General features: G+C 30.9%; 13 protein-coding genes across 22 annotated transcripts; 5 read left to right on the top strand and 8 right to left on the bottom strand.

Annotated features, from left to right (window-relative positions):
- The first annotated feature begins 3,470 nt into the window (after nt 1-3,470).
- Nucleotides 3,471-4,943, top strand: LOC113871771 (isoliquiritigenin 2'-O-methyltransferase-like). Its single transcript, XM_027508876.1, has 4 exons — nt 3,471-3,904; nt 4,035-4,348; nt 4,478-4,542; nt 4,650-4,943. The coding sequence occupies exons 1-4, from the start codon at nt 3,471-3,473 to the stop codon at nt 4,941-4,943; spliced, it is 1,107 nt and encodes a 368-aa protein (XP_027364677.1).
- Nucleotides 4,944-18,414: 13,471 nt separating this feature from the next.
- LOC113871770 (isoliquiritigenin 2'-O-methyltransferase-like) lies at nt 18,415-20,509 on the bottom strand. Its single transcript, XM_027508874.1, has 4 exons — nt 20,097-20,509; nt 19,015-19,331; nt 18,808-18,872; nt 18,415-18,708 (listed from the first exon to the last, which is right to left on the bottom strand). Exons 1-4 carry the CDS (start codon nt 20,507-20,509, stop codon nt 18,415-18,417), a joined length of 1,089 nt encoding a protein of 362 aa, XP_027364675.1.
- Nucleotides 20,510-29,572: 9,063 nt separating this feature from the next.
- Nucleotides 29,573-31,042, bottom strand: LOC113871769 (isoliquiritigenin 2'-O-methyltransferase-like). Its single transcript, XM_027508873.1, has 4 exons — nt 30,609-31,042; nt 30,165-30,478; nt 29,974-30,038; nt 29,573-29,866 (listed from the first exon to the last, which is right to left on the bottom strand). The coding sequence occupies exons 1-4, from the start codon at nt 31,040-31,042 to the stop codon at nt 29,573-29,575; spliced, it is 1,107 nt and encodes a 368-aa protein (XP_027364674.1).
- Nucleotides 31,043-38,597: 7,555 nt separating this feature from the next.
- On the bottom strand, nt 38,598-39,080 carry LOC113871768. Its single transcript, XM_027508872.1, has one exon. It carries the CDS (start codon nt 39,078-39,080, stop codon nt 38,598-38,600), a length of 483 nt encoding a protein of 160 aa, XP_027364673.1.
- A 2,605-nt stretch (nt 39,081-41,685) lies between these two features.
- LOC113872537 (dihydrolipoyllysine-residue acetyltransferase component 5 of pyruvate dehydrogenase complex, chloroplastic) lies at nt 41,686-45,728 on the bottom strand. The gene is made up of 7 exons (XM_027510165.1): nt 45,018-45,728; nt 44,654-44,920; nt 43,370-43,561; nt 43,185-43,272; nt 42,345-42,415; nt 42,154-42,237; nt 41,686-42,037 (listed from the first exon to the last, which is right to left on the bottom strand). The coding sequence occupies exons 1-7, from the start codon at nt 45,591-45,593 to the stop codon at nt 41,933-41,935; spliced, it is 1,383 nt and encodes a 460-aa protein (XP_027365966.1). The 5' UTR covers nt 45,594-45,728; the 3' UTR covers nt 41,686-41,932.
- A 987-nt stretch (nt 45,729-46,715) lies between these two features.
- LOC113872545 (tetratricopeptide repeat domain-containing protein PYG7, chloroplastic) lies at nt 46,716-50,256 on the top strand. Of its 2 annotated transcripts, none has more exons than XM_027510173.1 (6): nt 46,716-46,973; nt 47,307-47,394; nt 47,519-47,579; nt 48,863-49,146; nt 49,354-49,500; nt 49,694-50,247. In XM_027510173.1, exons 1-6 carry the CDS (start codon nt 46,771-46,773, stop codon nt 49,976-49,978), a joined length of 1,068 nt encoding a protein of 355 aa, XP_027365974.1. In that variant the 5' UTR covers nt 46,716-46,770; the 3' UTR covers nt 49,979-50,247. The 2 variants fall into 2 exon arrangements, with proteins under 2 accessions (XP_027365974.1, XP_027365975.1); XM_027510174.1 differs by having other exon boundaries at nt 46,742-46,973; nt 47,515-47,579; nt 49,694-50,256.
- A 3,459-nt stretch (nt 50,257-53,715) lies between these two features.
- Nucleotides 53,716-56,428, top strand: LOC113872272 (protein SENSITIVE TO PROTON RHIZOTOXICITY 1-like). Its single transcript, XM_027509700.1, has 2 exons — nt 53,716-53,899; nt 54,709-56,428. Exon 2 carries the CDS (start codon nt 54,738-54,740, stop codon nt 56,274-56,276), a length of 1,539 nt encoding a protein of 512 aa, XP_027365501.1. The 5' UTR covers nt 53,716-53,899; nt 54,709-54,737; the 3' UTR covers nt 56,277-56,428.
- A 1,241-nt stretch (nt 56,429-57,669) lies between these two features.
- On the bottom strand, nt 57,670-61,427 carry LOC113873691 (FHA domain-containing protein PS1-like). Of its 2 annotated transcripts, none has more exons than XM_027511942.1 (6): nt 61,128-61,427; nt 60,854-61,035; nt 58,662-60,548; nt 58,440-58,572; nt 58,071-58,333; nt 57,670-57,927 (listed from the first exon to the last, which is right to left on the bottom strand). In XM_027511942.1, exons 1-6 carry the CDS (start codon nt 61,396-61,398, stop codon nt 57,736-57,738), a joined length of 2,928 nt encoding a protein of 975 aa, XP_027367743.1. In that variant the 5' UTR covers nt 61,399-61,427; the 3' UTR covers nt 57,670-57,735. The 2 variants fall into 2 exon arrangements, with proteins under 2 accessions (XP_027367743.1, XP_027367744.1); XM_027511943.1 differs by having other exon boundaries at nt 57,695-57,927; nt 58,662-60,542; nt 60,902-61,035; nt 61,128-61,398.
- Nucleotides 61,428-67,134: 5,707 nt separating this feature from the next.
- Nucleotides 67,135-68,529, bottom strand: LOC113873785 (scarecrow-like protein 18). Its single transcript, XM_027512099.1, has one exon. It carries the CDS (start codon nt 68,527-68,529, stop codon nt 67,135-67,137), a length of 1,395 nt encoding a protein of 464 aa, XP_027367900.1.
- Nucleotides 68,530-75,833: 7,304 nt separating this feature from the next.
- LOC113871277 (embryogenesis-associated protein EMB8) lies at nt 75,834-85,508 on the bottom strand. Its single transcript, XM_027508270.1, has 13 exons — nt 84,864-85,508; nt 84,646-84,707; nt 84,417-84,517; nt 83,080-83,169; nt 79,975-80,097; nt 79,237-79,314; nt 78,460-78,545; nt 78,254-78,302; nt 77,407-77,463; nt 77,181-77,311; nt 77,003-77,086; nt 76,676-76,745; nt 75,834-76,501 (listed from the first exon to the last, which is right to left on the bottom strand). Exons 1-13 carry the CDS (start codon nt 85,214-85,216, stop codon nt 76,064-76,066), a joined length of 1,722 nt encoding a protein of 573 aa, XP_027364071.1. The 5' UTR covers nt 85,217-85,508; the 3' UTR covers nt 75,834-76,063.
- Nucleotides 85,509-86,397: 889 nt separating this feature from the next.
- On the bottom strand, nt 86,398-92,357 carry LOC113871278 (embryogenesis-associated protein EMB8-like). Of its 2 annotated transcripts, XM_027508271.1 has the most exons (13): nt 91,776-92,357; nt 91,632-91,693; nt 91,396-91,496; nt 90,689-90,778; nt 89,757-89,879; nt 89,194-89,271; nt 88,687-88,772; nt 88,482-88,530; nt 87,929-87,985; nt 87,698-87,828; nt 87,523-87,606; nt 87,234-87,303; nt 86,540-86,835 (listed from the first exon to the last, which is right to left on the bottom strand). In XM_027508271.1, the coding sequence occupies exons 1-13, from the start codon at nt 92,135-92,137 to the stop codon at nt 86,674-86,676; spliced, it is 1,455 nt and encodes a 484-aa protein (XP_027364072.1). In that variant the 5' UTR covers nt 92,138-92,357; the 3' UTR covers nt 86,540-86,673. The 2 variants fall into 2 exon arrangements, 1 of the variants encoding a protein (XP_027364072.1); XR_003505788.1 differs by having other exon boundaries at nt 86,398-86,885; nt 87,234-87,606.
- A 6,655-nt stretch (nt 92,358-99,012) lies between these two features.
- On the top strand, nt 99,013-105,660 carry LOC113872415 (RNA-binding protein 7). 5 transcript variants are annotated; one of them, XM_027509953.1, is made up of 6 exons: nt 99,048-99,081; nt 99,986-100,080; nt 102,636-102,847; nt 104,460-104,652; nt 105,449-105,528; nt 105,608-105,660. In XM_027509953.1, the coding sequence occupies exons 2-6, from the start codon at nt 100,047-100,049 to the stop codon at nt 105,611-105,613; spliced, it is 525 nt and encodes a 174-aa protein (XP_027365754.1). In that variant the 5' UTR covers nt 99,048-99,081; nt 99,986-100,046; the 3' UTR covers nt 105,614-105,660. The 5 variants fall into 5 exon arrangements, with proteins under 5 accessions (XP_027365751.1, XP_027365754.1, XP_027365752.1 ...); XM_027509950.1 differs by lacking the exons at nt 105,449-105,528; nt 105,608-105,660 and adding an exon at nt 104,788-105,231 and having other exon boundaries at nt 99,013-99,081; nt 104,475-104,652; XM_027509951.1 differs by having other exon boundaries at nt 105,449-105,654.
- Nucleotides 105,661-112,794: 7,134 nt separating this feature from the next.
- LOC113870831 (probable alkaline/neutral invertase D) lies at nt 112,795-117,907 on the top strand. 3 transcript variants are annotated; one of them, XM_027507324.1, is made up of 5 exons: nt 112,795-112,935; nt 113,827-114,252; nt 115,158-115,589; nt 115,956-116,517; nt 117,076-117,907. In XM_027507324.1, exons 2-5 carry the CDS (start codon nt 113,875-113,877, stop codon nt 117,369-117,371), a joined length of 1,668 nt encoding a protein of 555 aa, XP_027363125.1. In that variant the 5' UTR covers nt 112,795-112,935; nt 113,827-113,874; the 3' UTR covers nt 117,372-117,907. The 3 variants fall into 3 exon arrangements, with proteins under 3 accessions (XP_027363125.1, XP_027363124.1, XP_027363126.1); XM_027507323.1 differs by lacking the exon at nt 112,795-112,935 and adding an exon at nt 113,010-113,227 and having other exon boundaries at nt 117,076-117,901; XM_027507325.1 differs by lacking the exon at nt 112,795-112,935 and adding an exon at nt 113,013-113,446.
- The last annotated feature ends 4,014 nt before the right edge of the window (nt 117,908-121,921 follow it).

Below are 121,921 nucleotides of genomic sequence, written 5' to 3'. Positions count from 1 at the left end.
AATATACAATTAATTTCAAAATTAAAATTTTAATCTAGATTAAAAATTTTGAAATTAACCCCAAATCATTATTATTTTTTAGATTCTACACTCTAATTAAAGAGTTCTACACTTGAAAAAGCAATTTTGATTTGGAAATTTTTGCCTAGTCAACTTTTGACAACTTGTAGAGCTGTTTTTTTAGAGTGAAGATATAGAATATCTTTTTGAAGTTTGAGTAAGTGATTGAGAGCGCTTTTTGGGGACAAGAACTCTTCTCATTTTTTTTTGTCGTAAGATTCCTCTAGTATACTCTCATTGTTTATTTTATTATAAGTAGTTAAATCTATAACTAGGATTACGGTGGATCCTTTGCACACTTTATATGATTTTTATGTCTAATGACAATTGTTATTTTTCTTTTTGATTGGTTTGCTCTAGCGAGATTATATTTATATGTTGAAACTTGATAACTCTTAACGTCTCATAATTAATTACATTGTAAATGATCGTACTAAATATAGCTAATGAAACTATATGGCAAAACAAGACAAAGAATAGAGTAGATCAAACTTTTTAACCAACAAAAATTTCTCTTTAGTTTGAGTAATAATTCATTAAATCATGCAATTTAACAAAAGAGAAAAAAAGAAAAGAAACAACAAAGAGTGGGAGAGACAAGAGAAATCTAGGGCATTTTGTGGAGAAGTATAGATAAATTAATCTTTATATCTTTTTTTTTTTGTTATAATAACTATAATGAATAACTAAACTTCTTTTAAAATTAGATGTAATTTTTAACTTGGATATATTTTAACAATTTATATATAATTTTTTATTTCTATAGATATTGGTGATTTTCATTATATTTCTAATGCTTGATTCTATTTAATTGATAATATCTTGATTTAGAATTCAAGAATTAGTTGAAAAGTAATCCTTAATTTTAAATTAAGTAAAATTTATTTAATATATTATGATAATAGAAATAAATCTCAATATATTGATTACTCTTTGATATTTTTTTCAATTCTAGAGAATTTATTGAAGAACCGATAAATAGTTATTTAAGAAATACTTTTAAAAACTTGTATAAGAAGAATCACTGTAAAAGAAAAATATGTATACATCTGCTTCTATAGGAAGGATTTATCTATATTAAGTCATTAGAATAAGGAAGAGAATGGATAATGAAGTCTAATCTTAATTTTTAATTCTTGCATTTTAACATTTTTAATATTGTATTGTGTTCATGCTCATTAATTTAAATTTTATAAAATTCAATTCATGAAAATATGTGCAACTATTTATATTTTTTTATTAAATATTTAATTAGAATAATAGAAATTATAATAATATCTATCTTATTATTAATTACACGATTAATTAGTTGCTGGCAGCAACTGTGAGCATATTTGTGAATATTTTGTCTGCGGTGAATTTGACTATGGTGGCTCTAGTGTTTGATTACAATCCTACCTTTGATCGTGGATGAACAGAAAAATTATGAGTTGAGTTGAAGTAGAAATTGAGTGGTAGTTTTAAACGTAATAAAATATAAGACTTAGTTTTTAAATTTTAAGTTTAAATTAATTTTGCACACTTTTTATTCTATTGATCATTGTGTTTAAGGCAAACCAATTCGAAGATTTTAAGTTGAATATAAAGATGAGTTTGAGCCGAGAGCAAGATTTTAAGTTGCAGTCTAAACAACAATCAAGAATTTTAAACATTACCCAACAAAGTAAAAAGCTCGTTGGGTAATCATTTTGCCACCGCTAATCGAATGGAGGGAAAATTGTGCGGAAGGAGGGAGGATTTTTTTTTTCTTTTAATGTCAAATAAATTTTTAGTTTAAATAATGTTTTGGTGCATACTTATAAGTTAGTTATTACATATTAAAAATTTATAAATTCGTCTTTATACATATATTTATTTTTAATTTAGTCTGTATCGGTAAGTTTAGAAAAAATGACGTTAAATAAATAAAATATTAAATTAAAAATAAATATAATATAAGGATTGATTTATAAATTTTTTACATGTAAAAATTAACAAAATTTTACATATAAAGACTAACTTATAAATCTAAGTTAAAAATATTTTTTATAAATTTGCGATACACTTTAATTTATATCGATGTTAAAGAAGTGGATAAAGACGTAAATAAATTTGCTAGTAATTTTGTTACTAGCAACACTGATTAGGGTGCATTGAAGGACGAAAAATGTTTTGACGAGGGATTGAGGTTTGGGGTACATGTGTGTGGGTGAAGATGATAAAGTAGTAGAGAAGAGAAGATAATTTAACGAAGATTATTATTAAGAGTTGATTGAGTTTTATGGATAAGAAGCTAAGAGAAAAAGAGATTGTGTCCTCCATTAAAATTTACTTAGAGGAAGAAGGAAAATGAAGATAGTAGAATGAAAGGTAAAGGTAAAAGAGAGTGTGTGAATGAATCACAAAATCAAAATACAAATTGAAGATGTATTATAAATTTGTAAAAATACTTTTAATTTAGATTTTATAAGTCAGTCCCTGTATGTAAAATTTTGTAAATTAGTCTATATATATATAAAACATTTATAAATTAATCCTTCTTTTATATTTATTCTCAATTTTGTCCCTTATTTATTTAACGTTGTTTACTCTAAACTTAACGACTAATACTAAATTAAAAATAAATATACATTTGAGAAATAATTTATAATTTTTTTTACATATAAGGACTAGCTTACAAATTCGAATCAAGTACAGAAGTTAAACTATTATTTAAACCTAAATTTTTATATAACGAGGTTTTAAAATATTTTTGTTAAAAAAAAATATTGAAACATGTTTATAAGTAAAGTAAAATATGAATGCCCATAGCACATAAATCTGTTATACTAGAAGAAAAATCAGAAACATGGATGGAACAATAACAAAACTTGTCAGAATATGTACCAATCAAACATATATATATATATATACCAAAAAGAAAAAGGTGATTTTAGAGGTGCATATTTATAACCGGTTATATTCCACATACGCAGAACATATGAAAATATGTCCAAAAAAAGTTCTAATCAAACATATTATTTATTTGTAATCCAGTGACACCAAAATAATTTGCATGTTATGAGTGCAAATTAGAGTGATATACAGAAAGTTCCAACCAAACATATTATTTAAATGTAATACAGCTACACGTGCATGTTTATAACCAGTTATATTCAACAGAAGACTGCATTAAAGTGATATATTTTATTAAAGTATAGAGAAACATTTGCTACACAAGTTCAGCTACGCTTTATTTAATTAAGTTCAATGCGGAGTCAGCTTTTGGCAGCCTGGCATGCATATCGCGTGAAATGTATCTGATTACTCGAGTTCATATTTTATAGTTTTGTAATTAAACTGAGAGCCAAATTTGGCTATAAAAAGCAAATGAAGTACAGAGGCAACACATCTGCAAAGAACAACAAGTTAAAGAGAGAGAAGAAGCAAATATGGGTTCCTACTCTACAAGTGATGTTGCAGTGAAAATGTCTCCCAATGAAGAGGGAGAGGATGAGGCATGCCTTCATGCTTTGTTACTCTGCATTATTCAAGTGTTACCTTCGGCACTGAATGCTGCTGTTGAGCTGAAACTGTTTGACATAATAGCAAAGGGAACCCCAAATGGTGAAACCATGTCAGCATCACAAATTGCTTCTATGTTGCCAAACCAACACACAGACTTGCCTAATAGGATTGAACGCATGCTGCGTTTACTTGCAAGCTATTCTCTTCTCACTTCTTTCACTCACACCGATGAAGATGGTAGCATTCAGAGATCTTATGGACTCTCACCTGTTGGAAAGTACTTCGTCAATGATGAAAGTAAGGGATGTGTGGCTCCAGTCACATCATTATACAACTATCCCACACTGTCCCAAGCTTGGTACCTACTTATCCTTGCTTTACAGTATCATTAGCAGCACACACACATTACTATTATTAGCAAGATCACCAAAGTTGTTTAGTTTGAGCAAGTGTTTATATTTTACCTTGACTTGCTGCTTTCATTTCAGGCCCAATTTGAAGGATGTAATTATTGATACTGAGAAGGACCTAGTCAAGAAGGTTCATGGAATGTCCTTGTACCAATGCACTGAAAAGGATCCAAAACTGAATTACATTTTCAACAAATCAATGGCTAATGTCTGCGTCATAGAGATGAATAGGATCCTCGAAGTGTACAAGGGATTTGAAGGAGTTTCAACCCTGGTTGATGTGGGAGGGGGTACAGGCCAAAATCTACATATGATAATCTCCAAGTACCCTACAATCAAGGGTATCAATTTTGATTTACCCCAAGTTGTTGAAAAAGCACCAGCTTATGCAGGTATATATTATGTCGTTCCCTAGCTTTTTATTTCTGTCGTCACTTTTACATTGGTTTGGTGATGCATGCAAGTACATTTTTTTTACTAAAGCACTGACTGTAACACTGTCCAAAATTGCATAAATTAAGGGATACAACATGTTGGGGGAGATATGTTCAATCACGTGCCACAGGGTGATGCCATAATTGTGAAGGTTAGAAAACATTTTGTGACACACTTGAATTTCAAATTTGAGAATGATTGGTCCGACAATTTTGTGAACAAAAATATTACTAATTTCTCCAATTACATTATATGTAGTCTGTATTGCACAATTGGTCAGATGAAGAATGCGTAAGCATTTTGAGGAACTGTCACAATGCACTGCCACAAGGTGGAAAGGTGATTGTGATAGAGTTTATAATACCAGAAGCATCAGAGTCGAATGCAGCAAAGCTTGTCTCGACCCTCGACCACGCCATGTATATAACAAATGGTGGAATGGAAAGAACTGAAAAGGGATACGAGTCTTTGTGCAAGCTCTCTGGATTTTCAAGATTCCAAGTTGCCTGTCGTGCATTCTCTGCCTTGGGAATCATCGAATTTTACAAATAATTTTACTTTCGATCGTACAATGCAAAACTGGTTAAAAGTTATATTGCATTTTATGAGTCCAGAGTTTGTGTAAAACTTTCACGGGGCGAAAAGCTTCTTGAAAAGTTGGTCGTATCGAGTGTTCAAAAATTATATCATTAGCGTATAAAGTTTAATTTTACAGCCAAATTAATAAGAATAAAGTTGAATTTCAGCTGAGCTACTGTTTATGATTGAAAAATAAATCTTACAAATGTAGTTTTTTCTTCTTTTTTTAAAAAATTTCTGAGTGTTATAATTCTGCATCTGGTGTTTTTTCCTATTAGTGTAATTATTAATTACGTTTCTCATTAACAATATGAACCTATGAACAATAAAGCACAGCTTACATTTCATAAAAGAAAAAATAAATATTTTCATGGGTCATTACAAGAAATTCAACACTTAAGCATCGGTTAATTAATGACACTTATCAATAATTGCTAGCAAGACACTTAAAAAATAATATTAAATTGCCAGCAAAACTATAAAATATGAACTCGAGTAATCAGATACATTTCACGCGATATGCATGCCAGGCTGCCAAAAGCTGACTCCGCATTGAACTTAATTAAATAAAGCGTAGCTGAACTTGTGTAGCAAATGTTTCTCTATACTTTAATAAAATATATCACTTTAATGCAGTCTTCTGTTGAATATAACTGGTTATAAACATGCACGTGTAGCTGTATTACATTTAAATAATATGTTTGGTTGGAACTTTCTGTATATCACTCTAATTTGCACTCATAACATGCAAATTATTTTGGTGTCACTGGATTACAAATAAATAATATGTTTGATTAGAACTTTTTTTGGACATATTTTCATATGTTCTGCGTATGTGGAATATAACCGGTTATAAATATGCACCTCTAAAATCACCTTTTTCTTTTTGGTATATATATATATATATGTTTGATTGGTACATATTCTGACAAGTTTTGTTATTGTTCCATCCATGTTTCTGATTTTTCTTCTAGTATAACAGATTTATGTGCTATGGGCATTCATATTTTGCTTTTTATAGCCAAATTTGGCTCTCAGTTGCACAAGACATTCACTGATTGATGTTAATTACAAAACTATAAAATATGAACTCGAGTAATCAGATATATTTCACGCGATATGCATGCCAGGCTGCCAAAAGCTGACTCCGCATTGAACTTAATTAAATAAAGCGTAGCTGAACTTGTGTAGCAAATGTTTCTCTATACTTTAATAAAATATATCACTTTAATGCAGTCTTCTGTTGAATATAACTGGTTATAAACATGCACGTGTAGCTGTATTACATTTAAATAATATGTTTGCTTGGAACTATCTGTATATCACTTTAATTTGCACTCATAACATGCAAATTATTTTGGTGTCGCTGGATTACAAATAAAGAATAATATCTTTGATGAGAAATTTCTGGACATTCTCATTTGTTCTGCGAATGTGGAATATTAGGAATCCGCCACTTTCCACCAGCTCATGTTATATGGAGCTTTCTCTGATTATAAATCAATCTATCATTAAATATAATAAAACTGAATGGGTTTGTTATTGTTAAATCCACGTTTCTAAGTATTGTTTTAAAACAAAATAATATGATTAAAACTATATCTCAAGAAAAAACTCTCATTTGAGTATTCAAGTAATACTATATGAATTTTGTTAAGACCCAATGGAAATAAGAGGACAAATCATGTGACATGTATAAGAATGTCGATATTGTGAAAAATCACAATGTCGACAGAAATTTAGACAAGTAGAAAAGTATTGTTAAAATAAAAACAAATATCAAGACATCTTTTTTATGTTACCTAACATTCTAGTAATTAAATGAGCAGAAATTAGTATTTGAATAGTTGTTGTAGCAATCACATGGCCAAAGATGTAAATATTTTTAAGGATGTCAACGAATCCATCAAAGTGAAAGTTCGAATAAGGAACAGTACTATTGTTGAATAAAAAAATAAAGGCACTATTATGGTGAGGACAAAGAAAGGTACAAAACTTTTGGTTGATTCTCACTAGTTTCTATCTTTAAAGAAAATCTCTTGAGTATTGGTCAAATGATAGAGAAAGATCTCTTCACTTTAAAGGGAACACATGTAAGATATATGACAATAAAAAGTAAGAGATTGACCAAGTAAAAATGGAGAAAATAAACAAAAGTCTTTGATCTATCACTTCATTACAACAAATATTTTATTATTTTTATTCATGATTTTTCTAGAATGACTTGATTCTACTTCATCAAAGCAAAATTATAACTTTATGGAATATTCAAAAAGTTTAAGGCCCTTATCGAAAAGTAAAGTGGTAAACAAATAAAAGTATTGAGAAGTGATTGTGACAAAGAGTATATCTCCCAAGAGTTTGATAAATTTTTTGAGAATGAAGGTATTAAGCGACAACCTACTGTCGCATATACTCTACAACAAAATGGAGTAACTAAAAGAAAAAAATTGCACAATAATGGAGATGGATAGATCGATGCTGAAGGAGGGCTGAAGTAGTTTATATTGTTGTTTACATACTTAACAGATGTCCAACTAAGGTTGTCCAAGATAAAATTTTGATTGAAACTTAAACCATCAACAAAACATCTAAGGATTTTTGGATCTATTTGCTATATACACATTCCAGAGGATAAGAGACACAAAACTAGAAGACAAAACTATGCAAGGTATCTTCTTGAACTATAACACAATCAAAAGGATATTGAGTCTACAACTTGTAAACGAAAAAGCTCATTATTAATCGAGATATTGAAGTTGATGAAAATGTTGTTTAGAAATAGAAAGATGAAAGGATTCAAAAAAATGTCTCTATACCAGCGCAACAACCTTAAGAAATTGAAAAAGTCCCAAGTGAGAGTTTTTTAAACTCCAAAACAATAAATTTTCTCACCAGAGTCTATTCCAAGACAAGTTAGATATTTGGTGGATATATATGAAACTTGTAACTTGGTCATAACCTAAGAGCTTTAAAGTAACATCAAACAAGAAGCATAGGTCAAAGCAATGGAAGAAAAGATAAAAATGATTAAAAAATGAGAGCTAGTAGATTGCCCTACAGATAAAGATATTATTAAAGTAAAATGGACCTATAAGACTAAGCTAAATCCTTATGGCACCATACAAAAGTACAAGGCAAGACTGATAGTTAAAGAATACTCACAACAACTTAGAGTTGATTACAATAAGACATTTGCTCTAGTTGCCCGTCTAGATACTATAAGAATTCTAATTGCTATTCCTGAATAAAAAGGATAGAATATTTACCAACTAGATGTAAAATCTGCCTTTCTTAATGATATTCTTCAAGAAGAAATTTATGTGGAGCAACCACAAGGCTTCATCAACAAAGGTAATAAAGGCAAAATATTAAGACTGAAAAAGACCCTATATGGATTGAAGCAAGCTCCACGAGGATGATACAACAAAATTGGTTAATACTTTATGGATCAAGGATTCAGGAAAAATAAAAGTTAGCCAAATTTATATACCAAGTTTCAAAGTTAGTATGACATACTTATAGTCTCCTTTTTTGTAGCTGATCTTATCTGCCCTAAGAATAATGTAGAGATGATAACTAAGTTTAAAGAAGATATGATAAAAACATTCAAAATAACTGACCTTAGCTTGATGAACTACTTGGAATAGAGGTAAAACAAAAGAAAGAAGGAACATTTATCTTACAAAAGAAATATGATGAAGCACTACTTAAGAAATTTAAGATGAATGACGGTAAGATTGTTAGTACTCTACCAGTGATAAAAGAGAAATTGAAGAAAATGATAGAGCACCAAAAGTTGATGCATCACGCTACAAAAGTTTGATTAGGAGCTTACTATATCTTTCAAGATTCATGCAAAACCTGAGCTAAATATACTTTGGAACAACAAAAAAAAAATCCTAAGATATTTACAAGGCACAAATGAGCATGATATATAGTATCAAACTGTGAGTAACTCAAAACTAGTTGGCTACACCGACAGTGACTGAGCAAGATGGATTGACGACATGAAGTAACACGTCTGGTTATGCCTTTTCACTAGGATCAAGAACAATGGCTTATGACTTGAAGAAGCAAGCAACAATTGCACAATTGATAAGTATATATTTTGATATGTTTTATGACTTAAATTTATATACTTGGAGTCTATTTTGTGAGTGCTTCACACTAATTTTATTTTTAATTATCACAGTTAAGTGTGAGAGGACTACCGGTACATTATGAGAATTCTGAGTAAAAATTGAATAATTGTAGCTGACCCTGCAAGAAAGCACAACTGTGCTTCGAACTCATCAAGGACATGCTTCGCGATAGTGCACGACAGTGCTGAATTCAAACATGAACATGCTTCATTATATAGCACAATTGTGTTGGATGATAATGCACGACCATGCTGATTTAATTTGGGATCAAATTTAGACATTTAATTTTTGAATATCAATTGTTTGAATCTAGATAGAGTTCAGAAAAATCGAAGAAGATTTCAGCTTGAATTCTAAAAAGTTGGCAAAACTGATTTTCATTCAAAAGATAAAGCTCAGCCAGTAAAGATCGAGTGACGATCAAGGAACTCAGTATATACCCTATATAAAGAGACCTTGTACTCCTAAAAGAGACACCTTTTACACACTATCTTCTTCCCCTAAGTTTTGACTTAATCAACCATCAATAGTTATTGGAGATCATTGGCAAAGACAATGAGTGTCTTTTCGAAGTCCAAGCGAGCGATTGAGCACTCCCTTAGAGAACAAGAGCTATTTTCATCCTTTTCTCTTTTGGGCCTTTTCACTTCGAATTCTCCTTTATGTTTATGGATTTGTTTATCATACTTTTCGTTGTTTGTTTTGTTATGGATAACTAAATCCATAATTAGAGTTATGGCAGATCCTATTGCACACTCTTTGTAATTTTTATGTTTAATTATGATGTTGGTTTTTTTTTAATGTTTGATTTTTAACTTATTGAATTGAATTTTATATATTAAGAACTTATCACACTTAGCATTTCACAGTTAATTACATTGTAGGCAGTTGTACCATATGTAATTAATGAAACTATAGGATAAAACGAGACAAATGATTAGGCAGATCAAACTTAATTCTTGTCTTCTAACTGCTATTGAATTAAAAAACTCATAAGCTCTTTATGTTTTTTTTACCTTTTGTCTTGCATGATCATTGGAAGTAATCGCCTAGGAAAATAAATATTAACATTGCATGATTATTGAGTGTTAAAAGAATAAGTATGAATGGTTGGTAAACATTAAATAAACTAATATTGAAATTAAACTAAAGAAAACATAGAAATGTGTAATAGGTGAAAACATATATCCTAGACTCTTCTCATCTAATTTCTGTCAAAAACTACTTGTATCTTTTCAATTACTCTTATTTTTAATTCTTTACGTACCCTTTCAGTGTAAACAATTAAATCGAGGTGTTTTTAACCAATGAAAGTTGGTTTGAGTGGCAAGCGGCTCGGTATTGCTTAAGTAAGGTCTCGGGTTTAAGTTTTTGTGTATATAAAAAATTTTCAATAGTAGACTCACCCACTACATCCAGGTGCGAGACTCAGGTTGGATCTAGGTTAAACCAGATGGGAAACAAAGAAAAATAACAATTGAGGTGTTCCTAGTACTTAAAACTAATCTCTGTGAGATAATAACTTAAAAATTTAATTTTACTACTTTATCATGGAAGTAAAACGAACTAAAGAAATCAAGCTCGAGTATTGTACAAAGATCAAGTTGTAGACATTTTTACTAAAGTATTACCAAGACTAAAAATTGAATTGCTATGCAAGATGCTTGGAGTTATAGAAATTTGCATTAAGAAGGAATATTAGAAAATGATACAAATTTCTAGAATAATCTAAAAAAATATTAATAATAATTTAAAAAAAACCTATTTGTATCTTCTAGTTTATAGATAATTTTAAAATATTGTAAATATTATAATATTTAACCCCTCATATATAACGATGAAGGATGTCTATTTATAAGCATGCTAACACATTGTAAATATCAAAAAGAAGGAAGTAAGCTATTAATTTTTTATATCTTGAATGTCTTACTCAAATTTTTTTAACTATCATTTTCAACTATTGTAACTAATACATTTCAATAAATTTAGTGATCTCTTGTACCAAAAGCCATCAGCTTTCTTATTTATAAGTCTTTTGATCTTATACCGATGCACCAAAGTAAAACTTTATTATCTTAACAAATACCTCATAACATATAATGTAAATACATATCAAACATCACAATAAACACTCAACCAGCCATCAAGATCATAATAGAGCCTAAAGGAGCAATCCATGGACTTGTAAATAATTCTGTAATCAACAAACAACAAATAACCAGTACAATTGCAACTGTCAAATGAACGAAACCCGTACAAAATTCATCACTAAGCAAGCCCATTTTCTAAATTCGGCTCATCAACGAGTGTCTACACTGTTAGCAATTTTTTGGGTCACACATATATATTATATAATTAAATGTGTTAGGGCCATTGTTTTATTAGCTAAAATATTAAAGTGGTCTAATTAATATAAAATTTATGACTAAGGGCATATATGTCATGAAAGGCTAATTGTGTAGATACCATTAATGATATTATAATTTAATGAGGGGCTAAATTATAATTATTAAATTTGAAGTAAATGATGAAAGTTACCAAAATAAGGAGTTATGGTCTCCATTTGTAGAGTCAAGTAACACATGTAAAAAACACACGACTCCTTCCTCTTCATCCCCATTAGGAGAGAAATCCAAGAGGAACCTAAGGCTCTCTATATTTGAAAGATTATCAAACTAATTTTGAATCACATCACCTTATTTGTTCCTAATAACAAATTCATATACGCTTTCACATTTAGTTTTCATCATGATCTTGAGTATAGGATAAAAAACATGTGATTAGGTTGATTGATTGAATCCTAAGAATTGGTATCAGAGCCTCCTATACTTAATTCATGTATGATTTTGGGATTTATGCCATTAGGGTTCCAAACTGGGATTTGTTGATTGTCAATTTGATATCTTATATGACGCAATATGTTTAATCAATCTTCGCGAATTCAATTATTCAATATGTCGCAGTTCGTGATGTTACATCATTGGGATGCAATTGTCACAATATTATTATTATAATATAATTTTGAGAAGATACGTAATGCTTCAATACGTGATGCCCATACTATTCAATTTGAAAACGATTGACACATTTGGAATAGATACTATTCATGGTTTCCAAAATTCATGATATATTTTTTTTTACGCTGATTGTTTATTCATACGAGGCTGAAGCTTTTATTCACTGTGCCATATATTCAAATTCTGTGATTGTTTATTCATACGCAAATCAACATTTGGGTTCGATATTCAGTTTACTTATACAAGTCAATTGGGTCTCTTGATTTTATGCCATTTTTCGCAAATTCAGTCGTCGTAGTTTGAGCAATTGAAATTTTATTTTATTTTTGTTTTAATTTGGTAAATGTTCATGTTCAAATTTTGGTTATTGATTGTAATTTTAATACAATATTCAACATTTTATTTGAGCTAATTGAATCAAGAAATCACCAAAGTGACCGTCTTTGTGTAGATAGTTCATACAAAATGTTAAATATTTGTGTGTATGTTAATCCATGCAATTGTTAATTGGCCTAAAGGAAAATTAACACTTGGCCTGTTTGTATACACACATGTGATGGTAAATATGTGATAATTATGAGATTTTGCATATGAATAATAAATCAATCCAAAGAGGGATTTATTATTTGACTTGTTTTATTATCAATGTTTGATCATTACAACAAGGATATCACTAGCAATTAATATTACTGTCCAAAGACTTGATATTGATGATGCACTAGGTATCTGGAGATGGGTTATGCCATTATTTGAACATATAGATTAATTTTTATTTCATTTTTGTGTGAGCATAATTGTATTATTTGTTTTATTCTCATTTCAGCTACTATTGCTTCAATATCTGCCAATCTGAATTCGGTTCCAGTTCTCAATGACACTAATTTTAAGGAATGGAAAAAGAACATTGAAATTGTTCTTGGCTGCATGGATCCAGACCTTGCATTAAGGATTGAGAAACCCTCTTCTCCTATGGATTCTAGTACCTCTCAACAGAGAATAGATTATGAGAAGTGGGATCGCTCAAATCGCATGAGTCTTATGATCATTAAGCGCGGCATTCCTGAGGTGTTTAGGGGTACTGTTTCTGAAAAAGTAACAAGTGCGAAAGAATTCCTTGCTGAAATTGAGAAGCGCTTTGCAAAAAGTGATAAGGCAGAAACAAGTACTCTTCTTCAGAACTTGATTTCCATGAAGTATCAAGGCAAAGGAAACATTAGGGAATACATTATGGGCATGTCCAATATTGCTTCAAAACTTAGAGCACTAAAGCTTGAACTGTCGGAAGACTTGCTCATTCATTTAGTGTTGATTTCTCTTCCCTCACAGTTCAATCAGTTTAAGATATCTTATAACTGTCAAAAGGATAAATGGTCTCTTAATGAGCTCATATTATACTGTGTGCAAGAAGAGGAAAGGCTGAAGCAAGAAAAGACAGAAGGTGCTCATTTTGTAAGCACCTCTAAAGACAAGGGCAAAAGAAAAAGAACTGAGGATCTCAAGAATGAAGCTGCTAAGGGTCCAGTACAAAAGAAACAAAATCAGGCTGATAACTGTTTCTTTTGTAATAAGTCTGGACATGTAAAGAAGAACTGTGGCAAATATCACGCTTGGCTTGCAAAGAAAGGTATGTTTCTTACTTTGATCTATTCTGAGGTCAATTGAACTTTAGTACCTAGAAACACTTGGTGGTTAGACTCTGGTGCAACTACTAACATCAGTGTTTCAATGCAGGGTTGCCTGAGCTACCGAAAGCCAATTGATGCTGAAAGATGGATCTATGTTGGAGATGGCAAATTGGTGGAGGTGGAAGCTATAGGGCATTTTAGATTATTATTATGTACTAGTTTTTATTTTGATTTGAAAGACACCTTTGTAGTGCCGTCATTTAGACGGAATTTAGTTTCAGTTTCTTATTTAGACAAGGTAGGTTATTTGTGTTCATTTGGAAACAATATGTTCAGTTTTTCTTTTAATTCAAATATTGTTGGAACTTGTTCACTTTTGTCTTATGATAATCTATATTTGCTTGATACTGTAGCTACCTATAGTGAATCCTTAAATACGGAATCACGTGGTACTAAGCGTAAAATTGGCAATATTAACTCAGGAGCATTATGGCACAGGCGCCTAGGTCACATCTCTAAAAATAGAGTTGAATGACTTGTGTCAAATGGGATCTTGGATTCCATTAACTTCACAAATTTTGACGTTTGTGTTGAATGCGTTAAAAGTAAACAGACTAAAACAAAGAAATTAGGTGTGTATAGAGCTACGAATGTCTTTGAGTTGATACATACGGACATTTGTGGGCCATTTCCTACACTTTCATGGAATGATCAACAATATTTTATATCATTCATAGACGATTACTCTAGATATGCATACCTGTTTCTTATACATGAAAGGGCACAATCTCTAGACGTGTTCAAAACATTTAAAGCTGAAGTTGAAAATCAACTTAACAAAAGAATCAAGAGTGTCAGATCTGACCGTGGTGGTGAATACTATGGCAGAAATGACAGTTCAGGTGAACAACGTTCAGGACCTTTTGTCAAGTACCTAGAGGAATGTGGAATCGTCCCACAATATACCATGTCGGGGTCACCTAGCATGAATGGTGTGGCTGAAAGATGAAACAGTACTCTTAAGGATATGGTAAGGAGTATGATTTATCATTCTAACTTACCAGAGTCACTCTAGGGAAAGGCACTAAAGACAGCAGCTTACATTCTAAATAGAGTGCCAACAAAGGCAGCTACAAAAACACCTTATGAGCTTTGGACTGGGCGAAAGCCTAGTTTGAAACATTTTCATATGTGGGGATGTCCAGCTGACGCAAGGCCTTATAAGCCAAATGAAAAGAAATTGGACTCCTGAACAGTGAGCAACTATTTTATTGGTTATTCTGAAAGATCAAAGGGCTATAAATTTTATGACCCAGTCAACTTTCGTCAAGCCATGCAAGGTTCTAACTCTGAAAAGTGGATTAAAGCAATAAAGGAGGAATATAAGTCCATGCAAGACAAGAAGGTTTGGGAACTTGTCCCATTACCAGAAGGTGTGAAACCCATTGGTTGCAAATGGATATTTTAAGACCAAAAGGGATTTCAAAGGTAATGTGGAGAGGTATAAGACTCGTCTTGTAGCCAAGGGCTATACCCAAAAGGAAGGGATTGACTTTAAAGAGACTTTCTCTCCAGTTTCATCAAAAGACTCTTTTAGGACAATCATGGCTCTTGTTACACACTATGATTTAGAGCTTCATCAAATGAATGTCAAGACGGCGTTTCTCAATGGTAACATTGATGAGACAATTTATATGGTGCAACCAGAAAACTTTGTGTCAGGAGATCCAAAGAATATGGTTTGCAAACTGACAAAATCCATTTACGGGCTAAAACAGGCATCTCGTCAATGGTATCACAAATTTCATCAAGTAATTCTATCATTTGGTTTCAAAATGAATCTTGTTGATGATTGTGTGTATCACTAATTCAGTGGGAGCAAGTACATTTTCCTGATCTTATATGTTGATGACATACTGCTTGCCACTAATGATATAGGCATATTGCACGAAACCAAGAGATTTCTGTCTAGAAATTTTGAAATGAAAGATCTTGGTGACGCCTCCTTTGTATTAGGAATTTAGATACACCGAGATCGATCTCGGGGTACTCTTGGATTATCACAAAGAAACTATATTGAAAAGTACTTCAAAGATTTGGCATGCAGGAATGTAAAGCAGGAGATACTCCAGTTGCTAAGGGAGACAAGTTCAGTCTCAAACAGTACCCAAAAGGAAATTTGGAAATTCAAGAAATGCAGAAGATTCCCTATGCATCAGCTATAGGGAGTTTGATGTATGCCCAAGTATGTACGCGTCTAGATATAACATACATAGTTGGGGTATTAGGCAGATATTTAAGCAATCTAGGAATGGATCATTGGAAAGCAGCCAAAAGGGTTATGAGGTATTTGAAGAGAACAAAGGATTATATGCTCACATATAAGAGGTCAAACCAGTTGGAGATCACTGGGTATTCTAACTCGGATTTTGCAGGATGCCAAGATAGTTTGAGATCCACTTCAGGTTAGATTTTCATATTGGCTGGTGGTGTGGTTTCTTGGCGCAGTATCAAGCAAACCCTTACTGCTTCATCCACTATAGCAGCAGAATTTGTAGCATGCTATGAGGCATCAAATCATGAAATATGGTTGAGAAATTTTGTCACAGGGCTGCAAATTATGGAAGGAATTGAAAGACCACTTAAGTTATATTGTGACAACAAATCAGCTATATTGTATTCTAACAATAGGAGCTTGACCAAGTCGAAGCACATTGACATCAAGTTCCTAGTTGTTAAGGAAAGAGTACAAAGTGGACAGATTTCCATAGAACACTTACGGACAAACTCCATGATAGCAGATCCTCTTACTAAGGGACTTCCACCCAAGGTCTTTCATGAGCATGTTGCTCACATGGGTGTTCTACAGTTTGAGGAATCTTTAATTTAGTGGGAGTTAGTCACTTTTATGTATTTTATGTTCTATGTTTGATTTTATGTATGCATACATTGACTTTTGGATATATTAATATATATGTTTTATCATTCAGTCATTACACTTTGTACATTAAGGTTATTGAATGATCTCATTGATGTAAAGTAGGACCAGTTGAAAATAGACGTGATTTTCATGTTACTCATTTCATGATGAGTCTATGTCATTTGATTCTGTCAGCATTAGTAATCATTGATGAGTTTAGTTGTGATTGATACAATGAAAACTATTTTGGTTCTATATGCGGATGTAATCAATGGACGAGATTTTTAGAATATGCTCAAGGCATGTAATAGCAAATTTTGAGCTCATAAAGTCTAAAACATTTATAAGGATTGTAAGGATATATATATTTGTGACTAGTGGGAGATTGTTAGCAATTTTTTGGGTCACACATATATATTATATAATTAAATGTGTTAGGGCCATTATTTTATTAGCCAAAATATTAAAGTGGTCTAATTAATATAAAATTTATAGCTAAGGGCACATATATTATGAAAAGCTAATTATGTAGATACCATTAATAATATTATAATTTAATGAGGAGCTAAATTATAATTATCAAATTTGGAGTAACTGATGGAAGTTACCAAAATAGTCCCTATTTATAGAGCCAAGTAACACACGTAAAAACATACGACTCTTTTCTCTTCATCCCCATTAGGAGAGAAATTCAAGAGGAACCTAAAGCTCTCTACATTTAGAAGATTATCAAACGAATCTTGAATCTCATCACCTTATTTGTTCTCAATGACAAATTCAGGTACGCTTCCGCATTTAGTTTTTATCATGATCTTGAGTATGGGATAGAAAGCATGTGATTAGGTTGATTGATTGATTCCTAACATACACATCCTTGCATAAAGAAGATATATTTACATAAATATTGAATTATGTTTCCTTTCTCTCCATTGTACTCTCACCATACTCTTACCACACTGTAAAGAAACATCTCGCATGTGTGTATTCTATTGAAGCACCATCTTTAGTAGACAAAATTTTTTGAGTAATCCTCACTCATTGTATCAAAATTATCACTCATTAAATGAGCATTAGGGTGTTTATTACGTGAACACACAACACCAACCGCGTGCGTCATAGCTGTAAAGGCATGTGTAAACTATCATCATAATTAGAATAGTGCATTCGCCTTGTGAGGTCGATAAACAAAACAATATCTCACAATTAGGATTACCAGAAAATGGATATTGATAATTATATTAGACAATATAAACATATACAAACGTGTAATCTATTTAAATCCTTATGCATGTTTAGGTAATGCTGTAGGGTTTAGGTTTTACCAACTGCTGCATGAAGAACTCGTGAGAGAGAAAAAAAATGGAAAGAACTAATTGAACTGCAAAATACAAGTACATGACTCTAAATCTTGCTGAACCAAAGACAGCTTTTACTCCACTAATCTTTAAAAACAGAATCGGACAGAGACTACAACTCAAGCATAAATGTCTGCAACCAACTTTTCTAAAACTAAAACTCGACTCAAACTGAATCAAACAGAACCGAAAACACAAACTTCGCAGCCTTGAGACTGACAAATGTGCTGTCAATCTTAAGGAACACAATGTTAAAAGGATAAAATTTCTTAACACTTGATACGACCAAATTTTCAAGATGTTAGCCTCATGAAGGTCTTACAAGCTCCAAAAAAAGCTATATATTATTCAACTGGTTTGCATTAAAGAATCGAAAGTAAATTTATTTGTGAAATTCAAAGACTCCCATGGTGAAGAATGCACGACAAGCAACGTGAAATCTTGAGAATCCAGAAAGCTTGCACAAAGCCTCGTATTCCTTCACAGTTCTTTCCTTCCCGCTGTTTGTTATATACATGAGATTATCGAGGACGGCAACAAGTTTTGAGGCATTTGACTCTGTTGCTTCTTCTGTTACGAACTCTATAATAATCACCCTTCCATCTTGTGGCAGGGCATTGTGACAGTTCCTCAAAAGGCTTATGCATTGTTCATCTGACCAATTATGCAATACAGACTACATATAATGCAATCGAAGAAGTTAGGATTGTTGACATAATTGTGGGATCAATCATTCTTAAAGATGAAATTGAAGTGTCACAAAGTGTTTTCTAACCTGAAGAATTATGGCATCACCCTGTGGTACATAAGTGAACATGTCTCCTCCAACATGTTGGATTCCTTAATTTATGCAATTTGGACAGTGTTTCAGTCGATGTTTTAGCAAAACAAAAACAGAAAAAATTGTACTTGCATGCATCATGCAGTTGGTGTACATATGACGATAGTAAAACAAAAGGGAATGGCATAAACACATATATACCTGGATAAGCTGGCGCTTGTTCAACAACTTGGGGCAAATCAAAATTGACACCCTTAATTGTAGGGTACTTGGAAATTATCATGCGAAGATTTTGTCCCGTACATCCTCCCACGTCAACTAGGGTTGGAACTCCTTCAAATCCTTTGTACACTTCAAGGATCCTATTCATGTTTATGGTGCAAATATTAGCCATGGATTTGTTGAAAATGCTTTTCATTGTTTCATCCTTTTTTCTATATTCGAACAAAGATATTCCATGAACCTTCTTGAATAAGTCGTCCTCCTCAGCGTTAAGAATTACCTCCTTATATTTTGGCCTAAAATCAAAGCACCACAGCAAGGTAAGTAAATTATTATTTTTTTATCATAAACAATATACATTTTATTAACATAAAAATGATTAAAAAATTTATCCTCCTTTATTTTTCACTCAAAATACTATTTTATAAATAAACTATTAAGATAGTTTTAATACGAGTGACATAAATACATTTTATTAATAAGTAACGTGTGCTTTAAAATTTGTAGCATTAAAAGAGATAAAGTATACAAGCAGCAATTTAACCAATAGTCATGCTTTTTAAGGCAATAGAAAGGTACTTACGCCATAGGATTTATTATATTTTAGTGGACTCACAAAAATTTTAGTTAACTATTTTTTTCTTGTACAGAGGAATGATTAAATTCAATAAATTTTAAATAAATAAATTTAGATATGCTATAGGACTATTTTTAATTTTTAATATATTATAATTATTTATTAAAAATATTTTATATTAAATAAAATTTTGAAAAACATAATTTAATATTTAATTAAAAAAAATAGATAACATAAAAATAAAAAAGTAGAATCTAAACTAAACTCTCATTTCATAGTAAATTTTTTTTTTTACTATGCTATGTTTAAAATTTTAAAATATCATGTTAATATCTCCCTTTTATTTCTATCAATTATTGTAGTCTCTAAATAAAAAAAATTACAAAATACTGACATATTTTATAACATGCTATGTAAATTGTGAAAGTGCATTATTCATTATATTTTATAAGAATTTTAATTAGCAATGAAGAGTAGACTATACCAAAGTTGTGACATTGCAGGATAGTTGAGAAAATTTGCAATGGCACTGGCGCAACCCCTTTCTTCATCACTGACGAAGTACTTTCCAACAGCTGAGATTCCAAAGAATCTCTCAATGCTACCATCTTGATTGGTGTGAGGAGAACAAGTGAGAAGAGAATAGCTTGCAAGGAGACGCAGCATGCGCTCAAGTCTATTAGGCAAACCTGGGTATTGGTTTGGCAACTTAGAAGCAATTTGGGATGCTGACACAGTTCCGCCATGGGGTGTTGCATTTGCTATTATGTCAAACAAATTCAACTCAATAGATGCATTGAGTACTGAAGGAAACACTTGACTTGTGCAGAGTAACATAGCATAAAGACATGCCTCATCCTCTCTTCCCTCGTTCGGACTTGCAGGATTCGAACTCATATTTGCTTTTTCCCTCTCTCTACTCTCTGTTTATTTTGTTGTTGTTCTCTTCAATGTCTTTCGCATTTTCGAGTAGTGCATATGCTTTTTTATAGCCAAACATGGATCTAAGATCTATACGACATTATGACCACAAACATTTTGTTAGTTCGGGAAGTTAAATACTTCAACCACAAACATCCGCCAACAACTTTTCATACCTACTCCCTTTATTTATTTATATATTTATTTATTTATTATGTGTAGTTTTAAATGATATTTTAAACACTTTTTAAGGCCTTGCACGACCGTGCTCATCTGCGGGAAGTCCATTTATAAAGAGTTTGTAGGTTTTTAAATCCTATAAATGGGAAGATCTCAGGTATCGTAAAGGGACCATTTTTACATCTTAGCTTTGACTCTAGAATACATCTGATCTCGTCTCTCTTACACGGGATCCTTGGCACATGCTTGACGACACTTAGAGCTTCAAGTGATCATACTTGAAGACCGAGAACACATTTCACACTCTAATTTGCTATTTCTTTTGGTTATGGTTTTGTTTATGATTATTTTAGTTCTTTTCTTTAGCATGAGTAACTAAGTCCATAGCTAGGGCTATAGAAACTATTGTTCATGAATTCATAAAATTTTGATATTTGAATTTAAATTTAATTTTCCTTTTGTGATTAGATTTTATCCTATTGCGCTTCTTTCTTAATCTTAATTAATTATATCGTCAGGCGACCATACCTCAGTTAATTAATAGATCTATAAGGTAAAACGAGACAAAGGATTAAGTGAACCAAAACAATCTTTCTCTTCTAATCGTTATTAAATTAGCAAGTTCATAAATTACTCAAGCTTTCTCAAATTGATGTTTTGCATGATTATTAGAGATATTAATTTAGATAAAAAAAATATTAATATTGCATGACCATTGTGTATTAATAGTATTTAGATAAATGATTGGTAATCACAAGGAAACCAGATTTAGAGTTAAATAGAAAAATAACATAAAGGATTGAATGAGAAAACCCATATGCCCTAGATTCCTTTCTGATAAGTTTAACCAAAACGTGCATTGTATTCTTTGCTCGTAGTTTTATAATTAATTTTATAAATTCTTATTTTTAATTAATCTCGTATATTTGAAGTTTAAACAATTGAATTAGAAAATTTTTAGTAATTGAAAATCAATCCTTGTGAGACGATATTTCGAGAACTTAATTTAAGAACCATTATTACTTCTCGATGGGTACACTTACCCTTCGAACAGAGCGATAGATGAAAATCAATCTTAGTTTCTCAAACTTGATTTTAATTACACTTTTAATTATTTTCTTAAATTATAGTTTTTACACATTTTCCATGAAACTCATTCGATTTCTTTTTAACCTTAATCTTAATGCTAGATAGTTTATTAATGAGAAATCAATATTTAAAAAATTATCTTAAAAGTATATTTTCAAGGAATTGAAATATATGATTTTAGTGTGTTAGCATCAATTTCAATAGAATCTATTGCTATACATGTCACTGAATCACAAGAATATAAAGATCTAACTTGATTTTAATCACACTTTCAATCATTTTTTAAATTATAGTTTTTACACATTTTTCAAGAAACTCATTAATCAACTTCTTTGTATATATATTCAATTAATCTTTACCTTAATAATTAACATAACAATATCCCAGTATTCACCAATTTGATTCACCTATCATGCGTAAAAATCACTTATATTATGTCTTTTCTCATCTTCTACCTGCAATAAGTGTCAATATGTCATTTTAGAAAAATAAATGTCAAATTTAACATATAAATTTAAAAGCATATAACTTTATCTATAATCAATCTCATATCTGATTCCAAATCTAAATGCAAGAAAAGAAGAGAATTGTGTTAAACTTTCCAAAAATAAAAGTTTATATTAAAATTTTTTAAAATTATTAAAAGATTTAAATTACTATTTAAAATATCTTAAAAATAATATTCTTTTAACACAATATTAATTTATAAATATTAATTTAAAATAATAAAATATTATTAAACTAAATAACATGAAAATGTTGAATTTATTTTCTTGTCAACATATGAATATAAATGAAAGATATAATATTTTATAAAAAACTTTTTTTTTAAAAAAATTATTACATGCCTCAATTTATTTAATAATTGAATTGTTAGAGTTATTGTATAATAAACATTATTGCACGAGGAGTATGGACTAACAAGACATGGGAAGTCTTATTGAAATTGTGATCTAAAGAAAAATGATTAAACTAGCATTTTAGTCCCTGAAGAATTTTAGGTCTAGCATTTTAGTCTTTGAGATATTTAAAATATCACATTAGTCCGCAACTTCTTTCTCTGTCATGCATTTTAGTCCCTGATGTTAGACCCCGTTAAAAAATGGTCACAGAAGACTGAGCTGATACGTTAAGTGCTACGTCAGAATTCCAGTTGGCAACAACGACATCGTTTTGGAAGATTGGGGTGACACAAAAAAAATCTTTTTTTTTTTCAAAAAGTCTCAACGTCCTCCTTGAGAGTCACCCTGCGAGACGTCCAGTAGTCTTTGACTTGGTCTTAGAATCGTAAGTTTCAGCCCGTTCCTAGCTTGCCTCGCTCTCAGGTTGGCCCTTCTACTTGACTAAGTAGTATTCTATTCATGTCGAAGCTGCAACTAAAGATGAGTGGCTGTTGTACGAACATTGAACTATTGGCTCTAGCAACCCAATGTATGTAGATGAAAGACGAGTTCAGAAGTACTGGATAGGTGCCTCCCCTTAGCTCCCTTTCTCTTTCCTTTTTTCCATTTTTGCTACTCCACCCTGTCCTCTCCCCTTCCTGCTACCCACTCACACTTCAACTTTATACCTACCCCATGCCTTCCCTTACCCCTTATTCAAAATCTTATATAACTATTTTCTTCTTTTTGGCTACCATGAAAAAAGAGGTTCAGGAACAACAAATAATAGACAAATATTGTAGGGTCATTGCAAGTTAATGAAACTCTTAAATCCAAAAAAATCCAAAAAATGAAGAAAGAAAGAGTGTGGGATATAGAGTGAGGGTGTGTGGTGGGGTTAGAAAGGAGGGAAGTGAAAAACAACATGAAGGAAGAGTGTGGGATTAGGCTGTGTAAGAATGTGGAATTGAAAGTGGGAGAAAGGGTAGAGTTGAGGAAGGGAAAGGGGAGAGGGAGGGGTTAGAGTGTGAAAAGGGAGGAAGTGGAGAACTAAGTGAGGAGAGTGTGAGATTAAGAGTGTAGAAGAATGTGGAGTTAAAGGTGAGGGGAAGGGGTAGGGGTGTGAGAAGGAGGAAAGTGGAGAACAGGGTGAGAAGAGTGTGAAATTGAGAATGTGAGAAAATATGAAGTTAAAGGTGGGAGAAAATTGAGGAAGGAGAAGGAAAGTGTTAGGGTGTGAGAAAGGGAGGAGTAGAGATCATAGTGAAAGAAAGTGTAGACTTAAAGGTGAGAGAAAAAGTGATGTTAAGAAAAGAAAAAGGGGAGAGAAAGAGAGAGTTAGGGTTAAGGTGCTTAAAAGACAAGTAAATGGATATGGAATAAAGGTGTGAAGAGAAAAGGAAGGGAAGAAGTTGAGGGTGTAAGTATGAGGTGAAGAAAGGAGAAAAGTGGAGGTGAGAGTAAGATTGAGATTAGAGTTGTGGGTGTAAAAAAAAAAAGGAGTGAAGATAAAAGGAAAGAAAAAGGTTAGGATGGAGTAGGTAAAAAAGAGAAGGGAAAAAAAGGACTAAGAGAAAAAAAAATACGAATAGAGAACGAGACTTATTAATAAATGTAAAAAATATAATTAAACATTTATTTAAAATAATAAAATATTATTAAACTAAACAACATGAAAATATTGAATTTATTTTCTTGTTAACGTATGAATATAAATGAAAGAAATAATATTTTATAAAAAACTTTTTTTTTCAAAAAATTATTACATGCCTCAATTTATTTAATAATTGGATTGTTGGAGTTATTGTATAATAAACATTATTGCATGAGGAGTATGGACTAACAAGACATGAGGAGTCTTATTAAAATTGTGATCTAAAGAAAAATGATTAAACTAATATTTTAGTTCCTAAGAGATTTTGAGTTTAGCATTTTAGTCTCTGAGACATTTAAAATATCACATTAATCCGCAACTTCTTTCTCCTTCATGCATTTTAGTCCCTGACGTTAGACTCCGTTAAAAATCGTCACAGAAGGCTGAGCTGTCACGTTAAGTGCTATGTCAGAATTCTAGTTGGCAACAACGACATCGTTTTGGAAGATTGGGGTGACACAAAAAAAATCTTTTTTTTTCAATAAGTCTCAACGTCCTCGTTGAGAGTCACTTTGCGAGACGTCCAGTAGTCTCTGACTTGGTCTTAGAATCGTAAGTTTCAACCCGTTCCTAACTTGCCTCGCTCTCAGGTTGGCCCTTCTACTTGACTAAGTAGTATTCTATTCGTGCCGAAACTGCAACCAAAGATGAGTGGCTATTGGACATTGAACTATTGGCTCTAGTGATCCAATGTATGTAGATGAAAGACGAGTTTGGAAGTACTGGATAGGTGCCTCCCCCATGAAATGTAGCTTATGCGGAACCTATTACTCCTCAACCACCAACTAGCAACTCTTGATAGAGAAGCTTTGTAAGGGCCATTTTAGGGCAAGCCCCACTCAATGCGGTTTTTGTCTTTTCTTGATGAAATTCAATCCTCTCTTATTGAATTTCTTCTTTGTGCTGATAGGGAAGCCCTTTCTTTGGCCTACATAAACCAAAAAACATCTTTTAGGTACATAGTAGCGTTAGCGTACTAAGAGCCCTCTGGTTGCATTGAAAAAAGATGAACTTTTTCTCCTTAACTATGATGGTTCAAAAGATGCCACATTTGCCTCAAGACCCACAGCTTACGCTCCGCGATTTGTTGCTTCCAAAGTTTTCGATTGGTTTTATTTCTACCCGAGTTTCAAGTCATTGTCTCAATTGGTGACCTAAGATAAGCCAACTTATAAGATCCTAATTGAATGAATTGATGTTGAGTAAAAGCCATTCACTTGAGAACAATTCTGCGATTGGAACTCGATTTGGGATTGGGATCTTAAGGCACTAAGAACCTACTATATAGTACATTCAAGAGTACCCTCAATTGCTGTTTTCGGCCGACAATGTCCACCTTTTAAGATAAGAACCAGATATTGAGGTTGTTTATTTTCCATGGTACTCCGATCCAGGCCTTCATCCCTTATATCTTCCTCCTGGTGAAATCTGATAACGAAGTAACCATGGCTCAAGTCCACGAGTGCCACAATATTCCCTTTTGCTTGCTACAAGCTCCTTAGCCAACATAGGCTAAAGGAATTTTAATGACAACAACACCGTTTTGCAATTATTTGTGCACGCCAGCTTCCAAAACGACGTCGTTGCTGCCAATTAGGATTCTGACGTAGCACTTAACGTGACAGCTCAACCTTCTGTGACAGTTTCTTAACAGGGTCTGACATTAAAGACTAAAATACATGACAGAGAAAGAAATTGTAGACTAACGTTAAATACCTCAAGTACTAAAATATTAGACTCAAACACTTTCGAGACTAAAATGCTAATTTAGTAAAAAAAAAAAATTAGACGCAAGATCAATACTTGAATGTATGGTCAATATTTATCATAAAAAAAAATTGATTGATTTTTTAAGAATTAAATCTTTAAAAAATTATACTTATTACAAAATATTTAATATTTATAAAAATTAAAAGTATAAATAAATTATTTTTATATTTATATTTTAAAAAATAAATATCAACTTACAATTTTTACTTAAACAATAGAATATCTGTGTTCCATGCCCATAATCCAAAAATCTTACTATATTTCGCGTGATACGCGTGGAGACATCGTAATTGCTGCTGCTGACAATATCGGCCACCATTAGGTCCAGCTGACCCACCCACTGCAGCATATGGTCCCATACGTGTCTGTGTATTTTAATTTTATGTGAATTATAGTACCATGTCACGGGTTCACTAAAAAAACTTACCAAAAAATTTAAATGTTGTGCAGTAAAAAATAAATATAATTTTTTATACATAAAAAAGTCAATCAAAAAATTATATGTAAATAATTTGATCACATGTAAATCATAACAAATCTGAATTTTTTACAGCAGTAAAATATCTGTCCAAAAATCGAAGTTGCTCAACATAAATCATTATAGGCTATTTTTTAATGGAAGAGTAGCAAATAATCCAAATTCATATCACGACAGCTACCGGATAAGGTGTACGTAGCACATGGGGGACTGATTTATTTTGACCACATTAAATTCTGACAATAACTTTTTACAATACTAATATTCGAAATTTTACTTTTAGTGTTAAATCAAAGTAGAAGTGAAAGATATGAGAAAAGAAAGAGAAAAACAAAAGAAATAAAAAAGATAAAAAGGACGAGAGTATCTATTTTATTATTTTTTTTCTTTTTACTTCTCTAAATTATTAATTTTTTTTTACAAGAAACATTTCTCTTAGAAAAACACTGTAAACAGAAATATTATAACAACTTAACTATTATAACACAAACAATTTTTAATTAAATTTAAGGATACGGATTTTATGCCATGTATGCAGTTCTGAGTCCTCCCGTGAAAATTTATAAAATAATATATTATCTTTTGATAAAGAAATTACTACTTTTAGATGTTTAATTCAATTTTAAAAATTAAAAGTTAATAAAATTCTTTAATTTAACGGCTCAAACAGTTAAATTTAACAAATATGAATATTCAGGTGGATCCATTATATCAAACCCAACTTGTTGCCTCTATTTAAAAGACCCCAACTATAAGATACACTATGGTAAAATTATTAACATGCCACTATAAGAACACAAAAGAACCTCCACCCTTCTCCTCTAGTTATTAAATCTCACCTCTCATTCAGCAAGGAACTTTTGCTATGTATATGAATCTACACGCTAAACTTTCTCATAAACTTAATGTGACTGTTGACCACCACATAATTTTCAATTTACTTGCTTGGATACAATCAAATTAAGAACGAAGAGAGCAAATACGTGACTAGGGAAACTTGGAGCAGTTCCAATTGTGGTTCTTGGAGCTGGTGAAGAAAATAATGAAAGTAAGCAACATAGAAGAGTTAGGAACTTTACCCAAGAAACTTGAGAAGGATAAAGAAAGAGTGTTGTTACGAAGATGGAACATGATGTGCTTTCTTGTTTTTTCCTTCTTTTTCTCCCTAAACAGGATTTCATGATTCTTCTCTTTTTACGAACCTCTTATGAATCTTGGGTTCTCCAGTGACGAAGATCCCTAAATGTTGGTTTATGATATATACTGAATAATTCGTGAGGGAAGCAAAACGTGCATCAATATGTATGTGACTTGGTGCGTGTGGACCTGGGAATGCGAAAGTGACACTACTTTGTGTACTAGTTCTGCTACTTCGCCCCTCCCTGTGCCTGCAAGGGTGAAAGTAAAAAAATTAATGTTAATACTTTTATATTTATTTTTTTATCATTTTTTATTTATCGAATATCCAAAATGTGAGTGTGAGAACGGATATTGTAAGTGCAGTGCTATCCCAATCCTCCTTCTGCTGAGTGGGTTGGTTAATGTGTACAAGTGTGCTTAGTGGGAAGTGATCGAATAATAGAAAAATATTATTTTAACATCTAATTTTATATGTATTGATTAAAAAACATTATATAAATGTCTGACATAAATATATTTTAAATGCACATAAAAAAAATAGATGTTAAAATAGTATTACTGAGAATAATAATATGAAGTGATAAAAATGGATGGAGGACCACTAGAAATAGATAAAAAGCTATTTTCCTTTTAAAAATGTCAATTATATTAAAATTGTAAAAAAAATATAATAATTTTTAAAATTTAATATTTTTATTGTTTAAATTCAGTATAAAAAATTAATGTTAACAATTTTTTATTCTTGTGTATGTAAAGAGAGAGAGAGAGAGAGAGAGAGAGAGAGAGAGAGAGAATTTATTGACGGGGGCGTTTGATATTCAGTTTGAATTGCTTTTGCAGTAAAAAGCAACAAATCCAATTATTCAATAAACATATGGTTAGATTTGTAGAGTCATAAAAAATTAAATTAAATTCATTTTTTGATGTTTAGATTAAATTATTTATTTTAGTTTCTATTTTGATTTTATTTTTTATTATATAGTATTGCTTTTGTTTACAAATAATTAAAATTTAATTGATTAGAGCATAAACTGAGTAATGTTTCAATATGTAATTTTTATAGTGATTATTATTTTTTATTTATATAACACTAATTAGATAAAAGACTAAACATTAAATAAATATAAATATAAATATAAATATTTAATCAATTTTATTATAAATTATAACTCTAAATTATAAATCACAAGTAAAAAACTCAAATTTTATAAATATAAATATTTTAAACAAAATATATTCTAACATTTTGTTTATGTAATGATAAAATATAAAAGATGGTGTAAATTTAATATATTTATGATTCAATTTAGTTTTGTTTAGTTTTAAATATAATAATTGAAAATTAAACTAAACTGTATAATTAAGAAAATGTAATTCTTTTTTTTATTTAGTTTTCAGTTTATTTAGATAAATTTAGCAGTTTGAAACAATTTGAAAAGGTTCCTGAACACCCCCTAATAGTTTTCAATATGTAATTTTCTCATTAATATTATTAGTTAAATTAATGAGAAACATAACTAATAATTATGCTCACAGGGACAAAAAAGAAGAAGAAGAAAAAGCAGATGTATATCTATGAGAAGTTTTAGTGAAGAAAAGAGAAGAAAACACCAGATTTGTAAGAACTTTTTTTTTTTTCATAAATACTAGCTTAGCGGAAATTCAACTTTATTCTTATTAATTTGGCTGTAAAATTAAACTTTGTACTTAAGTTGCTGATATAATTTTACTTGATACGACCAACTTTTCAAGAAGCTTTTAGCCCCGTGAAAGTTTTCCACAAACTCGAATCCATAAAAAGCAATATAACTTTTAACTAGTTTTGCATTGTATGATCGAAAGTAAATTTATTTGTAAAATTCGATGATTCCCAAGGCAGAGAATGCACGACAGGCAACTTGGAATCTTGAAAATCCAGAGAGCTTGCACAAAGACTCGTACCCCTTTTCAGTTCTCTCCATTCCACCATTTGTTATATACATGACGTGGTCAAGGGTGGAAACAAACTTTGCTGCATTCGACTCTGATGCTTCTGGTGTTATGAACTCCATCACAATCACCTTTCCATCTTGTGGCAGTGCATTGTGACAGTTCCTCAAAATGCTTACGCATTCTTCATCTGACCAATTGTGCAATACAGACTACATATAATGTAATTGGAGAAATTAGTAATCTTTTTGTTCACAAAATTGTCGGACCAATCATTCTCAAATTTGGAATTCAAGTGTGTCAAAAAATGTTTTCTAACCTTCATGACTATGGCATCACCCTGTGGCACGTAATTGAACATATCTCCTCCAACATGTTGTATCCCTTAATTTATGCAATTTTGGACAGTGTTACAGTCAATGCTTTAGTAAAAAAATGTACTTGCATGCATCACCAAACCAATGTAAAAGTGACGACAGAAATAAAAAACTAGGGAATGACAATATATACCTGTATAAGCTGGTGCTTTTTCAACAACTTGGGGCAGATCAAAATTGATACCCTTAATCGTAGGGTACTTGGAGATTATCATCTGTAGATTTTGGCCTGTACCCCCTCCCACATCAACCAGGGTTGAAACTCCTTCAAATCCCTTATACACTTCGAGGACCCTATTCATCTCTATGATGCTGATATTAGCCATTGATTTGTTGAAAATGTAATTCAATTTTGGATCCTTTTCAGTGCATTGGTACAAGGACATTCCATGAACCTTCTTGACTAGGTCCTTCTCAGTAGCAATAATTACATCCTTCAAATTGGGCCTGAAATGAAAGCAGCAAGCCAAGGTAAAATATAAACACTCGCTCAAACTAACCAACTTTGGTGATCTTACTAATAATAGTAATGTGTGTGTGTTGCTAATGATACTGTAAAGCAAGGAAAAGTAGGTACCAAACTTGGGACAGTGTGGGATAGTTGAGAAATGATGTGACTGTAGCCGCACATCCCTTACTTTCATCATTGACGAAGTACTTTCCAACAGGTGAGAGTCCATAAGATCTCTGAATGCTACCATCTTCATCGGTGTGAGTGAAAGAAGTGAGAAGAGAATAGCTTGCAAGTAAACGCAGCATGCGTTCAATCCTATTAGGCAAGTCTGTGTGTTGGTTTGGCAACATAGAAGCAATTTGTGATGCTGACATGGTTTCACCATTTGGGGTTCCCTTTGCTATTATGTCAAACAGTTTCAGCTCAACAGCAGCATTCAGTGCCGAAGGTAACACTTGAATAATGCAGAGTAACAAAGCATGAAGGCATGCCTCATCCTCTCCCTCTTCATTGGGAGACATTTTCACTGCAACATCACTTGTAGAGTAGGAACCCATATTTGCTTCTTCTCTCTCTTTAACTTGTTCTTTGCAGATGTGTTGCCTCTCTACTGCATTTGCTTTTTATAGCCAAATTTGGCTCTCAGTTGCACAAGACATTCACTGATTGATGTTAATTACAAAACTATAAAATATGAACTCGAGTAATCAGATATATTTCACGCGATATGCATGCCAGGATGCCAAAAGCTGACTCCGCATTGAACTTAATTAAATAAAGCGTAGATGAACTTGTGTAGCAAATGTTTCTCTATACTTTAATAATTATATCACTTTAATATAGTCTTCTGTTGAATATAACTGGTTATAAACATGCACGTGTAGCTGTATTACATTTAAATAATATGTTTGCTTGGAACTATCTGTATATCACTTTAATTTGCACTCATAACATGCAAATTATTTTGGTGTCGCTGGATTACAAATAAAGAATAATATCTTTGATGAGAAATTTCTGGACATTCTCATTTGTTCTGCGAATGTGGAATATTAGGAATCCGCCGCTTTTCACCGGTTCATGCATATATATGAAGCTTTCTCTATTTATAAATCAATCTATCATTAAATATAATAAAACTGAATGAGTTTGTTATTGTTAAATCCACGTCTCTAAGTTTAGTATTTTTTAAAACAAAATAATATGATTAAAACTTAATCTAAAGAAAAAAAATTCTCTTACGCAGTATTCAAGTAATATTATTTGAATTTTGTTAGGATTTTGAATGGGAATGAAAGTAATTGTAATCCGTCCATATTTTAGAGTGTTTTTATGATTTATTTTAATATGATTATCCTTTATTTGATAAAAATTTTACACTAACTTATTTATTATCGGCTATAATTAAGCATAAAGAGATTACCAATGTTATATTAATATTTTTTTTGTCACGGTTGAATGAAATTTTATAAAATTTAAGACTATATTCAATAGAAAGGGCAACTACGCTCCACAGCCTGTTTGGGAGTACTTCATGAACATGCATGACTCTGTTGAAGGTTATGCATGGTCAATATTATGAATATACAATTAATTTCAAAATTAAAATTTTAATCTAGATTAAAAATTTTGAAATTAACCCCAAATCATTATTATTTTTTAGATTCTACACTCTAATTAAAGAGTTCTACACTTGAAAAAGCAATTTTGATTTGGAAATTTTTGCCTAGTCAACTTTTGACAACTTGTAGAGCTGTTTTTTTAGAGTGAAGATATAGAATATCTTTTTGAAGTTTGAGTAAGTGATTGAGAGCGCTTTTTGGGGACAAGAACTCTTCTCATTTTTTTTTGTCGTAAGATTCCTCTAGTATACTCTCATTGTTTATTTTATTATAAGTAGTTAAATCTATAATTAGGATTACGGTGGATCCTTTGCACACTTTATATGATTTTTATGTCTAATGACAATTGTTATTTTTCTTTTTGATTGGTTTGCTCTAGCGAGATTATATTTATATGTTGAAACTTGATAACTCTTAACGTCTCATAATTAATTACATTGTAAATGATCGTACTAAATATAGCTAATGAAACTATATGGCAAAACAAGACAAAGAATAGAGTAGATCAAACTTTTTAACCAACAAAAATTTCTCTTTAGTTTGAGTAATAATTCATTAAATCATGCAATTTAACAAAAGAGAAAAAAAGAAAAGAAACAACAAAGAGTGGGAGAGACAAGAGAAATCTAGTAACATCACTTGTAGAGTAGGAACCCATATTTGCTTCTTCTCTCTCTTTAACTTGTTGTTCTTTGCAGATGTGTTGCCTCTGTACTTCATTTGCTTTTTATAGCCAAATTTGGCTCTCAGTTTAATTACAAAACTATAAAATATGAACTCGAGTAATCAGATACATTTCACGCGATATGCATGCCAGGCTGCCAAAAGCTGACTCCGCATTGAACTTAATTAAATAAAGCGTAGCTGAACTTGTGTAGCAAATGTTTCTCTATACTTTAATAAAATATATCACTTTAATGCAGTCTTCTGTTGAATATAACTGGTTATAAACATGCACGTGTAGCTGTATTACATTTAAATAATATGTTTGGTTGGAACTTTCTGTATATCACTCTAATTTGCACTCATAACATGCAAATTATTTTGGTGTCACTGGATTACAAATAAATAATATGTTTGATTAGAACTTTTTTTGGACATATTTTCATATGTTCTGCGTATGTGGAATATAACCGGTTATAAATATGCACCTCTAAAATCACCTTTTTCTTTTTGGTATATATATATATATATGTTTGATTGGTACATATTCTGACAAGTTTTGTTATTGTTCCATCCATGTTTCTGATTTTTCTTCTAGTATAACAGATTTATGTGCTATGGGCATTCATATTTTACTTTACTTATAAACATGTTTCAATATTTTTTTTTAACAAAAATATTTTAAAACCTCGTTATATAAAAATTTAGGTTTAAATAATGGTTTAACTTCTGTACTTGATTCGAATTTGTAAGCTAGTCCTTATATGTAAAAAAAATTATAAATTATTTCTCAAATGTATATTTATTTTTAATTTAGTATTAGTCGTTAAGTTTAGAGTAAACAACGTTAAATAAATAAGGGACAAAATTGAGAATAAATATAAAAGAAGGATTAATTTATAAATGTTTTATATATATATAGACTAATTTACAAAATTTTACATACAGGGACTGACTTATAAAATCTGAATTAAAAGTATTTTTACAAATTTATAATACATCTTCAATTTGTATTTTGATTTTGTGATTCATTCACACACTCTCTTTTACCTTTACCTTTCATTCTACTATCTTCATTTTCCTTCTTCCTCTAAGTAAATTTTAATGGAGGACACAATCTCTTTTTCTCTTAGCTTCTTATCCATAAAACTCAATCAACTCTTAATAATAATCTTCGTTAAATTATCTTCTCTTCTCTACTACTTTATCATCTTCACCCACACACATGTACCCCAAACCTCAATCCCTCGTCAAAACATTTTTCGTCCTTCAATGCACCCTAATCAGTGTTGCTAGTAACAAAATTACTAGCAAATTTATTTACGTCTTTATCCACTTCTTTAACATCGATATAAATTAAAGTGTATCGCAAATTTATAAAAAATATTTTTAACTTAGATTTATAAGTTAGTCTTTATATGTAAAATTTTGTTAATTTTTACATGTAAAAAATTTATAAATCAATCCTTATATTATATTTATTTTTAATTTAATATTTTATTTATTTAACGTCATTTTCTCTAAACTTACCGATACAGACTAAATTAAAAATAAATATATGTATAAAGACGAATTTATAAATTTTTAATATGTAATAACTAACTTATAAGTATGCACCAAAACATTATTTAAACTAAAAATTTATTTGACATTAAAAGAAAAAAAAAATCCTCCCTCCTTCCGCACAATTTTCCCTCCATTCGATTAGCGGTGGCAAAATGATTACCCAACGAGCTTTTTACTTTGTTGGGTAATGTTTAAAATTCTTGATTGTTGTTTAGACTGCAACTTAAAATCTTGCTCTCGGCTCAAACTCATCTTTATATTCAACTTAAAATCTTCGAATTGGTTTGCCTTAAACACAATGATCAATAGAATAAAAAGTGTGCAAAATTAATTTAAACTTAAAATTTAAAAACTAAGTCTTATATTTTATTACGTTTAAAACTACCACTCAATTTCTACTTCAACTCAACTCATAATTTTTCTGTTCATCCACGATCAAAGGTAGGATTGTAATCAAACACTAGAGCCACCATAGTCAAATTCACCGCAGACAAAATATTCACAAATATGCTCACAGTTGCTGCCAGCAACTAATTAATCGTGTAATTAATAATAAGATAGATATTATTATAATTTCTATTATTCTAATTAAATATTTAATAAAAAAATATAAATAGTTGCACATATTTTCATGAATTGAATTTTATAAAATTTAAATTAATGAGCATGAACACAATACAATATTAAAAATGTTAAAATGCAAGAATTAAAAATTAAGATTAGACTTCATTATCCATTCTCTTCCTTATTCTAATGACTTAATATAGATAAATCCTTCCTATAGAAGCAGATGTATACATATTTTTCTTTTACAGTGATTCTTCTTATACAAGTTTTTAAAAGTATTTCTTAAATAACTATTTATCGGTTCTTCAATAAATTCTCTAGAATTAAAAAAAATATCAAAGAGCAATCAATATATTGAGATTTATTTCTATTATCATAATATATTAAATAAATTTTACTTAATTTAAAATTAAGGATTACTTTTCAACTAATTCTTGAATTCTAAATCAAGATATTATCAATTAAATAGAATCAAGCATTAGAAATATAATAAAAATCACCAATATCTATAGAAATAAAAAATTATATATAAATTGTTAAAATATATCCAAGTTAAAAATTACATCTAATTTTAAAAGAAGTTTAGTTATTCATTATAGTTATTATAACAAAAAAAAAAAGATATAAAGATTAATTTATCTATACTTCTCCACAAAATGTCCTAGATTTCTCTTGTCTCTCCCACTCTTTGTTGTTTCTTTTCTTTTTTTCTCTTTTGTTAAATTGCATGATTTAATGAATTATTACTCAAACTAAAGAGAAATTTTTGTTTAAGTTAAAAAATAATTTTTGCTTAAGCAAAAAATTCTTCGCTTTTTATCCCTTCTTTTTTACCTTTCTATTTTATCTAAGTTCCTATAAAATAAGAAAATCAACCAAAAAAAATTGAATTTTTTTTTATCTTTATCTTTTAGTCAAAATAATTATTAAAATTTAAATATTTCTAATTTAGAAGCGATTGAGATTAAATTTTCAATTTATTAAAAACTTTAAGTGTCATAATTCATATTAAAATTCACTGTAAATTGGCACTTATCATACCACAGTCAATGTGTCGTCTGATATAATTTCAAGTTTAGATTTCTATCCACTTAACTCACATCCAAGATGGAACCCAATAGTGATAAGTCCAGTCATGCTATCACATTTTGACACATCTAACAAATGATAACTTTATTTATACATCATGCATTGTCGTAACAAGGATACTAACATGTGTATAAAGCCACAAAACTATTAATAAATTATTAATGTGCCATATGTAATAGAGAAATTCTCATAATTCAAGTAAGCATTCTATCATATTCTACGGTGATCCTGACCAAATTTTCTCTAATACGAGGATTGGGGTGCCTTTTTTGTAGAAACATATATCACTGTGGCCATACACGACCAAGAACTGTCTTCAAGTAAAGTTCACATCCCAACGATCCAATAAGCGTATTCATGTTTTAATATTATCTATTTAAAGTTTTAGTTTTAATTTTATATATAATATGAAACAAGAAAAGTTGCATCTTAATATTTGTAGAGATGGTAACAGCTTTTACTATTTAAAATTAATATTTGTAAATAAGTTCTTGAACATATTTTAAATATAAATTATATTTTTATATATAATTTTTAAATATAAATTTGTATATATAATTTATAAATATAAATTTTTAAATAATAATTTTTTATGATTTTATTTTCAAATAGTAATACATTAAAGACTTGATTTGTATTTTATTATGTTGAGTAACTTTTTTTTATCTTTTTTATTTAATATCAAATTTATTTTCTTAATAATTTTTTATTTAATATAAAAATTATTTATTATTAATAATTATGATATCTATTTTTTTAAATTAAATTTTAAAATAATCATACAATATATTTTTAATTGTTTATTTAAAAAATATTTTAATCAACCTTTATATTATAAATGAAAATCTATTACTTAAGAAATAAAGCTTCAAGTTACTCTCTTTCATAATTTGTCACGTATAAATTTTATAATTGATATTAAATAAAGTTTATATGTGAATTACTGGCCTCTTTATTGCAATGACTTTACTTTTTTTTTATATATCTTTTAATCCAATTCTAAATATTAGAAATTAAAATTTTTACTTAACTTACCCTTATTACCTTATATAAATTTTAAAACTTTTTGTAATTAAATATTTTTACATTTATAAAAATTATATTTTTTATTTTTTTAAATTTTTTTAAATTATCTCTTAAATTTATAATTATTAATATTTATTAATTATGGATATTTAATTTAAAAGTGCATTGACAATAGATGATAAAATATTATTTAAAATTAACTAATTAGATTAATTTTTTATGATTTTAAAATATAATATTTGTAATTATAAAATTAACTTAAATATTTTTAAAAATTATTATTTAAATTTTATTATATATAATTATTTACAAAATATAAAATTTTATTCTTTAATTATCAAATTATATGTTTATTTATTCTAAAATAAAATAGATGTGAACTGCAACTAACACTAAACTAATTAATTAATACAAAAACATCACCAGCTCTAATGAAATACCTTACCAGTCATAGTTACTCCCAAGTAAACGTCTGAAATAAAGAACCTGGCATGGTGTAAAGGAAGAAAGAGCTCACGAATTTGCTTTCTTTAATGCGTCGAATCCTATGTACAGAGCAGTAAACCATTGTACCTCTTTTTGTTGCGACCTCTTTTGGTCCTTTCATTACTCCATTGTCATAGTAATGAACAGAAAGAAAAGAGTAGGACACAGGCTTTATCCCACGTTTGACTCAAGATTACATTCAGCACTTCACACACTCAAATTCTAAAAAGACAAATGCAGGATTAATTTTTTAAAGTACTTTTTATGTTATTCTTTAAATTAAACTACATTTTTATTTGAATGAAAAATATATTTTGTATTGTTATAAATTAGCATAATAAAACTCTAATTTTAATTAAATAACAATATTTAAAACGCTTAAAGAATTTAATCTAAATTTTGTCCGTTTTAAAAGGACAAATTAAAGAGTATCTGTTGTGGCTTCGGGTTACAACTTACCACACTCCAATTCCTTCAATCTTTTTTCTTACTTTTTGTACAAAATTATCGTTTATGAAACCATTTTTTAAAAATTTTGACTCATTCATCCACCTTTTTTAAATAACCTTTTCTGTATATGCATGCAATTAAATTGGAGAAATCAATCTTTTTCCATTCTTAGATAACATGATTGAGATTTAAAACAAACTATTTAAAGGCATTTATTGTTAATGCACAACTCTGGGATGCTATTGGCAAGAATCGATTCAATTATGGAGGTTGAAGTTTTCAAATTTGGAGAAGAGCCCATTCCAACCAATAAGTTGAATAAACTTTTCGGAAGACTTTGTCAAAAGCAATTTCTACACATAAATAACTACTTCATTTTATCACAAACCACTTAGGAACCAATTTTTTCCACATAAAAACAAATAATACACAAATAAACACAAGCAATTGCTTCATGGAACTCTTAACAATGAATGAAGAAGGATTCTTTGTAATTTATAGTTACTTTTATATACATTGCATTGGAAGAGACATAATTAACACAATAAACTTCTAATTAACCACACTATTTTCTTCTTAGGAAACGAAAAGAAAGAAAGAAGCCTCACCCAAAAGCAATGGCCTGATTGCCAAAATAATTGCAGAATTAGAATACCCTTTTCTTAGGTTTACCTTGAGAATTATTGAGGGAAAATAACTTCTTTAAGACCTTCACAATCACCACCATACTAGGCTTATACTTGGTTTGAAGAAGAGAACCATTAGTTTTGGCAACTGTTAAGGCCCTAGCATATTTGAATTCAACCGTTTCCTTTGAAGAGGAGTGAGCAAACCTTGATGCTGAAGACAACTCCTCATTGAAAACCTCCCACAACAAGTCCATTGGGACCTCTTCATCATCCACTACTGTTGTTTCCTTTCCATTTTGGACACATGAAAAGCTCTTCCTTTTGCCCTTAGAAACCAGTTTTGCTTCAAAGCAATCTTTTTCATTTTCTTTGCTTCCTTCTACAAGGACATGGTAGGAATTAGAAGAGCCTTTTGGTGATAGATTCCACAAAGGATGTGAATCAAAGTTGTATGTACAAGTGTCACTAACTGTGGGAAAGCTAAAGTCTTCTATATCCATGGTTTGGGTAGTAAGCACTTTGTCAAATGTTACAGATGGGAATGATATGTGTGTGACTTTGGGTTAGGTTTGGACCAAGTTGTTGTTTTGGGAAGGGTTATAGTTCAACTGCTGCACAAAGCTACACATGTTGTTAATATTAAGAATGGGGTTTATGATCTCAACCTTACTTTTTCAAGGAAGATCTTCACTCTCATAGGTAGGACAGGACCATACATGCCTAAACGTAATATAACCAATAAAAGGCAAAACCCACTCATTCACCTGCTTAATTTGTTAGGAAAACAATAATTGACAAAATAATAATGATAATAATGAAAAGTGAAGTAATTAGATACCCAGGAATTTGACTTTATCTATGAGATAATGGGTTTGGATCAGCTTTTACAAAAGCACGTAGTATATGATCACCTTTCTTGTACCAAAAATTGCACATTTTACATTTTGCATCAAGTCATTTTTATGCTTATTTTCAAAATTGAGGTGTTGACTAAATGAGCCATGAATGGATCTTTAGAGTTGAGTCATCACAAGTGTAGTTTGATGGTGATCGTGGTTAACAAACAAGTTATATGGAATGCATGGATACCAACAACAAAATAGTTAAAATGAGGTAGTCGGTAGCTTATGCTTGGGTGTAGAGAAAATTAGAATCGGGAGGAAAAACTTTAGAACTTGACAATTTGTGTTGTTTGAAAGGGACTGTTTGATTGTGTTCTATTTAAATTATTTTACAAAAAAAAAAAAACAGTTCTTAAAAAACTGGTATTTATAAATAGTTTTAGAAATTAGAAAGAATAAAAATTAAAAACATACAATAATTGTTATTTATTTTATTTTTCAAAATAGTTGATAAAACAAAATACATAATCCAAAAGTATATTTTTATTAAATTTAAAACCATTTTTAGAAACAGTTATCAAACAAAAAACAGGAGTATAGACCAAATAAGCTTTGAAACCAATTTGCTAAGTAAAAATCATTAAAAGGGATTTTGGCTTGCTTTTACTCTCAAAATTTATGGGCATAGGATAATGTAGCGTTGAAGAATGCTGACCAAATGGTTTGTAATATAATTTTTATTACTAGTTAGATTTTATTAAAATATAAAATTACAAATCACTTTAAAAAATCGTAAATTGAATTTATTAAACAAAAACGAGATCTATGTAATTTCATAATTTTTAGTAAACTCTGATTAATTAAAAAAAATATGTTAGAAAATATATGGGTAAGATTTTTCATGTAATGTTATTGGAAGTTAAGTCTCCCAAAAACACGAGACGATAAATCACACTTTATATACACGACCCACCAAATTAGAAAATCTTGTTCGCATGATTTTCGCCTAAAAAATGAAAATAACCAGTATTAATGCACAGAATGTACTGCACAAGTTTAAAAGAAAGAGATTAAAAAAAATCAGCGTAAAATAAGAGTCATGTAGTATCAATATATATTTATGATATTTTTATAATTGACACGTTGAAAACTTAGTTAGAAGAATGTAAATGTCATGATTACATGAAATTTTTTGTAATTACGACTTAGATAAATAATTTTTTCGCATGTGGATATACTCCAGTCACAAAATAAAAAGGAACCGATTTGGGAATTTATTATATAATGTTTTTGCTAGTTCTGTTTGACGTTATCTTTAAATTTGTGTCCTTATTTTAACCGCTTTAATTCTTCAACAGTAATTCTTTTAAAAAAGAGAAATAGATACAATAAAACAGCACAGGCAAAAAACAAAGTCCTATTAAAAGCCAAAGTTTAGACTGAGCAAATTAAAATTCTTTTACATAAATATAATATATATTATTGAAAAGTCTTATTTTATTTTTTCTTGACTTTTAATTTCAAACTCATCTTGTTTAATAAATGAGTTGAGCTTGACTCAAATATTATTACTTTTATTTATTTATGTACACGGCGGATGATTAACTTTCACGTTTTTATGCAAGGGTTAGCAAAATCTACATTCTATTTTAAGCAAAACGAAATCAAATAATTTTTTTTATCAAATCAAATAACTTGAAATTATGGAAATTTTAGTTGTATAGAACCATTAAGTTTAACTAAAAAAATAGTAAAAACTGATTTAAAGAAGAAAGGAAAACAAAACTTTTTAGTTCAGTTTCTTGAGAGATAATTTTTGTTATTAATTGCATTAATTGATTTAATTGTTAGATTATGTATTTAATTGTACATGTGTACAGCTTTCGAAAAGCAAAATGTATATACCTTTTCCAAGATCAAATCAACACAAAAAGCACTTGAGAAACCAAATTTGATGCATATGTAATTTACTCTTTCCATTTTACTACTAACCTACGAAATTTCTGGACAATGGTTTTTCTATAGAAAAAATTTCAGTATTGAAACAATGCCAATTCTTCCTCAACTAAACACTACCAGATCCTCTGTTACAGTTGTAAAAAATCAACATGGTATGACAAATGGATTGCAGCAGCAATTTTCTTCCTTATTACCCCTTTTTGTTCTATAACAATCAACGTTCAATCCTTTGAATTTCAATATCCAACAATAAGCTTTATGCTTACACAAATAATGCACATTATTAGACAATAATGAACATCCAAAAGGACAAAAAAAATCTATCAGACAGCATTAAAGAAAAATGTAAATGGCACAATCAACTGAAAATATCATTTAAGAAACTAAAGCTCAGATTTCCTATTCAAAACTCTTCTCCTGTTCTTTGTAAAATCCCGAGTGGATAGTAATTGGGTCCTCAATTTCTGCTTGTCAACGATAAATAATTCCACAAACATGATGAGAGGAATAATAATCGAGAGGAACATGTTCACTTTGTTAGGAAAATGAGACTAGAAAGTAAGATCTTTAGGGTCCTCAATAATCTGTGACAGGGTTTGCAAGAAAGAAGCTACATCAGCACCATAGATTACTCGATGATCTGCCGTAACATTGACCTGCAATTTTTGCATTTCTTCAATTATAGGAAACAAGTTCTGGACCTGGATTCACATGTATCTGACAATAAAAAAAAGTCATACTCGTAGATATACAAATGCCTGGACCCTCATACCTGCATTTGGTTCTTCATGCCAATGCGACCATCCTTGGTAGCCACCACAGTTGGCTGTGACACTCCAACAGCCATTATTGCTCCCTACACAAATTCAAAGAATGATCACACATTCATATTGCCCATCACTGTTCTAATTAGAACATATGGTCAGCCTCTTGCACAATTTGAACACAAGTAAGACGACTCACAGTTCCAGGTGGCAGAATAGCATCAAAGCGATCAACACCAAACATTCCCAGGTTGGAAAGAGTGAAAGTACCTTGAAAAGTAAAAGCAATCAGTGAGGGCAAGCAAACATTAGAAACAAAGTCCTTAATTTGGCCCAATTTGATGTCAGAGTTCAGCCATAAGGACATAATTTGCTTTAGGTAAATATCATAAAACTGTATCCTACACCTACTTCTTTAAGAGATCCCCATAAGGCAGAATTAAACTAGTTGGCAGTTTATAGCCCACACAAGTTGACTTCAATAATTTAGAAATGGGTTTATGAAGAAGAAATCAGAACATTCACCTGAAAACAAGATGATCTGTAAATATCAACAACAGTCCTGAAGTCCCACACAATACATTTTACACCTACATTATCACATTCCATACCTAAAACTAACAGTTCAATGATAAAGCATATGATAGACATGTAAAGTTACCCATGCCTTTCTTTATAGAATTTATCACAAATTCATTGTTTCACAGTTGCGGGAAAATGCAACCCAAGAAGAATAAAACTAAGTACAAGATAATCCATTGAAGTGTCCCAGTCCATTTTTTGACTACAATTTAACTCTAGACATGACAGCCCACAACAATCATGGACTCCACTATTGTCATTCATATTTTAAGGCTCTGAGCCATTATTTTCTTTAAGACAAAGATATCTCATATGCATATAGTGATAGACTTTTGATTACATTCATTTTAAGTTAACTATCAATATCCCAAGTCCGTACCTACAAATTTTAAGGATTCTATGATATAAATTGGAAAACTCATTGAAATACCTTAAGTAAAAAAAATAACAACTATACCAGTGTTGTACTCATGAGGTTGCAGCTGCTTGGCTCGGGCCTTATCAACCAGCTCTTTCCACTTTCTTGACAATGAATAGACATCAACCTACAGTATACATCAAATATATCTTATTACAATTAAGCACAATCTTGTATTAGAGGGGGAAAAAATTAGAAGCTGCTCAAAATATAGTATCAAAAACCTTATCAGCATCCTGAAGCACCGGTGTAATCAATCCGCCATCCGTAGCCACAGCAACTGCAATATTGATACAGCTATTATATGTAAAGCTGTTACCATCTCTACAACTAGAGTTCATAACAGGGTGTTTAACCAGCGCAAGTGCAGTAGCCTTGGCAAGCAATGCTGTCATGGTAACTCCCTTTGACTTGATCTAATATTTTAAAAAATAGAATTAATCAATAGACAGAGGTTAACAGTTAGGACATGAGTCTGCAAGTCCTCGTAGGAATAACAACTTCATGAAGGACACAGAATCATACACAACTAGTATTTTTGCTTTTATTTAAGTCAGATATTCATTAAGCTTGTGTTTGGTTTCACATTTGAATGACTATGGATGCACGTTTACTTTAGCGCTACAAGTAGTAACTTCTGGGTTAGATCCACGATTATAGATTTTCAATGTATTTTCAAATGCACACACTAAGTATAATTGATAGCTTTCACTAATAAATTGTTTTCCAGCTTTTCTTAATCATTTTTGTGTTCTTTGAAGATCCTGAATTCTTGCGACCAGATCTGTCAATGAATAATCTCCCATTCATCACAAGTCCCAAATAAAATCATCCCAACTAAACATAGTATTACCTGAATTGTCACTCAAATCTCAAAAGAACCAATACATAACAAAACAAAAAACAAATCATTGGCCAGAGATATCCAATCCTAATCTGACTACAATTCAACCTCCTCACAGATTACAATTTATGAATGCATGAGCAAACAATAGCCTAAGGTGAAGAAGGAAAGGTTGAAATATTCTAATGACCAAACAACTTTCTATCCAATATCATCATTGCAAGAATTTCCAACAAAGAAATGAGCGAGTTAACGAAGTTAACAATATATGTTGTTAACTTTGTTAGAATATTCACGTTCAGTACCACATACAAACAAACTACAAAGTATATGAATTCCTGTTTTTTCTTCACCCCTGTTTTTTGTTGTGTGTGTCAATCTCTAAAGTCATCAAGATTTCTACAAAACGCAGAACCAGGAAACATAGTTGGAAAGCATTCAGAACATCCCAAACAGTCCAAAAACCAAGCAAGAAGGATCCATAATCATGTTATAACCTCCCCCCACAGCACATTAAACATGTCATCACAACATCACACCACACAAAGACAAAGCAAAACAATCATTGAAAAGAAAACCAACATTATCTAAGTACTCTAAGTCAACTAGTATGGAAACTCAACCACAACATCCAATGCAATGCACATCCAAATTCAAAGTTCACCTTCTTGTACAGGGCATCAAGTGCATCCGTGGTAATGGTGTAACCAACTCTGAAAGTAGGAACTGCCAAACTCTCCACCATGTTCCTACTCACAGCACTCTGCATTGTGGTGAAAGGCACCACAGTTCCCAACTCAACCCCAGCAGCCGCCGCACTCTTCTCTGGCGCTGCCGCCACCACAGCATTCCCGGCAGCCGCAAACGCCTCAACATCCTTAGCCACAATCCTCCCCATCGGTCCGGTCCCCACGACCCTCCCAAGCTCCACCTGTTTCACAAAATTCAGTTACAACTACGCCACAAAAATGTAACTTACTAAATAATTCATAACCGCCAAACTAATTTCTAACAAACTGTAAAACTACCTTCAACTCCTTGGCGAGCTTCTTCGCATAAGGTGACGCAACAATCCTCTTCCCTCCCTCCGACGCGGGATGGCTGGAAACAACGATCGGAGCCGGCGCCGCAGAAACAGGCGCCGAAACAACCTTCTCCGGTTGAGATTCCGCTGTTGGTGAAGGTGCAGGTGCGGGTGAGGAAGAAGAGGAAGAGGAAGAGGAAGAGGAGGCTTTGGACTTGGCTTGAGGAATCTCGTCCTCATTCTCGGCGAGGAAGGCGATGGGGGATCCAACGGCGGCGGTACCGCCTTCGTCGACAACGATGGCGGCGAGGTAGCCGTCGTAGAAGGTTTCGACGTCCATGTCGGCCTTGTCGGACTCAACGACAACGACGCTGTCGCCCTTGGAGAGTTTGTCGCCTTCGGATTTGATCCAGGAGACGATTTTTCCCTCAGTCATGGTGGAGCTGAGGGCGGGCATGAAAATCTCGCGGATCTTGGCCCGAACGACGAGCGGCGTTGTCGTTTTGCGGTGGGGAATGTGGGTGCGGCGGAGGGTGGAGGAGGAAGGGATGAATGGTGTGTGGAGAAGGTGAGCCATCATCGCACTCGGTTTGTTTCAATTGAAGAGAGTGCTGTGTGAGTGTTTTGTTAAGTGTTAAGTACAAACCCCTTTCCTCGAGTTCATCGAAACAAGACGGAGGTTTCAACCACCATACCGCTCAATCTAACGTCTTTTAAGCCTTGTTTCGGCTCTCTTTTTTATTTTTATTTTTTTCCATTTACACAAGCTTAACAATTTATTTTTTAACACATTTTTATTATTAAGTAACACTTATTAGAAATTATAAATATATAAATTTACATCTTTATTTATATATTTTTTTAATAAACTTTACCTATATTAATAAAATTATGTTTCTAACCTCCGGTTTTAAATTATCCTTTTGTTTTGTTTATCTTAAAAGGAAAAAAGCCATTAAATAATAACAAAGTTTATTATTCTTTAAAATTTCATGATTTTAATTTTTTGAACTAACTCTCATAACATATCTTTCTTTTAATTTTTTCAAATACTATAAACTTTTTATTTTTAGAAATACAATAGAGTATTAAAAAGATAAAAAAAAATATTTAAGCAAAATACATTGTTTTTATTACTAAAAGCCTAAATTCACTTATAAAATTTATTTTAATTTAATTTGTAATTTCAAATTTTAGTCCTGTGATATTATTTAATTCGATCAAAATTAACTCTAATAAAATAGAGATGCCTATAGTCTAAATTCTAAAAAAACAAATCATTTTTTACTAATCTTTTACTGTAAACTAATAACTTTAGATTAGCTCATATATAAGCCATGACAGTTTTAACTTTTATTTTGTTTTCGTTTATAAGATGCAAATTATAGGTAAATACAGATTCGTACATACAGCATGTAATAGATCACTCGAGCCACTATTCTACTTGTACCTGACTTCAAGAAATATCAAGTTAAATTTATTAGTTTATACGGAGCATTTAGTCAAGTAGTCAAAACAATATGGAAGGAATGACGAATATAAAGTGAATCTTTTTTTTTTATATAACATTGAGAATTATGTTAAGAACTTGCTCAACTTTACTAATTCCAGCAATATGATTTAATAATATTGATGGTTTTAAAAATAATATTACCTTACTTAAAAATTAATATTACCGTCTGATCTGAGGTGGCATATCATGGTGGAGCAGGATAACATCTGTAACTGAAGAAGCAGAAGCAGAAGCAGAAGCGAAGATGGGTGGTTCCAATTTCACTCACTTCCTCGTTCTTCCCTCCTCTTCTCCTCCTTCTCTTTCCACTCTCTTCCCATTCAAATTTCCCTTAAACGATTCTTCTCCCTTCACTCTTCTCTGCAACCAATTCCCTTCCAAACTTACTACAACATCTTCATGCCCTTCACAATTCTCACCTCCTCGCCGTCACACTTGCTTTCTAAAGTAATCCCATTTCCTATCTCCCTCTAATTTTCTAAAAGATTCAAACTTTAGTGTAATCGATTCATGGGGTTCTTCACTTAAGTATTGTTAATGTTGTTTAGGAGAGTGGAGTGCTGAATTGGCCAATTGGGTGACTGTGTGTGTGATTGCCGATTTAGTTTACATTTTCCAAGTTTCATGATGTTTGAGAAATGTTGAGTTTGAGTGGTTTGTGTAGGAGCGCGTTGCACATTCACATTTAACACATTCGGTTTTGTTACCTTCTTAGAGGCTCTTGTTTCCTTAGAGTATGCGCATGAATGATTGTTTGTTAACGTGGAGCACAATTTGCAGAAAGATGAAAGCCTCGGGACTTGAGCAAACAGGACCCATTTTACATGGAGACAACCTTGATGCAATGAAGAGCAGGACTGTGCTTCAGGTTTTTTAGCTTTCACCTGTTTTACACCAAAATTTAGCATTCTCCTTATTCATGTCATGCCTTGTGTTGACACCTTAAGTTCTGGATACTAATTTTTTTTTTCTTCCATCATGGACGAAGACAGAAGTTTCAAAGGGAAACGCCGATGGAATTCCTCAGTACCCTTGTCACAAAACAATCTATCAGTAATTCCCTTTTCTCTGTTATTGATTTTCTTATTCATAACATGTTTTTGCGTACCATGAGCGAAATGGTGTCATGCGTTTCTAGAAAAATGACAAGTTTTGTAATGGTAAAATGTAGTGTGTGGTTTTTTATTTTATATCAAATTTTCATGCATCCTGTTTGTTTTTGTTGAAACTAACCAACGGATGATGATCTGATGTTGTAATGGTCAAATTTTGTTAAACCTCTGAAGCATTGTATCTGTAAATTGATCAACAAATACTCCAAGATCAAGAAAACATGAAAGAAAATAATCATGAAGTTTGTTGGGAGGAACTACAGGATAAATTATCATGTTGGTCTTATGCATTTAAATTTACAAAGCTCCTAACTGCATAACTGTATATAATGTTAGTGATATGGATGTACCTGTTTTTTGGTTTGGAAGATCCCTGCTTATGTTTGACTGTCGGCTAATGGACTTAGTTTAATCTATGTTATTCCACTTATTTGAAGTATTTTACAATTTTGCAGGGAACCAAATCATCCGTTCCCATATCCTGTTTTTCATGTCCCACTATACAAAATAGAATGATGTTATAACCATTTAAAATTCTTACGACACTTTCTACATCGAAGAGAGAATTAGAAAGAGAAGTATGGAATAAGATAGGTGATCTGATGAAGAGAAATAAAGAGAGAAAAAAAGTGTGGAGAAAATTTTAACTGGGAATAGCGTTACATATTAGGCAGTTCAGCAAACTGTGTAACCCAATCTATCTGTTTGGGTTGATGGGTTAAATAGGAAGTTATCATTCATAATAATTAATAAATATTTTTATCAGGTTAAGTTAACCTGCATTATGCCTGGTTAACCATCATAAAAAAGTTTTGTTTTAGTTATTTTTGGTTGCATAAGAGAACCTAACCCACCTTGACTGGCCTGTGGATTAAGGGAGGTGGGTAATAATTTATAGATTGAATCTGTCTTTAAGAAGGGTACAAACTACAACAAGCCAAACAATTGGAAATGGATTCAACTCAATTTGACAGCTCTAGGTAGCAAAAGGAATTGTGATATTTCCATTATATATAACTGTATTGATTATTGTTTATATTCAAATTGCTGATTGAGTAAAACCAATGAAAAACTTGTGTACCTTGTTAATTCTAAGCATTGTGTTAAACCTGGTTCTAACATTTGGGCAAACGTCAGCTAATTTCAAATCTTCAATTTTGTTTTAAAACTGAAATAGTCCCTAGAGATATTGCCCTCTTCAATTTTGTCTTGCTGGATTTTCAGTGAATGACTTTACAACCAAAGATCTTGAAGATGGGGGAAGATCATCCAAATGGGTTTCAGCACTCCTGTTTGGACAAACTATATCAGTGATTTCTCCTGATGTTTCATATGCAAGTGGCGCAGTGAAGATAAATGAGATATACGAGGTTGGAGAGTTGTTTGATTTAAGTATCCAACTAATATACTTGGTATTGTTATTGGGTTTGCTAGGAACTGGGACTTTCTTTGTGATTCGCCAAATTCTTGTTCGCAGAGAACTTGACCTTTCTGCCAAAGAGTTGCAGGTAAGAGCCTATGCATCTTCCTTTAGATTAATACTTATTTCTCTTAAGCAAGACATAGCCTCCTTCAAATATATTAGACCCTGAATTTTACATGTTAGTTATATGATTTTTGTGTACCATAATAAAGATTATACATGAGCACTAGCCACTTGGAACTAGTTTTTTTTATGATCCTTTGTCCTTATTCATTTTCTTCCATTGTCTCAGGAGCAAGTAAGAAGTGGTGATGCTGGTGCAACTGAGCTTTTTGAACTTGGTGCAGTGATGCTGCGCAGGAAATTTTACCCTGCTGCTACCAAGTATTTGCTTCAAGCAATTGAGAAATGGGATGGAGACAATCAGGATCTTGCCCAGGTCAGATGACGTGTTTGATTGCTAACAAATTAAATTATATAAGGTGAAGTTTGAATTTAATCTGAAAATAGGAGAATGATAGCATCTCTATGCTGTTGAGTTTTGTAAGTACAATTATACCATTATTGGCCTATCCGGATTTGACTTCTTAACAACTTTGGTAATGATCACATCATTCATTCCATCAACATAGGTGTACAATGCTCTTGGTGTGAGCTATGTCCGTGATGGAAAGCTTGACAAGGGAATTGCACAGTTTGAGACGGCTGTGAAACTTCAACCAGGTTATGTCACAGCATGGAACAATCTTGGTGATGCCTTTGAGAGTAAAAAAGAATATAAGTCTGCTCTGAAGGCATTTGAAGAAGTCTTACTGTTTGATCCTAACAACAAGGTTGCTCGGCCTAGGAGAGATGCTTTGAAGGAACTTGTTCAAGACACCAAAGGAGTTCCTATCAAATCAAATGAGAAGAAATGAATGCAATTGTGTGAACTAACACACTATGAATGTGGCATAGTTAAATACACAGTTTTCAATAATTTATTTGGTTGTGTTGTAGGGAATTTTGGCTCTATTGGTGTAGTTACTAGCTGAGGTAGACTATTGCTAGGAATGGTTGAAAGTTCTCAATTCTCTAATGGGTTACTAAAGCTGTGCTCTGGTGCTGATGGTGTATTCACGTGTGAAAATCCTCTTTTTTTTTTTTTTTTTTTTTTAATAAATGGTCATTTTCATGATTTTTAAAGTGATTCCTTCCATCACCTTCTCATTTCGTCACTGCTTATATCATATTTTTGAATCATTGATGTCCATGCTCTGGACCTGAGCCTCCACTTTGTCTTGCTATTAGAAGTCTAGAATATAATTATAATTGCAAAAATAATAATAAAAGGTTTCTCTTTGACTTATGTTAGTGGAGCTTTACCAGCTAAAATAGATTAATATTATAAAAAATAATTTACAAGAAACAATAAGTTAAGTTATGTGTTTTTCAAGAGAAAAATAAAGCAATTTTACATGATAAGGTTAAAATTTAATGTAAAAGGATTCATCCTCATTTCTCACTTCATCTCAACTGTTTCCAGCACTTCTCTGCCTCTCTCTTCAATTCCAGTCTCTATCTTCCCACTTTTGATAAAATAAGAAAATGATTGGATATTGGCTTTTGTAAATTGAGACACGCGTATACCACGGTTTATTCTTGTTTACATAATGGAGATCAACATGCTTTAACATACTTGAAGAAGACAAAATTATACTATCTTTCAGAAAGTGACATCTTCCTTTAAGATGAAACAACGGATTCAATGAATAGCTTCCAAATATTAACAGGAGCATAAAAATATTCAAAAGATTAGTTTTAGGAACGCTCGTGTTTTAGTCATTGCTAAATCTTAATATATATTTTTTTATGGGAATATTGCTAAAAGTAATTTAAATTTGACATGATCAAGTAATTTCAATTAGCAACAAGTATACACACACTCACTAACTTCTCGTTTTTGGAGAATTCGAATCCCAATTAGTGGAGGAAAATTTTTAATGGGGTGAAGGACTCACACCACAATTAAAAACAAAACTTATTTCATAAGCAAAGTTTGTAGTTTTATATTTTATATATACAAAAATTATTGTGAGATAATCATATTATATTGCAAATATTTTCTAATCATATAAAATTATTTTTTATAAAAGATATTCTAAGTCTTAGACCTCTAGAAAGAAAAAATAAAAACCATTACTTAGTCAAAAAAATTTCTAATACCTAGAAAATACAACAAAAATAATTTGGGCTATGTAGAAACTACTTTATATTGTGTGTTAAGCCATCATGTACAGTTTCAATGAAATAAACCTCATTTACATATATGATTGATGGATCAGGTTCCAAACTCTAATTAAACTCCTTAATTATGAAGGGCAATATTGCTCTTTTTGGGTGATTGCAAGTGATAGAATGTGAGAGCGGATAGTTCCAAAACTCAAGTCAGATGGTATTTTAACAAAGTAAAGATTAAAATGCATATCTTGGCCTGACTAGAACCATAGTACACATTATTGGAGTAAACTTTATGATCATAAGGATTCTCAACTAGTTCTTATGAGATTCTGAGACCCGTTGGCATGTGATAAGGATTCTCAATCAGTTCCAGCGATTCTCAATAATTCAATAGCTAAAAGACAATCACAAATACGTAATTAACATGTCAATATTTTTCAGAAAAGCATTCCAACTAAATTGTACACAATATATCACCACAACAAGAAATGTTAGTTTCACTCAAGTCTTTCAACAAGCACTGTTATCATTTTTAAAGTTATTTCTAATTTAAGAAAAATGTAAAAGGTATGCTTCTCTAACTAATATATATAATTAATTTAAAGATAAATGTAACTTTATTCACTTTATAATTAAGCTTACTTAAAAATATTCTTTTTTAACCATGTATAGATAAGTAGAATCAAAATTAAAAATCAAGCCAATCCCTACTTATAGTTGCACCCTAATCTAAATTCTTACTTTGTTTTACTTATAATATGCATTAGAGATTTGGGACCTCTTAACAGATCAAATTAAAAAAGTGTTGAAAATTATGCCAAGGTAACTTTGGTAAGCACAGTTGTGCGCTACACGTATATATGCATTGAATTGTTTGACAAAGTTTGAAACTGATACGTTGGAATCCAGTCATATTAACATACTGAGTAGGAAATTAATTATATTATTAGACACATATGAACTCATAATTGCGTAGAAATTCAACACCTATCTCTTTTTTCTTTTTCTTTTTGAATTATTATATATATAAGAAGCAAAAAACCAAAGCAAAATTACAAAGGGACCACCCTCTACATCTAAAAGCGTGTGGCAGAGTCCATAAGCATCTGCAGTTGGACAAACAAAGAGGTGCAGTTTTAGATACAGAGGCCTGGCTGCTGGTAACATTATTATTGTCTTCTCCAAAAATATGCGACTTTCCAACACCAGAATATATTATCTTAATGTTTTTATGCAATTTCAACAATTCCGAACTCCATTGTAGACTTGAAGAAAGCAGTTTGCTGATTTTCAGATTTAATTAAAATATACTAAGTAAGACATGATTGGGTTCACTTGAAATGTGAGTTGTATCTTGTATCCTTTAATTTTTGCATTTGAAACTCGAATATATTTCTCTCAAGAAATTATCAAGAGAATAAATATAAATGTTAATGAGGATAAATAGATACTTAAATTTATATAAAAAAAAATAGTAAAGAAAAAACTCTTCAATTCTTTACACCTTTATGTATAATTTCTCTATAAAATTAGATTTTCATATAATTATTTTTTTTAACACAACTCTAATACAATAAAAGTCTACAATAACAACCATCAAGTCTATCTCATTCAGTGAAATCGATTACATAAATTATAAGATATCATTAAATTCAATCAAAAAATAAATTTTTAAAAACATTATTAATCAAAAGATTTTTTAAAATAATTTTTTCTTAAATTCGTTTGAACCTTCTTCTACCCCTAATAAAAAATAATAAATAATACATATTTATTAAAATTATAACATTTAATATTATTAATATACTAATTTGATGATATCTTGTATTTTTGTTATCATTATCAATATTTTTAAAATTAAATATTAAAAAATTATTATATACCTCAAAATACACGTTAAAAAATGATAGTATTATTTAAGTTTATTGGGGGAGGGAGGAGTAGGTTTAACGTGGGCATGAAAAAGAGCAAGAAAGCCATGTTTATAGGAAGCGTAGCTTCCTTGAAAGCTCACTTCCTTTCACCACTCACCAGATTGAATCGCCCCCACAGAAACCTTCCTCCCCCATCTCATCCTTTTTTTAATTTTTATTCTTATTGACAAAAGCAAACAAGTCAAATTTGCATTTGCATTTGAATTTGCATTTGCATTTGCATTTACACATGCATGCATGCATGTCCATAGAAATTAGAGACAAACCAAACTCCATCATCCCTCCTAGTTGTCCTGTGTGGGACCCATTTTCATCTCAAACTCAAATCAAAGCTCATTAACTATTTTGGCTTCTTCTCCATTGATCAACGGTTGTGATTGATGGATGCAGAAACGAAGGTGATAAGAAATGCCCCCACCTATGTGGGCCCCACGTGGATTGACCCACAAAATGGACGGTAGTAATAGTAATAGTAACAGTGGGGTTGACCAAATATGCTTCTGCTGTGTTCAACAGCAACACACAGTTAACCTTCTTCCAAACTTGGGTTCCTTATATAAGCATTCACTTCACCTCCTTTGTTTTCTTCTTCATCTCATATTTTTTCTTCCTTTCTTCTTTTTCTCTCTCAGAAATGGAGTTTTCAGATTGCTAGAGCTTCCATTGAGCTGTGAGCCTGTGACTGTAAGTTCTTTATTCTATTGATTGGGTTTATGTTGCTAGTTCCATGGCCAGGGTTTGTTCAGAAAGCATGCAACTTTTTTACTTTTTCTTTTGGGGGTTTTATATTGGTTCCTTGAATGGTTTGTTGGATCTTTTAATGGTTTTTTTTTTTTTTGGTTCCTAAACTGTCTCTTTTTTTAACGTTTTTTTGTTGTTGGGTCAAAATCTGAATTGGTGTTGAGATACAACAAATTTTGATGTGTTGGAATTTAGCGTAGTTAATGATTGGGAAGAACAAGAGGTGAGAATGAATGGGTGGGGAGATTTTTGAGTTTGTAACTATGAAGTGCTTACTTAAAGAGATTTGGTGATTGATTTTCACAAATGGAGTGTGGGAATATGCAGCTTCATATAGAACTGAAGAGTGATTGGGAGAGAGGGTTTTGCTTTCTTCCGATTGTACATGATTTAAATATTTGTTGGAAGGGGAAATTTTCGAATTTGCATCTGATGATACCTCGAGGGAAGAATAGCTTGCTCTTAGGATTGTGTAGGTGTTGACTAAATTGAAGCCTTAGCTTTTACTAGGTAATTGGCCATACAACTATGAAGTTGATTGATTAGCTAAAGTGATTTTTATTTCATGAATCTAGTACCATTTGTCAATCTTATGATATGTGATGTTTGTTTTGTATTCACATGGACACCTATGTTGAATGGTATAAATCTTCTAGTTGGATCTTTTAGCAAACAATATTATTTTGTTATTATTTTTTAAAAATATTCGATAGACATCACTTGTTCTTTACTAAGATACCTTTGATGGACAGGGATTTTGAGTTCTCTGATTGAGTTTTAAATGGATCCACCAAAAGGAAGTTTATGTGCTAACAACTGGGCAAGGTCCTCTACCTTAACCTCACCTGGGAATGGATTACAAAATAATTTGTCCTCAGATCCGTCCTCTTTCTACGGGGTCAGGATTGAATCACCTTTCAAAGAATTCAACCAACCTTCTCCTACCCAGTCTGCACTTCCTGGTGAATCTAACAAAGATATTGAGATCCCTGATCAAGAAAATTGTCCACTGAATGACTCATCAGACACCAGTAAAGTTCAAGATTGGGATCCCAGTTCAATGTTGAATAATCTTTCCTTCCTTGAAGAAAAGATTCATCAGCTCCGGGATCTGGTGCATTTGATTGTTAATAAAAAGTGCCAACCTTTTGGACAACCTCACGAACTAGTGACTCAGGAACAGCAGCTCATCACAGCTGACCTTACATCAATTATTGTTCAGTTGATCTCTACTGCAGGAAGTCTTCTCCCCTCTGTTCGGCACACTCTCACAAACACAAATCCCGTGGTTGGACAGCTTGGCCAGCTTCGTGGGATTAACCTCCCTTTTGGATCAGACCCAAGTAGTGGTATTAGGCCTCAAAATAATAGTGGAAATAAACTGTTTGATCAGTCCACTCACAATGATCCACCAAATAATTGTGAAATGGAGCAAAACTACAATATGGAAGAACATGAGCCAAAAGATGAAGAAGATGTGGATGAGGGCGAGAACCTTCCACCTGGTTCCTACGAGATTCTACAATTGGAGAAAGAAGAAATTCTTGCACCTCACACACATTTTTGTACAATATGTGGGAAGGGATTCAAGAGGGATGCAAATCTCCGAATGCATATGAGAGGCCATGGTGATGAGTACAAAACTCCAGCAGCTCTTGCAAAGCCACACAAAGAAACCGGGTCTGAACCAAAGCTTATCAAGAGGTATTCCTGCCCTTATGCTGGCTGTAAGCGTAACAAGGATCACAAAAAATTCCAACCACTAAAGACTATTTTGTGTGTCAAAAACCACTATAAAAGAACACACTGTGACAAGAGTTACACTTGCAGCAGATGCAACACCAAGAAGTTTTCGGTCATGGCAGATCTTAAAACTCATGAAAAACACTGTGGTAAGGATAAATGGCTTTGTTCATGTGGCACAACATTTTCAAGAAAAGACAAGCTTTTTGGGCACATTGCTCTTTTCCAAGGCCATACTCCAGCTATTCCTTTGGATGACACCAAAGGAGTGGCTGAGCCACGTGATCTCCAGAGCAGAGAAAACAGCAGTATGGTAGGAAGTATGAACTTCTGCTTTGGATCAAATCCTTCAAGTGAAAATGTAGTTCAAAACATAATGGATGCGAAGGGTAATATTGATGATCCTATCAATTATTTCTCATCCTTGAACTTCGAAGGCTGTAACTTTGGTGGTTTTAATGATTTCTCTCAACCTCCATTTGAAGATTCAGAAGGTTCTTTCTCTTTTCTCATGTCCGGATCCTTTAATTGTGCTCCTAAATCTGGTGGCGGTGAATCAAGTTCTGACAATCTGTAGTGACAATTTATAATAATGTTACCCTACATAATAATGTTTATGTTTTCTTTGTTCCCCCTTTTTCCGAATAAACCTTTTTGTTTGTTAGATTTGTAAAGCCAGGTAATATCATGTACTACCCATTTCTTAATATTGAAAGAGAGGCTTTGTTTCTATTTTTTTATTTTATTTATAATTACATGATACGTTTGTTTTCCAATATAATTATTTTAAATAAAAGAGAAAGATCAAAGTGACAAGCTTATAATTATTATTAAAATAAAATAAATGCTTAAGTATGAAAAACACTTTTTGTTCTTTGTTGGTAAAGTATTGGCAATATTATTTCACGCATTTTCTCTAATATATTTCTTATTATTAAGCTAATGTATAAAGAATGGGTAATTTTACTGTAATTAGCATGATTACAACTTGATTGATTATTTACTTTAACATAATTATTGATTGTGATGAGAAAATTTGTTTAATTTCATTATATTTGATGATATTTTCTAGTTTACATCAACTTAGGCTATATAAACAAGTGTACCTTATATTGTATTTGTAAAGTGAAATATATCCAAAGTTTATTTCTCTTCCTTTCTTAAAACATCCTTTTCTCTGATAACTTCAGATTTTTTTTCCTGCCTGTTCCTTGTTCTCACTGTCAGCCTGCTTTTGTATTCCAGCTTCCAAGCATACAATTACCTAAAATTTATTCAATACTGAAGAATTTATTAAAAACATAAAATGTTTTCTCCTTTTTTTTATGGAACGGAGGTTCTGCTTAGCCATAAATCTTCGAATATTAACCATAGATTATGAACATTAAATATACTGACCCAAAAGACTCATCACTCAACTGCTATCTGTTGTTATTTTTGTGAATGGAATACGCCATAGTGGTCTGGAATTTTTTTTTTTCACATCAGTTATTTCTAAGTTCAGACCTGTACACTTGTTTATTGTTTATTGTCAGTAGTCTTGTACTTCTCGTATGACGTAATAAGTCAACAGCGCCTTTTTTAGTGGCGTAGCAATTGTGGCCCAAAAATTTCTTCAAATCAACATGCATATTATACTGTCATAAAAGAAATTCATGCTATGACAATATACTTTCATAAAAGAAATTGAATATTTAAATCAATGCCAACAAAGGTCACTCAAGTGGAAGGCTGATTGTAACATCTACCACTCAAGTTCCCAAGTTAAAAAGAAGAATCTATGGAGTATCTCACCACTTCTCTACCCGACATTTCATTAATGTGACATTAATCCTAGAAAGCAAAAAATATAACGAAATCCCTTAATCCAAGATTTCAAGTTTATTCAATCTTCTATGCGTCTCCATTTTAGTTAATGGATGTGCACTGGCATCTTAAATCCGTGAATGGTTATTCTTCCACGAAAATGAAAGGAGAATTAAAGAGCATGTTTGAAAATTGAAAAACAAGATTCTTTTAGAAATTAATCATGGAAATTACAAAATGGGCTGAGTAATGAGCTTCAAACCAGCCTTTGATGGCAAACCATAATATTTCTCCCTTAAAACTACATCATCTTGGCAAGACCAAGTAGGTCCCCGAGGAGAGCTGTTTGGCCACATGAACCTCTCAGAGAAGGGGTTCACTAAACTATGCCGAAATTGCTGCACTGTCTCACATAGTAACCCCTGCAGCAGCGAGAGAAGAGAACATCAAGGATTTTAGAAAATGAGATGGGGCAGTTTACCATGAGATATGGCAAGAGATATGAAAATGAGATATACATGCGATAGTTTATTGATAGTTTACCATGAGATATAACATTAAGTACCTTTGCCATGGATTTGATTTTCAACGAGACATCATCACTAAGCAGGACAAGTTGTCCCACATTCTCCTTTCTTCTATATTGAAGAGCGCAGTCAAGGATATGATTTTCAACTGTTGGCGAAGCACATTCCTTTGAGCTTTGAATATGAATCCACCTCCTTGTTTTCTCCATGCATTCTTCAATAAATTCCAAGGCCAAAGAAGCCTCTGATGTCCTTCTGAAAATTCTTAATTGTTGCTTCATGCTGTTCAGTTCCCTTATGACTGACATTACAGTGTTAATAAGAACCATTTTTGTGGGAAACACCTGCACTTAAATTCAAACAATGTAGATAAAGGGCATAGCATATGGTGATTTAAAACTCATTACCCAATTTTGGAATGATTAAGCGAGTCCCACTGAGACCTTGTAGAAGCTGCAAAGCTTTCCTTGACTCCTTGTTCAGAAGAGAAGTAGCGTCTGCAACCATGTCCCAGCTCTTCTTTTGTTCTCCACTAATATGCTGCAAATGATAGAAATGTAAGCGTATATGCTGAAAATGAACTCTTGAGCCATTTACAATAAGAATGATGTGGTATTGTTGTGTCTTACAGAAGGTTTAGTGTGCTTGCGTGAAATCTGACCACAATTACTTGCATCATTAATGGTTTTTGCAGCACCAACAGGACCAGAAACCACTGATTTAGAAACCATTGATTTGCGATCACCTCCAGAGTTAGTTAGTGATTGAAAGGGTACCCTTTCCGTTCTGTTCTTCTTTAATTCCATGATATCTCGTTTGCAAACCGAGTTAATGTGACATTCAATAGGCTTTCTTTGTGGCTTCCATTCTCGGGATAATTTTGGAGTCTGGTTCTCTTTGTTTGAAATGGCATTTATGTTTTTGGCTGAATAGATGTTGGGACTACAATCAGCCTTCCAATTGAGTGACCTTTGTGATTTGGAATGTTTAATTTCTTCTAGATTACCTTTCTTTCTCATAAACCTCAAATGATAGGTATTTGCGCCAGAGTTTTCCCTATTTTGAGAGAATATTTCTTCTTCATCACTAAGAACACAGAAAATATCCTTTGGCATTGCTTTATTTATGATATCATTCACATTACTCATTTCAACTTCAGTGTCAACTTTAGATATGCTCTTATATCTACTCTTTCTAACTCGAACTTGAGGAGCACTAACAGCCTTCCCTCTTTTTGCCCAAATATTGCTGAAGGTTGAACTTTTCTCTGTTGGTCCTACATGTTCTTCCAGGATCTTCATCTCAGAGCATCTTGTTGTAGCAATGAGAGATTGAGGGGTCTGGTTCTCAATCTTGTTTGTAATATTAAAAACAGCTTCCTGAGGCATTGAACAATTTGGTGATTCTACTTTAAATGATGTGGAGGAGATGCTGTTTTCATACTTGTTTACAGTATCATCAGCTATTTCATCCACTGAGTTAACTAGGTCGACACAGCATTTAGCATTCAGGGATGCCTGTAACTTTAAATTCAACTCCTTGCAACATTTATCTTCTTTTTCTCCATCAGGTATTGAATCCGCTGCTTCTTCAACAATCTTGATTTGTTGAAATTTGTTAACAGGAATAGCTTCCTCATCCAGCAAGGATGTGTTCTCAGAATTGATAATTCTAGATTCCCTTGTCAAAACATCTTCAGTTTTTTCCTCATCTCTGATTGTGGATCCAAATTCAGATTCTGTAGGCATTACAGTCACTGCAGCTATGCCTTTTTCATCAAAAGATGCAGAATCTATATTTTCAATGCTCTTATCTTCAATTAATTCATCCAGAGAGTACCATTGCTCATGGCAGGGTTTAGCATTCTGGTCCGGCAACTTTGACTTATATTGTTTAATACATTCATCTTGGTTTTCTCCATCAGATGATAAATCCACAGATGCATCTTCAACAATCTTGATTTGATGAAATTTAGCAACAGGAATATCATCACCAACAAGCAAACATGCATTCTCAGAATTGAAAATTCTTGCTCCAATGGTTAAAATATCTCCATTCTTCTCATGATCTCTGCATGTGTATCCAAATTCAGATTCTTTAGGTATTACAGCAGCACCCTTTTCATCAAAAGAAGCTGGGTTAACATTTGTAAGTGAGCTGGAACAATGCATTTTAGCCCCCTGGACTGCTTCCACAACTGGAAGACAAATGTTGTGTGTCAAAAATTCACTAAATGTACAAAGCAAATTGGTTTCTCCAGGCATCTCCACTTCAGGACAAGCATCAATTTTCTGTGTGTGGTCAACTTCATCAACCGATTGTACATAAGGGGGAAATAGAACACGGTCTTGAAAACCACCCAGTTTATTTTCACCACCAGACATTGTAGGAAAACATTCCATTTCAGTTCCAAAGGAGTCATTGGGAACTCCAAATGTTTCATCCTTAGAATAGCTCTTCCTTTCTTCATCACAACAAAAAGAAACAAGTTCCACACTGACTTCCAAATTCTCATCCTGCATGCCCAACCCAACTTTGAAAAATCAAAGATAACATTAAACATAATCTAAAATTCACGGATTTTCAACATTGACAACATTAAACATGACAAACAAACCCCCAGAACAAATACCTAAACTTCTGCATCCTTTTATAATTATCTAAATTCTCAAAAACAAGTCATTCTCAAAATTTCAAACGAACCAAAAAAGACACAGGAAACATGAATAATTTTAAAAAAAGGAAAACGAAAAGAAAGAACAATTTCACGAAAACCTTAAGTGCATTCTATACACATCAAAAGAATTAATAAAGATCGTACCTTGATTATCTCTTGATCTTTTTCTTCTTCTTCTTGGGGCACAAATGCATCCAATTGCGCAAGAGGAACCCAGCTGAGACGATAAACCCTAGTGGAAACCCCAACAGTGAAAGTGTCCCCTTCCTTCAACTCCACACTCACCCCTGGCTCAAGCTTCCTCCCACACGCCCACGTCCCATGCACTGCTCCACACAGAATCGAAACCCATAAAGACTCAAACGAAAGAACAGAAGAAGAAAATAACAAGAAATGAATCGTTTAACGATTACCGTACCAGAACCCAAATCGACGAGAGAAAGCGTGCAGGAAGAGGGTTTCGAGCGAATCTTGAGGTGGAAGCGGCTAACGCTGGGGTGCGTGAGGACGACGTCGCAATGTGGGTGTCTTCCAATGAGAACTGCGTGTTCTTCGCTGTCGAAGATGATGAAGATGTTCTTGAGAATTGCGTTGTTCTTGAGCACCGTCAATAGTGGGATTGTGGATTGCTCTTCTTGTTGCTGTTGTAGGTTCTCTTTCTTCTTTTCTGCCATGGCAATAGTAGCCATTGATGAAGAAGAAGAAGAAAGGTTTCGATGTATTTGCATGTAAATGAATGAATGAGTGAGGGTTTATACATTTGAATCGTATGGAGAAGGCAACGTTGTACAACGGCTATCTTTTTTATAAATGGGTTTTTAATACGCTTCACTCAAAGACTAATCAAGTTCTAAGCCTTCACATCGATGATAATCAGACTCAATTTTAGTAAATATTTATAAAAATTGATCAGAATTATTATGAATAGTTAAACGCAAAAATTTTTAAATAAAATATTATTCATACTTGTATAATATATTTATTATATTTAACAATTAGAATCTAAATTCTTAAATATTTTTTATTAAGTTAAGGATTTTTAATTCGTAACGTTTTATAATTGAACATTATATTGCTTTTTAAAAATTACAAATTTTACTTTTAATATGATTTTTAGTTTTTTTTTATATAAAATACGGACAATAAATTCGACTACGAGTATAGAAATACTCAACAAATAACAATATCAAAACTATTACCCACATTAATATAGGTTCAGATATAGATAATTTTTAAAAATATAGGTATAAAAATAAATATTATAATAATTTATTCATCTGCATCCTTAATAAATATTTTCACCACTACAGCTTTTTGAATGGTAGAATATAACTTTCTTCGTAACTTTATTTTTTCTTATATTAATTTTTATTTATCTTTCATTTCCTTATATTATTTATCAAAATTTTACTTTTTACTTTTTATTTTTTTCCCTCACATATCTTACACCTCATCATACAATATGAGAGAAATATTATTTTATAATTTAAGAGTTTAAAATTAACTACAAAATTTAAAATTATGATTACTTAAAAGTATTTTTATCTATAAAATAAAAATATGATATAAAAAATTATACAAATATATTCTTTTATGTCATTTTATATTTATCAATAAATTTAATAATTAATTTTATTAAATAATTTTAATTCACAAAATCAACGTAATAGTTTTAGGTTTCAACTAACATGTTTAAATTAATAATTAATAATTAATTATTAAACTTCTAACCAGTTTTTTAATTTAAGTCAACTTATCAACTATTTTTTAAATAAATTTATTATCGTAAAAGAATAATTAAGCATTTTAAATATAGATAAAAATTTGAAGGACATACAGTTAAAGTTCATAAAATATGATATTTGTTACAATATAACATTTTTTAAGAAAGAGAAGAAAATAAATGAATTATATAATATGTAAATTATTTAAAATTAAAAATTTATAAATTTCGTTTCAATATTTATATTGATAAAAGGAATTTTTAAACAAAAATGTTAAATTAATTTATCAATTACTTAATTAATATCATGAACAACAAGACATATATAAGTGTATAAAAACAGTTTTACATGAAATAATAAATATCTTACAAAATAGAATAAAGTTACTATTTTTAAGTAATCAAATTTTAGAATTATTATACAATAATTTTTTAACATGGTGCAGAACTACAAAATATTGTTTTTAATTCAATAAAGAGAACAAACTAATTATTATTAAAATAAATAAATTTTATTAATTGTTTACCATTATAATCTTAGTGTAATATTATTAGCACTCATATGTATTTTCCTATAACTATTATTTATATTAATTTTATAATATTTAAAATATGATAAATCACATCACATCTTTTTAAAAAGAAATGAGTTTGAAGGTTAATATTTTTTAAATTAGTAAATAAATTCTTTTTAAATTAATTAATAAAATTCAAAACATGATAAATACTGTATTTTTATTTATAAAAAATAGATTTTTTTAACGTTAAATTCACTAAAAAAATAGATTAAAAAAATACAATTCTTATACCAAATTAAAGTAATAATCTAAATAATAATAATTACAGTTGACAAACATAATACAGTAACCTTTAAAAGATAAAAATTGTTCTTAAAATTCTAAAAAAATGATTATATTAATCTTTGCATTGTAATAAAATAATTATGTAATAAAAAAAATTAGTCTATGCACTTACTGGAGTAAAATAATTTTAAAAAAAGTATTAATAATATAATTTTTAATATACGATTTATTATTTATTAAAATTATAAAATTATGATTAAGATTTATTAAATTAAAAAAAGTATATATTTTATAATTCACAGTAAATTTTGATTATGTTAAAATATATATTACTAACATTTATCTTATTTTAACAAAGATGCAGTTCTCTACATGTAATCGTATAATGCACGTAAAGTCAAAGAAAACATTAAATATTTCCGTTTGTTCCTCCTTCTTAGTTCAAATTCAATTATAATCGATGCCATAAAACACGATAAATCTTCCAACAATCAAACTCAGTTTCTTAACCAGCTTCATTAAGCATGTTGCAAGCAATAAGGCTTAGCTACTTACAATTAAGTAGATTTAACATCTTCAAACGTATCATCATCACAACACACCCAGAAAAAAAATTTCTTCCATTTTTTTTTTATCTGTCTACTTATATGGATAGCATGCATATTAACAAAATGCAGAGTTATAAATAATCCATGCATTTTTTATAGTTAATCTAAATGCACACTCATATTTACCTGTCATTTATAGATAAAATAATTATTTTGAAAATGCTAAACTATATCTGAACCTAAGTTGTCAAGGCAGAAGATTCACCTCCTTAAAAGCTACAATAGTTTAAAGGGAATTGCTGACTATTTCATTACTTCAAATGGCTAAAAATCCCGTGTTTCTTTTTCGCTGACACAAGAGATTCCATTAACATAGAGAGGATGTTTGCAACTACTCCTCATGGGTCACGATCCCCTATAGAGATAGCAAACTGTGATTTACAAGCTATAATAAATGCAACTTTCTCTGAGTTTTTAGTAGGTATGGTATAGTAGACAAGAAAAAGAAAATATAGCTAATTATGGTTTCCATGATCATCATTAGATGTTAATATGTCAATGATTAATAGCTATATCTGTCAAAGACATGAAATTAGAATAAGGGGTTTATAAAAACCTATACACTTTAACAAAGTCTTTGCTGCTTCTATATATGAGAGACTCTGTTAGGATTCTAATTATTAATTTGCACAAATTAACATGTGACAATTACCAAATATGTCTTAAAAGTTATAACAACTATGGTGACATTCAGAACATATATTGATTGTTTTGGCTGGTGTGGTGAAAACAATACTTAAAGGGTACTAATGGCACCAACACAGATAACCAAAATAGCGTACATGCTACATTCGTAGCCTAGGCATAGGAGCTTCTCGAAGGCATTTCGTGTCCATTTGGGTTATGTAATAACACAGTAAAAGAATTTTAAAAACTTAATGTTTATTTAATTTAAAATGAAGTCGTTTACAAAAATCCATTAAAGGGGGCAAGTTATTTATTTGGTCTTTTTATTCCGTGTTCAATTGTTAAAAAATAAAAATAAAAATTCAAGCCACAACTCATGAACCCTTAAATATGCAGTCATAGCCAATGAAAAAGCAAGAACATCTCCACTTTACATTCTGAACTTAATACATTTCACACTGTATAGAATCAATTTCAAAATTCTCATAAATTGTTGAGAAAATTGATTTTGATTAATTGTCCCAGTATTTTATATATATATATATATATATATATATATATATATATAATTGTATTTTTAGCTCATAAATGTGACTGTGATGGGTGAAAATCAAATCAAGTTAATCCTTTAAAAATATATTAGACTTAAATCTTATATATTCTTTCTGTAAAATTTTAATATTTAAAATTTAATATTTTTTGTCTATAATAATGCTATGATTAACTAAAATGTTATCATGTGTCAATTTTTTGTTAGAATACATTAGTAAGAGAGACTAAAATTATTGAATTTTAAATAAAATAAATAATAAAAATTTTAAGAAAATAAAATTAAAATCTTATGAAGATACGAGAAGGAAAAACATATATTAAACCAAATAAATTATTAATTTATTTTTTATAAACGTAGCAATCCTAATTACTGCATTATATAATTGATTAATCAAAGTTTCCGAAATAAAAACTAACCAAAATTACATGGGGTTAGTATTGTTTTTTATACACTACTAAGATAGCTATGTATGAAGTGGTTTTATGCAACCAAGCCATGCAATCTTCAATTGATAATCGTTTATGCATTGAAAGATAATGTATTAAAAATTATTTTTGAAACACAGTCAATTAAAAAAATTACATTATTAACGAATTAGATAATATGTTCAGTATAGTTTTTTAAATTATATCATTATGAAAATAATTTTTAATGATACAATAATTTATGACTGGTTAACAACATAAAACATATATTTATATTATCAATATATTTTAATTAAATCTAATTTTAATTAACTCATTGGTTACATATACAATTTGAGAAAATCAATCAAGTAGATTAAGGATTTATTTGTTTAACTTAAAAAAAATACTATATATATAATATTTTAATATCATTTTAAAAGATAATAACCAAATTCTTAATAATTATTGAGATCTCTTGTAAAAAAAATTTGTTTTTATTAAGTGTAAGTGATTATCTTTCTCTTACTCTTATTTAACATACTAATATTCATATTGATCCTACAATTTTAGAATATTAAAATGGTCATATCCAACACAACATTGGCCGTTTTAAAAGATTAGCATGTAGAAGATTAAGTTAATTAACATATCATCTTTTAAAAGTTCAAAATAAAATACTATATAATATCAAAGAACACTAACAACTTTACATTAAAAAAATTAACACATAATTCTTAGATATATATTTTTCTACTTTCATTAAATTAGATATATATTGTTTCAGAGCGATTAAATTTTTCAGTAAACTCATTTATAAAGTAACACATAATTTTAAAATTTTAAATTATTATTCAATTAACTACATATATAAATTTTTGTAATCTTAAAATGTTTTTATTTTAATATTATTTTTTATATTTTACTTAAAATTTCTTTTATAATATTAAATATTTTAAAAATACCCATAAATGCTTAGCAATTGCTCGCTATATTCCTTCCAAAACTCCCCAACATTTTCTCCCTTATTTCTGCATTCTATTTGTATATCCATGTATTCTATTGTCCTCCTCTCCAACTTCTTATATTCCAATTGATTAACAACCCGTAAATTTAAATGACTGGACTTGATAGTTATAAATATTTTTGTTTTTTTTTCTTGTTCGGATATCTTTTCATAGAACCACTTTTCACTTACACACTTCTCGATTATCATGGATAACAACAGTTTCCATGTGAGAATGAAATATTTTTTTAATTCTATTGCTGGTAAGATGATTGGTGAAGTTAGCAACTTCTAAAATCCTTGATTGTACATAAAATTTAGTATAACAAGAAACCGCATCTGACTCTAGTAAACCTAAGTTTCATACCCAATAGATATGTTCACGACTTAAACTAGGGTTTTTCCACTTTCAACCAAAAGAAAAGCAGAAATTAGGGTTCATGATTCTAAAACAATGAGGATGAGAAAGGAGACATTACTTAAAAGAAAAGATATAGGCTTCATATATATATATATATATACCTTAATTAATCGTTACTTGAACAATCTACCAACTACTAAAAGTTCTTCATAATGCAAGACATAAATAGAAGATAGCTAGCTAAATTAAAAGAAAATCACAAAAATATCAGCTAAATCATCATTTTGAATGTAGATTATTATCAAAATGATGAAAAAGTTAGGACTTAAGATTGTATCTATCAGACTGATTGCCAAGCTGAGACGGTAAGCAAAAACCTATTTTGCCACCCTAAAGAGATAGCCCTTCCTTCATCTCTTTCAGAAACCCTGAAACCACCACCTCCCTCTTCCTCAAACTGGAGTGGACAATAATGGGTCCTCATCTTCAGAAGCAGTTTTGCTTGGATCATAGACTTTGAGCTTATTTTGGTGGCAACAAACCTATGATTCTCCATCCTTGCTTTCCATGTTTCCATTCTTTCATACTTCGGGCAATCCTCACCATCCACATCATCATAGTTTAGCATACTTTTGATCTCTTTACCCAAAAGCTTCTTCTCAATTCTCAACCTCTCAGTACTCTCAAGTGGGAGGCAATCATCCAGTGAATCAAACATGGCTGCAAAGTAGTGCAAAGAGTCTGTGAACCTTGACAAGAAGCTCCTAGGACTCCTGCTACCTTCTTGCTCAACCAACACAACAATGGAGGGGTTAAGGGAATGAACAAATCCCAATGTGTCAGAGATCTTCATGAAACAACTCAAAGTGTTCAAATAAGAAACCAAGTTGACAGCCACAGTTTCATTCTTTTTCTTCCTTAGGTTGACAACCCTTGAACCTCTTAGCAGCCCTTGGAATTCAAACACAAGATTTCCAAAACCCTTTGAGAAGCTAACCAATCTAGACTCAGTTTCTTGTAGTTCTTTAAGGTTTTTACCAAATCCAGTAATCCTGAGGGATATGCGGTTGCCACTTGTGGCTTTCTCAGAAAGAGACTGAATAAGAGAAGGCCATTGGAAGCCATAGGAGACATCAAAGTCAATGACATGTAGTGCTTTGTTGTTCCTCTCTTCCTCCTTCTCAAAGGCCTCCAAGATAGCTTGGTTTGCTGTGAAATGAGCAAATTGGTAGTAAGGTGAAACTCTGTAGAGATCTGTGAACGCAAGAAACTCTTCCTCAGTTGTTGGTTCCTCCATGAGCATGTCATAGAATGGAGATTTCCTTGTGAGAAGCCTTGCAGCCAAACCATCAACAAAATAGGCCACCACACGCTGAACTGAGTCACCTGTTAGGGAAACAGTTTGGTATAAATCGGTGAGATTCTCTAAGGATGAATCCAAGTTGTTCTCATCAACTGCAGTGGCAGTCGAGAGAAGCAAATGGATCAAAGGAAGGCCATTTCCATCTTCTACAACACCTTTCCTCCTGTGGTCTTGTCTTAGCATCTGCTCCCTCATTTGGAGAAGCCTAAAGATCTTCCCCTCGTAGCCTTCATAGGAGTTTCTAGTAGTAGTACTACTCATAGAAACATTATGTTCCCTAATTATCTTTCCCTTCTTTTTCCTTTCCCTTTCCCTATCAGCAGCAACTGAAAGGCTAAGATTCAAAAATCCATCTTCCTCTGAATCTTCCATATCTGAGAAAAAGAGAGAAAGAGAAGAAAGAAAGCCTCTTTGTGAGTGAGAAAGAGAGAGAGAGAAAGAGTGAGGGGGAGTAAATCTATGACATAAACCTTATATGCTTGTGGAGTTTTGTGGGGGAGAACTTACAAAATTTCCCTCATGTCATGACATGGGTATATATAGGACCAAAATATCAAGAGAAATATGGATCGGAGATATATTTTTTCTCCTATATTTTCCAATAAGACGGAGAGATTAAGAAGGGTATCTTTTTATTCTTTAGAATCAGTGTCTTGGGTCAGGAAAACACATTGATCTTTTCATTATTATTATATGGGACTGCTTTTCAAATCCATTAAAGGGTCCTGTTTATGGGTTTTTACTCCTTTGGTAGTTGGGATGGCTTGGAAGATGCCATATGAATTGGACAAGAGACAGCGTTGTCAATGGGGAATCAAACGTACCGTCCTTGAAAGAATTGTCTTTACACAGTTTTCCTTCTAATTAATTGCTCTAACAAGTTACCTTCATGATCCTATTCCTTTTCTCTACCATACACATTCCTTGCCTTTGATCAATTAGCTAGCTAGAGTTCCATCTGTGAACTAGGAATTAATGGAAATGCACGCTATATTGCTATATCCGCTGTCAAGCCTTCGAATTTCGGTCATATCTTGAAAATAAATACATTGGTCAATGACATGCATCTCAAGTACTCGTTAGTTATAAACAACATTTGAGAATTTATTTTTATTGCCTTTGGTGGAAACAAAGAAATTTGGATCCCTTAGTCTTCTCAACATGGTTTCTAATCGGCACCATTTAGAGCGAGTTACAAGGATTTTGGCTTTCTTAGCATATATTCCTTAAGTACATAGGGATCCTCTGCAAGGGAACTTTTGACACTTTCTCGTCATAATATGCCAAGACAAATGGATGCTAACAAAAAGTGACACAACTTTACCCGTGTGATAGACTATATATTTTATGATTGTGCACTGTATCCTTATGTGCTTATTCAACTTCATTTTTCTCCTTTTGGCAGTAAAACGTGAGCTGAATATGAGAAAAGGGTTTACTTTAACCCACAAAGCATCTGCCATTCTGAACAATTATTAGGAACTTGATCATGTTAGGCAATATATTTCAACTTTCTGCGCTATCTCTAAATTTTGTAGCATATAGTAATCCATTGACGACAATATAAACATGTGTTATATCCATATATGATTTCACATTTCATCCAATTTCTCTCGCACAAAATGTATATAAGATTTGCATTTTTATATTCTTAAATAATTTTATATTAAAAATTCACACGTAATTAATAAAAATGTATTAATATTTTATCTCTTAATTCATTATCATTTTCCTTTATCATATGACCATGATCACTAGGTTTGTAATCCACAATTAATACAGAAAATTGGTTGTTCCCACAAAGTAAATATGTACAGGCTCATGATGTATATTTAAGTAAATTTCACACTAATTTACTTACTTATTCATTTATAATTAAGTACTCATTAAGGTGATAAGAGATAATTAATTACTTATTAGTCAAATATATTTATTCAACTAAAAAACACATACGAATATCAGCTGGTTTTAGGTAAGAAAATAATGGACGTCATAATTAAATTTATAAAAGTAACCGTTACACATTAAATTAATTTAATTAATTAAGGATGGTTCAGGGAAGAATCTGGCGTAAGAATTTTCTGCCTTAGCAATCATTTTCCACACTCCAAAAAAAAAAAAGTTTCCCATATACAAAGGGTGGAGTTATCAATCGGTGTTGGTATTGATGTTTGAAATAGTCATAGGTAGCAGTGCTGGATCCTCTAAAGGTCACATCAAACATGGGAAAGTTCTTAATTCTTGATTGTCTTGTTAATGGAGGACACATAACTTGCTATTAGTATGCTCCAAATAGGGCACAATGACCATGCAATTTGAGGCTGACATATGGCAGTTTCTTGGATGCACTAAGTATATATGTTATCCAAAGGAGGTCGAGCGGGTAACTAAAGAAAAGAAAGCATCTAAAATACAAAGAAACCGAAAAACCCTCGTTATTCATTTAACAAATAATCTACAAAAAAAAAAGAATATTATAAACAAGAAAATAGAAGTAACAAAGAAGACCAAAACCCAAAATGCAAGAAACCTCTTTGTCTCAACTCGATGAATGGAAAGGTAAAACGAGGAAGGAAAGAAGGAAAAGTGGTAAGGTAGAAAAACATGCCTTGGTGTCAGATAAACCCACGTGAGGCCTCTCTGCCACCCCATGTCAAAGACAAAAACAAAGCCCCAAAATATTTTATTATTTTTATACATTTTCCTCTCCCTTTTGCGTGAGAAATGAATCACAAGGCACACAAATAAATTTAAAAAGTGAAATAATTGAAAAAAAAAGATAAAGAAAAAGCAAAAGGGTACGTGTATAATATATAGCATGAAGTGGACTGAAGAGAAGGGATGGGTGTGTGTGTTAGAAACAAAGGTGTCAAGGAAGGACAAGTACTTCAATTCAATCTCTCATTCAGGTTAGTGGGAAAAATGGGGTTTGTCAGACAACCCCACGTGAGGGTTTTTTCATCCCTCTCTTTTCTCAAGAAACAAACACGTCCCTCCCAAATGTATATGTGTTTTTTTTCCTTTGCGTGAGCATGCCCTCTTTGCGTGCCAAGATGAAAAAGAAGAAAGGTAAGGAAGTAGTGGTGGGGGTTGAAGAGAGAAAGGTTCTGCATAGCAATCGTGTCAGGGAAAATTGATGGATGGGGAAAGAGCAGTGGAGTAAGTAAGTCATCACTCATACACTACACATCATCACTAGTGATTTCCAAATTTCCCCTCCAAAATAAACTCTTCACCAGTGCCAAAACAAATGAAAGAATGTAGATAAAATGGTAACTTTCTTACCAATTAATTAGTTGAAAAGAATAAATTCACTTTCAATAATTTAGCAGTCCTAAGTGGAATCATGACAGTTTGGAGACATGTACAAAGACGCGTGTGCATCAATGGATCCGTAGCACGTGTTGTCTTGATCATAGTATTTATTGTTGTGCGCTAGCTTAATGTTATTGTTTTATTCTCAACGTAGTTACTTTTGTTTCTTGTTTACTAAATTATTTTCTCTCTTCGTAAGTTAAAATTTAATTTCTTGAAATAAATATTGACCAAGTATTAAAATATACATTTCTTTAAGTAGTATTTTAGTGTATACAAATCTTTGAATTGAACTTTAAATTATATATCTAAAGAATTCAAGCATCTTTCACTCAAACTAATGCATATTGGTGTACAGTATTTCATGTAATCAAGAAAAATAAGTGTATAATGAGTCATTTAAAAATAAGAATTTATTTACTATATTTTATATTATTAGCAAATTAAATAATACTTTTATGAATTTTTTTAAAATACTATGATAAAAATCAATAATACATCAGTTTATGATTAATAGACACTCGGTATTTTTAATTAAATCTTAAAATAAAATAACATGAAGCTGAGTGAGTACATTGTGTGTGTGTGTGTGTGTGTAGCAGCAAGCTAAAAAAGAAATGCAATATTGTGGCCCTCCCATTCATATGACATGATCCGTGAAATCATGGCTATGTAGTCTTTTGAGTATTGGAATAGCTTTATTTTATTTGAGACACCAGAATCCAGATATTAGTTGTCTGCATCCTAAGATGCAAACTATTTGCTTCTACAACTGTTGTCTTCTCTTAAAATATTATAATTTGCATAATAGCTGTTAATACTTTGATTGAGGATCGTGGGTGTAATTATGAACAGTACTGTAACAGGTTTAGGGGATCTTCCAGATATTACGATTCTTGCACTCCAACTCTTGGCATCTTTGACACTCTCTAAATAGCAATGATGACTTTGTATGTATTATCATTAGCGAAAAAGATGCTATTGGTGTAAGAGAAGGGTGAGTCACTCTCGTTATCTTGGAGATCGCAACAATATTTAAATATTTAGAAACACTTTCTTAAACAGCATGTATTTGTCATTAATAATCTTAATTTGTTTCAATTGTCTAATTAAACTTTGAGGTTTTTTGCCTTTTCTTTCTGGAAGGTTCTCAAATTCTGTCTACATTTTGAAACTTCTACATGAAATATGTCACATGTGGCCAAAGAAGAAAGGAAGTTCGTCTATTTACAAAATAGAATCAAAGACAGTAGAGAAGTTACATCCGTTTGAAAGCAATAGGGGAGCAATTAAAGTTATATAAAAAATTCAAGAAATAATAAAGAAGTTAATTAAGAGTATGTATTTAAAACGAATTATACAAGTTTCTGTATTGAAAATAAGTACTATTGCTTATAAATTTGATAAATAGTTTTATTGAAATTATCTGTGATTTTAAATCATATTTGTATTAAATGTTTAGTATTAATTTTATACTTTTAATTTGTTTATCATGTCAACTAATCTTATATTAATGTGAAAATAACAAAGGAATGATATATTGGAGAAGCATTGAATAACTTTCTACAGAAACGTTTGAATAGTAATTTAATATATTAATTAAAGATATTATAAATTGTCATTTGTGATTACTCATTGGAAACGTGGTATTCATATGTTGTGGGTGTTTGAAATATGCCCTTCGGCTAAACATGCCCTAGATTTTAACCAAAGGTATCTTCCGCCCAAAAGGGAACATTGCATCTCTGTAGTCAAAGATTAAGAAGGATTAACAAAGTTAGACCCATGCAATATTAAATTGATTAATGAACGAGGATAAGGGACAGAGGCTGAGAAAACAATGTGACACTAATCTAGCTTATGATTTGTTTTTTCTTATATAGTTGAATATTCTTGGTCCTCTTCTGATTTAAGAAACTTCTATTCCTTCATAAGATTTTATTATTACTTGGACGTCATATTTGTCTTCCATTGGTGTGATAATATTCCTTCTAACAAATACGTCATTTCTCTTACCAAAAACTTTTGTCCAGAATCGAAGTGCAAAGCCATATCAGATATTTCATATGTCATGCTTCTCTAAGCAAATGTAAAATTAAAAGGCCAATTTGATACAGTCACACAGTAGAGCCCTTCCTTTCTTTTACCTAAAATAGAAGCTCCAACTCAAACCAATGGCTATTATCTCACGGTTCCAGTTATTGGTTGTCATCCAATGATATGCTCGGTTGACTATCTTACAAATTTAGATGAACTATCTTACAAATTTAGTTATACAATAATTTCAAATCCAAATGAGATATATACTTTTGTGTTATGCAGTTTAGACAGATTTAATTGTTTAATGTCCTTTTTTTTAATCTCTTTTCATTACGTACACCATTCATCCTATCATCATATTTTGATTTTCTTTTCTTTTTTTTTCCATAAAATGCCGCACAAATTCATTGTAAATCTAACGTTTTTCTAAAATATGTTGCCATGTCATTGTTACCATACATTACAGGAAAATAAAGGCTTATTTTCCTTGCCAGCAGGGTAGAGTTGCATGATACCAATTTAAAAACTAACGCTATTTTAGTTGAGTTAGTTTCAATTTTATAGAGGTGTTAATTACTAGCTATATAGAAAAGTAAAAAATGTTTTTCCATAAAAACGTTAAATAATGTTGATTGTACACGCTGAATAATGTTATATTTAGCTAATGTAACACAAGCCCAGCTCCAACATCCGTTGGTTGACAAAAATAGCAAGGATTAATTTGTGGAGTATTGCTATCCATCAGAAAACAAATGCAATCATCTTTAACTATTTCCTACTGATCATGACAATGTTCTAATGCGAAAAATTAAGGACATCTTTTTGCCAAAATCAAACTTCTTCACCCGTCCTAGTTATGGGTTTGTTTGTTTTGGCTCTATAATTAATTCTTCCCACCGTGCAAATATTCTAATGCAAAATATGTTATTACAGTATTAATTTGACCATGTATCCTAATTACGTTCAATGATTCAAGATTAATTTTGTTCAGCTTTAAAACAAATAGCCACTAAATTACCCTTTCACATCATTGTTCACCATACGTGAAAATCAAGATCGTGAACTTTATTTACACTTTATTGATTAATTATGTTTATGTGTTTTATCGTGGTAATTATTAGGCTCAAAGCCGTTTCAAGGAAAAACTATTGCATGGATTTAAAATCCATCCCCAAGTTGTGCTTAAGGCTTCAAGCCAACTACACGAGTAAGTGGAGGAGGCTTTGAGTTCGAAATTTCCCTTGTTCGCTGAGATTGTGCTTATGATTACAAGTTGAACATGTTTGTGAGATTGACCCCTCAAAAAAAAAAGAACATGTTTGTGAGCAGGTATCGTTTATGGTTCTTGTAGTTTGTATTCAAGAGAGACCTTTTTTCCCTCTTTATAACGAATGAAAATTACCCTTTTCTGGATGAAATTTAAAAGAGGGGTAAGCCACGCTTAAAAGTTAGGAAGAAATCAAGTAAAAAAATTATATCATCGATCTTAAATATAAAAAGGTTGAATCTTAGCTAGTGAGAATTCAACTGCCACCATTTCACTTTTATCACGAGTGAGTTGCAATCAATTTTCTCCACCTCATGGCTAAAGCTTTTTACGCCATGTCTTAGATTGATGAAAACAAGAAAACATGTATTCAGTTTCAGAAAAATATCTGTTGCGTGTCGATAACTGACTGGACTACGTGAACACATCAAACCATCACTGACTGGACTCTCATTAACACATAACGCATTGATATTTTGCGATTCTTAAATTTGATCATTCCCTCTCATTATGTTAGTACGGTTTGGCTAAGTTATAATATAAAATAAATAACTCTATCTTCGGTAAATTAATGAACTTAAAATAGTCCTTTCAGTTTTATTTTTTTAATAAAAAGTAAGTATAATTATTTTTAAAATATAAAAATAAAAACAATTTTCAAATACATTAATTGTTAAATTCTTATATTTATTATGGTATTTGTATTTAACAAAATACACTTACCTATTACCCATATAAATCAATATATTCATTTATTGACCCAATCATTTAATCATTTATTTTTAGAATTTATAATAAATTTATGACAGTTACGTTTTATTGATATTAATAAATTAATTATTTATTTCTTATAAAAAAAATTGAAAGAAGTTTGAATTAAAAATTGTATTAATCTTTTATTTAATTTTAATAAATAAGATATCATTAATATACATAAGATAGAGTTATTTACCTAGTATATTAACCAAGACAAATCCATATTAGTTATTTTAGAAATTCCGTCAGCTACCATCTTTATATATTCTTCATGTACACTATATAGGCGTTTGGTGCACCACGTAATGCATAATTTTAACTTAGCAGAATATTCAAATAATATATAGGTTCCATTTGTTGCAGAAGAGGAACTGTCTACAAAGCAGTAGTGGTTTAAGGAAAACAACAAACCACTGAAAGTGCCAATTAGTTGCTCTGGAAATGCAGATTTCGCCTGATAGGAAGGCAAAGAGAAAGAGTAGGATAAATCTAGAGACAAATACAACAATAATATTTGCGGTCAAGAAATTATCTTCGGACCAATCCACCTGGTAAGATATTCCTTAACTTTTTACCAAACACGACATACAGGGCTGAACCAACCAGAGGCCAACTCGTGGTAATGGCAATATAAACTAGCAACCAGATGGACCATCGATTTTGTCGAGATAACTGCCTTAGGTATTTATTGAAAGGTCTTATTACATGCACTGCTGCATCGTGGGCACTAGCCGTTTCAGCAATGCCAGACGAATCATCACTCTTTGCATTAGTCTCAAGTTCATCTTGTTTATCAACTTTTTCTTCTGGAATGCTGCCATGATGTGTATCTTGTATTGCCTGTATTTCTTCCACATAGTTTGCTGTTGGCTCGCTGTTCAATGCAGCCACCATTCCATCTTCGGTAACATTAACATAAGGGCCTTGATCAATTGATGAGTCCAATGGCGTGTTTGGTTTAGAGATCTGCACCAGAAAAAACAGCAGTTTCAGCCAATAGAAATGCTCTGCTTAGTGCTCCAGATAAAGATAACTTAGTTTACCACAATCCCAGTTACATCTTTTACACGATACCAAAATATATATGGCATTTATTAGTAGTACAGAACCATATCATTACAGTTGCATATCATTCGTTACCTTCTTCTGCACATGCATATAACCGCTAGCGTGCAATTCACCAAGGAATTCATTAACAGCTCTTACCCACCTGCAAGGGTAAGAAAATTGTTATTCAATTTCTTTATACTAGTGGCTGCTTGATTAGAAATCAGTTGGTCGTGGATATTCTATTGTAACTTGAACCCACCAAGGAATGATAAAGAAGATATTAGAAGGTTGCAACAAATACTGCCCACCCCAAAAAAAGCGGTAAAGAAGTAAAAACATGTAAAAAGAGCATTTTTGCAATAAATGAAGGACATCAAAACGCATAAGTGAGTCAGATGTACAAAATGACTCCAGTACCACAGGCCAGATGCAGTTATCCCTTCAAAAAATGCCAGATGTCCTCCATGCTTTACAGTAGCCAACACAATATTTTTATTTGCCCTATCAAAAAAGGAGAACATCAAAATTAATGCTGAAGCAATACCACAGAAATCGAATTAATTGAACACAGGAAAAAAAAAATATTTTTATTTACCTGCATTCATCCCAGGGAATGGCTTCCTTGGTACAGACTGGATCATCCAGAGCACTAATACAAAGAAGAGGAATTGAAACAGATTGCACATAAATAGAACTGCTGCAGCGTCTATAATATGTATCAACAGTCTAAGGAAACAAAATTATTTTAGTTAACTGACATGAGTCAAAATAAGAGATAAGACAAGAAAATAGGTTACAAATTTTAGGTAAAATATAAGTACCTCGTACTTTCCAACGATGCGGGTGGCATGATTATCAAAATCTCGAATAGAAAGTGACTGCAAAGCACATGATTGTACATGCAAGCATGATTGGTTAAAATTGAAAAACATAAAGTAAAACCAAAAAAATGTGGCACATAACATTTGGGAATGTTGCACATATTAGAATGATGAAGCGCTGTGTTATAGCACTTGAATAATGTCCTTGACTGGTAAATTTAAACATGACCACTATAAAATAGCACAATCAAGAGTATTAAGGAATGAAAAATAATGACATTTGCAAGTCCTAGGTAAACAACTTCACACCCGTATTGTATCTTCCTCATTTACTAGTTTACTAGCAAGTTGCCTTAATACCACAATAAGAAGATAGCTTTATTTTTCAGTTAGAAAATAAATCAATAAAAATGTGTATCAAATAACAGAACATACTCGATTTAAACAGGTGCATATAATACAATTTAAATAACCACAGCTTGGTTTTTATACTTAATAGTAGTAAATACTACCTTCCTATTTATAAGAAACAAGTAACTAATTCATCAAGACCAATAAATAGTTATATGTCATAAGTTTATACTCTATTCTAGAAATACCCACAATATTAAATGATTAAATTAACGTTATATATTAAATGAATGAATGTATTCACTTTTATGTATAAGGAATAGGTACCTTGTTAACGCAAATCTTACTATAAATAAGGGTATAAAAAGAACCTATCATCTAATGAATGCATATGAAAAATATTTTTTTTTTCCTTATATTTAGGACCAAAAAGTATTGTCAGGTGTTCCCCATAAATAAAACCGGAAGTAATATGAATTATAGAGAGCAAGGGCACCTTTTCTATTCCTTCCCAATTAGCAAGGCGAGAAAAGTGAGGCTGGTGTCTGCAATGAATATGGGTAAAAATATACAAAAAAGTCAAATTATGAACTACATGAAGATCATAATTTCTCATATCTTGCATATGAAGAGTGTAATAGATGAAAATTCAAGATCTTATCAACAAGATATTTAAACAACACTGGGAAGATACAGACATACAATTTTGCATAACCTTGTAGTCCAACTGCAAGTGCTTTGTCGTAAAACTTCTGAACGCGCCGGCGGCTTATAAATCTGTCTCCTATCTGCAAACAATAAAAAGGTTACAAAAACTTTCTGTCAAGGTAAATAACAGGGAAAATGAAGAAAAGCTCAAACAAACAGTAATATTGAATTGATAATCAAATTCAATAAAACTTCATTGATTATATGAGATAGATTATATCAAACAATTTTGAACCAAAAACATATACATCTTGTATGCTAAAAGCCTAAAAGTCATGGATAAAAAATACAGACCAGATCGGCCAGTTTTTCAAAAAACAAGATAAAGAATCAATTAGACCCCTGGTCTAGGCAATCCAAAAAAAATTAAACAATAAAAAATTAGTGAAAAACCAGTTCGAAACCCATTAAAAATGGTTTGAACTTTTCTTTATTTTTTGTACAAAAAGATGAAATAAATAAATTCACATGTATAAAGTACACATGGATGGATAATATTTAGCCTTTTATTATTGACACTATCTTGGAGGATATGTAATATGATTGTGTTAATTCAAAATTTTAACTAACTATACTTCTTTCGTTTTTTTTTTTATTAATTTATTACTTAATATATTACATAATAATAATAAAATTATATATTTAATCACCATTGGTTCAACTGTGGTTTACGGCTGAACTAATGAATAATCAATCAATGCTTTCGTTGGTTCAATGATCAATACAGATTTTAAAAGTCACTAGAAGTAGATCTGAACTTGAAATACTAACCAAAAGGTCCCAAGGAGAGCAAATAGCTACGGCTCCAGCTACAGGAATATTCTCACCATCCTCACCTAGATATTTTATCTGCTAACAATCATTCAAATCAAATAGTGTAGCAATTTCATCAAGTCCAACATGTGAGAATAAGTTAAAAGGTCTGCAGTTTTTAGTTTTGCTGTAGTTTGCAAAGCAGACAAAGTATGACATGTAGCAATGATCATAACTCATAAGTAAACTAGTCTCTCTGCTTGCAAGGGTAAGGCTGCATACATCCACCCTTTGTAGACCCTACTTGGTGGGAGCCTTGTAATCTAGATCTCCCTTTTATTTATTTATTTTTTAGGGGAGGGGAAAGCAAAACCCTCAAAAAAAAATTTTTAGTACCTTTCTCAATATTTACAAATAAGTTTAATTATATATTTAGTCCTTATAGTTAACACACGTCTACGAATTAATCTTTATACTTAAAAAAGTCACATTTGTTCCTATACAATTGTTTTATTACATTCTAATCCCTATCATTTAAGTTTTGGGCCGTCATAACGACATTATCAATAGAAGGGATCAAATCATAACAAAATACTCGTGTATAATTTAACTATAAAAATAATAGCATATAGAAAGGCTATATGTGTAAAACTAAACCACTTTATTCAAGCTTAAACAAATGGACCTTAAAACTCAAGCAAGACATTTTAAAACATCTGATGGAAGCATAGCATAAGATTCAAGCAAGGAACTTACCAGAATATTAGCTCCAATGCTAGTTCCAACAACAAACAAAGGTGCCCTAGGGTTCTCTTTGTGTATATAATTGACCACCGTTCGGACATCCTCAGTCCATCCAGCATTGTAGAAACAATCAGACTGAAAAAAATTGCATTACTATACGGTGAAAACAATAAAATTGTTATGTTACATCACAACATGATCACAATCAAAGTATTGAGATGAAACCTTCTAAATTCTAATGGACTTTTGTTGCTAAATTGTGTCAATGTGTTGGCTTGTCTATTAGTATTCGTAATACTAATAGACAAGCCAACACATTGACACAATTCAAATGCAATATTTGTGACTTAACCTCAAAGGTTATTGAATTAAAAAAGATAGACAATAAAGCTACATTGAAAATAGAGACGTCAAAAGCAAAATTTGTCCAATTTGCCTTTGGTTTTTAATGAATCACCTATAGACACCAATGACAATGTTGATATCAAAAAGAAGAAAACATCTAGACCACTAAAAAAAGTTTTCAATATGCAAGCTAGAGAGGCATTAGACTATGAAATTACTAGAATGTTTTACTCATCAGAATTATCTTTTCATTTAACAAGAAAACTGTATTATAAGAGATTTTTTCTTTTGCTGCCAATAATTATAAAAATGGATATCAGCCTTTAGATTATAATAAGTTAAGAACAAGTTTGCTTTAAAATAAAAGAAGACATGTAAGAGGCTATTGGAGCCAATAAAAAAGACATAAAGTCAAAAAGGTATTAGCATTGTCAGTAATGGGTGAAGTGATTCCCCAAAGAAGACTTATCAGTTTCATGACTGTTACAAAGAGTGAACCCATGTTTTCAAAAACTATAGAATGTTTTAATGGAATTAAAAACAAAGAATTTATATACAAACAAATGAGAGATGTAATTATGGAAGTTGGACCTTCAAATATTATGCAAATTGTGACTAATAATGCATCTTTATATAAGATAGTGAGTTTAATAATTAAGGCTGATTTTCTTTCTATTTATTAAACTCCTTGTATTTTGTACACTCTAAATCTTGTTTTAAAAAATATATGTGTAACTAAAAATACAAAAAAAAAAAAAAAAAATTGTTTATCAAGAGTGTTTTTTTATCACAAAAATAGCAAAAGATGACAAGTTCATAAAAAAGCTTTATTATGGGTCACTTTATGAGATCATCTATTTTTAACTCATTAAAATTGTTTTCCATTGCTGTCTCTACTATAGTAATGTTCAAGAGATTTAAGCAATTGGAAAAAAGACTCTAAGATATAGTTATTAGCAATCATTGTCTTCTTACAAGGAAAATGATGTTAAAAAAGCTAAATTTGTGAAAGATACCTTATTAGATGATGTTTGGTGGAACAAGATTGATTATATCTTTCTTTCACTAGTCACATCTATGATATTCTCAGAAAAATGGATACAAAAGCTTCATCTCTTCATTTAATGTATAAAATGTGAGACTCAATAATTAAAAAAGTAAAAAAAGTCATATATCAATATGAAAGAAAGGTGAAAAGTAAAGAATCAAGTTTCTATAATGTTGTGAACTCCATATTAACTGAACTTTGGACAAAAAGTAGTAGACCTCTCCATTGTTTGGTTCATTTTTAAAACCTAAGATAATAAATTATATTCTTAAATAATATTTTCAATGTTTAAAATTCTTAGTTACATTTCTACAAATTATTATATTTTTTTTTTTATATTGTATGTATTGTAGTCATGAATAACTAAATAAATATTCTAATAAAATTACTCCATATCAAGATATGAAACTTACTCATGAAATGATGAAATACTTCAAAAGATACTTTGTTAATATAGATATGAGGAGACAAGTGAATATAGAGTTTACAAACTTTTCTTTTGATGACATTGATTCTTTAAATGACAAGGTCGGGTAAGATGAATGCAAAATCTTGGTGACTTATTCATGGTGTTCATACTCTAATAGTTCAAAAGGTTTCTCTTAAACTACTCTAACAAACATATTTTTTTTCATGTTGTGAAAAAAAAATGAATCATCTACTTTTTTATTCAATGTATGAAAAGAAACAAGATGACATCATATAGGAAGTAAAATCAAGTATTTGTTCATAGAAACTTTTATCTTCTTTCAAGAAATTCTTTCCAATATGATCAATAGAAAACAAAAATGTAAAATATAGTAGGAAATGCATTTGGATCACTAAATAAGGATGGAATGCTTAAATTGCTAATTTGTAACTAAATGAACCAAAGTTAGAGACTATATTTTTTTAGTGATAATGATCAAGGAGGTCACCACCCCTAAATTAAATCTTTTTTGTTTAGAGACAGAGCGAAATAATGCCTCTTAACCTTCTTTGGTGAGGCTCGTTATTAATAATTACCATAGGACTTACAACTTGTTCTAAGATATTTGAATCATCTTTTTATTTTGGAATTTTCTTTTTGTAAAGAAACAAAATTCTTGCTTTTATTAGGGTATTATACAAAAATTATAAAGTCTAACAACTTTGTCTTAAGAAGATGAATAAACAAATTTAAATTTTTGTCATGTTAATCATATTTAAATTTTTATATATATACAAGTATCTGAGACTTTTAGCAATATATATATATATATATATATATATATATATATAGAGAGAGAGAGAGAGAAAGAGAGGAAAGGATTTTCTCACACTAGTATAAATTTAAAAAAATTTAAACTCGATTTAAATCATTCATTTAACGGTCAGTGAAGTAATAAATTATAACTCATTAGATTTAAGTTAAATAAAAGACTCAAATCGAGTGTAAGAGTTTTTAGACTTACACTAGTATAAGAAAATTTTACTCCATATATATATATATATATATATATATATATATATAGATATATATATAAGCGGTGTCTCAGTGTCCTATATTTTAAACATCTGCCGTGTCCTAGTGTCTTGTCCATGTCGGAGTTAGTGATTCATAATTATCTAATGAGCTTACTTAGCCAACCTATTAGCTAAACTTACATTTTAATATTGGTAGTAGTAATTAATTAGTAGGAAGCCAAGCTTGAAAATATATCAAACTCGTTAATCAATATATTTCCATCTGGCAGAAAACTAACCGTGATTGAAACACCTCCAAGTCCTCGGTGATTACTGATAACAACTTTCCACCCACGCTTTGCTGTATGATATGCAAGATGTTTGAGATACTACCAAGATGGGAGGAAAAGAAAAAATAAACCGGTAAGATGACACTATAATATAAACAAAACTAGTGAGCCAAAAAAAAAGTGAAAAATTAAAGTTAATAAACATTTCAGAAGAGTACAATGGAAAATCTTGTATACTTTATGTTTAACAGAATAAATAAATAAAAACAAGGGTCCAATACACTTTCTTCATTTTGACAACTGGTACAGTTCTGGAAAAAATCTTCCTTTCTAACATAATACCTCAAGCAACCATCAAAAGTCAACTTCATATTGATAATGCTCCCAGCACACTTCCACTTGGTAAAAACTTAATGCAGACCAGGGCTTTTCAGGAATCAGGAGGACTTTAGTATGTGGTGCAATTTTGTGTGTTTTCTCAGTAAGTATTATACAAACACTACAAAGGTGAAACATGTATTCTGAATTTGATAAAATTGAAGAATCTCAACTAAACACCAAATCAATGTACAATGAGAGTAAAGTCCTGTTAGCATGTATCAGAAAGTACAGTAAACAGTTTCGTGTCTGATTAGATGAAGTTATCATGAAATCATGCAAAACAACATAAAAATATGTATATTGTATAGAAGTTGCCCATTAAGAGCCTTTTCAGCAAACAAAGAGAATCAATTCATCCCACTGTGGCATACATTCTCAATGAAAAATTTTTGGTTAAGATTAATTTGAACACATATCTTAATTAGTTCAACAGTTCAAAATTAATTTTTTCAAAACCAATTCTACCAAACTCTTAAACAAATGGGCCCTAAATTGTTGAAAAACTAACAACAACAACAACAACAACCATACCTTTTCTTCCAAGGTGGGGTCAATTACCCTGATCAAACGATGCCACAATTTTCTATCATAAATCATGCCACTGGACTATTTTTCTGGCATCTAACCTACTCTCCTTTTTAGGACTTGTACAGGTCTTCTCCACCTAAGGAGAGATTCTACCATCTTTTCTACAATAGGAATTACCCTAACTTTTTGCCTAATACATTTATTCCTAATCCTTCTAGTATGTCTGTACACAACAATAACAGTAACGCAAAGTAAGCCTTTGGCATAACTTACATGTCCCAAGCCACTAGGCTAGGAAGTTTACAAGCCCCGCCCTAGAACTTAAGTAACCATCAACAAGATGGGGAAAAGTATGTGGTTTTTCCAAATTCCCAAAATGTTGGATAGCAAGAAAAATAACTAAGCATACACATAAACAGAAACATAACATAACTTACAGCGGATGAAGAGTCACTTGTTAGACCAGGAATCACTACAATAATGGGAGTAGATTCATCTTTAGAATCAACACGGTCCATATGGAGAGCACCACCAGAAACTGTGACATGGTCATACACATAAGATCAACCTTAGAATTGTGTATGTAAATAATAGGCTAGAGGTTTTGTAATTTGATATTTCAAAATACAAATTGAAAATTTGAACATTTGAACATTTTAGATATACCATCAGAACTCGTCAGCCAGTCCAAAGCAATGGTTCCGCCATCAGGAGTACTAAACAGTTGTCTGAAAGAGAACATATGAACAGTTATTAGATTAGATGAACATATACCTTAGCTTAGCATTATTAATAATTTCAACATCAAACGCATAGCATCATCAATAGCTAACAATTGAATCAATGAATCAATCGAGAGGGAGAAACGCGATTTGACTGATTACCTTCTATATTTAAAAAGAGGAGGTCTACCGAAAAAGTTCAAGAAAACGGTCTGAAGATGAGGACTGGAAAGCCATGGAGTGGCGACATAGGTGGCGTGGAGAATCTTGCATTTGGAAACGATGGCGTCGTAGAACTGAGAGGTGGAATTGTAGGTTAAAACGACGGGGGCGCCAGAGAAGAAGGAGAAGAAGTCTTCGAAGAAATGGAGTTCGAGGAAATTGTAGAGGAAGAAGGTGAGAACAAAGGATGCAGCGACAAAGTAATGCCAAATAGGAATGAGAGAGAGAGCTTGAAGAAGGAGGCAGTAGCCACACGGCGCATCGCGTGCGAGGTTCGAGCAATCCCAATCCATGATGGCGGAGTTTGGGAATGTTGTGACGGAGACTACGGTGTTGTGAGAATGGAGAAAACGTGATTTCAGCTTCTAATGTGAAAGCTCCACGTGACCCATTCCTCTCCCTTCCAAGTTCCAATCATCCATCCTTCGCATTCGCATCCGCATCATCGTCATTTTATTATCATTTCTCTTTCTATAATTATTTATATGTAACCTCGTTTGCTCAACGACATACAACTCTTTTGGGGGAAAATGGGAAATGGAAGTCGCCTCCTTCAAACACGTATGTAGACAATCAAGCCCGGTTAAATCACTTGCCAAACGCAATTTTATAAAATATTCTTTTGACTTAATTTATTATAATTTCCAAAAATTAATAGTAAAAAGATAAAGTTATGTTTAAAAAATATTTAATCATAATTTTATTGAAAATGTGATATACATTGATAGCTAAATCAAAAATATAATTACTTCTTCAATTTTTAATCTAACAATTAAATTTTATCTTAATTACTTCTTCAGGTACATGAATCACCCAACGTCTTAAACTTGATAAAAAATAAATTTTTAAAAATTTATCAATTAAAAAGTCTCTTCTATAACCTTTTTTTATAAGAGCGACTTCAAAGATCTTCTTTGAAAATTATTAAATCACTTTTTTCAGTAATCTTTTCTATTTAACAAAATTATAAACAAACAAATTAAAAAATATCACAGTATATTTATTTATTATCTTGTGTTGGAATATTTTCCAAGCTATCGTCCAAGAATTCTTTCAAAACGAAGAATCACTAAAATAAATGTTTCTCCAATAATTTTTTTGTTACACAGCTGAGAATCCAATAAAAAAAATACATACTATAGTTCTATCAAAACAAAAGGGGGGAAAAAAGTAAACCTCGCCCAACTCCATCTGTTAGCACTAAACGCAAGCACTCGTATTTTAAATGAGGGTAAAGCCCCGAAAAAGATATTAAAACGCTTTTAGAAAGCTGCAGCGAATTTCAAAACCTGTCTATCACCTCTACAGTAAATAAAACAAAGTAGGCCAAACTCAAAACTTGGATTGCGTGCACCTTAAAATAATAATTGCACGTGAAGCACCTTAACATTCAATAGCCCGCATCCGGTACATCATTTTCAACATTCATATAAAAAAAATTTAAAAAGATGAAAAAATTTTACAGTTAAAATGAACTGTAATAGATCTTTGTTCTTACTCAAGCTATACTGTCTTATAGTATCTTATAAATCAAGATGAGCTACATTGTTGGAACTAAGCACGTGTTTGAACAAAATCATGTATTAACGAAAAAAATATAACATGTAGCATTTAAATGCATTCATGCTTGGGTGGATTTGATGCCATCCAAACACACGCTGACTGTTTGTCCAAAACGATAGGATTCACCGCATTATAAGCATGAGTTAGTCACAAGCTCATCTTGTTCATTAAGAGTTTCTGTTGGAACTCATTCATGACTGTCATGATGTGCATCCTGGATTACATGTGTATCTTCCACATTGTCTGTCGGAGGGTCACTGTTCAATGCAGCTACCATTCCACCTTCAGTAACATTAACATAAGGGCCCCGATCAATTGACAAGTCCAATGGTCCATTTGGTTTAGAAATCTGCATCCCCGTTAACAGAGAAAACAGCATGTTCAGCCAACAAAGTTGCTCTGCTTAATTTCCCAAGTAAAGACAAATTAGTCTACGTCGGGAGAAGATCTTCTCACATGACATGTTGAGTCATGTTCAAATTTTGTACCCAGATCTGCTTATTAATTTTTGATATGCATGGTCCAACTTATTTAATATTAATCACGAGATCAGAGAAATAGACACAAAACATGCACGTGACCTTATCATGTGAAATTACCACAAGAGAGAATCCAGTCAACCACATCCCAAATTACAAATGTTTAGAAAACCAAAACAAGTGGCAATTTCAAATATTACAGAACCACAGAGAATGAATATAAACGAGTCCTTGGCCAAAATAACCAAATATAGTAGCATATTTTTACCTTTTTTGGTACATGCATATAATTGCTGCTGTGTATTATCCCAAGGAATTCATTAGCAGCCCTTACCCACCTGCAAGAGAAAGTAATATTGCCCTTCAATTTTATTATAAAAGTGGCTGCCTGATTCAAAATTAGGAGATGCCATGCATGCATGCTATTGCAACTTGAACCAATCAAAGAATATCCCCCAATCCCAACAAAAAAATTGCAATAATAGGACAGCTAAATGCATATGGTTTTTGAATGAAAGAAAATGCTGAAATGTCAGATGTACAAAATGACTTGTTACCACAGCCCAGACGCAGTTATCCCTTCATAGAACGCCAGATGTCCTCCATGATTTACAGTAGCTAACACTATATTTTTATTTGCCCTATAAAAAGATTAGTACATTAAAATTGATGCTGAGATAATGCAAAAGAAAGAGAATTAAATAGAACCAAGAAAACAATAAAGTGCCGTACTTGCATTCGTCCCAGGGAATGGCTTCCGTAGTACAGATTGGATCATCCAGAGCAGTAATACATAGAAGCGGAATCGAAACAGATTGCACATAAGCAGAACTGCTGCAGCGTCTATAGTACGTATCAACAGACTAAGGAAACAAAAAGACATTAGTTAATCGATAAAAATAGGTAGAACAGGAGTTGAGAGAAGGAAATAGAAGACTAAAAATTTAAGGGATACGTAAGTACCTCATATTTCCCAACAATGCGGGTTGCATGGTCATCAAAATCTCGAACAGAAAGTGACTACAAAGCACAAACACATACATTCACACATGATTGGTTAAAACTCAAATTAAAAAAAAACACGGGAAACTTAACATATAAGAACCTTGTACTAAATAGAATAATAAGCGAAGAGAAAGTTGTGGCCAGAAAACTAAACTGGTAGCAAGCATTTAGCGTCTTAAACCAAATACATCTTCCAATCACTTGAAAAGCTTTAGCCTTAACTCGTAAAATCTATACATTACCACCATAAAAATATTGCAATTAAGAGAAGGAACAAAATAAATGACATTTGCAAGTGCGAGGTCAATAACCCTTCATGCATTTTCCTCACTTCCTATTGATACCACAACAAATTCGAAGTTTTATTTTACCATTAGAAAATAAAAACAAAAATGTACAACAAAGAATAGAATAACATCAACTAACTAAACAGATCCATATCACAGAAAATGTAGAATAACCCCATGAGTTGCATATTACACTGATAGTAGTAGTGAAAATTAAATTATACCTTTTCTATCCCTTCCCAATTAGCATTGCGAGAGAAGTGAGGCTGGTGCCTGCAATGAATAATGGTAAAAATATGAAATTAGGTCAAATCACCAACAATAGATAAAATTAACTTTCCATCGCTGTTTGCATTGAATACTGTAACGCAAGAAATATCGAGCAGATAAACAAGATATTTAAGTTGAACCAAAGAGATATAGACATACAATTTTGCATAATCTTGAAGTCCAACGGCAAGCGCACTATCATAAAGTTTCTGCACACGCCTACGACGAATAAATCTGTCCCCTAACTGCAAACGACAAAGCGCAGGAATATTGAATTGGAAGTTAAACACAATAAAACCTTAAAACTCCAAATCATTATGTCAAACAGTTTATATTAATTTTGAACAAAAACAAATATTTCTTGTATGTCACACTTATGGATGGATAACTCAGTCTTTCATTTTCTTCACCTATGACCCGTCCAATATTTAAGGCAATGCTAAATTTAGAACTTACCGTTGAATTTTCAAAATAATTTTGATTATTTCATTCAAATTCTATTATTTTCAAGTGCATACAAAATTAATTTCGTTTCTTCAACAAGAACCACAGACAATTAAACTGGGTCCAAATACAGATATGACATACTGTAGTAACCCAAGGTACATTATCCAAAACCATTTCAAACATAAAAGTTAAAGAAAGTTGTAAAATCAAAATACTAACCATAAGGTCCCAAGGAGAGCAAACAGCAACAGCTCCAGCTACAGGAATATTCTCACCATCCTCACCAAGATATTTTACCTGCCAACAAGCTTTCGAATCAAACAATGCAGCGCTAAAACCAAGCTCTGCGAATTTGAGAATAGGTTCATAATTGTGCAAAAAAAAAAATTTATACACATAATTGTGCAAATTTGCTGTAGTATTAAAAGCAGATAAAAGATGTACCAACGACAATAAGTGTTAGTACAACAAATTACGACATCAAGCCATTAACACAGTAGTTAAAATTTACCAAAAACATGCAGTTCCGAAACCAAATGATATTGTTCTAACATTAGTATTTTTAATTATATTTTCCAAAAGTTCTTTACAGGGACAAGGGGAGAAGCTGTTTATGAGAAATAACCAATATTTTTTGTGAAATACACGTTTAAATGATGGTACAATTCACCGAATTAAAATAAATAAAGAAATACATATATGAACATCCAGACCCTAAGACGCAAGCCTGAAAATTAAGTAATTCGAGTAAGCAATGCATAAAACACAGGCCACAAACATACCAGAATATTAGCTCCAATACTAGTTCCAACAAGAAACAAAGGTGCCCCGGATTTCTCTTTGTGGAGATAATTGACCACTGTGCGGACATCCTCAGTCCATCCAGCATTGTAGGAAAAATTAGACTGAAATGGTTTTAAAAATAAAATAATATTACAAGGAAAAGAAAACAAGAAAACTGTTACACTGCAACACGAAATCTGTGTTGAGATGCACAATAATCCTAACATTCATAAAAGAAGCAACGTCAAGATTTTCAATAACATTTGTCAACTGCCGCCTTTCGCACGTTTCTTTAGGACCTCTGTAAATTTTTGCTTTTAACTCACCCTATCTAGACTCGAATGTAGGACCACTAAAAATTTAAGTTGCATTCAAAACACTCAACTTGTTTAATTAGAAATTTTGGTTTTTATTTTCACTCTCAGATTTTACTAAAATTTACAAAAATGTTAAATTATTTTTATTTTATTTCTTATTTTTAAGGAAAATGCAAAATTTTTAATAAAACTATATAGACCTTCCAAGGCTACAACTACATTTTTATGTCCATTCAACCATGTCACGGATAGAATTACTTCCAGCAGAGAAGATTATGAAAAATAAAAAAGAAAGAAAGAAAGAAATCCAAGCCTACCTATTTATGAATCCAACCAACGATATTTCCAAAACTTTTTCTCTTGACATACAAAGAGATTGGCAAGCTTAGTGTATCCAATGAGATTACTTAACCTATTCATTTTCGAATTGATTGACGAGATGGCAATCAAAAAATATATTAGAGATATATAACCAAACTAGGTCTTCGCCAAATAATTGAAAGTTTTGGTTTGATTTGGATACTTGTGGGCAAGTACAATATACACGTGATCAGTCTTTAGTCTTTATACATATTAACAATACAAAATGTTAATAAGCTTGCGGAAAAACTAACCGTGATTGGAACACCTCCGAATCCTCGGTGGTTACAGATAACAACTTTCCATCCACGCTTTGTTGTATGATAAGCAAAATGCTTGATATACTATCAAGATGAGAGGGGAAGAAAAAGAGAAAAACAAAAAACTCTAAGATCCCAATACAATATAACAAATCTTCAAACCAAAAACAAATTATAATTTGTAAATTAATAAACATTTCGTACAGGAACATCAAGCAAAATTGAAGTCTAACAAAATAATAAAACAATATCACAATAGTGTATAATGCACTGCGCTCGTTCTGACAACTAGTATTATCAAGGGAAACAATCTTTCCTTTCAAATATCAACACTCAACATGATATTACTCTTGGCACTGCCAGTTAGATTGTGCTCTTGGAAGAACAGTTTAGCGCCAAAATCCTTACTCAAATATAACGGTTCTGTACCTGGCCACTGAACTAGGTATTTTAAGCTGATACTATACAATTATGAAGACAAGAAACAATTGTTGCTTCAATCTTTTCTTTCTTTCCTTCCTTGAAAGACAATTTCATTTCCAAATTTCTTTTAAAAATGGCAAAAAGAAGAAAAAAAACTAGTTACAACAGATCAATCAATGACAACTCTCAAGCAAGCAACTAACATTACTAATTACAGTTAAATTACTAATAGTTAATTCTATGACATAATTAGACAAACCATAAACAGAAACACTTACAGCAGAAGAAGAGTCACTTGTAAGACCAGGAATTACTACAACAATTGGAGTAGATTCATCTTTAGAAGCAACATCATCCAGATGACAAGCACCACCAGAAACTGTAAAATAATAAGACACAAAAGAATAAATAAAACATGGACCTCGAAATTGTTCGTGTACTAAGCCAGACCCAGAGGCTTCCTAATTCGACATCCAATGCCAAATAAATTAAGTATGCATGATCTTATATATACCATCAGAACTCGACAGCCAATCCAAAGCAATGGTTCCACCATCTTGAGTCCTAAATATTTGTCTGAAAGAAAATAGAAATTAAATTATGACTAATTTATTATTGTATTAGAAAATGAGGAAAAACGTGAAATATTGATGATGACCTTGTGTATTTGAAAATAGGAGGCCTCCCGAAGTAGTTCAAGAAAAGAGTCTGAAGATGAGGACTGCAAAGCCACGGCGTCGCAAAGTACCTTCCATGAAGTATCTTACATTTCGAAACAACGGCTTCGTGGATTTTAGAGGAGTGGTTGTAGGTGAGAGAAACAGGGGAGCCTGAGAATCCAGAGAAGAGATTTTCGAGGAAATGGAGTTCGAGGAAATTGTAGAGAAATGAAAGGAGAATAAAAACGGCGAAGAGAAGGTAATGCCAGAGAGGAATGAGAGAGAGGACTTGGAAGAGGAGCCAATAGACATTGGAAGAGGATGGTGAATCGTCTTCGAGGTTTGAGCAAAAGCGATCCATGGAACCGGAAGTGAAGTTAGGAGTGAAGTGAGAAGTGATGAGAGCGGGAAGTAAATAAAAAAAACGATCACTCTGAAACCTGCTCGTGACACTTCAAGAGCATCTGAAGAATCACGTTTTAATAATCGTTTTTCCATCGTTATGAACATGTTCTTCGTTTTTTTTTTTTTCCAGCTAAAATGGGAATCGGGAATCGCCATTATTGACCTGCGAAAGCGCGGTCTTCCTTCCTTACAGCTTAAATAATATGCAAAAGACAGAAACACGCTTACAACGAGCGTAAAAGACAATTTTATGAGAAGCATTGTTATGTTCTGTTCCAAATGGCTCCAAATTTGTGTTTGGGATATATTAGTGTTTTATTATATATTTTGTCTCGTTGTTTGGTTCTTGGGGCCAATGGACCCAATACTTATGTCATTGATGGTGGATGGCTTTTAATTATTTCAAAACTTTATTGGAGTTAAATTTATTTTAATTAATTTTTGTTTTATTTTATTTTATTTTAAGTTTGTTGAAATAAAAATGTGAGATATTATTTTATTTTAATAAATATTTATTTATTATAATAAAATACTACATTTTTAATAAAGTAATAAATTTAAAACTCTCTTCTTGTTCCATCTTTTTCTCACTCATGATCCTTCACACTTGTTATTTTCTTCTTACTAATTTCTTTTAGATTGGGTCAACAATAATTTTTGTTTCACTGAGTCCATGGTCTCATAAATTAATTCCACTGTGCACTGATGATCAATACTCCAATACAAAGGCTGAGTACACGGATATAAGTTTTGAATGCTAGGAATTTCCACTCTTGTTGTCATACTACCCGTCATAATTTTCCAAATATCTCAAAAGACGAATTGATGCAAGAAACAACCGATGTTTCTTGGTTTTCCCAAATGGGTGTGCCTAATTATGCTCACAAAATTGTGATGGCAAATATATTTAAATGTGTGCATGGTATGGCTAATAGCACTTGAAATGAGCACGCAAAGGTTCTCTATGTGCGTATGTGGTTATTGGTCGGGCCAATAAAGATGATCATCATCATCATAGGTTGGTACCAGCAGCTATGTTAATAGCTGAGGGGTTCGACATTATTGAAAAGGAATGTCTTTGTTTGTTTAGAAGATATTCATAATTGGAAAATATTAGTAAAATGTTACTTATTTTTATTTTTAAATTAGTTCATTTGTATTTTTTAATTTTAGCTAATAATAGAAAGTATGTAAAATAATGTATAAGAAAATGTGTTACTAACATTTTTTTTTTAATTACATGTGTTTCATAAAAATTACATTAATGATTGATTTCATGTAAGCAATTAATACCTTTCCATCGGTTTCACGTGGCCACCAGTGAAAAATTAATAAAAAAAAGTTTATTTTAATTAATTTGTAAATTAATTAATTTAAAAATTTTATTAATATCAGTTCTTAACACTAAGTTTAAGTATCTACAACAAAAAAAAAATTATAAAAAAAATATATAATTATTATATAAAATATAATAAATATTTCTCTTTTTAATAAATTTTTATTATTATGAACTGATTATCTTCGATCTTAAAAAATAAAGTTAATAAAACTTTTAATTTAATTATAACATTTGAATTAATATTAAAAAGTTATTGGCACTATTTTTTCTCTCTCTCTAAACAAGTGAAAATGACTGAACTTCGTGTCCATGATAATCCATTTCAACAACTACAAAAGCATTGGAAAATTATACACATGCATTTATGTTCAAGTCTAATGACAAAGCACAAATATTTTTACGTTACAAGTTTTTTAAATATCTTTCTATTTCTTCTCACACTCAAATAAAATAAAAGTTTGTAGGAACGTGCAGCGAGTAATTAATTTACTCATATAATTTGAGGTCGAAAGAACAATATCATTGTTTAGTATGGAGGTAACAACATCTACATAATTTAAATATATGCATGTTGTTGTAAACTAATGTTAAACTATGATTAAAGAAACCTTTTTTTTTTTTTTTGAGAAGTTCAAAATAGCACAAAAAAATTAAAAAATTTAAAAGAACAATGAAATTTAACTTAATATTAATAATAATTAAAATTCTTTATCTATCGTACTGGAATACAGTATTATTAATATTAACTAATAAATTTTTTAAGTTACTATTGTACATGAAGAATCTTTTTAATTGAATTAAATGCAATATATGACAATTTACATTTAACTTATACTAACTGACTTAAATACTGTTAACGAATACTTGCCCCTATCTTGAATTAAAAGATAAAAGAAAAATTATTGAATGTAAGTAGATGTGGTTTAATTGCTTAATAAATTATTTGCAAACTTTGATATATTATTTTAAAAAAATTCTTAAGTTATAAAACATTATTGCTGAAATAAAATATTTTAACTAAACTTAATATGATCTTAAGGTCCTATATTTTTATTAAATTCTACCAAATATTAAAAAATTAAAAAAAAAAACATGAAGTTTAGTTGAAAAGTTTAAATTTTAAAGTTTTTATAAAACTGGATAGAAAAACATATTTATGGGTGAAAAGGTAATATTTTGAAGAATTTTTAATAGGTTTTGTAATACAAGTTAAAAAATTAAAGTAGGTTAAACAAATAAATATTTTGACATGATTTTAAAAAAATAGGTTGAAAAGGAATGCACTTCAAAAGGAAGTTGAAATGTTTCAAGTCTAAAAAAGAAAGATAAAGGGAACAAAAAAAATATCTAAAAAAGATACCAGATGTCTTTTAAAAGTAATTATTAATTATTGTCATAAGCAAAAGATTAAGACATGTGGAAAAAATTATATATGACAAAATAGTGATAGTTACAAAAATATGTTAAAAATATATTAGAAATCTTTTAAAAGTAGTTATTAGCAGTTGACCAGTTATCAATAATTGTCACCAGCAAAAGATCAAGACATGTGGAGAATGGTTCTATTTTTCTTCTCTGATACACCATTTTGTTGTGGTGTATATGTTGTTGTTAGCTCCTTCCGAATCCCATGTTTTTCACAAAATACAAAAAAAATTATTTGAATAGTACTCTCCACTATAGTCTGTTTGAAAGGACTTAATATCTTAAAGGACTTAATATCTTTTCCTAATTCATTTTCTGCTTGAGCTTTTAAATGTAAAGAAAGCTTTTGTTTTTCTTGCAAAAAATAGACTCAGTTTTCTTAGAAAAATCGTCAATAAAAATAATTAAGTATCTTTTATCTCCATTAGAACATGGTTCTATGGGACCACAAATATCTGAATGGACCAGCTCCAAAATACATTTTTCTCTCTATGACTTGCCATTAGGAAATTGAGAATGGTGTTGTTTGCTAACAACACATTCTTCACATACTTGAGAGGGAGTCGTGAATTGTGGAGGACCTATCACCATATCCTTTTGTTAAAGGTTCTTTAATCCACCAAAACTCAAGTGGCCATAACGATAATGCCACAACCAAGTAAAATCTATAACTTTAGCCATCAAACCAGATGGAATGCTTTCAATCTTCAACAAAAATAGTCTATTTGAGCTTATTTGTACAACTACAATGGAACCTCAAACAGATCTCAAATGTCACAAGATCCTTTGTCAATGGTAATCACATAACCTTTTTTCCAGTAATTGCCCAGCACTTAAGAAATTACTTTTTAGATCATGAACATACATTACATTGAAAATTATTTCAACAAAACCATTCTTTGTTTTTATTCTTATATCACCTTTTCTCATTACTTTCATAGTAGAGCTATCACCAAAGCTTATAGTAGAATGAAAATCTTTATCTAAGTATGAGAAAAAGAACTTACTTCCACTCATGTGGTTGTTACAGCCTATGTCCACATACCATATTCCTTGCTCATTGTTCTATTCATTTTCTACCGTAATCAACAAGGTTTTCACTTCATTCTTCTCAATGAAATTTGAACTCTCTCCCTTTTCTCTATAAACAGGTAGTCTATAGTAATATTTAAAGGCATAGTGGCCAAGTTTATGATATCTAAAGCACTCTACCTTGGACTTATCATGATTCTTTCCTCTGCCTTTGTCTCGTGATTGGTGATTTTGGTTGTTATTAGATGTAGAGTTCTTATTGGAATCTCAATTTCCTCAACCTCCACATCTTTTTCCTCTACCTCTACCTTACTCCTTCTTCTAGAGTTATTGGAATGAGTATTGGTAGAAGCCTTCAATACTTGTTTCTCCACTATTGAACTTTTGTTTATCTTTTGTTCATGAACAAGCAAAGAGCTTTGAAGCTCATCAAGGGAGAGTTCATTAATGTCATTAGATTCCTCAATTGAACATACCACATAATCAAAATTTGGTGTGAGTGAGCGCATAATTTTTTCAACAATGGCTATATCTTCCATTTTCTCACCATAAAATTGCATATTGTTAGCAATTGTCATGGCCCTTGCACAGTAATCGGTGACAAATTCACTTTCTTTCATTTGAAGAATTTCAAAATCTCTTCTCAAAGCTTGAAGCTAAGCACATTTGACTTTTGCAGAGTCTTGATATTTTTTTTTCATTGAATGCCAAAAATTCTTAGAAGTATCTTTGCAAAGAATAGTTTCCAAGATAGATCAATTAATGGCCTGAAATAAATAATTTTTGGCTCTCAAACCTTTCAATTTCAACTCATCAATCTCTTTTTGTTGTGCATTAGTAAGAACAACATCATCTTCTGATGTGAGTACACCATCTTCAATAACTTACTAATTTTCCTTGGACCTTTTCCATCAGCATGCTCCAATAGTCATAGTGGCCATCAAATTGTGGAATGGTTGGTTGTACAAATTTGTCAGAAGTCGTTGGTGGAACTTAGACCGCTGTCTTTTACTGCTACTCTTAAAAACTTTGATAACATTGAAAGAATAGCAATAAACTAGAAAGATATAACATGGGTTCCTTTATTCAAAATAACTAAAGCACTTACATAGGTATACCAACAAAATAAAATGCACTGTAGCCATGATTCAAAAACTTTTGATAACAAAAAAAATCCCTAAAAAAAAGAACCACTAAATTTATTAAAATAACAACCAAAAGATATATATTAAAAAAAACATAATACACCAACAAAAATAATATCATTATTTAGTTTGGAAGTAACAACATTTAGATAATTTAAATATATGCATGTTGTAAACTAATATTAAACTGCAATTAAAGAAACGTTTTTTTAGAAGTTCAAAATAACAAAAAAAATTTAGAAATTTAAAAAAACAATGAAATTAAACTCAATATTAATATGAGTTAAAAAAATTTATCTATCACACTAGAATACAACAATGTATTGTTAATATTAACTAATAAATTTTTTAAGTTATTGTAATACATGAAGGATCTTTTCAATTGAATTAAATAACTTATATTAACTTACTTAAATATTGTTAATGAATACTTGTCTTATCTTAAATTAAAAAATATAAAAAGATTTTTATTGAATCTAAAAATATGTGGTTCAATTGCTTAATAATTTATTTGCAAACTTTTGAAAAAAAAAATTTTTCTTAAGTTACAAAATATTGTTGCTGAAATAAAATATTTTAACTAAAATTGATATGATCTTAAAGTCCTACTTTTTAATTAATTTCTATCAAATATAAAAAAACCAAAAAATATATGAAGTTTATTTGAAAAGATTAAATTTCAAAGTTTTTATAAGAGTGGATAGAAGAACATATTTATTGGTGAAAAGGTAATATGTTGAAGAGTTTTTAATAGGTTTTGTAATACAAGTTAGGAAATTAAAATAGATAAAAAAACAAGTGTCTTGACTTGATTTTATAAAAATGGGTCAAAAAAAGGAATGCACTTTAAAAGGAAGTTGAAACGTTTCAAGTCTAAGAAATAAAAAAGATACAGAAAATAAAAAAATATCTTGAAAAGATATGAGAGGTCTTTTAAAAGCAGATATTATTAATTATCAATGATTGTCACTAGCAAAAAACACATGAAAAAAATTATGCAAAAAATAGTGACAAATACAAAAATATCTCAAAAAAATATAAAAATATTTTAAAAATAGTTATTAACAATTATCAATGATTGTCACTAATAAAAGATCAATAATATGTGAAAAATAGTGATAATTATGAAAAACATAAGTTATCGATGATTGTCACCAATGAAAGATTAAGATACATAAAAAAAATTATATGAAAAATTAATAATAATTACAAAAAAAAAGTATAAAAAAAGATTTACAAAATAAGTTCACATGCGAATAGTAGTTAAAAAAAATTATTTATAAATAGGACTTTGTTTTATGATTAAGAGATTATGATTTTTACACGTTGTACCGTAGATCTCTCTTAAGCCAAAAGTTCCATGCACTAGAGATCGACGAAATTGTGTTAATTGTGATGGAAAGTTACATGTATACATTTTTGTAATTCAATTAAATTCTATTTCTTCATTTAATTTTTTTATTACTTTATGTCAATATTACTTCATTTCACTTCTACTCTTTGTGTTTATTTTGCTTTAAGACATTAATTTAATTATTATGTTAGAATTATACTCAAATAATTTAAAAATATTCTAAAATTCAATAATGTTATTTTTAAATTTGTTTATTTATTAATTATTAAATTTCACCTTAAACATGTGGATAAAAAAAATCATATATCTGCCTATATAACTGAAAAATAATTTTGTTAAAATGAAAATTCATTTTTTAAGAATATATTTGTTTTAATTTTTTAAAAAGGTTTTTTTTAAAAAACCTAAAAATAAATGTATTTTTATTTTTAAAAACTTTTTTTAAAAATCAGAATAAACGTGCTCTAATTTTCCACATCCCGCGTTCTCTTTTTCTACGGATATATAAGACAAGACGACGTCGGAAGACAAGGCCTCGTCCCCACAGCAGCTATTCTGGAACAATCTTGTCGTTACTGTTTCTACTTATCATCGAGCTCTTCCCTGTAAGTCACACTCTTCCAATCTCTGACCCTAATTCCTCGAATTTTTCGTGTTATTAATTGTCACAACCACGATCCTAAATGCTCAAGGTTGGCACGCCGTCCATTTTTTTTTCTCTATCTCATGAAATTTCGTGGTTGTCTTTGGTTGCTGATTAATTTTCTATTTAAAATATTTTTGTTTATTTATTGATTCTTTTATTCTTGATTGCGGTGTCTTTTTTATAACGTAATGAATCTGGGTTCCAGTTCTAGGTTGATTTTGTGAGATCAGATCAGGTTGGAGTTTGGTAGAAACTATTTTGTTAATTTGAACATTGAACTTTAGGGTTTGGATGCACCGTAGGCCTTGCATGTGGATATTAGTAATAGTCACTAACAAGAAAAGTAACATTGATATGAAGAAAAAAAAAGTGAAATAACGAGACAATTGTTATCCTAGTTTTCTGGATAATCAATCACTATTTAGTTCTTTATTGAGACAAATTGAAATTATCAAGCTGCTGCGGTGAAATGGTTGCCGAGGAAATAACTGTTATATTGTCTCTGTTTCGGCTTGGATATCAGAATGTAGGTTTTTGATTGCCTTTATGATTAATCGTATTTCTAAATCATATTATGTACTGTTATTTATTGTTCTGGATTTTTAACTTAATGCTAAACTTTTTTCTGAGAGCAGATTGTGGAAATTTAATCTTTCTATATTCATTATTCTCTTGAATTTCAGTCTGCTGCAATGATCAGAGTCATTGTCCCGTAACACTCTTGTATATGCAAACCCGTAACACACTAATATTAAATTCTGAAAGTCTAAACATTACCACCTAAATCATTATTCAGCTTCAGATTCCCTTGTTTTAGGTTCTGGTACTTATTAGCGACTGATTCTCATCCCATGTTTGGTTAGAGGTTCATCCGGGGTGCAAAGTCATATTGTGGTTGGACTTCACATCAGACCAGATACGGCCATGTCTGGCAACTCAAATTGCACTGTTTATATAGGTAACCTCATTATTTTTTTTCTTTCTTCAGTTTCTTCATAGCATAGTAAGAAATTTATTTATTGAATTTTTTTGTTTAGTTATTTATTTTTCTTAAAAATAGCCAAATAGGTTACCTGAATGCAACTTTTTAAAGAGACATTCTCAGACTGAAGTGAGATAAAGTTGTGTTTCAGTATGTGGTTCTTATTGTGTGTCTTTTGTCTATAATGATTTATGCATGTGATAGGAAAATTTCCTTGGGTTTGTGGCAAAGTAACTGATAGTCAGTTATTTGTTAATTCAATCATCTTTTGGGTTAATACTAATCATGTTGAAAGATGTTGACTGTTAAGAGTTTCATTTAAGATGTCCATTTAAAGTCATTTTCAGCTTTTAACCTCTCACTTTGCTTTCTTTCTGCTTTCCTTATCTGTAGTTTAGGAAGGCTATTGCAACTTAATCTGCTGATTCTAGCCACCATCAAAGAGTTGTTTATTACTTCAACAGCATTATAACAATTATCAAGCAGACTACTGAAAGTAAAAATACTACGAATTCTAAGTGCATATGTTTTAGTTAGGACAATGAAGAGTAAGTTGTGATTCTTGAATGAAGATATGTTTTTTAAAGGGGAGAGGTTGGAGATTAAGTTGATACATGATTCATTACATTTTCTGTATGCTACAATATGTTTTGTTTGCAGTGAACAAATACTGATAGGATTTTTGTTGTTGTAAGAAGATTTTATCAGAAGGGAAGCAATATACAAACGAAGGAAAGGAAGGACCATAGACAAATTTATAGGAAAACCAACTACAGTAACAAAGGGAATCCTACAAAATCATGAGTTAAAAATAGCTCTCCACTCCCTCTAAATCTACTCAAGAGACTCAAGAAAGTAGAAATTAACACAATGACCTTGCCCAAAAACATCCCTGAGGGTACAGGTCTTCCTTTTTAAAAGTTTGAGCATTTCTTTCTACCTAGAGACATCATAGAACAACAAACATTGCATACTGCAAATAGCTTTTATTTTAACAGAGAAAAAAAACATTAGAGAAGAAAGATGGAAAGTACTATAGGAGCAAGGAAGATAAGACAAAAAGAGAAAGATGGAACTTCTATTTATATTTAGTTTGCTGGTGGAGATTAAGCAAGTAGATTTTCACTGAAGCTCTTCTTCCATCTTTGTATTGTGTTTGATGCACGAAGAATGGAAGTTATGCTTGCTCAAATGCACTCCTTAGCATTTTAGTCTTTTAATAGGAGCTCTGTCTCTTTCAATAGGGGATGGTTTTCTTCATATCATAGTTATCAATAGTGGCCATAGCAGCCTTTATCGCGGTGGAGCGGAGCAGTCCCGCTATGGTGACCATATAGCGTTGCAGTTCAATGTCACGGCTATCGCGCCATGAATAGCGGTCACTATGTTGTCCTCCTTGAAAATTCCAAATCTGCCCTCTGTTTTTTAATATTGGGGGCAATTGTGGGATTTCGCCTCCCCCTCCCCTATTTTTTGAATCTTCTCCCTCACTCTCACAAACCCTAGCCCCTCAACTCACCTCTCAACTCTCCTCTCAGCTCTCCCCTCATTTCTCCTTTCATTTCATCTTTGTTTCCATCGCTGGAGTGTGACCTTCATCTCTGACAAGGCTTCTAACAAGAAAGGGACATTTTCCGGTCATTATCTCCGATGAGTCATTTTCTTCATCTCTCGTCGTCTTCTTCAAGGTTAGTGAAGCTTCCGACATCATCCAAACACTTTTCGGTCATCTTCTCTATCTCCGGCGAACTGCACATTTTCCAGTGACTGAACCTTTTTTTTTTCTATTTTTGTTTTTTGTTTTTTTATTTCCTTCTCTGTTTTGATTCCCCTACTCATTTCTATTTCAAATTCAAAGCTTCAAGTAGAAGCAATGGCTGCTCCTGCACCCTTTGCTGTTTGTTATTTATTTCCTTCTCTAATTTGAGTTTTCCTTTTTGTTTTGTTCCAAATTTATATATTAATTTTTAATTTTTCAGCATGTATGTGTGTGTATTAAAACTTCATAATAACGGTCATCCCGCTACCACTATCCCCGCTATAGCGTTTTTGAGGTTGGTCATTCCGCCGTTATCTGAGATTGACTACTATGGTTCATATTTATGTAGTTATTCTGAAAGTATCCTTTAATGTGTTACTGTTAAGCTCATTTTCTCTCTTTTCTATGTTTACTTTTGCCAAAGGTTTTGTTGATGGAAATCATTCTTTGATTAATATGCTTAATAATTTTTGGAATTTTGGATGATCCCAAGTCTTGCTACACTGATTTGTAGAATGTATTTCTTTTTATTCTCAGTTACACTCTACAGCTTCAGTTGTGTTTCTGCACTTCTCTATCCAAGCATGCATTTATCTTATTATTTTCATGGGATTTATATAACAGGATTTCAATTCTTAATAAAGATGGTTGATCAAGATTTTTATTATTTGTACAAAGTCAACTTTCTATAGGCTTTTGGTTATGTGCATAAATATTGATAATTTAAGCATCTATGTTTGGATGCTGATTAAATTACTTCTATTTGACTCAGGCAATCTGGATGAGAGGGTGACAGACAGGGTCTTGTATGATATATTAATTCAAGCAGGACGAGTGGTAGACTTGTACATTCCTAAAGATAAGGAATCGGAGAAACCCAAAGGTTTTGCCTTTGCAGAATATGAAACTGAGGAGATTGCAGACTATGCTGTCAGGCTCTTCTCTGGCCTCGTGACACTATACAACAGAACACTTAAGTTTGCGGTGCGTTCTTGACACCTGTGCTTTCAGCCTACTGAGACTTAGATATTTTTCAATCTTTATTTGAAATTATTGAATGAAAATTTAGCTTTGTTGATCAAGAATTATTATGCAACATTATGGGATTGGCTATCGCTGGGTATATGGGTGAACCTGTTTCATCTTTGCTGCAGTGTTTGATAGACCTAATGGGATTGAACATAACATGAGTTTTATTCTGTGTTTGGTACTTTTTAAAATCACGGAAAATTGTATAATCATTCTAAACATTATGGCTTTTGCAGAAAGACACCATCAACTTTGATTTCATCTCTGTTAGTCCCTAAACTCTAATTATTGTTACAATAGGTCTTTCCATTAAATAGATGTTAAATCATCAACAGTAAACTAATCCAACAATTTATTTTTGGTAATTCTCCACCATTCACTATTGTTTGTTCATGTTCTCCCCCCCCCTTTTTCCCCACCTTTCTTCAAGTAAGCTTCCATGGTTACTGCTTATACTGAGTAATGAAAATTTCCAATTTGAGCTTGCAGCCATAGTTTGCCTTTTTTTTTTTACCAGATATTGGATTTTTTTTATTCTCTTCTATTTTATTAAATTCTGAAAAGTGTTATACTTCATTAAAATTTTAACCTTTGAAATTCAATTGGTCTTTATCCATGCCCGCCTTCACTTTTTCACTAGCTTGTTGATTGTGTATCTCCTTCTCCTGAATCGGGGGTGCAGAACAAATCTACTGTGAGGTGGTGTATTCATATAAGCATCCTAGAAAAATAGTTCTAAGCTTTTTGTTGTTGGTAATTAGATGAGAGTCAACATTATCAGTATCATCATCTCCACCTTGAGGTGGTACAAAGAGAGAAAGTAAAAGACGGAGGAGCACCACCATGAGTGGTAGAAGGAGGTGGAGAATTGGTGCTGCTAAGTGTAAATCAACAACGATGGTGAAGAAGTAGCTGTGACTGCGAAGGCCATGCAAAAAACCCTAGAAGGTGCAACAGATTTGAATGAGTTGATGTGAGGAAGAGTGAAGGCAGAACTTGACTTCCACTTCACATTCTTGGTTTATTTCTTTTCTTTTTTAAATTCAGATTAATTTTTCACTCCAGATTTCTGGCACTTTTCATATTCAGTTACATTGGGAAGTTGGAAGAACAGTGTTGAAGAAAAATAAAACAAACACCATAAAAAACAAATAAAAAGAACACTGATAAACAGAAATGGATGAAAGATTGAGAATGGAACTGAACAGAGTATTCCATTCTGTTCTGTTTGGGATACATGTCACCTGGTGCAGGACGAAACATATAGGTTCTATTCTATTTTTGATATATTTTAAAATAGAACAAAACAAGAAATGTGGTTAAACTATAGAGTATTTTGATTTCACTAAAAATGGTGAAACCAAGAATAATGAATCAAGATAGAATGTGTTGTTCCATTCTATCCATGTGCCATATGCTATGTTTGGATGTATTGAAGTGTCCAACTATACCTTGAGACATTGTATAAATGGGCTCCATAGGTTTTATTAAAAATCCATGTAATAAATAGTAATTGAAATTTTAGATTTTTGTCCTGGTGTTAAGCTTTGTGAATTGACTTATACAGTCTGCCAATAAACAGATATCTGGGAAAGAAAAAACTACCCCTAACGGTTCTACAGCAATTACACCTGCATCAAATACTTCTCAACGACCAAGGCCTTATCCAGTGCCAATAAATAATTCAGAAAATTTTCAGCACCCTGCTAAGTTATCAACTCCTGATCGATTTTCAGATTATGCTGTAAATCATTCCCAAGGTAATGTATGCTTTTCTCACCTGCTAAAATTTCTCTTTTATGTCTAAATTGAAGTTATATTGACAAAAAAAAATTGACTCATTAGAACTTGGTTAATGATTGCTGAGTTTTTTACATTTTTAAACCCAATGCCAGTTCCTCCTTCTCGTGTAATTGACCAATCTAGTGGGTATGGATCTCACTATAGTGGCAACAATTATGAATACAGCCGGAGAGCTTTTGGGGCAACATTGGATAGCGTTAGCCGTTCTAGGTCGCGTCGCCATGATAGAAGTAGCCCAATCTCTTACCAGTCTTACTAATAATTTCAGAAGATCAGTGACAGATTAAACTTTCATTGAATATTAATCATAAGCATTAGTAGAATGTAAATGGTAAATATTCAATATTTAGTGGAATACATTGGAATACATAGGCTTTAAACAAAGCCATTGTTGTAGGTGTACCTATGTATGTACTTCATTATCCAGGCAGGGTTGGTGCTTAATGATTGTAGTTTCCTGATTAGTTAAGAATACTTCCTGTATACTTGTGTAGGTTAAACCCAAATTATATACCTATTTCTTATTACTTGACTTTCTTTCTCGATGCCAATGCTCTTTTTTGCACGTCTGAATTGCAAAACTATCGAACATTTTACTTTATTACGGCTTGACAGATTTTATTAAACTCTGTGGTATTCATTCCTGGATCAATGTTGAATGGACGAATCTGAGCAAGCTGTTGCTCTTTGTTTTCCTTTATGAATGTGAAATTCGTTCCAAAGCATTTTATTCATGTATAAAACCACAAACAGTACAACTAATGAATGAAACAACACGGAAACCGAACATCTTGCAGTGGTATAAGATGATGAAATACGATATTTTAAGTTTGGTATGTTATGCTCACTAAGGATGGTGTTGGCTTACGTTTATTTTTCTCTCCCAAACTATGGAATTCTTAAGAGTTTCAGTTTTGATTTGTCTCTGAAGTTCAAGGTGCTTACATTGCGATGCCATACTGAAAAGGTCCATTGCACCATAGTTTTTGCTCTTTATTGCTAGTAACGTGTATTTTATTTCATCTAATGCAGTAGAATTTGTATTTTATTTCTACCCAAAAAAGTTGAAATACTATAGTCGTTGCTGTTTTACCATTTTTCTGGTAAAAGAGAGGATCGGTGCAATGAGTGAGTTTCATTTGGAGTCCTCCATTCTTCTGATGCATTTCTGTTTAGGTGCAGTTTGGTTAACATAATTACACATTATCTGTTTCGTTTCTTTTGCAGAGTAATAATGAATGGCAGAAGAAACAATTTAGCATTCAGAAATTTTCCCCAAAGAAAGCGAGGAAAGATATGTTAGTTTGAGATTTTGATTTTTTAAAATAATTGTAAAAATACAAATTTTTTTTATTTTAAAAGATTTGCATAGGAAGTGGTGAAAATAACATTTTGGTTTCTTTGTCATTTTTTATATAAATCAATCGAAAGTAATGATATTTTTATAATTATTAACAAATAAATTTAAAAAGTAATTTCTCATAATTAAATGGACCATAGTATAGTTTTGCATTTAAATTATTGGGAATCTGACAATTTATTAATAAGTTTTTTTGTATATTGTACAGATACTTAAAATTTTAAAATATAAATTAAAAGAAATATATAAAAAGAAAAAAATACTGCTATTATGAAACAATAGAGAAATGATGTGTTTTGAATATAAATAAGTTCTAAAAGAGATGTTTACATTGTTAAAATTGTATATTTAATTTTATCATATAAAATGGGTTAAATTGATAAGATTTTTAAAACTAAATTATAAATATGTATTTAAAGCAAAAGAGTAAAAATTGTAAAATATAAAAGTTGCGTAACTTAATATTTGATATAATGCGTTAAATTTTAAATTTATGAACTTCAAACAACAGATGTGAATTATTTTAATTTTTATGTCAACACTTAAATAAATTAAAATTGATTAAATTTAAATAATAGTGTTTGGCAAAGTTAAAATATAATAAAATGTGAGATGTTTTGTGAAAAAAAAAGAAGGTATGTAATATATTGAGAGAGGAAAGGGGAATTAATTAATAGAATTTTTTATTCTTACGAATAAGAATTATAGTTATGTTAATTTAATGAAACTGTCCTTTTTGCCGATCAAATCAAGAGTGATAGAAATTCTATTTTACTTTAGTTAAATTGATTTTTGTCTAAACATGGATCTTTACTTAAAGAAAATCAAGAGTGATAAAAAAATTACTAATTATTTTTTTTTTTTTTTGTCTAAACATGGATCTTTACTTAAAGAAAATCAATGATGTACTACTAATTATTTTGCATGATTTATAGCAATCATTATATGTTAATTTAAAATCTTATATAAATTGATTTTTCTAGTTATATATATATATTTGACTTAGTTCCATAATGATCTAACGGATACTAAATATTATAATTTCAATAAATTAAAGTATTTTTAAAAAATTTTATTATGTATCATTAGGCACATGTTAAAAAAACAAATATATAAAAAAATAATTTTTGTAATCGAAAAATGAAAAATCTTGCAACCCCAACTTAACATTATTATTAGGGGGGGCCCTTTTGTATGGTAAGAGGATGCATCATGCTTCACATGCAAAGAAGCAAAAGGATTAGTAGTTGCTCATTAGTCACAATGATAAAAATGTAGAATAATGATGTGAGGCTTACTTCAGCAAAGATTGAAAATGGGGTCACCTTTGTTGAAGCATTCTATTCAAGGATGGTACCCACAAGTGGGGGGTTAACAAGCCAACCGATGCAGTCAAAGTCCACACTTTTTTTAATAACACATTAATAATTATAAATATTATATAAACTTCACTTTTTATTTTTAAAGTTTTAACAAAATTTAAATAATAATTAAGATTTTATAAAAAATATATTGCTAGCATTACTCTCTCAATATTCTATTTTGCTCTTTCTTGACCACTTTTTTCCCCATTTGTTGAAGAATGAAGAGACATGCACGTATGCTTGTCTTCACTACAGGATTTGCCTTCGGATGGATAAGAACTCCAACTCGTCGCTGACTATATATCTTCCATTTTGGACAATTCATATATCATTAATTATGTTTTTTTTTTTTTTTAGTTTTAATTCGACATTGACAATTGTTGTTTGATTCATTTTAAGATTATATCACCCGGGAAAGAGGGAACGTGGAGAATGAAACATGCGCACGCGTTTCCACCGTATATAGAATCATTTATTTATTCAATGTTAGAATTTGTACAATTAACTATTATTATTTTAATAATTTTGTTAACATTTTTATTTTAAGATCAACCTCAGAGATTCACCCCTAAAATCAATAACAACAACAAAAAATGATTCAAGAATTTGACATGTGGTAGAATGTAAATTGATGAAAGAGAGATAAATAATTCAACTAGAAAATAAAAAATTTAACCTTTTTCTCTTTAATAATAACAAGAATGTACACTCAAAATTAATAAAATTTAATAATTTTAAAATCATTAAATAAAGCAAAGCTAAATTAAAAATAAATCTTAAAATTATCGCAGGTCTTTGAGGACCACAAGAGGTTGGAATTTGGGTATCATCCTAACATATAGCCATTGACTTTGTGCCCCTTCTTGACCACGCAGTAGTCTTCCAAGTCTACATTGTTTGGGTCACTCAAAATCGATTATTTCGGATATTATTTACTTTACCTAATGACTTTGAATGAAAAAGGAAATTGATATTCTTGTGGTCAGTTGAATTGATTTTTTTTTGTCAAAATCACATTTTAAAACAGAGGTAATTAAATATCAATAAATGACTACTTTAAATGATATATGGTTAAATTAAAAAGAAAAAGGAAAAGAAAACAAGATATTGAGTTTGAATGTTGTATATGAAATTAATTTTCACTGAAGGGAAAAAGGAATCCCCTGTGTGTTGAGCATGCCCTCCAAATTTGGGTTGTAATCTTATGGAACTTTTCAGTTACCTACACAAATAATTCCTCAACCAAACATTGCATGAATCTAATATAGAATATTAAGTAAGGATAAAACTGAGCAATAAAATTACGTGGACACGAGCTAACATGATTAGCACTAATTATAAGTCTGGACTCTAGAGATCATTTGAAAAGAAAAATAATTATCAACACGTTCTCCCTAATACACTATTTGTTATGGATTAAAATTTATTAAAACTTAAAAAATACAAGAAATAAATATTAATTTAAGTAAAAAAATTTAAGATTTACATAATTTTTTTAATTTTTAATAAATTTGAGCTAACAGTATAAAGTGTATTAAAAAATAAGTTAAATGATAGAGGCAAAAATTTTTCACACTAGTATAAGTCTAAAAACTTTTACATTTAATCTTAGTATTTTATTTAATTTACATCCAGTAAAATAATAAATTATAACTTATTAAATATAAATTAAATAAAAAGTTTAGATTGAGTGTAAGAGTTTTTTAACTTATATTAGTATGAAAAAATTCTCTTTTTAAATGATATATTGTTAATATTATTCATTTAAAAATGACCATATTAAAATATATTTTTAATTTTTGTAGCAAAGTTTAACTAAATTATTACTCTCTCCATTACATATCATAAGACTGAGACCTTGTATAATAATTGTTCTATAGTTAGTATATTTTTTACTTTCACTCAAATAAAAATACAAAAGAAACAATAACTCTAAGGATGTAGTTTGTGCCAAAAAATTGAGAGATTCTGATCTCATATTATATATTTCTTTATTTAAAAAATGAAAAATACATTAATTATTTTTTAATGATATCTCCATTTATTAGTATTTCACTTCAGTACTTAAAAAATTTATAGCTACATTCTGATTTTTGAGTTGAAGACATTTTGTCAGAAAAGTTTTTTTTACATTAACTCATGTAATTAGTAAATTTATTAAGAAACATGTGCACATTTTTATTTTATAAATATGAGCATTTACTTTTAAGCAAATTTTTTTAAAGTCATTCTTATTAAGTTTTATAAATATGAGATGAAATAAATATTAGAAATAAAATGTAAAATATAAATGTCATTTTATATTTTTTTCCCTATTGACAAGCATGGGATTAAGACTCCTTCTAATGATAGATGCGGAATTACATCCAGTTCCTTGGGGAAAAAAAAGCAATATCTTATGTTTATAAACTCTTTCTCTCTCCCTCTCTCTCTCTCTCTCTCTCTCTATATATATATATATATATATATATATAATAATTTTTATTAAAATATAATTTAATGTATCAATAGAATTAAAAGTTATAGTTTTTAATAAAATTTATTACATATACTTTTTTAAAAAATCGTGTGTGTATATATCACACCTTAACTTGCTGAGAAGCCAAAAAGTTGTAGTTTTTTATTTTTAGGATGATACCTTTTGAGAGTTTTACGGCACAAAACTTTTATTGCAAGTTTGAGAGACAAATTCTCAATCGTCATTTTTCATTAATTGATTGGCAGCAATATATATAATAATAAAAAGTGGTTAAACCTCAACTTAACGAGAAGGCACCAAAATTATTTAGACTATTTTCTCTCTTGGGGGGTACATGCATTTTGAGTATTTTATGGAACAAAAGTTTTCAATCCACTTTCAGACAATTTCTGCAACATTATTTCATTGATAAATGCTTAGTGGGTGAAGAATCTTTCTTCATGCAATTTTTTAATGAATGAAAGTTAGTACTGTGATCGAGGCTGCGTGATTTTGAATGTCAATATTGTTCTAACATTCATAAATTCAGGTTCAAACCATTGTTATATAATAATCTGTCACACACTTTAGAACATTGCACCAAAATGCTTTTTTATTCTTTCCTATAAAACATTGCAGGAGTTGGTGTTAGATTATATTTTTCTTTTCCCTTTTATTTTGAGATTTATACTGCATAAATTTCCATCTTTAATTTATTTTATATTTCAGAAATAATATTTTTCTATAATATCCCGCACAAAATAAATAGACAAAATGTGAACATTGAATAGGAAAATAAAAAAATAATATACATATTTATCACATTTTAAATACATTTTTAATAAAATTTTAAATTTGTTAATTTCTTAACTAATGTTTAAAGATACCCAGTTAGTAAAATCCAAATAAATATATATGAAATATGTAAATTTAACTACATCGAATATCACAAAAATGCCCAAAAATGACAAAAAATTAATTAGCAGCAAAACGGAAAACGCGGAAAAAAATGAAGAAAAAACAAAAATGGAGATTTGATCACATACTCGAAAGATTTTTGTTTCGATAGATAATAAAATGTTTTGAATTAATAATTTGCCTTTCAAGAATAATATAAATTTTTTATACCAACGCATTAAAATTAAACAATTAAAATAATACCTTTTTTTTAAATTCTGTACAATTACAAACCTGAATTAATATATATCATTACATTAATGTTCCGCTTTATTTCTCAATAGTTAAATTGATATTCCTTGTGTTTTAAAAATAAAATTAATGTCACCTTTCGTATGAGATATTAAAGCAAATTTTTTAATAAACCGAAATTTATGTTTGTTCTTTGTGTTTTGATGAGCACATCAAGTTTCATATTTTATTGAAGGAATGCTAACTAGTCTCGTGCAAGTTAACGAGGGAAAGGAAGAGAATCATTAGACGTTGTTGTGAAATAATTAATTAAGACTAAGCGAGGGAGGGAGTCTCTTAAGTAAAATTTAATTGTTTTATAATCAAATGATAATGAATCTTCACTAAACAGATTCTTCCCTCCCACACTTGTGGATGTCAACTAAAAGATTGCTGTTCTTCGCCATGGCATATTCCCAGTTTATACCGTTAAACATTTAATGAAAAACTTATTATCATTAAATTACTATATCTTTATGTATTCAGTTCTAAGCGATTTTCTTCAAACATTTTTTTATACCATTTGGCAAAAATGTTTTACTCACACCTTTGATTTTTAAAGTAATAATACAATATTTTATTTTTATCATTATTAAAACTTTTTATTTTTTATTAACTAATAACATTTATTATTTTTAAATTTTTTTAAGCACTAATATTTTATTAAAAACATTTAAAATACAAAAATTACTTTAACTTTTTATAACTTTTTAAAAAATTGATAATATATGTCAAAACATTATTAATTTAATTGATCTGGACAATCGATCTTTTCAACTATCTTTATTATTCTTAGCTTTTATTTTAAAAGATTTGGATTAACTATTTATATTTTATTCAAATGTTATATTTAATTTTTAAAAGAGATTAAATAAAGTATGTTATTAAATATTTATAAAAAAATAGATAAAAAAAGTTATATATTGTGTAAATAATAATTTCTTTAAACTGGTTGTTACAGCTACATGGACTTCATTTATGTTAATGTTCTTGGTCTAATTATTTATCATAAAATTAAGAATGGTTAAATTATCAAAAAATATAAAAATGAATGCAAAACTGCAAATATAATAATTGATAACTTTAATGTTGCTGGCAAGTTCATTTAAGAGTGTTAGTGTTCTAATGACGATAATACTCAATTAGGTGCAATGGTTAAAATTAATAAAATTGATCAATTTAATCCATTCAAATTTGTTATATTATAGGATTTGACTTTAAAATTATAATTCTAAATTGAATGTGGAATATGTAATTCAATTCATCTAATTTTATTTTTTCTCAAATTATTTTTTAATATATCACATTAAATACTATATACATAAAAATGAAAAGTCTTCAAATAAATTAGGTTATTAATCTTCTATTTAATTGAAAAGATATATGATAATATTTGATAAAAACTTGCTGGTTGTTATAATGATTAATTTGATGTAAAAACATAGTATAGGTATCCTTGAATTATTATTATTATTATTTTGATTAAATATGCAGCTATTTATAACAACATGATGCACACCTTAACGTGGGAAGTGCTTTCTCAGAAGTCAATTTCTTAGGTCATTAATTAAATTGATAATAAGAGGAGGAAAAATACAAGTTGAAATGTAGCTGTCTAGGCTCATAGAATAAATTCTGAAATCCACCCACCTACCCAATTAATTAATAACCCTAAAAGATGAAAAATGAAAATATAAATACACATGTTAGTTGCTACTTGGTACGCTCACCCACCTATCATTATTCCAAATTGGATCATCGCAGAAGCAGGGAGCAGAAGAAGTGGGTGCAAGAGAGACCAGAAGGAACGGCACCGTTTTGCCGACGTGGGCGTGCCGGTAACCCCCCTCTCTGCTACCGGCTGTTCCCGGTAACCCTCTAACATGGAATCGACGTGTTAGAAATGAAAATTAATAAATAAAGAAAGAAAAAAGTGGGTGGGACGGTACGGTCCGTTGGTTGCACTCTCTCTCCTCGACTCGCTTTCTACCGTTCGTCGTCTTCTATAAATATCGGCTTCCTCCCTCGTGTTCTTTTTTTTTCCTTCTTTTTCTCTTCTCCGCCATACTCTTCGTACTCCATTTTCCGGCGAAATCGCCGGCCAACCACCGTCGTTTCCGCCGGGTGATATTTCTCTGCCTCGTCGTCGTCGCCTCGTTCAGGTTCTGTCCTCCCTCCTCGTTCCACTTCTCGCCATCATTCACTTCCCCTTCGTATTCTCAGATCTGCCTTTTTTTAGTATCGATAAATTGCTCTCATTCCTTCGTCGCAGCTTCCTAATTTGCCTCTCATATATGAACCTATTTTGCCCGTTTTCTAGTTGTTTGAATCGCGTGATAATGGTGATTCTTCGGTTTTTGTTTTGCGTGGATCTTGATCTGGTATTTGTTTTCCTTAATGTGCCACTTGTTGTTTCGTTACCGTGTTCGGTTTTTCTAATTTGATGATGCTATTGACAAGAGTCGACGCTGATGTTGTTCTGTTTTGCCGAAAATGTGCTGAGATGTTGTATTGTTTTTCTTTCCATTTTTCTTCCCATATGCGGAGCTTAATTTTTATGAACGGTTACGTATAGAATAGTTTTTATTGATTCGATCATGTTGATCGTGACTCGTGAGTGTGCTTTACGTTTCTGATTCTGTCATTTCCTCATTGGTTTTACGATTTTATATATGCTTGTTTTTATATATTTGGTTGTTAGGAATATGCTTGTTTCAGTTTTGCATTTGACCTTGGAGCATTTTATTTTTTCTGGCTGTAGATAGTGTCTGTTTGACATAGTCATTCAGTTATTGGAGAAGTAGAGAAAATGGACGGGCCTATGGGAATGCGCAAAATCAGCTCTCACTGCTCTATCTCTGAGATGGATGATTATGATCTCTCACGTCTGCTTGACAGGCCTAGGTTGAACATTGAAAGACAGAGATCATTTGATGAGAGGTCTCTCAGTGAACTATCAATTGGTCTTGCGAAAGCAGGCTTGGATAACTATGACACTTATTCGCCTGGGGGAAGATCTGGCTTTAACACACCTGCTTCATCCACTCGGAACTCATTTGAGCCTCACCCCATGGTTGCTGATGCCTGGGAATCTCTCAGAAAATCTCTAGTCTATTTTAGAAACCAACCGGTTGGCACAATTGCAGCTGTTGATCATCAATCAGAGGAAGTTCTAAACTATGATCAGGTGAATGCCTCAATTAATGCCAAAATTCCATATTCCAATTTTAGGAGCATGTACAAAACTTTTGAAAAAATGCAAGCTTGGTGGACCGTGGATGTTTAATGTTCTAATCAAGCTATGATGAAATAAGTTGTTCATGAGATGCTTCTTTATTACTTCAGTTTGAAAACACGGTACTATAGAATGCTTGAATTTGAATACTAGTACGTGTGTGTGTGTGATGGACATTTAATTATAAACAACCAAAAGCCTTTTGATTGTTGACAAGTTTTCAGGGGCAATTGAACCTGGATCATCATACAAGTTGAGGGTTACTGCATATTTTACAAGACATATGATCTATGATGTGGCATGATAACATTTTTTTAGACTTTATAGTTACCAAGTGTTTTTAATGTAATGAATATAAGAGTACTATAACAAACTTTAGTTGATTCTCTAATACATATTTAAGAAATTTAACTAAACTTTTAAGTAGCCCCTTCATTCCGAAGATTAACGGAAATGAATTTTGTAGTTGTTGAATGCTTGATTAAGTCGGAGAACCAAACTGATTGGAGAAGACATAAGAAGGATAAATAGGCATGACTACAATTATAAAAAAAATAATATTAAAACTGCCAACAGTTATTTGGCTCCGTTAGTTCTCAATAGATATATCCTGGTAGTGTCAACTTTTTCTTTTAGCACCTGAACTTATAGTTACTTTTCATATGCCTTAGGTATCTTGCTATACATGCTTAATAGATTGTTGGTATCTTGAATAATTGTTGATTAAGAGAAGAAACCCTGAAGTTTTGTGTTAGTGGTGGCCCCCACAAACTCCGAAGCACCATGAACTGTCATACACTGATGGGAGGTCCTCTAAAACTGAGTATGATATTTATTGATTAAATTTTCTTTTCTAGGTCTTTGTTCGAGATTTTGTGCCAAGTGCTCTGGCCTTTTTGATGAATGGTGAACCAGATATAGTAAAGAACTTCTTATTGAAGACATTGCATCTTCAGGGGTGGGAAAAAAGAGTAGATCGATTTAAGCTTGGTGAAGGTGTAATGCCAGCTAGTTTCAAGGTCCTCCATGATCCTGTTAGGAAAACAGATACTCTTATTGCAGATTTTGGTGAAAGTGCAATTGGAAGAGTTGCTCCTGTTGACTCTGGATTCTGGTGGATCATTTTACTTCGTGCATACACAAAGTCTACAGGGGACATGTCCCTGGCTGAATCATCAGCTTGTCAAAAGGGAATGAAACTTATATTGACTCTATGCTTGTCAGAGGGGTTTGATACATTTCCAACCCTGCTTTGTGCTGATGGATGCTGCATGATTGATCGAAGAATGGTAGGGCATAATTTGCAGTTGTTTCTCAGTCTGTTAATATAATTAAGATTGCCCATTTTATCTGGCTGCAAGAATGGTGTTTGTTGCATTCCATTGTTTATAGCCTAAGTTGGCCATTTTATGGTGCAAGGCAATGCAAATAGATTTGTCACAAGTCTTACTCTTGTTCTTATGACACAGCAACACATCATTGGATAATAGTGTACAACTTTGTTTACCCTAACAGTACATTAAATATAAATTAATATGTGTAGTTTCTACTTTCAAGTCCTTGCAGTTTAGTTTTCACTCATATATTTGATTTTGAATGTTTTTGAAGAACTTTCATATTTTATTAATTGTTTCTTTTTCCTTTTTTTCCTGCAGGGTATTTATGGCTATCCCATAGAGATTCAAGCACTTTTCTTCATGGCACTGAGATGTGCTTTGGCAATGCTGAAACAGGATGATGCTGAAGGAAAGGAATGTGTAGAACGTGTTGTGAAGCGTTTGCATGCACTAAGTTATCACATGCGAAGTTATTTTTGGCTTGACTTCCAACAACTAAATGACATTTATCGTTATAAGACTGAGGAGTACTCACATACTGCAGTAAATAAGTTTAATGTTATTCCTGATTCTATCCCAGATTGGGTATTTGACTTTATGCCAACCCGTGGGGGCTACTTCATTGGAAATGTCAGCCCAGCCCGAATGGATTTTCGATGGTTTGCTTTAGGCAATTGTGTTGCAATTCTATCTTCTCTAGCAACTCCAGAGCAATCAATGGCTATCATGGATCTTATCGAATCTCGCTGGGATGAGTTGGTTGGTGAAATGCCACTTAAAATATCTTATCCTGCAATAGAGAGCCATGAGTGGCGAATTGTTACTGGTTGTGATCCCAAAAATACCAGATGGAGTTACCATAATGGAGGATCTTGGCCAGGTTCTTCCTTTCTGTGACCATTCTTATTTATTTAAACTTCAAAATGCTTTTGATTTGGGCTTTGGTCACTGTAGCTTCTTCACATGACTTTAGCAGTTAAACTTATGGCTACTCGTACATGTCAGTTTATTGGGTAACACCAGAGTGTGGTTAGGCATCAGCTTAGCCTTTGCCGTAAGATGTTTCCCATAGGTTTCAAAATTACGCTACTCCTTGTAGTAACATCAGCCATATTTCTGTTATGCTAATAGTATGTTTTTGTCTTTAACATAAACAGAAAAGAAGAATGTGTGGAAAGCACCATGTTTAAATCTTAGTAACATTGCCAATGCCTTTATCTTTAATTTGAAAACACAGTGAAACTGGGGAAAAAATGTTGCTATTACTTTTTAGTTATGCTGTTAGTTATTTTTTCTCAATAAATGGTAATCTGATGTCTACCAGAAGCATTGTTGACTATTCTCACAATATGTTATGGAATAAGCTTATCAACATACATAGGTTTGGTGGTCTTGTTTTTTGACTATTCGTTTTGCTTTATTTCTTGCTCGAGTGCAGTGCTCTTGTGGCTAGTAACAGCTGCTTGCATCAAAACGGGGCGACCACAAATAGCAAGACGTGCAATTGAGCTTGCTGAGAGTCGTTTACTGAAGGATGGGTGGCCCGAATATTATGACGGTAAACTTGGGAGATATATTGGCAAACAGGCCAGAAAATACCAAACTTGGTCTATTGCAGGCTATCTGGTGGCAAAGATGATGCTGGAAGATCCATCACACTTGGGGATGATTTCCCTTGAAGAAGACAAACAGATGAAACCGGTGATTAAAAGATCATCTTCTTGGACTTGCTAAACAATTAAGGCGATAGATAAATAGTATAAAAAACGAATAGAGAAAAACTTAGAAGGTGAGAGATATTGTTGTTTCAATACACGGCACTATTCTTGGTGATTCCCTTCCTCGTAGGATTGATTGGAAGTTTGGCTTGTGTAAATTAGCAGCTGCTGAGACTGGCATCATGCTTTTCCCAAATAAGTAAAAAGACACTTCGGTTTATGTTTGCTAAGTTCAATGCTACTGTCCCACTTGTTGCCTGGGATTATTAGCTAGAGAAGAAAAAGTATGAAACATTCTTCATTAAATTAATGCGTTTCCTGACAGTTGTCAATAAGGCTTCTTTTTAAAAAGGGGGCCTAGAACAGAAAACATTAGCTTCCTCATATGGATCTTTAGGGCTACTGTCCACATTGCTAAGATATATGGCAAAGTGTGAAATTTTACCTTTTTTCATAAATACATTGTACTTTCCCGTTGAGTCTTATTCCCTTTCATTTGTATTCAAACTCTGGAACCTATGATTTTATTATTGTTTTAGGGCATTTTTGGTCTAAAGTTAGAAACCTCCTCATTCTCACACCTGTTAATAATAACAACATCTACATAAAAATGTATTAATTTCAGATTAATTTATTCACTTGTCTCAATTATATTTAATGGACTAAAATTAATTTAATCAAAATTAATTTTATTTAACTTTAAATCAAACAGATAGTAGGAGGCTTCATAAATCAGTCTAATTAATTGTAAAAAACTGAAATTTAAAAAAAAAAAAATTCAGTTAGAGTATGTTTGTTTCCCTTTTTAAAAAGAGTTTTCTATTTCTAAAAATAAAATATAATATATTTTAAAAAAAGGAAACAGTATTATATAATTTTTGGATCTAATTTTGTAAACTTGTTCAATCAAATCTGAAGGACTGAAAGAAATTTATACAAATATAATTCTTTTTAGAATTATCTTACTACTCTAATTTGTATAAATAAATATTTATAAAATTGTGACTTTGATTTATTGTCTTTAGAGTTTTATATCTAAATTACATTCTGTTTTCGCATCTTTATGTTATCTTTTCTTCTCTTTTATGATGTAATTTCTCTTTCTTTCTTTTTTTAAAATAGATAGAAAAATAAAATAGGATAAATATTTTTAACAAAACTATGTAATAAATTACGACTAAAGCAAAAAAAATAGTTTGTATTTTAGAAATGCTGGTTGTAGTGTTGTGTAAACTTTCTTTCAGCAGTTTCAGTATGAAATATGACATTAATAAACTCAAATAATTTATATTGTATGTATTGTATATTTTTGGGTTTGTTTATACTCTCTAAAAAAAGGTTAAAAAAGGATCTAATTCAAATAACTTTAAATTAAATCTGAACTCAAAGGATGCCCTTGCGCTAATAAATGACCTTCACCTTTTTAAAAATTTGCATCAATCATTTGCTAACTGGATCATTAAGTTCCAACACTCCCTAAAAGAAATTATAGTGGGCAAACTCGTCACCTTCTTTCTCCTCTTCTATTGTAAATATTACTTTTCCTCTCTAAATTTGAATATTTTCAAAATTGATATAAAAGAAATTATAATGCACCAATTGACGCACTCAATTCCATAAAAATATTTTAATTATTTTCCAAATACGTATTTATTAACCTTTAAATTATAATTAATAAAATTTTACATAAAACAAACAATATATTAACAATACAATTGATCAATATATTAATTTTATTATCAATTAAAAATATTAAATAAATTAACTATAGTAATTTAATATTCCTAAAATTTTAAAGAAAAATTTAAATAAATTTACAATATCAAAATTATTTCAATCAATTTAAAACCATCTTATTTTATCAATAAACATGGGAATCTCTTAGTTGATATTGTTCTAACTTAACTTGTAATTTCAATTTCAGGTTGGTCTAACAGAAAGCACCTTTGGTAAATCAAATGTTAAATGAAAAACATCCCAATCCATTTCCATTTCTGAATAGTTATAAAACTGTCAAACCATAATTTACAATATTTATTTTTTATAATCCTTATTTTACTTGTAATGCTACATGGATCTAGTCCTCAATATGCAACTTGAACTCGGGAATTCATTAATGATTTGATTTGATTTTCTGTGTAAGCCACACCACAACGTTCCACAATCCACACAATTGTAGATGATATGTTCCAAAAGTGAGTGCTTCACGTGTCAATCATCATGGACCAGACTCTTCTGCATCCTATCTATCACCATTTTTAGTTTAAATGAGTTCACTTGATTCAATCCAAACGAATACTCATTTTGAAAATTATAAAACTATTACAAAACAGGTCTAAGCTATATGAATGCAAAATATCACATGGAGGCTAGTAAATGGATTACATCCTAGTCTATAAGTCAATAAATAAAAAAAGAAAAGTTGTTCTTAGGTTTAATTTTATTTTAGTTGGCCTCCATAAACTACGAGTTATTTTTCAATCTATACAAATCCAAATTCAGCTCGTCACTAAATTTTAAAGAAAGGTAAATTCCTAACAAAAATAAAATAAAATAAAATTCCATAGAATATAGCATTATTTCCTATGAAATTAACTACTGCAATACGAGGAAAAAAATTCACAAGCTAAGTTATCAATAGAACCTGTTCCCGACCTATATTTTTTATAATTTTTAATATATTTTGATCAATAAAAAAAAAATATTGTTAATATTCCTCTCACTGTGAAAGTCAAAAACTAACTGAAAAAAAATCAAGATATCATGTAACAACACCCAAAAAAATGTCTTGTGCATATTTTTTGTCAAAAAAAATCCTGTACTTGAGCACATGGCTTGGGCCATGGTCTCCATCTGGGTCCACCTCGGGAGTGGATTGAGGAATCTCGTTACTCGTTTAGATAAACTGGTGGATAAGGCTGTTGAAATGGGCCCAAGCAGGCTCAAAAGTCAAAACATGGATTAACTCGTTGTAGTGGGCCTGCTTCAAAAGTAGCCCAACTCTGTCGCCCACATGCCACCATGTGACCAACAGGAACTACGGCACTGACACACCCAAGAATATACATATATATATATATATTAAACATGAGAATGTATTTTATTATATTCTCTTTTTCTTTGTGATGAATATTTTTATTTATTTCATTCTTTTACATTAATAAATATTTATACTTCAAATCTCAATTTTAATTATTTTAAAGTTATTTTTTATACCATAATTTATTTTATTTTTATTAAATCTCATTTACTTACACTCTTAACTTTTAAAAGTTTTCTATTTTTTTCCCTGAATTTAAATCATTTATATTTTCTACCTTACTATTTTAGATTAACTATACTACATTTTATATAATTTTATTTAAAAAATATATTTTTAAGATATTACTTTAATTCAAATTATATAGGATGTATTGCTATTGCTTAATTTATGACATATTCTTATCCGAACAATGTAATAATTTTATATAAAATCAATTCGACTTCTAAATTATAGTTGCATTTTATATTAACCGGTATTTTTCTTACGTATTGCATAAGTATCACTGAATTAAATTTGTTTAAATACATTATACAATTATTTTAAAATACAGTAATTAAAAAATAAATGTTATAATAAATTTAATAAATATTTTATTATATTAAATAAAATTAAGAATAAATTATAAATTTTTTAACTAATATTAAATTAAAAAATAAATTTATAATGTAGAAAAAATTACTTAGCATAATAATTAAAAAACCAATCCTTTAAAATGGTTTTATTTGACAATATTTCTAAAAATATTCCATTTAAAAGTTAATAATCACAAATTATGTTTGGAGGTCAATTATTGGTAACAACTTTTATAAAAAGTAAACAATAGTAAATATAATTTTTATTCTTATCTATTTTAAGAGTGTATATTAATTCATTTTTATATTGATAATAAAAATAACTTAAGGCGTATCATACATACAATTGCAATGCATTTTTAGGTAAATTATTACATATTAATTTCCTCAATAATTAGTGCTATAAAAACTAAATGAATAAGAAGTGATTTGATAGACAAAAATATCGCTTACATTATTGTCATACATAATATTTTGTATTTGACTCATCTTATTTAAACTCAAATTAGATAAAAACAATAAAGATGATCAAATTTTCTTTATTATTTTTTGAACGTAACTATGTTTTAAAGTTTGAATTCAAGATTACCGATTTAAACTATTGTCAACTAATCCATGCACTGCATATCATACAAATCTTAAAGACTAAAAATGGTACTAATTTAAGTTATAAGCTTGTTGGCTAAAAACGTTATTATTAATAGTATGTTTTCACGAAATGAAAATTGGTTACTGAAAAAATTCTCTGAAATAATATGAATTACTTGAAATGTAGCAACAGATATTGACAATTAGCCATTTAGGTTGGGACATAATGGCATGATGAGGAGCAGATATTTTATAAAAGAGAAGAAGAAGTAGCATCACACATTGACACAACTAGTGGCATGAACACGTATATGTAACATCTCACGGGGCATGAGTCCCCACGATTCCACCCATAAACAAATC

Source organism: Abrus precatorius, unplaced genomic scaffold, assembly GCF_003935025.1.
Source record: "Abrus precatorius isolate BTA unplaced genomic scaffold, Abrus_2018 Scaffold7, whole genome shotgun sequence".
NCBI classification, from domain to species: Eukaryota; Viridiplantae; Streptophyta; class Magnoliopsida; order Fabales; family Fabaceae; genus Abrus; species Abrus precatorius.
The sequence above is the reverse complement of the archived record's forward strand: the minus strand, read 5'-3'. Positions and strand labels throughout refer to the sequence as shown.

Coding starts and splice junctions, on each gene's coding strand:
- LOC113871771 (XM_027508876.1), top strand. CDS start 3,471: ATGGGTTCCTACTCTACAAGTGATGTTGCAGTGAAAATGTCTCCCAAT. Junction 3,905..4,034: donor CCCACACTGTCCCAAGCTTG/GTACCTACTTAT, acceptor CTTTCATTTCAG/GCCCAATTTGAAGGATGTAA. Junction 4,543..4,649: donor GTGATGCCATAATTGTGAAG/GTTAGAAAACAT, acceptor CATTATATGTAG/TCTGTATTGCACAATTGGTC.
- LOC113871770 (XM_027508874.1), bottom strand. CDS start 20,509: ATGAGTTCGAATCCTGCAAGTCCGAACGAGGGAAGAGAGGATGAGGCA. Junction 18,873..19,014: donor ACAAGCGCCAGCTTATCCAG/GTATATATGTGT, acceptor GCATAAATTAAG/GAATCCAACATGTTGGAGGA. Junction 18,709..18,807: donor GTGATGCCATAATTCTTCAG/GTTAGAAAACAC, acceptor CATTATATGTAG/TCTGTATTGCATAATTGGTC.
- LOC113871769 (XM_027508873.1), bottom strand. CDS start 31,042: ATGGGTTCCTACTCTACAAGTGATGTTGCAGTGAAAATGTCTCCCAAT. Junction 30,039..30,164: donor AAAAGCACCAGCTTATACAG/GTATATATTGTC, acceptor GCATAAATTAAG/GGATACAACATGTTGGAGGA. Junction 29,867..29,973: donor GTGATGCCATAGTCATGAAG/GTTAGAAAACAT, acceptor CATTATATGTAG/TCTGTATTGCACAATTGGTC.
- LOC113871768 (XM_027508872.1), bottom strand. CDS start 39,080: ATGGATATAGAAGACTTTAGCTTTCCCACAGTTAGTGACACTTGTACA.
- LOC113872537 (XM_027510165.1), bottom strand. CDS start 45,593: ATGATGGCTCACCTTCTCCACACACCATTCATCCCTTCCTCCTCCACC. Junction 43,562..44,653: donor TTGATGCCCTGTACAAGAAG/GTGAACTTTGAA, acceptor TTAAAATATTAG/ATCAAGTCAAAGGGAGTTAC. Junction 42,038..42,153: donor GCATGAAGAACCAAATGCAG/GTATGAGGGTCC, acceptor CAAAAATTGCAG/GTCAATGTTACGGCAGATCA.
- LOC113872545 (XM_027510173.1), top strand. CDS start 46,771: ATGGGTGGTTCCAATTTCACTCACTTCCTCGTTCTTCCCTCCTCTTCT. Junction 46,974..47,306: donor CGTCACACTTGCTTTCTAAA/GTAATCCCATTT, acceptor CACAATTTGCAG/AAAGATGAAAGCCTCGGGAC. Junction 47,580..48,862: donor TGTCACAAAACAATCTATCA/GTAATTCCCTTT, acceptor CTGGATTTTCAG/TGAATGACTTTACAACCAAA.
- LOC113872272 (XM_027509700.1), top strand. CDS start 54,738: ATGGATCCACCAAAAGGAAGTTTATGTGCTAACAACTGGGCAAGGTCC.
- LOC113873691 (XM_027511942.1), bottom strand. CDS start 61,398: ATGGCTACTATTGCCATGGCAGAAAAGAAGAAAGAGAACCTACAACAG. Junction 58,573..58,661: donor GCAAGCACACTAAACCTTCT/GTAAGACACAAC, acceptor TATCATTTGCAG/CATATTAGTGGAGAACAAAA. Junction 57,928..58,070: donor AAATCAAATCCATGGCAAAG/GTACTTAATGTT, acceptor TCGCTGCTGCAG/GGGTTACTATGTGAGACAGT.
- LOC113873785 (XM_027512099.1), bottom strand. CDS start 68,529: ATGGAAGATTCAGAGGAAGATGGATTTTTGAATCTTAGCCTTTCAGTT.
- LOC113871277 (XM_027508270.1), bottom strand. CDS start 85,216: ATGGATTGGGATTGCTCGAACCTCGCACGCGATGCGCCGTGTGGCTAC. Junction 80,098..83,079: donor TTGGAGGTGTTTCAATCACG/GTTAGTTTTCTG, acceptor AATTTTTTTCAG/TCTGATTGTTTCTACAATGC. Junction 77,464..78,253: donor ATTGGGAAGGAATAGAAAAG/GTGCCCTTGCTC, acceptor TGTGCTTTGCAG/TCACTTTCTATTCGAGATTT.
- LOC113871278 (XM_027508271.1), bottom strand. CDS start 92,137: ATGGATCGCTTTTGCTCAAACCTCGAAGACGATTCACCATCCTCTTCC. Junction 90,779..91,395: donor CAAGTGACTCTTCTTCTGCT/GTAAGTGTTTCT, acceptor TCATCTTGATAG/TATATCAAGCATTTTGCTTA. Junction 89,272..89,756: donor GTATTGGAGCTAATATTCTG/GTATGTTTGTGG, acceptor GCTTGTTGGCAG/GTAAAATATCTTGGTGAGGA.
- LOC113872415 (XM_027509948.1), top strand. CDS start 100,047: ATGTCTGGCAACTCAAATTGCACTGTTTATATAG. Junction 100,081..102,635: donor AAATTGCACTGTTTATATAG/GTAACCTCATTA, acceptor TATTTGACTCAG/GCAATCTGGATGAGAGGGTG. Junction 104,653..104,787: donor TGCTGTAAATCATTCCCAAG/GTAATGTATGCT, acceptor ACCCAATGCCAG/TTCCTCCTTCTCGTGTAATT.
- LOC113870831 (XM_027507324.1), top strand. CDS start 113,875: ATGGACGGGCCTATGGGAATGCGCAAAATCAGCTCTCACTGCTCTATC. Junction 115,590..115,955: donor GCATGATTGATCGAAGAATG/GTAGGGCATAAT, acceptor TTTTTCCTGCAG/GGTATTTATGGCTATCCCAT. Junction 116,518..117,075: donor TAATGGAGGATCTTGGCCAG/GTTCTTCCTTTC, acceptor GCTCGAGTGCAG/TGCTCTTGTGGCTAGTAACA.